Source organism: Podarcis bocagei (assembly GCF_964188305.1).
Source record: "Podarcis bocagei genome assembly, chromosome: 8".
Taxonomy (NCBI): Eukaryota; Metazoa; Chordata; class Lepidosauria; order Squamata; family Lacertidae; genus Podarcis; species Podarcis bocagei.
This window is the reverse complement of record NC_138133.1, coordinates 78678741-78822919: the sequence shown is the minus strand read 5'-3', so window position 1 is coordinate 78822919 and position 144179 is coordinate 78678741. Positions and strand designations below refer to the sequence as shown.

At 44.6% G+C, this 144179-nt stretch overlaps 1 protein-coding gene across 2 annotated transcripts; it reads right to left on the bottom strand.

Moving 5' to 3' along the window:
* Window positions 1-27359: 27359 nt before the first annotated feature.
* On the bottom strand, window positions 27360-141451 carry FER1L6 (fer-1 like family member 6). 2 transcript variants are annotated; one of them, XM_081204298.1, is made up of 41 exons: window positions 141354-141451; window positions 117165-117247; window positions 114585-114714; window positions 112333-112387; window positions 112104-112235; window positions 111679-111741; window positions 110251-110329; window positions 107003-107159; window positions 106239-106425; window positions 103180-103372; window positions 101959-102308; window positions 100712-100820; window positions 93051-93237; window positions 87492-87612; window positions 85078-85178; window positions 81940-82030; window positions 79571-79690; window positions 78312-78464; window positions 77227-77413; window positions 75281-75405; window positions 72140-72274; window positions 69740-69889; window positions 65100-65210; window positions 62925-63086; window positions 61201-61384; window positions 59841-60034; window positions 57070-57192; window positions 56499-56538; window positions 51679-51797; window positions 51361-51492; window positions 49944-50069; window positions 48507-48634; window positions 44423-44593; window positions 42805-42965; window positions 41828-41970; window positions 40737-40825; window positions 37477-37575; window positions 35900-36141; window positions 34564-34727; window positions 32637-32737; window positions 27360-28524 (listed from the first exon to the last, which is right to left on the bottom strand). In XM_081204298.1, exons 1-41 carry the CDS (start codon window positions 141368-141370, stop codon window positions 28338-28340), a joined length of 5601 nt encoding a protein of 1866 aa, XP_081060424.1. In that variant the 5' UTR covers window positions 141371-141451; the 3' UTR covers window positions 27360-28337. The 2 variants fall into 2 exon arrangements, with proteins under 2 accessions (XP_081060424.1, XP_081060423.1); XM_081204297.1 differs by lacking the exon at window positions 141354-141451 and adding an exon at window positions 125104-125173.
* Window positions 141452-144179: the final 2728 nt, after the last annotated feature.

Here is a 144179-nt window from a genome sequence, read left to right as displayed (position 1 = left end):
GGAATGCATTGAAAATCAATTAATGCGTTCCTAGGGAAACCGCCTTCAGACCAGGTCCGGGGACAGTCTGTCCCCGGACCTCTTCTGAAGGCTGGGGGGGGGGGGACAAGGGCTTTTCTTCCCACCCCCAGCATTTTAAAAAACCCCGGGACAGCGGAGGACTTCTCCGCTGTCCGGGCGATCTTAAAATGCTGGCGGGCGGCATTTTAAAATCGCCCCGGACAGCGGAGGACTTCTCCGCTGTCCGGGGCGATTTAAAAGCCCCTGGGAAGGCAGGCAGGGGGGAGCAAAGACTTTCGCCCCCCGCCAGCCTTCAGAAGGTGTTCCCGCCCCCCCGCCCGGCATGCCATTTGTGGGAGCCTCATAGCTGGAGCTTGTGCAACTCACCCCAAGGGAGAGTCACAAGTCATGTACGCATACATAATATCAGAAGCGTGGATGCAAGCAGGAGTCCAGTGCTCAGCGGAAGACCACATTGATTGCCATGTGGAAGATACTTGGGCCAAACCACAGTGTGATGGCCTGGGAATCGGATTCAGAGGCTGAACCTGAGGAATCCCAGCCTGCACAGGAGTCCCCGCCTCCAGAACCAGCTGAACCGGGGCAGGGGCTTGAACCTGAAGGGCCCTCACCTGCGCCGGATCCTCAGGAGCAGACACCAGCTGAGTCTGCTCTGGCTCCGGAGGTGATCGAGGACCCATTGCCTGTAGGTGCTCCTCTCCCAGCCCTGTCAGGGGAAGAGGAGGTTGCCTCTGGGTCCAGTAACCCTCCAGCCTCTCCTGAGCTGCAGAGGCTCAGGGCAGAGAGGCGGAGGGAACTAAGATCTCGCAGGAGGAGGGCTCGCCTCCAGGCCAGGAGAGGCGAGTCACCAGAGGATCGGGGCCGCCCTATGCCTCGGGGCAGATAAAAGCCAGCCAGCCCAGTCCCAGGTTGCGGGAGCAACATTGCTGGTAACCTGTTCCTGCTGGCACCCTGTCCTGTTCTTCTGCCAGGGTTCCTGACCACACCCAACTCCTTGCCTTGGACCCCGCTTCAGCCTTGATGGACAGCCTCCATACCACACCCACAACCTCGGACTGGACTCGGACCATGCCGCACAGTAACCCCCCGGGACCAGCACCCACAGTTTCTCCAGGTAGGGCTGGGAAAATGTCCCCTGTCTGAAACATTGGAGTCCCACTGTCGGTCAGTGTAGACAGTACTGAGCTGAATGGACCTGTGGTCTGACTTTGTATCTTGAGACAACTTTCTCTGTAAACATCTTGTGGATGAAGGTGACCTAGAAACTACAACCAATCCAGAATGCAGCAGCTAGACTGGTGACTGGGAGTGGCTGCCGAGACTATATAAGACCGGCGCTGAAAGACCTTCTTTGGCTCCCAGCACATTTCCGAACACAATTCAAAGTGTTGGTGCTGACCTTTAAAGCTCTAAACAGCCTTGGCCCTGTATAGCTGAAGGAGCGTCTCCACCCCCATCGTTCAGCCCAGACACTGAGGTCCAGTGCAGAGGGCCTTCTGGCGGTTCCCTCACTGCAAGAAGTGAGGTTATAAGGAACCAGGCAGAGGGCCTTCTCAGTGGTGGCGCCTGCCCTGTGGAACGCCCTCCCATCAGATGTCAAAGAGAGCAACTATCCGACTTTTAGAAGACATCTGAAGGCAGCCCTGTCTAGGGAAGTTTCTAATGTTTGATGTTTTATCGTGTTTTTAATACAGTGGTACCTCAGGTTACATACGCTTCAGGTTACAGACTCTGCTAACCCAGAAATAGTGCTTCAGGTTAAGAACTTTGCTTCAGGATGAGAACAGAAATCGTGCTGCGGCGGTGCAGTGGCAGCAGGAGGCCCTATTAGCTAAAGTGGTGCTTCAGGTTAAGAACAGTTTCAGGTTAAGAATGGACATCCAGAACGAATTAAGTTCTTAACCCGAGGTACCACTGTATTCCGTTGGGAGCTGCCCAGAGTGATTGGGGAAACCCAGCAGATGAGTGGGGTATGTATAAATAAATAAATAAATAAATAAATTAAATAAAATTACAGAGCACGCCGGTCCTTTCCTTTCTGCCCTTCCAACAGCAAGACTTTATGAATTTACATGACACATGCCACCCAGAGGTGTCCCAGAGTGGTTGGATGCAAAGGAATGGTGGGAGGAACTGGCTGAGGAAGGGAAGAAGGCTCAGAGCCCGGGGAGCGGTGGTGGGACAACAATCAGTGGCCACGGGGGGGGGGGGGGGAGAGGGAGAAGACTGGGAAGAGGAAGTGTTGGAAGCTGAAGAGCTAACAGGGCTCAGTGAGCTGGGAGAGTCTGTGGCAGAGAGAAGTCCAGAATCAAAAGCAGAAGCTGAATCAGGAGAGTGGACTGAGAGCAGCCAAGAGGCAGAGATGAGTGTGGCTGATGAACAGTCATGGGTGTTTTCCCCACCTGCTACAACAAGCTCTCTTCCTCCCCTGACTCCCAGAACCAGGAGAGGGCTGAAAAGGGCAGAGCAGAGACAGGCTGCATGCAGGCGCAGTCTCCAGTTGCTGGATCGGGCTGGGCACCTCTTGAATTCTCTTTTCCTTTAATTCCTTTAGCATACGTGTGTGTGTGTGTGTGTGTGTGTTTTAAAATGTCACGGCTTTCATTTCAGTTGACTAGAAAACACGCAAGGTGGAAAACAGCCATGGTTTGCTGGCTGTCTTCGTCTTGTAGATAATTGGTACGAGAAACTGTTCCTTCCACGGCTACAAATGAAAAATGCCATAAGTCAGTGGCAGACATTGGAGTTACTAGCACTGCAGGCAAATTCATCATGTGCAACTTGTTTCTATAGGGAGCTGACCTGCTGCACAGAATAGAGAATTAAATTACTTGGACTCTTGCCTTTTCTCATTTCAAAACGCAGTTTGTTCGCTCCCTCGTGTAGCGCATGCACAGCCGTCTGATTTCACAGCTTTTTAAACAGCATCTGAATTGGGGGGAGGGGGAAATCTTCTCATAAATGTTTCTTGCAAAGCTGATAAATGGCGCAGCTCTGAAGATTTTTTTTATTTTATTTAAAAAAAAGATTCTTAAAATAGGGCATGCTATTCCCTCCCAATGCAAATGTCACTGCTCAAATCCCCAGTTCAGCTGCTAACTCCCTTGCATGTTGCCAGCTGACTCCCAACCTGCCTGTCATCATCTCTCACAAAATCCAGACATGAGCATTCATTATCCTGATTCACATTCCGGCTGCCTCTTTGGCGCTGGTGCAAAAATAAAGTAAAATAATGCCTTCATCATTTGTAGCTTTGGGAGAGGAAGATAAAGTTTGTGTGTGTGTGTGTGTGTGTGTGTGTGTGTGTGTGTGAGAGAGAGAGAGAGAGAGAGAGAGAGAGAGAGAGAGAGAGAAGAGAGAGAATTGATTTGTTTTTTACTCAATAATGTCTTTCTTTTAGGAATACTTCAGACCTCACTCTTCACAATTTTCTTTATTTTTCATTCCTTGCCATTTCTCAACAAACCCAAGAATGGTCCATAGGACCAAGTTGTAAGTTACTTTTTTTAATTGGGCAACCTCATCCTGGACCAGTGCACATGGGGAATCTGTACCCCATTCCCAGTTGCAATTCTGATCAAAATCCACCAATCCCTTCAGGATCACAGACAGGGGTCCATTTGACATCTATATATCTATCTATCTAGGGACGCGGGTTGAAGAAGTGTGCATGCACACGAAAGCTCATACCAATAACAAACTTAGTTGTGTGGTGCTGTGGGTTAAACCACAGAGCCTAGGACTTGCCGATCAGAAGGTCAGCGGTTCGAATCCCCGTGACGGGGTAAGCTCCCATTGCTCAGTCCCTGCTCCTGCCAACCTAGCAGTTTGAAAGCATGTCAAAGTGCAAGTAGATAAATAGGTACTGCTCCGGCGGGAAGGTAAACTGTGTTTCGTTTATATGGTTTATATGGAACCTTTCGCTGGAGATACCAGAGTTCTGCATCAGGACCTCACTTGGCGAGGCTGATAGGAATTGGGAGTCCAACAGCATCTGAAAGGCTGCAGGTTCCCAGGCCTTCTCCATGCAAACCATAGCTTGTATCCAAATAACCTTGGACTTAGCACCAGCCTTGACTCAGGCAGCTTCAGTTCAGCCAGCTGAGCCACAGCAGAGCCAGGATGAACAAGTTAGGCTGGTGCATTTTTGGTGGGTGACTTAATGCCAGTTGAGCCCAGCTGAGCTGGGAATCATCCAGCTGAGATAGAGATCCACTTCAGCTCTTCATCCTGGTAGATCCTGCCACAGGATAGCCTCCAAAATATAAGAAATTTCTCTCCACCACAGAGGAAGTCTCTGAAAATGATCTCCTCCACTCTTTCAAAAGATGAATAGCTCCACAAAAGTACTACTGATGGAGGAAGAGGCCCATCCTGATCTATGAGTTGCCAACAAGCATTTTATTGCAGGGACTGTCTTAATAGCTGACCAGGTGCTTTCCAGGTGGTTGCTATTTGGGGATGAAATTCCATCACATACCAGCTAATTCAGGTTGTGCATTTAGGGCTCAGCTATGCAGCTGCAAATATAATGTCCATAGTGTGTTTTAAGTGCATTATGCAAATGTAACACTAGATGGTGCTGGTGAGCTCAGGTCAATTTCAATATATATTTTTTAAACTTTTTTTAAAAAAGGATTTTCACAGCATTTTTTATATGTAGATTCCACCTTACAGTTGTTTGGGAGGTTGTGCGCAACAAACCTGCTGTATGTTACGCTGAGGAAAGTGATAGGCAAATTCACTGGAATAACTTTTGCTTTGACGGAAATGCAGCTTTCACCTAACGTCCCCACAAACAAATCAGAGCGGCTGTTCATTAAATAGCCAAAGTGCTGTTCAGTCTTCATGCAAACCTATCAGGACAAATGCTCAATAAACCAGTTGTCTGTAAGTGCCCTGAGACAGGTCATTCTTTCCAAAATGTTTCCTTATTTCCTGGTGTCCAATGGGGCTAGAGTGAGCACTTTCAGAACTGCATGATGGAAGAAATAATAGGCTGCAGAAAAGGATTTTTTTTGTTTTCCCCTCTGCCCCTTCTCCGCCTCAAAGGATGCCACTATGATTTGAGAATGCTGTGTTCCCTTCGAGCATCAGCAGGAGACATCGTTAAAACTCCGTATCTGCTGAAAGGCTGCTTTGCTTTTTGTCTTTTTTCCCCTGGTTCCAGTAGACAGCCATAAGACCAGCTCGAAACTAAAGCTGGAGTGATGACCTGGGCTCCTCCCCATATCTAGCAGGTTGCAAAATCAGAACACACTAATATGCATCCGAAAGCCTTGTATTTTCTTCTAAGAAAAGATACCCCCGCCTTTTATTATCTTCTGAAGGATAGAAGACTTTTGGGCTTGAGAATGTATGTCTTTGGAGGGGGGGGATTGTGTGGTCTCTGAGAGGCTGATTGATCGCCAAATGACTTATATCTGTGGAATACAGATACATTATATTGCAAACAGTATGCTCAATAATTTACAGTAAGAATCTAACAATGTGGAAGCTACTATGTTATTAAATCTCAAATGAAAAGCTTAGACAACAGCCTGGATTGGAATGATCTGGCAACTTGGGAGTCGTTGCGTCATTAAACTTCAGATGATAGACTTGGACAACAGCCCGGATTGGAATGGAGTCAGGGAAAGCTGTGCTGGCAAATAGAGTATATAGAATTGGCAAAATTAACTTCAATTATAAGGTATCAATCAAATAAAAAGTTAAGAATGGAGTGGAAGTATTTCGAAGATTATATGTCAAAATATTGTTCTAAAAATGACGTGCTAATAGGCTTAGAATAAAAAAATGTAAGCAATAACAAAACCAACACAGAAAGAAGGAAAAATCAGAATTTAACAAAAATAATTTACTATAGAATGCAAGGGGGAAAAGGTAGAAAGAAATATAAAGAAGACAAATTGCTGTGGAGGGAAGTAGAAGGTGGGTGGTGGGTTTTATAATTAAGTGTATAATTATGCAGCTGTTGTAATTTAGATATTATATTTTATGTGAGGGAATCATTGGGAATTTTGGTTATTATGTATATATGCTAAGGTAAAGGTAAAGGGACCCCTGACCATTAGGTCCAGTCGTGACCAACTCTGGGGTTGCGGCGCTCATCTCGCTTTATTGGCCGAGGGAACCGTCGTACAGCTTCCAGGTCATGTGGCCAGCATGACTAAGCCGCTTCTGGCGAACCAGAGCAGCGCACGGAAACGCCATTTACCTTCCCGCTGGAGTGGTACCTATTTATCTACTTGCACTTTGACGTGCTTTTGAACTGCTAGGTTGGCAGGAGCAGGGACCGAGCAACGGGAGCTCACCCTGTCACGGGGATTTGAACCGCCAACCTTCTGATCAGCAAGTCCTAGGCTCTGTGGTTTAACCCACAGTGCCACCTGTGTCCCATGTTAAGTTTCAATAAAGATCTTGGAAGAAAAAAAGAGAGGGTTGGACAACTTCACAGAGGACAAGGCCAGCAATGGTAACTAGCTCTGATGGCTATGTTTTGCTTCCACAGCTGAAGGCTATATGCATGGTCTCCAACTTCCCTGAAAATTCTGGAACCATCACAAAAACTCTTAAGCCCCCGAGATTAGCTCTCAACAAGATCTGGGTCAAATTCTCCAGCCACAGTGCAAAATCATTTCATATTCTTTTCTCCAGTGCAAAACTGTTCGCATTAGACGTAAAATGGATTTCCGATTACGAACCTATCTTCTGTCCAAAGTGAACGTTATTAAAGTGAACATTTCAGAAATCTCTGCTCATTTAATCGTGCCAGCCCGCCCTCTGTTAAGCTCTGTAAAATGGGAATGTCAGATAAGATCAAGGAGGATGTGGCGTTTATAACTTTAGAGGGGGATTTTATTTCATTTTATTGAGTTTATCTACCACCCTATATCCGGAGGTCTCAGGGCGGTTCAGGAGGGTCAAGAAGGAGTATCCAGAAACCTGGTGCTGCCCCCTTCCTCCCGCCCCTCAGGCTGAATCAGTGCCATCTCAGTTAATATCCATTTCTCATTTATTTGCAAGATTCATATAGGCCACTCAACAACATACAGTGGTACCTCAGGTTAAGTACTTAATTCGTTCCGGAGGTCCGTTCTTAACCTGAAACTGCTCTTAACCTGAAGCACCACTTTAGCCAATGGGGCCTCCTGCTGCTGCCGCGCCACCGGAGCATGATTTCTGTTCTCAGCCTGAAGCAAAGTTCTTAACCCGAGGTACTATTTCTGGGTTAGCGGAGTCTGTAACCTGAAGCGTATGTAACCTGAAGCGTATGTAACCTGAGGTACCACTGTACATTTTTCTGAGGAGCTCACAGAAATGAAACAAAAATGAAAATACTTCATTAAAACTTAACAATATAAACCAAAATGTAGCATAAAATCATTTCCTTTGCAGCAGAGAAGAAATCAAACTGAGGCCCCATTTGCATTATAGTATCATACCACATAAAACAGTTCTAGGAACCTCCAAAGAATCCTGGGAACATTTTTTTCCAGGGTTCTGAGTGTTACTGGGAGACTTCTATTCCCTTCATAGAGCTACAATTCTCAGAATGTTTTAATGGTCATTCCTTCTTCCCGGGGAACTCTGGAAATTGAACTCTGGAAACCAGAAGTTTTGCATCCCAGTGTTAAGGGCTTCATAATTTATAAACAACACTTTAAATTGGGCCTGGAAAAATACTGCAAGCTACTGCAGCTAATAGAGAGTTTCACTTTCTTTTTTATTAGGCTCTGTTCTCCGCTCATGCTATATAATCAGCTTATCTGTGTCGTTGCTGTTATTGCTAAAGGGATTTCCTAGATAATTCTTCTCTTCATCAAGATGAGAATAAGCTGCCTTAGAAGTCCTCTGCAAACTGAATGAAAAACCATGCCTACTAAAGTGTGAATTCCTAGGCTGGTGTATGTATATATTGGCAGCCACACAAATTGCAGTGTGACGACATTCTTACTATTTTATTATATAGTTAGATATGACAAGTAGGCAGCCAGCCAGAGAAGCAGACATTGTGTTAGATTAAAAGGGGGAGGGCTTCTGAATCAAAGCTGTTCGGAAATATGGCCAAAATGGCTGGCTTCTGTTTATTACAGTGCCTCTTTGTATCCCATTTGAATAGTCCTGCAAAATTTGGAGGGCCAGAGGTTCTCCCTGAGACAGCTCCTTGTCTGATCGGTAACAGGAAAGTCCATAAAAATTAGATTGTATAGCATGCAGCAATATATCCACAGCACCACTGAAACCTCTTCTGGAAAACTGTACACCCATTAATTTTCCCACTTTATTTTAGCAGCTGAAGTAGTTATATTAGGCGTAATAATACTTTAATTCTTGGATATCATGCCAGCATAAAGGCTTGGCAGAATGATCTCACGTAGAGAAAATCACAAGTATATTGCTACAGCCAGGGGCAAAGAGTATATTTTTCACATTAATGCCATCAAACAGAAGCTGTGTCACAAGGTAAGTGTTGGTTTCTTGGCAATTATGGGAAAAGCACAGATTGGGGGGGGGGATTACTGGATGGGTACAAACAGGTCAGACTGAAAAAGAAGCCCTAAATTGGTCTGCTAATTAAATGTTAGATTCTGGCCTTGCCTCAGTGGCTGTTTAATCAAAGGATGGATCAAGATGGATCAAGAGGGGTTTCCCCTCAATTAAATGCTGCTGAACTTTAAAACTCTGTGGGCCTTGCAAAGTTTGGAAGCCAGAACCCAGAGACACGGGCTCCAAATAGTTGATATGCCACCTGAGGCCTAATCCTTCATACTGAGGCAGCAGCCCATAGACTCTGGTATATTTGTGCCCTTCGCCCTGGAGGGAAGGAGAAAATAATAGTAATCACTTTCTACCAGTATTTATGTTGCTCTTTAAAGACAGCAGTATTGTCAGACGGGGATCTTTTTGACACACAGAGAGGAGAGGGAGCTGGCCAGTTCAAATTGCTGAATTTCTCCCTAGGACTTCAAGGAGAATTGTAAGTTTGATTTAATGGTCATCAGGACTGGCCCTACCATGGCCTGAATTTCAGGCCAAGAACAGCTGGAAGAAAAATGGAAAATATTTATGTATGCTACAACAGTCGCAAGAATTCTACTAGCTCGAGTTGTGGAAGACCAAAGAAGTAGCAACGAAAGAACAATGGCAAGAAAAACTGATGGATTATGCAGAATTAGCAAAGCTAACAGATAAACTACATGAAAAGGACAATCAAGACTTTAAAAAAGAATGGGAACCTTTTGCAACTTACTTACAGAAACAACAAAATAGAAATGGACTCATTGGCAGGTTTTGAATAGACATTCACAACTTTATTCAAGTCAAATATGAAGGAAGACAATGTAGTAAACATTTAAAGTATATTAACATACAGAAGACAGCAATCAATGTAACAAACCAGAAAGGGAAGTTGAGGGAAGTCACTGGGGAGGAGGGGATTGGAAAATGTAAAACTGGATAATTGTTATTTGCAATTTGTTATAATAAAAGAAAATAATAGATAGATAGATAGATAGATAGATAGATAGATAGATAGATAGATGGATAGATGGATGACAGATAGATAGGACTGGCTCTACCATTAGGTAGATTGAAGCAGTGGCCTCAGGTGACAGATGCTGGGGTGGCAGCTGTCTCTCAGCTATTTCCCCCCTTCCAAATCACCTAGCCTACTCTGCGCCTGAGTGCAGTGGAAGATGTTGTCCCATTGCTAGCACTGAAAGATTTAACTGCCGATATGGTTGGATTCTTTGTGTAGAAGCTTGGAGCCAGTGTGGTGTAGTGGTTAAGAGCAGTAGTCTCGTAATCTGGGGAACCGGGTTCGCGTCTCTGCTCCTCCACATGCAGCTGCTGGGTGACCTTGGGCCAGTCACACTTCTTTGAAGTCTCTCAGCCCCACTCACCTCACAGAGTGTTTGTTGTGGGGGAGGAAGGGAAAGGAGAATGTTAGCCGCTTTGAGACTCCTTAAAGGGAGTGAAAGGCGGCATACCAAATCCAAACTCTTCTTCTTGTCCTTTCCCTTCAGCTAGCAACATGTCTTGGGCCGGCCCTGGTTGCCATTTCTAAAGGCACGGAAAGGATTACTCAGAGAAACTCCCATGTATACAGATACATTCACCATTCTCTTCCATGCCCTGGCCATGAAAATCAGCCGTGTCAGTTGACCCTTAATACCAGCGAGGGCTTCTGCTATGATATAACAGCTCAGGTTATTTCAATGAGCTTCTGGTGGAGCTATTTTGGGAAGTCTTTGCTTTGATATTGCAAACTTGGCGTCCAGCCTGAAAAGTCAACAGGGATGGAACTGAAAGTCAAGGAGAAGGTAACCTCTTGCACTCCCAACCCAGCTGTGACTCCTTGGGACCAACTGTTGGCATTAAGCACCACCCAGGCCAAAAGGTAAACCAAACAATCATATCACAAAAAACTCAAGGCATTCTGGAACCTGTTGACACCTAATTTGTGTGTGTGTGTGTGTGTGTGCTTGTGTGCCTAACACAAGTAAATGGTTAAATACTAAGACCCCAAGAGAAGAACAACTAGGTAGGCCAACACACACACAAACACACTCTATCCTTGGTTGCTAACCTCACTGTTCAAAGGCAAAAACAAACAAAATATCCTCTCCCCCATTCAAAACCATAAAAATTCAAGTCAGCCTGGGTAGCTCAGTTGGTTAGAAATGACAAGGTTGCAGGTTTGATCCCTGCATATTCCTGTGTTGCAGAGGGTTGAACTAGTTAACCAGGATCTCTTCCAACTGATTCTATTGCTGAGAAGGAGCTCTTTAAGTTGGAAAACTGGGTGATATTTACTCAAAGAGTTAGCAAGTAGATTCTTTACAGGTAAATGCCAGTAGAATATTGGTGATCTGTATTCATTAAGAGCCATGCCTCTGTATGCACATAGGAAATTGCCTTATGCAAAGTCAGCCCATTGTTCCATCGATCTCATTATGGTCTACACCTCTCTAGGGTTTCAGACAGTGATCTCTCCCAGCCCCAACCAGAGAAACCGGGCATTAAACCTGGAACTTTCTGCATGCAAAGTGAGTGCTCTATTAATAAATAATAATAATAAATTTATTATTTATACCCCGCCCATCTGGGTGAGTTTCCCCAGCCACTCTGGGCGGCTTCCAACAAAGATACATTAAAACCCTGTGGCCTTTTGTCACAGGACAGTATTTAAATTAATACCAGACCATTATATATTCTTCCGTCCAAGCTGTGCATGATTATTTAGGAGCACTACATGCGTTACTTCCCCCCATCCCAATGGAAATCAAGTTTCAGGCGGCAACAGACAAGACAGTAACAAAATTATTGGAATATATACAGGATCCTTTGACATTCTTACAACTCTAAATCTTATTTATAAACAAACAAACAAACAAACAAACAAACAAACAAACAAACAAGCTAAAGTAATTCTGCAGATAATGGCTATACAATGCCTTTTATTCAAGTCCACCCAAACATATTACTCAGGTATGTCCCCTTTCCTTCCCCTCTGACAATCCCAGTTTATTCTGATCTCTTTGATACCGTCCACCATATCACAGAGATGATTGATAATGAGCCAGCCATGGCAAATGTCCTGTCCAATTCAATCTTCTTCCCTTCCCTTTATTGTACTGTCAGATATAGAATTTGTTTTACAGGTAAGCACAGGGGAGGACCTTGCTGATGTGGTGCCCTGGGTGAGCCTGAAATTTGATGCCCTCTCCAGCCCTTGACCCTCCCCCCCCCCAAAGCCAGGTAAGAGACACCTGGCTTTGGGAAGGAGATGTGAGGGCTCTAGGACCCTGTCAGAGCCCTCACGACTCCTTCCCCAAACTGGGCAAGTGCTTCTGGGGCATTGAGAAGATGCCCTCCTTGGCTGGGCACCCAGTGTGGGCATACCAGTGGCACTGCCCTAAAACCATCTTAGATAAACGCGTATTCCTAGGGCTTGAACAGAGCTCCTTGCTACTTCTGGCAGGAGCGATGGCGATGACTTGCTCAATTAAGCAAGCAAATGCGATTCCGCTGTAGCCGGGAGTACGACACGTGCACTTCATAAATTAAGGAAAGCAACACCGCAGATTAAAACTATGCAGGAGCTGTCTAGAGCAGTAACAAGGAAGGAACACAGAAGCCATCGGAAAGCCTTCAATAATGTATATTCACGCCGTGTCAAGAGATTACAGAAATGTGCCTTTCGCTTTTGAGCGCTTGTTACTAAACGCGACATCAAAACTCCCGGCGCCACTGGGAAATGATTTGCTTCTGCACATTGGGGACCTGTGGGCCCTCTTGGAGAAGTCTCATGGGTCTAATGGCAATCCCTTTGCCTGCCTTCAAAATTCCTTGGATTCAATGATGGCTCTTCCCTACCTCCACGGTTGGAGGAAGCAATGCTTCTGAATACCAGTTGCTGGAAACTGCAGGAGGGGAGAGGGATGTTGAGCTCAGGTACCGCTTGAAGGTTTCCCACAGGCATCCTGTTTGGCTGCAATGAGAGCCAGATGCTGGACTAGAATGGCAGTAAAGATGCAGATGGTGACAGCAGTCACGAAATTAAAAGACTCCTGCTTCTTGGGAGAAAAGCAATGACAAACCTAGACAGCATCTTAAAAAGCAGAGACATCACCTTGCCAACAAAGGTCCTTATAGTTAAAGCTATGGTTTTCCCAGTAGTGATGTATGGACTATAAAGAAGAGCTGGACCATAAAGAAGGCTGATCGCCGAAGAATGGATGCTTTTGAATTATGGTGCTGGAGGAGACTCTTGAGAGTCCCATGGACTGCAAGAAGATCAAACCTATCCATTCTGAAGGAAATCAGCCCTGAGTGCTCACTGGAAGCACAGATCGTGAAGCTGAGGCTCCAATACTTTGACCACCTCATGAGAAGAGAAGACTCCCTGGAAAAGACCCTGATGTTGGGAAAGATGGAGGGCACAAGGAGAAGGGGACGACAGAGGACGAGATGGTTGGACAGTGTTCTCGAAGCTACCAGCATGAGTTTGACCAGATTATGAGTCCACCGCTTTTAATCACTACACCACACTGGCTCCCCTGGCTTTCCTTTGGCTCATATTGATGGAACTGCTATGTAATTCAGCTTAATATTGATCCAGAGTAGATACCAATGTATAATTAGCAGAGTAAAAACTTAAACACGTTGCAGGATTTTAAAAAAAATAGACCAGAGGCGATTTATACAGTGGTACCTCGGGTTAAGAACTTAATTCGTTCTGGAGGTCCGTTCTTAACCTGAAACTGTTCTTAACCTGAGGTACTACTTTAGCTAATAGGGCCTCCCGCTGCCGCCGCCGCGCAATTTCAGTTCTCATCCTGAAGCAAAGTTCTTAACCTGAGGTAGTATTTCTGGGTTAGCGGAATCTGTAACCTGAAGCGTCTGTAACCTGAAGCATCTGTAACCCGAGGTACCACTGTATTTCATCCAGCAGAGCTTTACTGCTACTGAAGACAAATGAGCATAATGGTCACAAATCCAATACATTCAGGATTGGCACGGTCCATAAGAAATCCAGTTGCAGCAGATTTAACTTAAACTTACAGTAATTTATAATAAGTATAAACCTTAACACTATATACATAACACCACACCAGACGGAAGAGAGAGAGAAAGAGTGTGAAACCCAGGCTCCTCCTGGCCTTACTATTATAGTCAGCATGACCTTGATAGAAAGAGATAAGAGAACTACGGTAATTTAAGCCACCTGTACTCAGCTTCTCTGAAGGAATAACCCAAATATCACAAACCTTCTGCTTGTTCTTTCAGAACCCTCTTGAATGTATTAGAATAGGAAAGATCTCTACACATCAGATCAATACTTTCTATACTAAGAAATGCAAACTGACAGGAACAAGGTACCACTTCTGCTTGCTTGGCTTTATGGTATCAGCCCCTCTGTGAACCCGTTCGATTTTGCATTAAAAAGCAGACTCTCAATGAAAATGAAACACTTACTGGGCAATGGAGTGTGAATTCCTAGCCATCTCAGAGACTAGATTGACTCTGAGAAGCTTGCAGCAACCTGAATGAGGAGCGAGGAGCATAGGAACCAACTCCTAGGGGGATTTGGCCCCCCATAAAATATTTGAGGGGGCTGGGCTCCCCAAAAATTGATGGGCATTGCCATTCAAATGGTGTGTGTGACCACGTCATTCATTCATTCAATTCAAAATCCTTTATTAGGCATAGCACACCACACATTAACAAACAAACATCATATGCAGACTGTATAAAATACGGGCTCAGCGAACACAATTTATCCCAGACCTATTCTTAACTCCAGGAAATAAATCAATGTACATAGATAATATAATACAACACAGCAACATCACCTACCATTAAAAACCACTAAGTCTCTTTATCATGGCCCATTCTCTCTTCATGGACAGCATTTAAAAATTCAGCCGCTATTAAAGTAATTTGGTCATTGCTGTCCGCCAGCAGGTCCTGAACAGTTGGTTGTGTAAAAATCTGTCTATTCAATTTTAGGGCCTCAAATAATTGTTTTCTGGCATGACTGCCAAAATCACAGGAAAAGAATATATGCTCTAGAGTATCGGGTTCCTGTTTTCTGCATTTACAGAGACGCTCTGATTCTGGGATAGCTAAGTATCTTCCTCTCACTACCACCGAGGGAAACATGTTAAATCTGGCCAACATCAGCAGCCTACGCGATTCATGTTTCATCAGATTTGTCATGTATCCCTTTTGGAAATCTCTACACAAAGGGAGATTTAAGTGGATAGGAGAGCAGGTGCTGTGCTTTGCAACCTCAAGCATGGCGAGAACACTTTTTTCTGTGAGAGTCTTCCTGATAATTTCCCATGTTTCTTTGGGATCATAGATTTCAAAGTCAATTAGAGTGAGCCCTATCAAATCCAGTCTTCTCCTACAGATCAATGATAGATTGTAGATTACACTATCACTTAAAAGATCGTAAAGTAGAGAATTAGGGGATAGGGCTCTATAATGGAGGAAGATCCAATATTTCAAGGTCCTCAGCCATGCTCTTACTGATAAAGGCACCACGTCATGCAATTGATTATGCGAGGCGCGGCTTGCCTGGCCTCCCCCCAATATTTTATTTAAATTGGCTCCCCTGATGTGGAGGACAACCTAGTTAATTCACTGTTTCGGCACCGAAGCACAGCCATCCTTTGAAATTTTGTGATGCAGATCACCAGCAAGGAATGTGTAGAAAAATGCATATATTCATGAAAACAGCATGCAAAAATGTGCATGCTATAATGGAAAATTGCTTTGCAAAACTGTGTATATAAAGCAAAATTGCATACGAAGATATGTATGTTAGGAGAAATTTGCACTTAACTGCTGATAAATTTTCACGAGGACTTAACTCCCCCCATAAATGATGAGGAAATGTAGAGAATTGAACTCCTGAGATCAGGAAAATGAGAAACTGAGGGAAACTGAACAGATTTACCAATCCCCAGGCCAAACGGAAGTTATGTGTAGCACTTGGTACTACCTGAGAAACTTTCTCAGTACCATAGGCTTAGTAAGCGGTAAGATACATTTATCGATATTTTGGCGCCATTTATAAAGCAGGCAGGCAAAGGGTCTCTTAGACTTTCCATCAAGCTCTCAAGGGGCCATTTTGAAGGGACCCCTGTCCACATGCAAAGTTGCAATCGCTTTCGGCTCCAGCGACAGTGCTGTAGCGCCATGTGAGGTAGCTGTGAAACAATGGCTGCTGTCCCCCCCATTATTATTTTTTGTAATGATATTTTTTATTGACGTACTTCAGAAAATTGCAATATGGTAAAGAGACATTGCCACCTGCTGGCAGAGGTGATGTCTACAGCATTTGTTACAACCGGAAGATCAAGAAGAATTTGTGGCCTCTGCAGGTTTTGAGGGGACCCCCCTAGATAAGAGGCCCTGAGTTGGGGCCCTTGGTTGAGTGATGATGCCACTGTTCTTCTTCTGCCTGCCCTGTTTTCCCTGGCCCCAAGATAAATGCTGGTTCCTTCTTCTTCCTATAGAAATTGTTCTTAGAATCATAGAATCATAGAATCATAGAATCATAGAATCATAGAGTTGGAAGAGACCACAAGGGCCATCGAGTCCAACCCCCTGCCAAGCAGGAAACACCATCAGAGCACTCCTGACATATGGTTGTCAAGCCTCTGCTTAAAGACCTCCAAAGTAGGAGACTCCACCACACTCCTTGGCAGCAAATTCCACTGTCGAACAGCTCTTACTGTCAGGAAGTTCTTCCTAATGTTTAGGTGGAATCTTCTTTCTTGTAGTTTGGCTCCATTGCTCCGTGTCCGCTTCTCTGGAGCAGCAGAAAACAACCTTTCTCCCTCCTCTATGTGACATCCTTTTATATATTTGAACATGGCTATCATATCACCCCTTAACCTCCTCTTCTCCAGGCTAAACATGCCCAGCTCCCTTAGCCGTTCCTCATAAGGCATCGTTTCCAGGCCTTTGACCATTTTGGTTGCCCTCCTCTGGACACGTTCCAGTTTGTCAGTGTCCTTCTTGAATTGTGGTGCTCAGAACTGGACACAGTACTCCAGGTGAGGTCTGACCAGAGCAGAATACAGTGGCACTATTACTTCCCTTGATCTAGATGCTATACTCCTATTGATGAGGCCGAGAATTGCATTGGCTTTTTTAGCTGCCGCGTCACACTGTTGGCTCATGTCAAGTTTGTGGTCAACCAAGACTCCTAGATCCTTTTCACATGTACTGCTCTCAAGCCAGGTGTCCCCCATCTTGTATTTGTGCCTCTCATTTTTTTTGCCCAAGTGCAATACTTTACATTTCTCCCTGTTAAAATTCATCTTGTTTGTTTTGGCCCAGTTTTCTAATCTGTCAAGGTCGTTTTGAAGTGTGATCCTGTCCTCTGGGGTGTTAGCCACCCCTCCCAGTTTGGTGTCATCTGCAAATTTGATCAGGATGCCCTTGAGTCCATCATCCAAGTCGTTGATAAAGATGTTGAATAAGACCGGGCCCAAGACAGAACCCTGTGGCACCCCACTAGTCACTCTTCTCCAGGATGAAGAGGAACCATTGATGAGCACCCTTTGGGTTCGGTCAGTCAGCCAGTTACAAATCCACTGAGTGGTAGCATAGTCAAGACCGCATTTTACCAGCTTCTTTACAAGAATATCATGGGGCACCTTGTCAAATGCCTTACTGAAATCAAGGTAGGCTATATCGACTGAGTTCCCTTCATCTACCAGGCTTGTAATTCTGTCAAAAAACGAGATCAGGTTAGTCTGACATGACTTCTGTTCTGCAGGTGCTCAGGTAAAACACATGTGTGAAACAACAACAACAACAACAACAATTTATTATTTATACCCCGCCCATCTGGCTGAGTTTCCCCAGCCACTCTGGGTGGCTCCCAATCAAGTGTTAAAAACAATACAGCATTAAATATTAAAAACTTCCCTGAACAGGGCTGCCTTCAGATGTCTTTTAAAGATAAGATGCAGTGGTACTTCGGGTTACATACGCTTCAGGTTACAGACTCCACTAATCCAGAAATAGTACCTCGGGTTAAGAACTTTGCTTCAGGATGAGAACAGAAATCGTGCTCCAGCGGCGCAGCAGCAGCAGCAGGAGGACCCATTAGCTAAAGTGGTGCTTCAGGTTAAGAACAGTTTCAGGTTGAGAACGGACCTCCGGAACGAATTAAGTACTTAACCCGAGGTACCACTGTAACTGCTTATTTCCTTCACATCTGAAGGGAGGGTGTTCCACAGGATGGGCGCCACTACCAAGAAGGCCCTCTGCCTGGTTCCCTGTAACCTCACTTCTCGCAGTGAGGGAGCCGCCAGAAGGCCCTCGGTGCTGGATCTCAGATCTCAGTGTCTGGGCTGAACGATGGCGGTGGAAATGCTCCTTCAGGTATACAGATTCCTTCCCCTCCCTGGGATTTGTCACACAAGTCTAGCTGACCTCTTGGAAGAGAACTGTTTTTAAAAACTGAAATCGCAGAACCTCGCTGCGGGTTCCACAGGAGGAATTAAGCAAAAGCCCCCCCCCCCGTACCTCCGTGACATGCAGCCGCTTCTGTGGAGACAATTAATAATAAACCCCAATAGGCAAGACCGGCAGACATAAATCCATGGCATGATTGATGCAGAGAAAGAGAAAGATAGATTTATGCCAAGTTGCAGCCGTCTGGAGAATCTTTTTCTTTTTGAAAACCCAAATGGCATGCTATCCTGTCTCCCTGCACTGCTCTCTCTACCCTGACCCATAGCAGGACCTATGCACTCCGAGGACATGTTGAATTTTTCAACTTTTGAATTCCAAAAAGCTGGGAATTCAAAAGGTATTTTGGCGAAAGGAATATGATTTAGTTTTGCTTGGTAAGAATAATGTGTTTGTAAAATTGCATAGGAAGCATTAAAAATGATGGCCAAGGATTTGAAGTTGTTGTTGTAGTAGTAGTAGTAGTAGTAGTAGTAGTAGTAGTAGTAGTAGTAGTAGTATTTAGCATTGCCTGACTTTTCAGAAGGGAAAATTAAAATTCATCGGTTTTCCAAAAGCAGTTTATGTGCTTCTCGATCAACCATAGGCTTACCAAGCTAAAAGTTATCCATTCACATAGTTTTGTATGCCACAACTGCTGCTCGAATTTTAATAGCCAAGAAATGGAAAACACAAGAATTACCAACTGTGGAAGAATGGCAGATGAAGTTGATGGAGTTTATGGAGCTAGCTGACCTCACTGGAAGAATCCGCGACCAAAAAGAAGAGGAATATCAAGAAGATTGGAAGAAATTTAAAGATTATCTGAATCAATATTGTAATATTAAAAAATAGAAGTTACTTGAAAGTACCAAAAAGGCTTAGGACCAAATTTGGAGATAGTTAAATAAATGAGATTTAGATGGTTAAGAAAAGTCAAGAAATCTGATTATAAATGGTATATTGCTTCTTTTTGTTGAATAATGATATTGGAAACTGCTACATTCAGATACAAGGGAATTCAGATGGGAGGGACTAGAGGAAGTTAAATAATATATTTACAAGATTGGAAGTTTAATTAAGCAAATGAAGTAAATTAATTTGTGTTGATTAAGTGTTTGTTGTTATATTTTATGTTTCAATTTGTTTTAGCTGTTTTATTGGTATTTTAATTTTTGGCTTTTTTATAGTTTTTGTTTTACAGTTTGTGTGATGTTTGTATAAACTTAATAAAAATTATTGGGGGGGGGGGAGTCATCCAGTCACAAATATAATAGAAGATTTGAATTCCTCACACCCAAAAATATATTTTAGACCCCTCACTGAAGAAATTTGCATTCTTTTCACCCCTTAAAATGGCATGCCCTGTTCCAGCAGGATGTTCACTTCCCTAAACTCTGACCACCTGCCTGCTTGCTTGCTTTCCTCCCAGACACCAAGCGCCAAACTAAACGTGGCCTTAAGCTATTCGTAAATGTTTTTAAATAAAATGAAGAAAAAATTGCAAGCAATTTCCCATAATGCAATGTACTCTGTACACAATTTTCATGATGATATGCATTTGCACACTTTTGCCTAATATATGCATATGCGGGTGACTCTCAACTTACGCAGGATAGTGTCTGAAGCCAAAATTAGCATATAATCCAAATGCATTGAGGTCAATGGAGGGTAGGATTGCCAAAGTCTTTTTTCCTGGATGCTACCCTCCCCCCCTTTAAAATTATTATTATTGTTTGCCAAGCACATCATCATTCTTTTTTTTTTAATGTGTATACCGCCTTTCTATCATACAATACTCAAGGCGGTTTACAAGCTGAAGAAACAAAAAATGTACATCTTATAACAATCTAATGCAATACAAAAATGTGATAATTAAACCTAACTTTAAAATAGGTGACCTCCATCAAAAAAGTAACATTCAACAATCATTAGAGTAGTATAAAATAATAATATCAACATATAAAAGTTAAACAGAAATCCACTCAACAGTTACAATAATATCTAAACTATAATCAATAAAACAACGGCAAGCCACAGTACATAAAACAATACAATACACATTGAGAAGCAGAGAGTAGAGCAAGGCAGGTGGAAGGAGGCCTTGCCTGATGGAGTCTCTCCCCTCACAGTTCTTCCTCCAGGCACAGCTTCCTTATGAGGAGACCCAGGGCCGGAGGGTGGGGCAAGGCAGGTGGAAGGAGGCCTTGCCTGATGGAGTCTCTCCCCTCACAGTTCTTCCTCCAGGCACAGCTTCCTTATGAGGAGACCCAGGGCCAGAGGGTGGGGCAAGGCAGGTGGAAGGAGGCCTTGCCTGATGGAGTCTCTCCCCTCACAGTTCCTCAAGCACATAAAGTTGAATGTGCACAGGTTGCAAGTTACCTGTATAATTTTTTTGTAAGCTATTTCATGGAATCATAGAACTGTAGAGTTGGAAGGGACCCTGCTGGTCATCTAGTCCTACCCACCATGCAATGCAGGAAACACAGCTAAGGAATCCTTGAGAGATGGTCATCCAACCTCATTTAAAAACCTCAAATGAAGGAGAGTCCACCACCTTCCAAGGGAGCCCATTCCCCTGTCAAACAGGTATTACTGTGAGTTGGTTGAAGAACTGCATTGCAGCATTCAGACTTATCGTCACAACAACCCTGAGAACCAATGACTCGTCTCTATAGAAAAATGGCCAACTTCCATGTCCTTCATCAACAAGACATTTTCCCCGACCACCTTCCCTGCTGCTATCAACCTACGCAGTTGTAGCTAAATTATAAACAGTAACCGAACAAGACCTTTTTACACAGGTTCTGGCTTGATACCAGCCATCTGTCTAGCTTTGTCTATTTTTAAAAGAACTCTTTCCACTTATCATCAAACAGTTGTAGGATCTGTTGACAGGAGCTCAGAGAAGATGGAAAGCATCTCTGGCCGCACTCAGGAAATGTTCTCCGTAGGAAAGGAGGAGGAAGGGGGAAGAGTTGGGCAAATGGCTTGAGAAGGCTGCCTGCCCAAGGGAGAGAATACATGACAGGGAAATATGGAGTGTGACAAATTTTGCACAGCGGGGGACAAAATTGTTCAAGGTGTTGACGGTGCTAGCAAGCAGCACAATCTGCAAGAAATGAAAAAGAAGAGAGGGAAGGAGGGAGGGAGGAAGGAAGGAAAGAAAGAAAGAAAGAAAGAAAGAAAGAAAGAAAGAAAGAAAGAAAGACCAAACTGAACTTGTGAGGCAGGATTCTACATTTTGTTTTGACTGCAATTGAGACTGAAAAGACATCAAGGACTGCTTCACTTTCCTGTCATTGTTGTTGTTGTTAATTTCATTTCTATACTGCTTCATATTTTTAAGCAAAATAAAAATTGAAGTGGTTTAGAACACATTGAAACATCGAATAAAACTATTCAGAGTAAAACATTCCTGAAGAAAGTATATACTCAAAGCAACACAAGTAACAGGAAACTAAAATATTATCTTAAAGATTTCAAAATAAAACATTTTACAAAGAGGGTCGGCTACAGAATGCGCATTTAATGCAAGCAAAGTTAACAAAAATAAATAAAACTTTAGCATTTCAAAAGAAAACGTTGCTAAAGGAAGAGGCTAAAATATTATCATAAGCACAGGAGATATCTGCTGCTGTTGCTGCCAATCCTGTCAGTGCTGATTCATGGTGAGCAGCGGCTGTGGAAGTCAGGCTCGATGATCTGGCTCCGCACAGCCAAGATAGCTGATGAAACTATATGCTCCACTTGATGATATTACTTGGCACAACTTGCCAAAGAATCAAAGCGTTCCACTCAAGACCATTTCCCTTGCTTCTTTTCATTAGATCTGACCAGCGCTTTCCCCCAAATAAAATGTTTAGGGGTGCTCTCATTTTGACTCAAGAAAATCACCATTTTATAGGGCGGTACCTCGGGTTACATAAGCTTCAGGTTACATATGCTTCAGGTTACAGACTCCGCTAACCCAGAAATAGTGCTTCAGGTTAAGAACTTTGCTTCAGGATGAGAACAGAAATCGTGCAGCGATGGCGCAGCATTAGCTAAAGTGGTGCTTCAGGTTAAGAACAGTTTCACTCCAGAACGAATTAAGTACTTAATTCGTTCCAGTCCGGCTTCCGCGCTGGTCATGGGACCGAGACGGCTCTGGTCGCCCTAACAGATGATCTCCGCAGGCAGCTGGATCGAGGCGGGTCAGGGCTGCTGATTCTTCTAGATCTGTCAGCAGCCTTTGACATGGTCGATCACGAACTCCTGGACCACCGCCTTGCCGACGTGGGGATCCAGGGCACAGTCCTTCAATGGCTGCGCTCGTTTCTCTCTGGTCGGGGACAGAGGGTGGCGCTTGGGGGGGAATTGTCATCACGCCACTCCTTGGTGTGTGGAGTGCCTCAGGGTGCAATTCTCTCCCCGATGCTTTTTAACATCTTTATGCGCCCCCTCGCCCAGCTTGTCCGGAGTTTTGGGCTGGGTTGCCATCAGTATGCTGATGACACCCAACTCTATCTGTTGATGGATGGCCATCCTGACTCGGCCCCAGACACACTGACCAGATGTCTGGAAGCTGTGGCTGGATGGTTACGTGGGAGCCGGTTGAAGTTAAATCCTTCGAAGACAGAGGTCCTCTGGCTGGGGCGGGACGATATGGGGCCGAGGGGGCAACTCCCATCTCTTGCGGGGGTGCAATTAGTGCCAGCACCGGCCGTTAAGAGTTTGGGTGTAATCTTCGATACCTCCCTCTCTATGGAGTCGCAGATTACAGCTATAACAAAGGCGGCATTTTTTCATCTCCGCCAAGCTAAGCAGTTGGCCCCTTATCTCTCTCGTCCTGACCTAGCCACTGTGATCCATGCGACGGTCACCTCCAGACTGGATTATTGTAACTCGCTCTACGTGGGGCTGCCCTTGAGACTGACCCAGAAACTCCAGTGGGTGCAGAATGCCGCGGCGAGACTCCTTATGGGGTCTTCGCTGCGAGAGCACATTCATCCGGTATTATACCAGCTGCACTGGCTCCCGGTGGAGTACAGGATCAGGTTTAAGGTGCTGGTTTTAACCTTTAAAGCCCTATACGGCCTAGGACCCTCGTACCTACGGGACCGCCTCTCCTGGTATGCCCCACAGAAAAACCTACGGTCTGCAAATAATAACATCCTCAAGGTCCCAGGCCTCAGAGAGGTTAGGCTGGCCTCAACTAGAGCCAGGGCCTTCTCGGCTGCAGCTCCAAACTGGTGGAATGCTCTGTCAAAAGAGACTAGGGCCCTGCGGGACCTGACATCTTTCCGCAGGGCCTGCAAGACAGAGTTGTTCCGCCAGGCCTTTGGTCAGGGCGCAGCCTGACTCCCTCCTCTGGCAACCTGCACATAATTCTGCTTAATTGGTTGCCATCAATTTGATTTAATTAATTTTTATAATGAAATATTTTTAGATTGTGTGATTATTTGACTGATTATTTGATTGTTGTTAGCCGCCCTGAGCCCGGCTTTGGCTGGGGAGGGCGGGATATAAATAAAATTTATTATTATTATTATTATTAACCTGAGGTACAACTGTAGTTCAAATCGGGGAAAATAAATACAGTAAAAGGACAAAAGGACAAAGATTCACAAAATGTTTAGGGGTATGCGTACCTCTGCATCCCCCCAGGAAAAAAGCACTGGATCTGACTTTATGATAGCAATATTTTTTAGAGTGATTGCAATAGAAAAAGTTGTTGCTGTGCACATCTGATTTCTCTGATCGGTCATGTTTGCCCCTCCACAAGGTGAAAGAGATGAGGCCCCCATCAGCAGGTCCTGACAAGATGTCCACTCTACATTCACCAATGATTATTGGTATTGTGAAAGATGTTAGAGTCAATTCTGAAGCATGTAACATTCTTGCAGGGCTGAATCAGCTTTTTGGGGAAGAGAGCACTGGTGTAATTTGTTTGGCATATGGATGAGGCTAGGAGAGGAAACAGTGGCCAAGGACCTACAACAATCTAGTTCATAAAACTTCAACAAGGATTAGCCAAATATATACAGGACAGAGCGTGGTAGGTATGGAAGTTCCAAATCCATAGTCTCCAATGGCCCAGGAAAAGCCAGGACTGTCACGAAAACCCTTAAGCAACCGCGGCTTCTCGTTTTTTCATGCAGAGTCCCGAATTCCCATGGGACCTTCCCTTCAGTACAGTGTTTCAGAGTGTTGCTGGAAGTTCAGAGCTGTGCATCCCTCTAACCCATTTCTTAGATCTATGTCCCCTCCCCAACCATTTAATATGGCGCCACTTCCTGCTTTGACTAAATCAAGATCTGGGTTCCTTGAATACCCCTAAGAAAGTCTTTCGCCATGTCTGAGCACCCTCTTTTCTGCTCTGTTTTTAAAGCTCGTTTGGAGAAAATGACAATCCATGGGGAACCCAAATTTGCTCCGGTTAAGCACTAAGGAGCAGGCTTTTGAGGGGGAAGTTCTGAGCTAAAATGAAAAAAACAACAACCATGTTTGGATGAGGCGCTTTTAAGTGCGGTCCTGTATCTGGAAAGACTGGGGTAAAAGCTAAGTGTGGTTTTGTTGTTGCTGTTTAGTCCTTTAGTCGTGTCCGACTCTTCGTGACCCCATGGACCAGAGCACGCCAGGCACTCCTGTCTTCCACTGCCTCCCGCAGTTGGGTCAAACTCATGCTGCTCGCTTCGAGAACACTGTCCAACCATCTTGCCCTCTGTTGTCCCCTTCTCCTTGTGCCCTCCATCTTTCCCAACATCAGGGTCTTTTCCAGGGAGTCTTATCTTCTCATGAGGTGGCCAAAGTATTGGAGCCTCAGCTTCAGAAGTGTGGTTTAGCCCTAACTATATACAACTGATAAAAATCCACCATCACACAGTGAGGTGCTGCGGATCATTGCCTTTTAGCCCTGCCAGCAAATCTTCCCTACTGCGGGATAGTATCTCAGCAGAGGCAATGATCAATGGTGATGACTTATTCCCTGGTGTTCTATAGCAGCAATCTGAATGGAAGAATTCTCCATTTTGATGGAAACAATAACCATTTAAAAGAAATCCCCAGTGGAAATGCTCATAGGAAAACAAAACAAACCATTAACCAACACTGTGGGAGATGAAAACACCCAATTTCAACAAAAAAAAACCCTGAGCTGTTCTTTGCCCAAAGGATCCATTCACTTTTGTTGACCCACAAGAGATTATATTTCCTAATCCTATTATTATTAATCAAATTTATTAAATTTGATGCCCAGCAACCACTTCTCTCCATGCGGCCATCAGTATGGCTAGAAGTGCAAGAAGTCTAGTACATGTATCAGAATCAAGGGTGTCAGTATGAGATATCAAAGCCTTTTGCACTTTTGTACGCAAATGTATGAGAATCCAAGAGGACTCTCAGTGCAGTGGCCATTTGGGCAAAGTGGCAGCATCTCCTCACGTGGCCATCAAACCCCAAGTGGAACGGAAGCGGGGCAATGTCTTGGGCAGCAAGCAGAGAGGGCAGGCTTTTCATTTTAATTGCTTTATTGTTTAATCTTGTAGGCTGCCTGAAGGTCTGCTGGGCTCATTAAGTGTTTGCTTATGAACCGAAGCATAAACATGTTTGAGATAAAATAAATAAGAGAAAACGTGATGCTATTAAATTTCTATCCTGCATTTCCTCCCAAAGGAGCCCAGGGTGGCAAGCGCGTCAGTGGGAAATCAATACATTTATATATAAATTAACAATGTAATTAAAAAAACCTAAAGACATGGGAAGGTTCAAGACCTGTAGATCCATTTTCCCGGAGTTTCTTTCCTCCTCCAAGATATGTGTAAAAAACAGATGATCTCAAGACATATATCAGAGACCGTTGTCTGAGTACTTCTGGCTTTGTGTCCCCCCCTACATGATGCCATAGAGACTTCAATGAAGTTTGCATACCCTCATGTTGACTGCAGTGCACCCCACAGAAAGGCCTCCCCTAAAATCCCTTCTATTGGTGAAATTAATCTTGGAAGAATCATTCAATTGTTGCCAATAGGTTGTGGGGTGTGTGTGTGTTGTGCCCTCAACAGTTTCCCGACTTTGCAAATACGCCCATGGGCTGAAAAAGGTTGGTGATCTCCTGTATGCGTACACAAATACTGTCGTACCTTGGAAGTTGAATGGAATCCATTCTGGAAGTCCGTTTGACTTCCAAAATGTTCAGAAACCAAAGTGCGGCTTCTGATTGGCTGGAGGAAGCTCCTGCGGCCAGTCAGAAGCCGCGGAAGCCCCATCGGACGTTCAGCTTCCAAAAATAGTTCGCAAACCGGAACAGTCACTTCCAGGTTTGCGGCGTTCAGGAGCCAAAACATTTGAGAACTAAGCTGTTCAAAAACCAAGGTACGACTGTATTCACATAGTGAGCTGCTGCTGCCAGCTATAAAAGGAAAGAATCATAATTATATAGACTTTTCTCATGGGCAAGAGTAAAACATCCCTCTTTGCACCTGAGTTAGCTGTGCCAGATTGAGACATTTATATCCTACCTGTAAAGGTAAAGGGTCATTAGGTCCGGTCATGGACGACTCTGGGGTTGCGGTGCTCATCTCACTTTATTGGCCGAGGGAGCCGGCGTACAGCTTCCAGGCCATGTGGCCAGCATGAATAAGCCGTTTCTGGCGAACCAGAGCAGCGCACAGAAACGCCGTTTACCTTCCTGCCAGAGCGGTACCTATTTATCTACTTGCACTTTGATGTGCTTTCGAACTGCTAGGTTGACAGGAGCAGGGACTGAGCAACGGGAGCTTACCCCGTCGCGGAGATTCGAACCACCGACCTTCTCATCAGCAAGTCCTAGGCTCTGTGGTTTAACCCACAGCGCCACCCGCGTCCCTTTTTCTAACTTGCCAGTAAGAACCAGCTAAATAACTTTGCTTATGGAAGTCATTCTGCCTCGTCCTGTCATGCAACTGCACTCTGCCCATTTGCTTTACCACTTAACTGCCGCTACCTTTGCTGCGATCTTTTGCACCAAAGGCCCACGCGTTGTGCAAAAGTTTTTGCAGTGCATCTGCAGTGGATGTTCCCTGCAAGCACTTCTGAATTTTCTTCTCTCCCCATTAATTCTCCATCTGTCTTCCAGCTCCCAATAAAAACTAGCTCTGTCTGCGCTTTCATTTCCCTTCATTTGTCACTGGTGAGCATGTGTTATTTTGGGTTCCTCCAGGCACAATATAGTTATTTCTCCTGAAATGATTTGAGCCGTCACTTTTTAAGGTCTGCTGGCTTCTTTTGGTTTTTGTAAAAAAAAAAAATCATGTTGGAAATAAAACACAGCAGTAGTGGCAGCAACATTTGGGGGGCAGGGAGGCACACTGAGAGACAACACAAATACAGTGTAATTGCAAATAATCTTTTATACATTGAATGCTATTTCATATTTAATGTACACGGTAGTTAATTATTTATACCAAAGCACCCATGATGCAAAACACACTACGAGTGCAATACAAGAGTTATGTGCATGTCGTTGAGCAAGTAGATGTGCATGAATTTGCAGAAATGGAACCCTGTTTTGGATTCCCCCCATTAATATTACAACACGTGCAGATTTTTGCATAGATAGTACAAGCGATCCAGATTTTTATAGCCCTCTTCTTGGCAACATGCAGACTGCATTCTCTGGATTGCAAGGAATAGCTACAAGCTTGAGAAAGTTATTGGTGCTTAAGTCCACCTGAAATCACAACAACATAAGCAACCATGCAAATATGTAACACTCAGCAACTCAGATACAGATTTTGACATCAGAGTCACAAACATCCTGAATTTTTATGAACTTCTGAATCCTCTGGAATAAGCCAGAAAAGTGCCATCTATGTATTTGTAGCAACAAGGTATCTGACTGAAGCTTGACATGGGCTGCCAATGTCACCATCAACCTGCCAGAGCTTAGCTCAGGTGTAGCGCAAAGGACCCCTGGTCTGGAACACAGCAGACCTATCAGATTTGCAAATATTTCATTGGCTTCCAGCAAAATAAACCAGTTGTCCTGGACTGTATCCAAACTGGAACAGGAAATTTGGACATTTCTAATATTTACACTGAATTTTCAACCCAGAATTTCACTTCCAAATGTTACTGTCAGTGGCATAGTTCTGCACAACTGAGAAGGAAATGTCATGTTTAAGATCGGAAGAAACAAGAACCGAAGAGAAACCAAAATTGACAGATCTGCCCACCCTTATTAGGAGTACACTTGAATATTCAGCAATACAGGGTGATGTGTTATTCTGAGCATCGTTAAAATAAGCTGAGTTTATGTATTGATTATTATTTTTTACATGGTCATGTCATAATGGAGAGAGAAAGCTCTTCTAAGAACTCCCTACAACAATCCTACGGCTGATGGCGCCAGGCAGAGTGTAGATGAAAAGTACTAAGAATACAACCAGGATAAGTAGGAATAGCGCGATGATGATGTATTTCTTGTAATTTCTCCAGATGAGATAGAAAAAGCACTTGAAAGGATTCACAAACCAGGAGAAGGACGTGTCTGGCCGGCTAAATCAGAAAAGGGGAGGGGAAAAAAGAGAGAACATATTAATTTTGTCAGATTCATATTTATCCAAAGTAATTGCATTATCATTTTAATCTTGGGAAGGCATTGGAACTGAGACTGGGCAAAAACTTCATCACTATGAGAACTGGAGCAAGATACAGATTCCCCATTTCCTGTACGTTTTTGTAAAAAACCAAAACAGGCTGTTATAATGCATCTCTCTCTACTAGATGCTTTTCAGAGTCGCACAAGTTTGAGCAGTCAATTAAGATAGGAAGGAAAATAAGGCTGAATGGAACAGTCAGCCTTATTTTGCACAGCGGGAGAATGGCAACAACAAATCCTTTATTCTCCGTATTATTAAGAGAAAAACAACTTCCAGACTTTTAGAAGACATCTGAAGGCAGCCCTGTTTAGGGAAGCTTCTAATGTTTAATAGGTTATTGTATTTTAATATTCTGTTGGAAGCCGCCTAGAGTGGCTGGGGAAACCCAGCCAGATGGGTGGGGTATAAATAATAAATTATTATTATCATCCTCATCATCATCATGGTTAAGTTGTGGGTGAACATATCGACACAGCGATTCTTCAAACAGCTCTTGTTTATTCACAGGCCAGAACAGAACAGAACAGCACTGAAGGGTTCAGCCAGCCTGCTTATATAGAGCTCCACTACAACGCAACTGTAACCACTTTCTGTAACTATCCAATCACTGAACGTCACTTTCAATCCCCTATTTGCATATGTGGACCTGAGTGAAAATTATCTACAGTATCCCCCTGCTGGCCCAGGATGAGAACTTCAGTATATAACAATCATTATCTGCAGCAAAGGCTCAGGGAACATTCCAAACCCCTACCTGGAAATATGCTGGGATTGAACCTGGGACCTTGTACATGCAATGCCTGCCAAGCGACCATGTCTGTCGTGACATCTCCCCTCATCTCTCATGGTAGCTGCAACAAGTGGACCATGGGACCCTGGCCACATGGAGTCAATTCCCATGCCAGGACCCCCCAAAAACCTATTCGAGCTGGCTGTGCAACACAGTGCAACTTCAGGTTCCTCTGGGATTGGTGCAGAAGCCATGCCACAACTGCAGGCAAGAGTGAATTGGAAAGTGCTGCTCACTGGTGCCCTGGGGGCTCCATGGGGGCCCAAGCACGCACAAAAATTTTGTTATGGGTGCTCAGTACCCACACTGGAGGCCCTCTGACACAACTTCCAGTGCTTCGCGATGCACCAGAAGTCATGTCCAAGGCCTCGGGGGTAGTGTTTGAAGCCTCACAAGGTCTTGGAGATGGTGTCCAAGGCTTCCAATGTAACTTCTGGTGTCTCGTGAAGCACCAAAGTCACGTCTGAAACTTCACAGGGCCTCAGAGGTGGCATCTGAGGCCTTGTGGGGTGTCGGACACAACATCTGGGTTCCCAGGCGCCACTGCAGGGCACATGACGTCATGGCCTAGGACCCTTGTACCTACGGGACCGCCTCTCCTGGTATGTCCCACGGAGGACCTTATGGTCTTCAAACAAAAACATCTTGAAGATCCCGGGCCACAGAGATGTTAGGCTGGCTTCAACCAGAGCCAGGGCTTTTTCGGCCGTGGCCCCGATCTGGTGGAACGTTCTGTCTGGTGGAGACTAGGGCCCTGTGGGACTTGACATCTTTCCGCAGGGCCTGCAAGACAGAGCTGTTCCACCAGGCCTTTGGCCAAGGCACAGTCTGACCCCCTCCTTCGGTAATCCTCATAGAACTCTAGCCCAATGGTTGCCATTAATTTGATTCAGAATTTATTTTAGAATGAACTGATTTTAGAATGTATTTCAATTAATTGATTGTGATTTTATGTAAACTGTGTTACTTTTACTGTTGTTAGCCGCTCTGAGCCTGGCTTCGGCTGGGGAGGGCAGGATATAAATAAAATTTTATTATTATTATTTTTTATTATGGCGTCCAGGTGCAATGTCACATCATGATGTCATGGTGCACACTGCTGGGCACCCATAAACTGGGACAGCTACTTAGATGCTTCTGGGTAGCCCCACCTCAGTTACAGATGGCAGGAAGGCTATTGCCTGTCCCTGTTTCTTCCCTGCACCTGGTATGCAGAAGCATATAGCAGGCTCTATTAGCAAAATCAAGCATGAGAAACCTGGTGCCTTCTCTATATGGTAGGATTCCAGTTTCCATCAGCCCCAGCCCGCATGGCCAAAGGTCAAGGATTATGGGAGCTGTTATGTACTGAAGTTCTCACCCTGGGCCAGCAGGGGGATACTGTAGATAGTTATGCAAATAAGGGATCAAAAGTGACGTTCAATGATTGGATAGTTTTAGAAAGTTGTTACAGTAACGTTGTACTGGAGTTCTATATAAGCAGGTTGACTGAACCCTTCAGTTCAGTTCTGTCCTGGCCTCTGAATAAACAAGAGCTGTTTGAAGAATCGCTGTGTCGTCTGATATGTCCACCCACAACTTAACAGGAGCTGTAGTCCAACAACATCTGGCGTGCCCCAAATTCCCCCACCCCTGACCAAAATGCACACTCCAGTAACTTTCCATACTGCTGTGCTTATTTTTGTTCTCAGAATCTGGCTGGGGTTGTGGGTAGAGGAGCTATAAAACAGCTGGGAATAGGGATACCTGCAGGGCAGAATCAGTGAATATGGGCCAAGCCATCCCACAAACACCTGCCAAATCTTCCTTGCTTATGCCTCTCTATACCGAACTTTAGGTTCGGCCCATTTGCCTTGTAGCATGTAATTTCTTCCTAAATCAGCAGGGTGGGGAGTCAGCTACGCAGCACCCTTGGAGGGCCTCAGCTATTCCAATCTCCCTTCCAGGCTTTTGCGGAGGCCACAATAAGAGCGCAAAAATTAAAATACTATGTCATGGCGATTAATGGCATCGTCCACCCCTTTAAGCTGGTCCAGCATCGTGCATCTTATAATTAAATAACAGAGAACGCCACTGTGTCGAGGTCATGAAGCACAACCTCCGCTTTCCGCATAGCCTCGGGGTGGGGAAACAGTCATCAACAGAGACGTTCGAGAACCGAGGTTCCACTGTAATCACCTTTTAATTATTGGTTTCTATTCCTTACCTGTTTTAAGCCTTATGTGTTCAGTTTATCCTTACGCTGGTCTATGACCGAAATAAAGTTTGATACTGATACAGACCTCTCTGCATACTCTCTTCTGTGGTTATATGTAGGGACATAGGAAATTGCCTTACGCCGACTCAGACTATTAGCCCATCTAGCGCAATACTGTCTACACTGACTGGCAAGAGCTCTTTTCTCAGAAAGGAATCTCTCCCAGGGATACTGGGATATTGGAGAATGCACCAGATGCCGTCTGCATGCAAAATGGATGTTCTGCTACTGAGCCACAGTCCTCGCTCATCATGGAGTGAGTCAACTATCAGCAGAAGGGACAGGGCAGATGGGAATGAACCCTTGTTCCAAACCGTCAACAATATGAACAAAATGGCAACTAAGATGATCAAGGGACTGGAGCAACGCCCACCACAAGGAATGGATTGGGGCCTTTAATATCAGATTAGTAAAGGGGGGGGTGGACAAGAGAGGAAGCGCCCAGACTTATTCATGGTGCAAAGAAAGTGGAGATAGAGAGAGATGTTTCTCCCTTCTCACAATAGCTAGAACTCAGGGCCACCCATGAAGCTGAATGTTGGAAGGTTCAGGGCAGGCAAAAGGAGGTTTCTCTTCACGCAGCGCGTTCCGAAACTATGGAACTCACTGCCACAAGATATAGTGAAGGCTACCAAGCTGGACAATTTTGAAGGAGATTGGACAAATTAGTGGAGGATGAAGCTGTCAGTGTCTACTAGGCGTGATGGCTTTGTACGACCTTGGAGGCAGTGTCATGAGTGGGAGAGTTCTGTTGCCCTCATGCCCAACTTGTGGGCTTCTCAGAAACAAAAGGTTGGCCAGTGTGAGAACAGAATCCTGGGCTTTGCTCCAGAAGGCTCTTCCTACATTCTTAATAATAATAATAATAATTCATATTTCCAGACAGTTCATTTTGAGCATCCAGCTCAGAGATTGCTCACAGATCTCCAAACACATGCATACACATGGCAACCTCACTTACTTGGGTTTTTCCAAAGGTTCCGGCTCCTTCCGTGCTTTGCCTACGGGATTCTTCTCGGCTTCCTCTGCCGTGACTAAATGGAACTCGGCTTCTACTTTGCCCTAGATTGAGAAAGAGAGCCTGTTTTGATTCACGGTACGTAAATAACAATGAGTTCTTCGTTCACTAGCATTTGAGAGCTCTTCTTTAGAAAATGGGTGCTATGAAGTCATAAGTTGAGAGGGTTAAAATAATCATTAACCACAACAACCACCAATAATTACTTACAAATGACTAGCAATTAATTCTTAAACAATTAAGCATTAAATTAATTTTTGGTTGGAAGTCTGACCATGAGGCCGTTCCCTGTGTTCCTGTGTTCCTTCACTTATAATGTTTATCCTTACATTAATTTTGCATTTTGTTAATGATGAGAATGGGCTTAAGGGAAAACCAAATTATTTCCCCGAAATTTGGAAAAGAGCTCAGCTTATTCCAAGCCCAATTCAGAACTTCTTGCACACTGGATTGTGACAGAGTGAACACAGTATGATCCAATTTCTCCCCCAACCTCTCCACTGGGCCTCCTTCTGATTTGCTTCCTCTTTTCAAACCCCAACCCCATTTATCTTTGTTGCTGTTCCCATGGCAGGGGGGTCAAGATAGAGGGAGATATCTCTCCTTCCTCCCCTCTCTAATGCCTGTCATGCTGCTATCGTAGCAGGCAAAACACAAAGAGCACTGGGAAATGCAATTTTCCCATGGCTACTGGTGGCAGTTGTGCTGGGGAAATAACATCTCCTAGTGCTCCTTGCGGCTCCCTCCTTCCATTAAAATCTGAGCCAGAAAGGAATGTTTGGGCTTCTAATGCTTGCCTTGAATATGAAGAGAGTATTACAAGCCTGTCAAATTTGTGTTTCTAAGCCAGGAGTTAAAATTCTGGAGTATATCTCAAATACGAGTTGTCCCTCAAAGTGCTGACATTATCTTGTTGCAACTATATTAAAAGTACACGGTCAATGATTATAACTACAGAGAAAAAGCTGGATTTTCTGTGACGCAGATGCACAGAGTCCGCATGTTCACGATGATCTTACAACCTGCACTTGCAATTTAATTAAGATAAGATGTCTCCGACACACACATCCTCTGAAATAATGATGAGGAAGTTAAATGCAATGAGACTGTACAAAAACTGTGGTAGGTGGGGTGGTTTGGGGGAAGCGATTGGGGAATTGCATGTTTTAAGTATTAGAAAGATTCCTCAGGGAATAAAGACATCCTTCCCCCCAATTGTCAACCTGAAAAGATCCTTCTGGAGTAATTATGGCTGTTTCATCTGCCATAAATCCTCCCCTGTAAACTGCACTTACTCAGTGCTACACAGATGTGAAACAGTATGAAACAAATCACTGGAATCTGAGTAACACAGGAAGTTAGACTCTAAGAACACAAGAAGAATCTGCTGGCCAATGGGCCATCCAGTCCGCCATCTTGCTTTCACAGTGGCCAGCTAGATGCATCTGGAACCTGATCACCAGGTTCTGTTTTGCTTAGAATGGTTTCACTTGCTTTTATAAGTTCTTAACCTGAAGCACTATTTCTGGAGTGTGTAACCTGAAGCGTATGTAACCTGAAGCGTATGTAACCCGAGGTCCAACTGTATATGATTATATTTCTATAACCTGCCCTGGGACCTTATGCCGAAGGGGAGCTAAGAAATCTTATAAACAATCAAGTAAACAAACAAATCACAAACCAGAAGGAAATCAGAAGAATATGGGGATAAAAGCCAGAATTTGGAATTATGACAGGTCAAATTACTATGCTGCTGATCCGTGCGATATTTGAGTCTTCACGTCCTTCATATTTTTAAGAAGCATCTGCCAGTGATATCTGTGTGACCTGTCTAAAGGCTTTTTTATATAGGTAATATTGGATTACTTACTGTGAGCTCCCCAGCTTTGACAAATGGCCACCAGCCTCTGACCCTCTTCTGCTGAAATATGGAAATCTTGTTCTCCTCACTTGTTGCCATGACCATGTTTAGGTCGCAGCTCTTGGCGGTTTTGGCAGCTCGAGGAAAGCCATTCAGGTTCATTTCAAGGGAGCCTGGGGGAGGGTGAGAGTGGTCAAATTCTACGTTATTCCAAGACCAACTGGACTTTCCAAGAACAGCTTCCAAATCTGATAAATTCATGCCCCCACATGCTTAGGAAGTGAACAACCTGGCAATAAATCCCTGTAATTGTAGCTGTGGTGATTAGAGGAGGATGCAGGAAATGGAAAATAAACTCCTTATGTGTCTGTATGTATGGCATGGAAACTTCCATTAAAGCTAATACAAGAGCCTAACAGTTAATGATTAAGTGAGGCTGTATCTGGGACACAGGAAGATGCCTTATACAGAGTCAGTCCATTCACTGTCCATTCTACAATGACTGGCAGCAGTTATCCAGGGTTTCAGACAGGAAAGATTCTCAGCTCTACCTGGAGATACTTGCAGGCAAGGTAGGTGCTCTCCTAGCTAAGCTACAGTCCCTCCCCAGTGCTGTAGATGGGATACTGTGGGATGTAATCCACTGGGAGCAGTCAAATACAACATTCCTTGTTTTCCTAGAGTGGACATGCAATAGGATGTTCGAAACTTCCTGTTCCTCCTAGGCTGGAACATCATTCCTTGCATGTGACTAGTGGGTGGGCGTGACCTTTCCAGACCTGGTAAAAGGACAAGGCATGTTGCCACTCTCTCTCTTTTCCATCTTCATTTCGTCTTGTGAACTGCTGGACTGCTAGCCTGCAGTCACTAGGTAAATCCTATGAGGTAAACCTGTTTGTATATGTTTGAAACTTTAAGCCTAAAGCCTGCCTTCAGGGATCATACTGTGCTCTGCCTGATCGTGAGTAAACTTTCTTTTTGTTAGTTATAAATAAGACTGTGGTGTCTTTATTCTTTTAGGAGGGATTCAAGGGGTCTTACCAGGAAAATATCAGAACACATTTCAATCTGGACAAACCAAATTGAATTGCTTATTGTCTTAAGAAACTCACACGAGTTTGCAACTAGTTTTCTGCTGTGTAAAGGAACTTGCTAGCGAAAATTAGGAAGGATATTAATAAACAATATATCCTCTCTTGCCACCCTGAACATTCCCACAGATATGATGTCCCACTTGCGTATCCCACCACCGCCCACAAAATCCCACCCAAGCAGAGCCCATAATCTGTTCAAAATTCCCACTGCTGTTCAAAATCCAGATCACACCGCTCCGTTCAGGGCTTACCAAGGAAGTCGTCAGAGGAAAGCCTTTCAAAATCCCACACCTGGAGCACCAGTTCTGCAGGGATTTTGCGTTCCGTCTTCTCCAAGGAAAATATGTTCTCTCTCTTGCTGACCACCACTTGCTTCTCGGCCGGGAGATAATGGAACGGGAACACAAAGCGCCAGTTGAAGTTCCCTTCTCCGGTCAAAGAGTTGTAATGCACATCCGTCTCCTGCCTATCATCTTCCAGGCCTTTCACCCACCTGTTGCAGGTAACATGGAGTGCACGAAAGAAGAATCAAGTGGAGCCAGAAGGAACTAGTCCGACCCTTTGTATCAAGACATCACATCTCATGCATAAAGCATCCTGTCCACTTTGTTTCTCTTAACTTTTCCAAGACTATTTCACCATTTAGCTAGGCATCCTGTTGAACTGTGCTTGCAATTCTTGTGATCTTTCAAACATTTGTCCCCAACAGTTCACACTTACATGGTTGCGCACCATCCCAATCTAAAAGAGGTATGAGATACCAGGGCTATCTACTGGATCCGGCCACAGGCCCATCGTAGCCCAGCGTCTGCTGGGCCAGCTAGATACCTATGGGAAGCTCACAAGCAGGACTCAAGCAAAAAGAGAACTCTCTCCTCCTGCAGTTTCCAGAAAGTGGAATTCAGGTGTATAATACCTCTGACCTCTGTTGGGAAAGATTGAGGGCACAAGGAGAAGGGGACAACAGAGGACGAGGTGGTGGGACAGTGTTCTTGAAGCTACCAGCATGAGTTTGACCAAACTGCGGGAGGCAGTGGAAGACAGGAGTGCCTGGCGTGCTCTGGTCCATGGGGTCACGAAGAGTCAGACATGACTAAACGACTAAACAACAAGAACAACAATACCTTTGACATTGAAGGAAGAACATAGACATCAGGGTTAGAAGCCACTGATAGCCTTGTTTCCCATATATTTGTCAAATCCTCTTTTCAAAGACGTCCTGGTTGGCAGGGCTGTCTTAAGCAGGGCACCGGGGTGCAAAGATCAGCCCAATGCCCCCCCCCGGTTGCCCAGTCCCAGGTGCGCAGGAGGGTGTAGCTGGCTAGCTGGCTCAGTGTCTCGCTGGCTCGGTCACCCCCGAACTCGTGGCACAGAGCTGCCCGCAAAAGACTCTGCCATGGCGCTCTGACCCACAGACGGGCTCTTCCCCGGACTCAACTCTCGGACCCTGAACTCTCGGCCCGGTGCCCCTGAGAGCCCGACGCCCGGGTGCCCCGCACCCCTAGTGCCTATGGGTAAGGCAGCCCTGCTAGTTGGTTACCTATTATTGTGAGTTTTGAGTTTTCCTTATGGAAATGTAGGACTTCATTTTCTATGCATGCCAGTCCTGTGCCTGCTTAATTCTAGTCAGGGGTTGAATTCTCAATGAGCCATTGCAGCAAAATGCCAAGGCCACAGAGCTGTCACATCCACGCGTGTGCACAGAACCTGCTAATACAGCTGTGACTCATGTTAATTTATTTTTTGATGGATGGCTCGGGTCATAAATTAATTCACCCTGTCAATGGATAAATGAGGAGATCCGCAGGCCGTGCCTGAGCAAACTTACCCTTTTACGTAGATGTCGCTTGATTTTTGTCCAGTGAAGATATTCTCATCCTCTAAAATGACATCTTCTGTATTCCAGATTATCACTCTCAGTTCATAACTTGGGAGAGGAAGAAGGGTGGGGGAGGAAGAAGAAGGAGAGAGAGCCAGCACAGAATGTGAAGTTAGATTAGCAAAACACCGCATAATGTAATTCACAGTCAATCATTTTGGTCACATTTTGGGGGGACAGATTCTAATGTTAAGCTGCCTAAATATGAGAAAAAGAAAGTGGTTCTGGGGGGGGGATGGGGCCCTGCCTCTTTTTCTTTTCTGAGGAGAACTTAAAATAGCACAAATGTCATGCTTTCATATATTCACAATGTGATTCCTAACTAACTGGGATATTCTAGGAAGGAGTGGGGAGGAATTAAACCAGGAACAAGCAGCAGCAAACAGTATGACAGCCCTAGCAAAGGGAGAAAATGAAAAGGAACAGTTATCAAAGAAGGTGACATGTTTATGGGCTTTTCCAGAAGTTAATTGCATCCCATCTCCAAGCACAACTTTCTGCTTGATACTTGAAATGGGCAAACATTCAGCACAGTCCTAGTTTCGGTTACATGATGGGACTGTATCATAGGCCACCACTGAGAGTTTGAATTCAATGTAACATGGCTTCTTCTGACACTGTGATCTAATGTTTTGCACTGATAGGTACATTATTGGTATTTTGAACTTTCTTGCAAGAAAAAATGCTTTATTGATAGCATTAAAAACTTCTTAGCTGCTGTGAAGGCTGCTTCCTTAGCCCTTCATTAATTCTTCATGGAGAGAGGGGAAAGCTTAATAGAGTCAGCTTCAGACTGAACATAATTGATGTACTAATCGTTTCTCTGAAATTACTCCAGACTAAAAAAAAATTGCTGCCAAAAAGCCACTGTTAAAACAGTTTTATGAGCCTTGAATTTTTCTTGGCTTTTCTATCTGTTTTGTGTTCAACACACCCTCTCTAGCTGAGCAGCGTATTCAATGAAGTTATATGTTTTGTTATCTCAAATTATGTAGATCAAGTAACCTCAAACTATAGGGCCCAAACAGAAATCTTCACATGACTTATGACAAATAAGGGACAATTGGGAAATATGCAAATTTGTTGGAATAGACTCCAGCTTTACCATTTGGGTAATAGTGCAGTTAATGAGCAACAAATATTAAAATAAAATAATTATGGAGACAGAGCAGTGGAAAAGAATAAGGCTGGAGAATGACTATACACATTTTTAGAGTGAAATGTAATTTGAAATAGAGATTGCTGCCACTATCACATCCCACTTTTGCCTTTGGTAAACGGATCTTGCAGGTTTTTATACAGTTTTGAAAACCTGCAGAACCTCTTTGACCAGTGAGAACAACGGGACAAACATGAGCATCTCCAGTTTTTCAGGGGGCCCAAGCAACATGGCCCCTTAAGTATCGAGAGGCAGCTGAAGCACAGCTGCTGAAGAGTGGAAATAAGTGAGGAATAATAATAATAATTTATTATTTATACCCCCCCCCCATATGGCTGGGTTTCCCCAGCCACTCTGGGCGGCTTCCAACAAAACACTAAAATACAATAACCTATTAAACATTAAAAACATTAAAAACTAAACAGGGCTGCCTTTAGATGTCTTCTAAAAGCAGAGGCTTGACAACCATATGTCAGGAGTGCTCTGATGGTGTTTCCTGCTTGGCAGGGGGTTGGACTCGATGGCCCTTGTGGTCTATTCCAACTCTATGATTCTATGAAAAGTTTGGTAGTAATTTTTCTCTTTGACATCTGGTGGGAGGGTGTTCCACAGGGCGGGTGCCACTACCAAGAAGGCCCTCTGCCTGGTTCCCTGTAACTTGGCTTCTTTCAGCGAGGGAACCACCAGAAGGCCCTTGGCGCTGGACCTCAGTGTCCGGGCAGAACGATGGAGGTGGAGATGCTCTTTCAGGTATACTGGACCAAGGCCATTTAGGGCTTTAAAGGTCAGCACCAACACTTTGAATTGTGCTCGGAAACGTACTGGGAGCCTGTGTAGGTCTTTCAAGACCAGTGTTATATGGTCTCGGCGGCCGCTCCCAGTCACCGGTCTACCTGCCACATTCTGGATTAGTTGTAGTTTCTGGGTCACCTTCAAAGGTAGCCCCACATAGAGCGCATTACAGTAGTCCAAGTGGGAGATAACTAGAGCATGCACCACTCTGGCCAGACAGTCTGCGGGCAGGTAGGGTCTCAGCCTGCGTACCAGATGGAGCTGATAAACAGCTGCCCTGGACACAGAATTGACCTGCGCCTTCATGGACAGCTGTGAGTCCAGAATGACTCCCAGGCTGCACACCTGGTCCTTCAGGGGCACAGTTACCCCATTCAGGACCAGGGAGTCCCCCACACCTGTTAATTGAGGAACCGTCCTAGATTCCTTTGTACCACCGTAGAGAACACTGAGACGCTGTTACTGTTGATGCACATTCTCTGTTGATGCAGAGTCTGGAATTGTCACACCTTTAACTAACAGCCCGCCTACCTCTCAATCACCTGAAGTCAAAACTATATCAGGCGATCCTTCTTTTCCCATGCAGATGATCATCTAATTACCAGAGTTGCATAGTTCCACGGACAGTGCTATGCAGGCACTGAAAGCTCCATGCATGGTGCTTTGCAAGCCCCAACAATCAGCTGACCACATGTGCAGGCAAAAAGGAGTGACCTCATATCATTGAGGCATCAGGGGATTAATAGATTGCTCCACTTCCACCTGCAAAAGTTGGCTCACAGGGGAGAGAAGGATTTGACCCACCAGCTGGACCCACTTCCCCACTCCCGCCTTAATGGTCTGAGCTGGGGAGAACTGCCAAACTCCCTGCCATTGGACCCCCCCCCCCAAAAAAAAGTTTGGGTTCTCCATGGGAAGTGAAACCATTCTCAAACCATTCTGACTGTCTTGCCCCCAGACCAGCTTTTATAAGCCCCCACAGCTACTTCTTGTGCAGTTGCCTTTGTTAATAAATAAGTGTTTTGCAAATTTCATTTTTTCTACAAGGCTTGATATATATAAAAAAAGGTTTTTAAAGATTGCTGATAACGGATAGAAAGCGGAAGGGAGATTATTCCAAACGAAAAGGATGTTCCAGTTCCTCGAGGTTTTAAGCTGCATGACAACTAGTTTACACATCCCTAGGAAGATGCAATACTATTAACAAGAAGCTAAAGAATGTATATTTGCAGGCAGAGGGGAGAGTGTAATGAATTACCCTTTGGGTTTTCTTGGTGAAATGTCAACCGGCGGCCCTGGGAGAGGCATATCCTTTGGAAACATGTCTACCCACATCTGCACACGGCCCTTCAGGAAGGAAAACAAAAGAACACATGCGAATGAGGTGCAAATTCAGTTATGGAATAGCAAGACTTATTATTATTATTAAAATGTGTATACCGACCTTCATCCGCATAGCTGATTCCAGACATCCCTGCATCTACTAATGCAGGCATAGGGAAACTCGACCCTCCAGATGTTTTGGGACTACAACTCCCATCATCCCTAGCTAACAGGACCAGTGGTCAGGTATGATGGGAATTGTAGTCTCAAAAACATCTGGAGGGCCGAGTTTGCCTATGCCTGTACTAATGCTTGAGCTACTGCTGCATAAGAACACAAGAAGAACTGTGCTGGATCGAACCCTTCTAGTTCCTTCTAGCATCCTTTTCTCACAATGGGCAACTTGATTAAAAAAAGGTAAAGGTAAAGGACCCCTGGACGGATAAGTCCAGTCAAAGGTGACTATTGGGTTATGGCACTCATCTCACTTTTCAGACCGAGGGAGCCGGCATTTGTCCACAGACAACTTTCCAGGTCACGTGGCCAGCATGGCTAAACTGCTTCTGGTGCAATGTGACACTGTGACGGAAACCAGAGCGCACGGAAACGCCATTTACCTTCCCGCCGCAGTGGTACCTATTTATCTGCTTGCACTGGTGTGCTTACGAACTGCTAGGTTGGTAGGAGCTGGGACAGAGTAATGGGAGCTCACCCCGATGCAGGGATTCGAACTGCCAACCTTCTGATTGGCAAGCCCAAGAGGCTCAGTGGTTTAGACCACAGCGCCACCCACGTCCCCTAGGGCAACTTGATACCTATATGGGAAGCTCATAAGCAGGACTTGAGCACAACAAATGGGGACACTTGTGACTCTCAGCAACTGGTATTCAGACGCATACCGATAACTCCAAATTAAGTATAATTGCCCAACCCGAATGGGCCTGTGACTGAATCCCAGCTGAAGATAGCAACAGCCAGCTTTCCATGATTTCCTTTTTTGCCATTTAGCTAGGCTATAGCATTTACCTGCTCCATGCCGGGCTTATCTTTGTGGTATATGGGCCGTGTCTCAATGTGTTCGGGTACCAGCTTGCATCCAACCCCAGGGATGTCGTTCCAGGAACGCAAAACCTTCAGAGCAAGGTGTTCATAGGATTCCACTGGCTCCTCTGCAAAAGGAAGGAAAGCACAAAACGAGCTGTTACGTCACACAAGGCTGGGCCTTGGCAGCAGCGGCGACAGCATCTTCTCATCCTCCTCCTCCTCCCTCCAGCAACCGCTAAGAGCTGCCCAGGGGAGGAGGCCAGGAGCAGCAGCCATGGAGAGGCAATGCTCCCTTGCAGCCGCCACTGCTTGGGATATGCGCTGGCTCATCCTCTTCACTGAGCTCGGCAGCGGCAGCACTGAAAGGAGAAACAGGGACATTCCGGGATCAAATCAGAAGCTGGGATAGCTTTTCAGGGGTGAATGAAGGTGATGTGACACCCGGGGCGGGGAATGTACAGCGTCGCTACGTATGACGCATGCGCTGTACGTAGCAAGCCGCACATGCATTGTACATAGTGGTTTGCCGGCACCGCTGCTCCAGCGCCATACAGACGGTACCAGGATCCTTTGCGTACAGTGCACGTGCTGCGTCGTTACATACAGCACATGCATGTGATGCCGCACATGCGCTGTACATAGCAGTTTGCAGCCGCGAATGAAGGATCCTTCACATGCGGCTGCAGCGGCGCAATGGCTGCTCGCGCCACTGCGTCCGGGCCGGGGCAGCAGGGCGAGCACCCTACAGGGTGCTTCCTTGTCACCCTCCCAGATGTGGAACCCAGGGCGCACTGTCCCCATGCCCCCCCCTTATGACGCCACTGTAGCTTTTGTAATTCCAGGAGCATCCCTGGAAAATTGGGACACTTGGAGGGTATGTTAATGCAGAGCCAGCTTTGTTAGTGCTTTACGAAAAACATTTGTGGTTCAGCAGATCAGACTGTAAAGACCATTATTACCATTCTCGTCTGCCTGGAAGACTGTCTGCCCTGTAAAGACCTTGTCGCCTACTTGTATCTTCCCAGGTTGCATGTAGGGCCCGCTCAGCTTGTTATCTTTGCAGAGCTTGGTCAGGATCTCGGTTGGCTTGGTGGCATCTCGCCAGGCATTATACCCTTCACTGCGAATGAGAGAAGATGGTTTTGGATGGATGGAGCAGTTTCTAAAAGCCAACATTCCTTTCAGAACAGAGCTCATGAGAACATTTCCTGCCAAGGCACTATTCAATTTTGATGAGCTCTAGAATACTACCTGGCCATAAGAACGTCTAGTTCCCATTAGAACAGAGACAGAGAACCTTTTTCCAGGCTGTGGACTGGTGGTCAGCTGTTTGGGGGGAGGGATGTCTTCCCATTGTGACAGCAGACTACAGTGGTGCCTCACAAGACGAAAATAATCCGTTCCGCGAGTCTCTTCGTCTAGCGGTTTTCTCGTCTTGCGAAGCAACCCTATTAGCGGCTTAGCGCTATTAGCGGTTTAGCGGTTTAGCGGCTATTAAAGGCTTAGCGGCTTAGCGGCTAAAAGGCTATTAGCGGCTTAGCGGCTTAGAAAAAGGGGGGGAGCGAAAAAAATTGCAAGACTCGCAAGACGTTTTCATGTTGCGAAGCAAGCCCATAGGGAAATTTGTCTTGCGAAGCGCATCAAAAAACGGAAAACCCTTTCGTCTAGCGGGCTTTTCGTCTTGCGAGGAATTCGTCTTGCGGGGCACCATTGTATAACACACGGTTAACATATACCCAGACTCACACACAAAGGCACACACAAAGCATAGAAAGCAGTGCATATATTCATTTCTTAGAAATGCCACTCAAGTTCCACCTTTCGTTTTCTCAATTGACTTCTTTTTAACACAACATTTGTAATAAAAGCTGTCCAATGTCCTTTATCTGGTTTGACTGTGTGAATGGCAAAAAGAACTTTAAGGCTGCACCCAGCTAAGTTCTACTCAAAGCAGATCCATTGAATGAATGAATGGAACTTTCTTTGCGTCAGCCATCGGCCATAGCAACAAACCAACATTGTGATATACACAGAACAAAATAAAAAGTAGATACTTTAGAACACAGTTTAGAGTCCTGAATCAGCAGTCAAATAGTGGACCTCATTCTGATTGCCCCAGCTAAAAACCTTGCAGCCATTAAAAATAATGGATACGATTAACTTACATCCATTGGTTTCAGTGGGTCAGTTCTGTAACTGCAAATAATGCAAATGCGCATCTAAACTGCAAAAATGCAACTGCATCTGAAATGTTGTATGCACTTTGCATGGGCAAGTTTTTGCATGTTTACAAGGAACACAGATTCGTCTTTCTGCTAAGACATCCTCCACTCACCTCGATCTTCTGCACCTTATCTTTGTGCACACTTTGTACAACACCAAAGCTCTTTTCCTTCTCAGCTGCTCCCTTTTGAACAGCTGATGGGCAGGAAGGGATGCAGACTGCTGAACGAAATTCAACTGCAAGTCAAATCCAGCCCAAGGCCTGGAAGTTCACCATCCCTACATTAGGAGTTTTCTGAAACTTCACAGGCTGTTGATCAATTACAGAGACCTTGTGTTTGGAAAGAAGCTTACATTTCATATTGGCTCTGCAACCCACAGGTAGCTCGATGTCTGCTGTAAAAACGGTTTTCCAAATCGATTTTTGTTTCTCCAATGAGGTCATCAGAACCAATCATGTCATGGTCGTAGATCAGGACTGAAAGCAGAGATTCCTTAGGGAAAGTTGCCTGGATTTCAAACGACCTATGGCAGAAATATTGGTAAAATTATGTCATGTTTGCTTTCAGGGAAGTCTCGCTGAAATCAATGGGACTTAATTGGGGGGAAAGTGGCTTAGGAGTGGGGTGTTAAAGTTATAGGAACATAGCACAGGTTTGAGAGTTTAACCCAAAAAAGCCATCACAAAAATTAGAAGAAGAAGAAGAGTTTGGATTTGATACCCCGCCTTTCACTCCCTTTAAGGAGTCTCAAAGCGGCTAACATTCTCCTTTCCCTTCCTCCCCCACAACAAACACTCTGTGACGTGAGTGGGGCTGAGAGACTTTAGAGAAGTGTGACTAGCCCAAGGTCACCCAGCAGCTGCATGTGGAGGAGCGGAGACGCAAACCCGGTTCCCCAGATTACGAGACTACCGCTCTTAACCACTACACCACATTGGTGGAAAGCTTTTGAAAAATATCCTTGGAATGATTTTTTTTCTGGCCACCCCAGAAAAACAACAACCCCTGAACCAATAGTCTTCTTCTACAGAATGTACGTCTGTGTTACAGCCAGCTATTAGTTAACTTTTCCCAGTATTGAAATGTGAGACCAACACTTGTTTTCTGTTATAGCTGAAAATGTGACTAAACTAGGCTTCTCCATCTGTTTGGTTTAATCTGGACATCAGTTACAAAATTCACCTTCTTGAATTTTCTTTCTCTTCATACATTGAGGCATCTCTATCTACTCCAGCAAGTTCTATGTTATATGGATTTTGTTTTTAATTCAAAGCATTTACGTCCCTCTCAAAAACTGGAAATGCTGCCAGAACAGCTTACAGATCAATATCCTCTCCACCCACCTGCAAAAGTTCTTGCCCTCAATCTTACAATCTTAAAATACACATGTAGAATGAGACAGGGAAGAAAGAGAAAAGCAAGCAAACAGGGACCAATTTCCAGATGTTATCAAATTCTTATAATGATCATCTTGGGTCGAAGCACAGCTAAAAAATAATAACCAAACAAATCCCAAACGGCTGTTTTGGTGGTGTGTGTATGGAATGATGCAACATGGCTGACACATCAAATAGAGAAGGAAATGGAATGGGATCATAAAATGGTAGAGGCGTGTCCGTCCCCCCCATCAGTGGAAAAAAGAAACTTATATAAAATAATAATAATAATAATAATAATAATAATAATAACATCTGGCTGGGTTTCCACTCTGGGTGGCTTCCAACAGAATATTAAAATACAATAGTCTATTAAACATTAAATGCTTCCCCTAGGTTGCCAACAGAAAAAGTGTTGAATTAAACCCTCTGGAGGCCCCATGGCAATTGAAATCTTGGGGGCCCCATCACAAATTATCTCCTATATGCATTTTTTATTTTAAAGGTAAAGGTAAAGGACCCCTGGATGGTTAAGTCCAGCCAAAGGCAACTATGGGGTTGCGGCACTCATCTTGTTTTACAGGCCAAGGGAGCCGGCATTTGTCCACAGACAGCTTTCCGGGTCATGTGGCCAGCATGACTAAGCCACTTCTGGCACAACGGAACACTGAAACAAGAGCAGCGCACGGAAACGCCTTTTACCTTCCCGCCGGAGTGGTACCTATTTATCTACTTGCACTTTTTGGCGTGCTTTCGAACTGCTAGGTCGGCAGGAGCAGGGACCGAGCAACAGGAGCTCATCCCGTCCTGGGGATTCGAACCACCGACCTTCTTATCGGCAAGCCCAAGAGGCTCAGTGGTTAGACTACAGCGCCACCTGCGTCCCACCTATTTTTTATTATACCAGCCGACAATTTTAATAAACCAATTTTATTACATGAAACAAACATTAACAATTATTAAACAAAGTAACATATCATATTATTAAACAAAAAGCTACAGAAGCTTGAGATGGTGATTTTCTTTCAAGATCTAATCAGTATTATTGTGATCTGTTGTTGCAGGGCCCCTAAAAGTTGTGGTGCCTATAGGCCAGTGCCTATGTGGTAATCTGGCACTGGACAGAAATTATTTGCACCTCTCCTGTGTTCTGAAAAGAAAGAAGAGGGAAGGGTGGGTGGCCCAGTCCTAATATCCGCTGAAATAATTGGGCATGGCCAATGTAAGAGACACTAAGCCAAGGCAAGCAGGAACTTAGAGCAGGATGATCAAACAGTCTCTCGTAGATTGTGGATTTTTGAGCAGATATTTACAAGAAATTTCATGGGTCCCATAGGAGGTACTGGAAGGTTCTCTGACACCTGAGTTAAAGAAAATGTTTTAAAATACTTTTGTTAAGAAACCAGAAGTCTTTTTATTGTGTATAGTGGGTGAAGAGATATCAAGGGAAGATAAAAGACTGTTCATGTATGCAACAACAGCGGCAAGAATTCTTTTAGCCCAAAAATGGAAACAGCAAGAAGTACCAACAAAAGAAAAGTGGCAGATTAAAATGATGGACTTTGCAGAACTGGTGAAGCTGACAGGAAAAATCCAAAACCAGAATGATCAAGTATTCCCAAAGGACTGGAGTAAATTTATACGCTATTTGAAAGATTACTGTAAGCAATTAACATCACTAGCAGGGTTGTCTTAAAAAAGCATCTTAAAAAGCAGAAACATCACCTTGCCGACAAAGGTCCGTATAGTTAAAGCTATGGATTTCCCAGTAGTGATGAATGGAAGTGAGAGCTGAACCATAAAGAAGGCTGATCGCCGAAGAATTGATGCTTTTGAGTTATGGTGCTGGAGGAGACTCTTGAGAGTCCCATGGACTGCAAGAAGATCGGACCTCTCCATTCTTAAGGAAATCAACCCTGAGTGCTCACTGGAAGGAGAGATACTGAAGCTGAGGCTCCAATACTTTGGCCACCTCATGAGAAGAGAAGACTCCCTGGAAAAGCCCTGATGTTGGGAAAGATGGAGGGCACAAGGAGAAGGGGACGACAGAGGGTGAGATTGTTGGACAGTGTTCTCGAAGCTACCAGCATGAGTTTGACCAAACTGCGGGAGGCAGTGGAAGACAGGAGTGCCTGGCGTGCTCTGGTCCATGGGGTCACGAAGAGTCGGACACGACTAAACGACTAAATAACAACAACAACAAGCAGGGTTGTCTGAAGACTCGTAATGAGAAACTTCCTCCCTTTTTATTTTAACCTAAATTTTAATGTCTTTTTGTAATGAGTGAAACTAGAATTGGAAAACGTGTGAAATGCAATGATATAAAGGTTGATTTTGAAAGCCATGAGACGGGAGGGAAGGAAATTGATGGGCTCTAAAGAGCCAGGGAGGTAAAGTGGATAACAATGATACGATTGTATATTATTAAATGGAAAACTAATTAAAAATTATATAGAAAAAAGGAAGGATCTGTGACACCGTGCTGCTGACCCCCTGAGTAATGCAAGGAATAATACCGCAGCTTATTAATATCAGCTAACAGACTGACAGTTTCCTGCATTAGCCATTAGCATGCGGACTGAATACATGGATATGCTGAAATAACCAACCTTTCTCCAGTGTACAAATATCCTTGGTTTCCTATTTCCTATTACATGGCCAAAGCAACTCCTAGATTGGATTAAAAATCGTATCCTGATTGAAATGCGATGCAATTCTAATGCAAACCTGGCCTAAACATTTTAGTTATACGATAGTTGCAGCAGACTTGGTTTACATCCTTGGTGACGATGGTGGTCAAGGTCATCAGTGCTATTGCATGAGAAGAGCTGAATCAACAAAAAACTAATTTGGGGAAACACCGGATGAACTTGAAAGCCGAATAATTTGCAATTAGACAATGTGACACATTGTCAAGAATTTAATCAGTAATTTACAAAGCATCTAAAGAGACATGCATCAATGTTTAACACATGCACTTGGTACTAAATAACGGGGGGAGAAATTGTCTGCAGCTAATTCATGACATCCGGAACATCACACAATTCAAAATAAACTCACCTTCCAAAAATTGGGTTCAGCTGCTTCGGAATATAATTGTCTCTGTCTTTAATTTCTGTTTTTCCCAACCTAAGCACAATATAAGGATCTGATTTGCCATCTGGATCAGCTGGACTAAGATTAAATGCCTACAGTAAGAGAAAAAATTATTAATGCATCCCAAACTATATAACCAATTTAGAGTAAAAACCAAACCAAACCAAGTGACTCAATTAATTATTTCAGTTTTCTGAATTAATTTAGTTAAATCTTTCTCCATTGACCCTATTTCCCCCTAAGAAGACCAAACCATTTTATGTTGATTATAGATTATTTTAAAAAACCAATTACTGGTAGATAGAATATTACGCTGAAGATTCTTAATACTGTTTGTAGACTATACTGTGTTTTGAAGAATTGTTATGTGAATCCTGAAATACTGTTCCAGGGCAGGGGTAGTGGTGCCAATTTGTGTTTATATTTAGAATAATAGACTTGTAGAATTGGAAGGGACCACGAGGGTCATTTTCTAGGCCAACCAGTGCTGGATTTACATATAAACTAAACAAGCTATAGCTTAGGGCCCCACTCTCTTGGGGGCTCCCAAAAAATTTAAAGGAAAAAAAACCTGGATGTACATTTCCAAAATATAAGATAAAAAACAAATAAAATAAAACCTACATACAGCAACAGTGGCAAATGGATTTAGATACCTATTAGGTCCATAAATTACCATACAGCATATATTAAACACAAAAAAGTGACAATTTGTTGTTGACAAAGGACAGCTGGACATATAAAGGGCCCCATTACCTTCAGTAGCTTAGGGCTTCATCAAACCTCAATCCGGCCATGAACCCAACCCCTTGCAATGTGGGAATCTCCCAACCCTGAGACTAAGAGTCTCATGCTCTACAGACTGAGCTGTGCTTAATTCATACTAATTTTTTTGTAATACAGTCATACCTCGGGTTACAGACGCTTCAGGTTGTGTTTTTTCGGGTTACGGACCGCTGAAACCCGGAAGTACCGAAACGGGTTCCTTCCGGGTTTTGACGGTCACGCATGCACAGAAATGATAAATTGCGCTTTGCGCATGCGCAGAAGCACCAAATTGCAACCCGCGTGTGCACATACATGGGTTGCGAATGCTGCGGGTTGCGAATGTGCCTCCCGCCCAGATCACGTTCGCAACCCGAGCGTCCACTGTAGTTTTATAGGGAAGTAAAATCAACAAATAATCCCAGACGATGCACTGCACTGACCAAGGCTCCAGCCTACTTGCCATTCTGGCAGGTAGCTAGAGTCTGGCCAATGCAGCGCTTGGCTTCATTGAGCATGTCATGGCTTGACCCTGCCCCTGTCAGGTGCTGCCTGTTGTTCTCCCCCTGCTGGGCTTCAGGGTCCAAGGCTTTGGCCCCAGACTCCGCACCTAACAGAACCATCAGTTATACTTACTGCGACAACGTATACTCTGATGAGAACTTTCACCGAGTGGTTGGGAGGGATGCCCTGCAAGATTCTCGGCTGGCCTCCGTCTCCTGAGCAGCCATCTTCTGGACTTTTGTAGATGCAGAAACAGCCCTGTTAATACACAACATGGATATAGATCGTTCCTAGTGCCAAACCGAAATCAGCAGATGCAGACATAATGTCATGCTTGCAGTGGTTTTTTGTTTACAAATGCATTCAACACTTATCTAAAAAAAATATAAAAAATATTACATGCTATTACAGTGATACCTTGGTTCTCAAACGCCTTGGTACTCAAACAACTTGGAACCCAAACACTGCAAACCTGGAAGTAAGTGTTCCTGTTTGCGAACTTTTTTCAGAAGCCGAACGTGCTCCATTTTGAGTGTTACGCTTCCGTTTTGAGTGCCACAGTTCTGTTTTGAGTGTTACACTGAGGTCTGCCTGTTTTCGCTGTTTATTTTGTGTTTTGTTTTTTGCGGCTCTTTGTTTGTTTGTTTTTGTGACTGTGTGGAACCCAGCTCAGCTCCTGATTGATTGTGTGACTGAAGTACATTGTTTTTTGCTTTCGTTTTATGGATCAATGGTCTTGTTAGATAGTAAAATTCATGTTCAATTGCTGTTTTAGGGGCTGTTTTTAGAAGTCTGGAATGGATTAATCCGTTTTGCATTACTTTCTATGGGAAAGCGCACCTTGGTTTTGGAACAGACTTCCAGAATGGATTAAGTTTGAGAACCAAGGTAGCACTGTACTCCCAAGAGTTTTTGGGAGACCCCTATTCCTCTCTCAGAACTACCATTTCCAGACTTCCCTGAGAGGAGGGATGGGTGGTTAAACACCTGTGGTAGTTGTGGCTCTGTGAGGGAAACAGGGTTTGTTTAACATCTCTGAGCACCCTTAACAAACTAAAGCTCCCAGGATTCTTTATGTAGTAAGCTCTGACTATTTAAAGTGGCATAATGGTGTTTTAAATGTATTGTGTGAATGTGGCCTGAATACATTGCCACAGTTTGGTTCTTTTGGCGTTGACAGATTAAGGTGTAATAAGAATCTTAATTTTTAACATTTCAATTAAGTGATCTGAAGACAACAGCCTGAGGGTTGTTCTGAAATTGGGAATAACTCTATTTTCATGAGTTAATTGAATTTATGATAGAGGTACTGAAAGCTTGTCCTCTTTTTAGATTTAGGACAGGGAATCCCTGTGGTTTTTCAATCAATGAAGAATCATAGGTTCTGCCAAAAAAAAAAAAAAAGTGTGTTTAGTTTGGTTAATCTACTATGTATGGCATACTCTGTGCACTGCCCCACAAATGCTAGCAAACTTAAATATTACCAAGTAAAAATGAATTTCTGTGCAACATGGATTTCTTTATTTCCTCGCGGTACTTTTCACAATACCTTAAACTTCCCTACGATCCTGTCCTCGTAGTCGCTGTGATCTTCATCAGTGGACTTGCCTCGGAAGAGTTCAAACGTTTTCACCCAGTCTTCAAAGTTGTTAAATTCACTCTCCAAATCTCCATCGTAGATCTTTGGACGAGATTGACCAACATTTCACAATTGAGAAAGCAGTGGGAGCAGTTTCAGAACAAAAATTTAAGCAAAATGAGTGGAAGCAGGAAACTGGGGAAATATGCGAGATGAGCACCTAGGATTTGTGCTGATTCTCCCAAATTAGCAGAATAACACGGATTTCCAAAAATGAATGAACTTTACCTCCAGGGTTGCTAGATTTGGAGGGGCCTCCTTCACTTTCTTCTTGAGCAACTTGTCTTTCTTCTTTCTGTCTGGCTCGTCTTCAATGCTCAGTGCTACGTGCCCAGAGGTCTGTTTCGCTACAGAGATTAAATGGAACAGGTTTTGTTTACCATTACAAATGACTGCATCGAAAGATGAACCGCAAGCCTATTCTCTGTTTATTGTAAGGTAAAGGTAAAGGGACCCCTGACCATTAGGTCCAGTCATGGCCGACTCTGGGGTTGTGGTGCTCATCTCGCTTTACTGGCCGAGGGAGCCGGCGTACAGCTTCTGGGTCATGTGGCAAGCATGACTAAGCCACTTCTGGCGAAACCAGAGCAGCGCATGGAAACGCCGTTTACCTTCCCCGCCAGAGCGGTACCTATTTATCTACTTGCAGTTTGACGTGCTTTCGAACTGCTAGGTTGGCAGGAGCTGGGACCGAGCAACGGGAGTTCACCCCGTTGCGGGGATTCGAACCGCCAACCTTCTGATCGGCAAGCCCTAGGCTCTGTGGTTTAACCTGCGTCCCTCTGTTTATTGTAGCAAATAAATAAATAGTAGCTGCAATGCTATGATGATAGAACTAAGGTTGGAAGAGGATGTCTCTCCTGGGAACTGTAACAACTGAATTCCCCCCCTTTTAAAAAAAGAACATTATTGTCGGCTGCATGCATGCCTTACATTTAAAAATCACATTTTCCCCACCCCAAAGAAGCCTGGGAACCATAGTTTGCCCCTCACAGAGCTACAGTTCCCAGCATCCTTAACAAAGTACATGTCGGGCTTCAGGAAATCGGCTTCCTCCTCCGTGGCAGTAAACAAAAGATCAAACGAAAGGAACGTCTTACCAGTTAGAATCTTTAATAATTACAGTGAGAGAACAAAGAAATGGCGGTGCTCCCAATTAAGGGTTACACCCCCTTCCATCCCTAGTAATCTACGTCATTCCTGTGTCTTATCACCTGAGCTTGTACCCTCCGGGCTTTCTGTTCTGACACTTTCTGAGCTCTCTGTGACTTTGGAGAATGCTGTCCAGAGACTGTGAATCTGTTAACCCTCTCTCTTCCAGTGTTTCTTCTCCTAGCTGTTCCCCATCCAGTACTTCCCAGCTTCTGCCTTCTGAACTATGTCCCTCTGCAAACCACTGCTCCAAATCTATACTGTCCTCCTGCTCCTGGGAAGATTCAGGATCTGAATCAGGAGCAGGGAGAGAGAGAGAGAGGCTCCCACCATTCCTCCTCAGCGCAGCCCACCTCAGCATGGTCCCTTACAGTACAGCTCCCAGGATTCTTTGGGGATGATGGTGGATGTGCTTTAAATCAATGGCATGTATTCTATCCCATCTCTTAACACAGGTTTCCCAGTTAACTCCCATTCAAACTACTAGTCAGGTCCCCCCATTTTTCTTTAGCTTCAGCAGATCAGGTTCTCACTGGAGCAATGATGATCACATCCTTTATATTCTCCCTATTTGTTTCCCTACTTTTTATTTATTTATTTAAAAAGCTATTTTTATTTAACTAGATTGAATAAGTTGCTTGCACAAGACATACATTAAAATCACAGACAGAATCAGGTGTAAAAAAGAAGAAAGCTTAAAACTTTTCAAAATAAAGCCCAGCAGTTTGAAAATAGAAATTCTAAAATAAAATTGCATATTAAAATACATGTCAAATTTGCAGACTTGCTTAAAAATGAAAAGGTTTTTAGCGAGAACCAAAAACAATATACCAATGGGGTCTGCCAGTTATCAAAGAACAGGGAGTTCCATATTGTTGGTGGTGTCACTATTAATTATATCAATATGTTTTTTTATCCACTGTGCCTAACTTCAGGCTTAGCAAATTGATTCCCATCCCTTGGCATCAGCATCAAGATTTTTATGATGCAACATCAAATTAGTTGGCAGTGGCCCTGCATAAGACTAAAGTAGCATTTCAGAGGTCTAGGGTCCACACCAGTGTAAAATGCCTATGTGCCTCAAATGTACTTTCTTATTTATTTATTTTTTAAAGAAAATGCAGGTGGGATCCTTTATCCTAATCCCCACCCACCAGGTTCATCAGAAAGGAAGGGGGGAAAACTGCAGCCCACTAGCAGCTGAAAAAAACAAACAAGATGAATTTTAACAGGGAGAAATGTAAAGTATTGCACTTGGGCAAAAAAAATGAGAGGCACAAATACAAGATGGGTGACACCTGGCTTGAGAGCAGTACATGTGAAAAGGATCTAGGAGTCTTGGTTGACCACAAACTTGACATGAGCCAACAGTGTGACGCGGCAGCTAAAAAAGCCAATGCAATTCTGGGCTGCATCAATAGGAGTATAGCATCTAGATCAAGGGAAGTAATAGTGCCACTGTATTCTGCTCTGGTCAGACCACACCTGGAGTACTGTGTCCAGTTCTGGGCACCACAATTCAAGAAGGACACTGACAAACTGGAACGTGTCCAGAGGAGGGCAACCAAAATGGTCAAAGGCCTGGAAACAATGCCTTATGAGGAACGGCTAAGGGAGCTGGGCATGTTTAGCCTGGAGAACAGGAGGTTAAGGGGTGATATGATAGCCATGTTCAAATATATAAAAGGATGTCACATAGAGGAGGGAGAAAGGTTGTTTTCTGCTGCTCCAGAGAAGCGGACACGGAGCAATGGATCCAAACTACAAGAAAGAAGATTCCACTAAACATTAGGAAGAACTTCCTGACAGTAAGAGCTGTTTGACAGTGGAATTTGCTGCCAAGGAGTGTGGTGGAGTCTCCTACTTTGGAGGTCTTTAAGCAGAGGCTTGACAACCATATGTCAGGAGTGCTCTGATGGTGTTTCCTGCTTGGCAGGGGGTTGGACTCGATGGCCCTTGTGGTCTCTTCCAACTCTATGATTCTATGATTCTATGAATTGAAGAATTCTCTTTAAGGTGACGGGCAAAGTTATTTTGGACATGGATACAGCAATCATAAAAAAGGACTCCTTGCCGGCCTATCAAGATGTTTCAATCATGCGGAGACACAAATTGCCTGCATAATTAGATTTCTGGCAAGCTCTGCTACACCAGTGAGTTAATGATTGAAATTCCATGCACCTGCAGTTCTTGGGCCAGCAATAAATTAGGTCAAATCTACGCCGCACTCGTGGAGTTAAGTTTAAAAACAGGCAAACAGGCAAACAAATAATTAAGGGTCAGACACATTTATAAAAGACAGGGTATGCCAAGAACCAAGATATTAGCTGCCAGATCTCCAGCAAAGCCTCCCCTGAAATATTTTGGCTTTATTTGACTCTTGGTGTATCTGTGCTTAGGGCCAAGCTAGATGTCATAGCAACAGCATGAATTGTTATATAAACAGCAGCCAAGGGGGGCCTCAGCAGAACTGGAACCACGGGAGGTGAACAAGCTAGAATCATAGAGCTGAAAGGGATCCAAGGGTCATCTAGTCCAACCCCCTACAATTCAGGAATGTCAGCAAAAGCATCCATGACAGATGTCCATCCAACTTTTGCTTAAAAACCTCCAAGGAAGGAGACCCACAGTGGGCGGGATGGTAAAAGGTAAAAGGACGCAGGTGGCGTTGTGGTCTAAACCACTGAGCCTCTTGGGCTTGCCAGTCAGAAGGTTGGCGGTTCGAATCCCTGTGATGAGGTGTGATCCTGTTGCTCTGTCCCAGCTCCTGCAAACCTAGCAGTTTGAAAGCACACCAGTACAAGTAGATAAATAGGTACCACTGTGGCGGGAAGGTAAATGGCATTTCCGTGTGCTCTGGTTTCTGTCACGGTGTTCCGTTGCACCAAAAGCTGTTTAGTCATGCTGGCCACATGACCTGAAAAGCTGTCTGTGGCAGCGGTGGAGAAAGCCACTCGGGTGCCTGGGGCGGTGCGCCCAGGGGTGGCGCGAGCTGCTCATAGGGGCTGGGCACACCACAGGGCCTCTGGAGTCTGCCTGCCTCCTCCCACTCAACCACTCTACAGCTGGGGGGGGGAGGCAGCGGGTGGACCACTTGGGCACGAGAGAGACAGGTGGCTCGGGCGCACTGCAGGGCCCACAGTGAGTGCCGCCCGGCATCTTGTCACCCCCCTCAGTGGTGACATTTGGGGCAACCCACCCCCACTGCACCTCCTTCCTCCGCCCCTGGTCTGTGGACAGACACCGGCTCCCTCAGCCTGAATGCGAGATGAGCGCCGCAACCCCATAGTCACCTTTGACTGGACTTAACTGTCCAGGGTCCTTTACCTTTTACCTTACACACAAGGTGAAAAGGTGCGCAAGACTTCAGGTGTTTGTCTGGGCTGTATTGCACAAAACACCAGACTGATCTGTAAAGTACACATAATGGCACAGAGATATAGATGGATAGATAGATAGATAGATAGATAGATAGATAGATAGATAGATAGATCTCTATCTATGGCTCAGATCAGCTGTTGCCGCAAGCAGAACTCTAAACTCCGCTGCCACTAAGTGAAGGAAAGGAGGCGATTTTTCATTATTTTCCCCTCACCCATCAGCTGCCAGTGCTGGATGAAAATGTGCTCTGAGCAGTTGCCGGATCCTCTGGCACAGTGGGGAGGTGGTACAGAAAACTGCAGGAGTTAGGAGGATATCAGCAAAATTACCTTTCCCCCTTCCTAGCTGGAGCCTCTACTGGACCGAAAGCTTTTCTGCATACAGAAAGAGCCATTTTGTTCCCACAAGGGATGCTGAGTATCTGGGCGATTCGCAAACAGGAAGATGAAATCAAACTGTGCAGCTTTCAGAATGAACCAAGAAAGAGAAAGAAAAATGCAAATGGAGATACTCACCGTTTCCTGGCTTCCCATCACTGAAATCGAGCACTTTTGCCTTTCAAAATAAAATAAGAGGGTTTTTTTAAAAAAACACAGGTAGACAGAAACTTGCATAACTGGAACAATAAGGAGCAAGCCACTTTAGTTACAGCTCTGTTTTAATATCTCAGCTCTTGTTAAAGTAGAAATCAATTTGCTTCCCTCCTTTGTAGAAGAGAAAGATTGCACCCCTCATTTCCATGTTCCAGATTTTTGTTTTTTTAAATTTCCCCCTGAAGACTCATAGTTAGCGATACTGAAATACTCTCAATGCAAAAAGTAAAAGAATCCCATGGCACATCAATGGTATTAACAGGTTTAGTGTGGCCCATTTTGTTGGCCACAGTTTCATCCAGCCCATAAAGTGGTTAGATACATTTATGTGTGCCTGTACACACACATGTACATACACAGGCCAAAGCATCATGAGTTGCAAGTCAAACATTCTGTGACATTTCGGGGGGGGGGATGCATTCAACACCATACTTCAACACAGACGAGTCACAAACTGTACTCCTTGCATACACAGGGGTCCCAGAGTCCCTACCTTTTGTCCTTTTTGTACAGAGGCATAATACTTTGACCACCAATCAATAACATTTTCAGCCGATTCGTCAGCTATTGTCCTCTTTTTCCTCTTGGTGGAGCGTCGTGTTGATTTCCTTGAGCCCTGGAAGGGAAGAAAAAGTTGGAGTTAGAAAGATGGCAGGAGGAGAGAATGGACCTGCAGACCGATTTCAGCCTGAGGATAAATGGTGGCGTTGGAGAGACATATCTGCATCAAAAGATCAAGCACAGATGTTTCCACGCACAATGCTTTGGGTCCACATGGATTGAACACTTCGGTAATGAAAAGCTTGTTGAGGAGGTGCTCACTTCACAATGTTGTTCTGGGACAACTGGGATGGGGGGAAGGATTAGGTCCTACTGCCACCTGAAGATCAGAGACCGGCCATCTCTGGTTTACAAAGGGGGCCCAAAGGCGACAGTAAAGGTAAAGGGTCCCCTGATCATTAGGTCCAGTTGCGGATGACTCTGGGGTTGCAGCGCTCATCTCGCTTTATTGGCCGATGGAGCCAGCGTACAGCTTCCGGGTCATGTGGCCAGCATGACTAAGCCGCTTCTGGTGAACCAGAGCAGCGTACAGAAACGCTGTTTACCTTCCCACCAGAACGGTATCTATTTATCTACTTGCACTGGTGTGCTTTCGAACTGCGAGGTTGGCAGGAGCAGGGACCGAGCAATGGGAGCTCTCCCCGTCACGGGGATTCGAACCACTGACCTTCTGATCGGCAAGCCCTATGCTCTGTGGTTTAACCCACAGTGCCACCCGCGTCCCAAAGGTGACAGTAAGCTGTTGTTATTCAGTTCAAAGTATTTAGGTTAAATGCTGTAGGTTTTTCAGAGCTGGAACAGGGTGGCTTAGACAGTGGCGGATTCTCCCTTGTTACAGGTATGAAGGGAGTGCTCTAATACTAGAGTTTCTGCATGAGCAGGGAGATGAACTAGATTTGATTTGATCTAATCTTTCCATTCTGCTTTTCCAACAACAAATGATGATCTCAAAGTGGCTCACAATAATCACAAAGTCCTCTTTCCAGAGGGGAGGAGTTGTGAGCGGGAGTCAGTTCCCGCATCGGCGGGGGGGGGGGCGTATTCGGCCCCCTGCGTCAGCTCTCCCCAGCTGCCACTTTCAGCTAGCCTTTCAGCTAGCTAATAGGGCTAGCGTGTGGGCGGGGTTTAGACACATTTAAGCGGCCACGGCAGTGGTGGGGCCCCATTCTTTTCCTGTTTTTGGATGGATCATCCACCCTCCCTCCCTCTAGGTAATTTCTTTGCTTTTGACCTTGCTATGGACTTTGGTCGGTTGCCTTGGTTGGCCAGGGGGCCTGGTAGGAATTTTTATCCAACTGGCAAATTTGCACCAGCCTCTTGGTTTTCCGCCCACCTCGTAGCAAATCGTCACAACTTTCTGGTATTGGCGGTTAGGCATTGGAATATGTGTAGTGTGTTGGAGGGCAGGTTGTGGCCATCACCTACCCCTCCTCTTATTTGGGTATTCCGTTAAAGGGATCCGGCGGTCGTGGATGCCCTGTCCGATGCCCTGCTGGTGGCTAGGGCCATGGCAAGACCCCCGGTGACGTCAGGGGAAGCTCCCAGTTGTATTTGCATGAACAAGCTCCTCCCTCTGGTTGTTAACCCTCAAATGACTCCCCGCTGAGTGGGGTGGAGTCATGTATAGATTGCTTGATCCAATGCCTAAGCCAATACCACTCACATGCTGTAACCAGTAAAGTTGTGGCCTTATTTAACCCATTAACCTAAAGCACTGTGTCCTTGTGTCTTATTTATCTCTACGCGGGTCCTCGACTCACAAAAGCATTTTTTATTTTAAACCCCCCCCATTACAATCACTATACTATTAAACAGCATTGCATATAAATAAAGCAAACAACAACGAATTCATCAAAATGATTAATACAATTCAATAAAGTAATAGTAATGTCATAGAAGACCTCTGAGAAACAGCTCTACAGTTTTGTGAATTATCTCCTGCTGTAACTGGGCCCCTGTGAGCAGATTTATGATATTAAGACCTCGTGGGAGATGTTGCCTTGTTGAATGAAAATGAAATAGCGTACTTTCTCTTTTGTGGTCCCGATTCCTTTCCCTAGTTACAGGCTCTGGTCACTTCTTAATGTTGAGAAGGAGAGTTGCTGTTGGTACTGCCTTTGAGTCCTAGTCATGATCATTCTGTTAGAATTCCTGCTCCGTGATTTCAGTCATGGGATTGTTGTCTATCACATGACGGTATATGTTTTGACTCCACAAAGTGGGAAGTGACGGAGACAGGATGTTTGTGTCACTGTGTTCCATGAAGTGGGACTATTGTCCTTTGTTTTTTTCTCTTTGTTGTCTGATGCTAGAGAGAGAGGGAGCCATGTTGCAGTGCTCCGTGTGGGTTTATATGTAAATAAAGTAGATTAGCCAAAATGCTGAGCTGCTGAGGTCTGTCACACGTATGATGCGCAAACTCTGCAGATCCCTAAGTGTGCTGATGTCTGTTGGCATCGGTCGCTGTGATGTTCGGCCAGAAGAAAGCTTTTGAAGCTCCCAAACGATCGAGCAGGAGGAAGAGAACATGCCAGTCAGGCATGTGTCTCTGCCAGGGTCCTACTTGAGTGTAGGCTGAGCTCATGACACATTCATTAATATGCAACGTAATATTAACAGAATATTACTTCAATCAATACGGAAGAAAATGTACTATCCCAGAGCTCCAGGATGAAGCCAGCCAGCTACTGCAATGGTACCTACTTTTTGCTTCTCATCTTTTGCAGGTGCCGAGGTAGGAGGAGAAGCAGGTTTCAGGGAAGGTGCCAGCAGAGGCGATGGAGCCGATGGCTCTGGCACGGCCAACACAGGCTCACCATGTTCCACGTCAATATAGACATGATCTCCTGAAGAGTCTTCAGGCTGAGGCGACTGAAGTTGCGCTGGAGCGGGTGAAGCTGGAAACCAGAAACACTTGTTATTGCGGTGGCTCACCTAGTGGGCCCTCTCAGCAAACTGTGGGCCTTCTCAAAGCTGCATTATATTGAGAAGTAGACTCTGCCACATCTACTAGAGAAAAATGGAGGATCACTCTATCAATGGCTACCAGTTATAATGGATGTGTTCTGTCTCCTCTTGTCAGAGGCAGTATGCCTCTGAATGCCTAGGCCCTGATCGTGGTCTTCCCAGAGGCTATTGGTTGGCCACTGTGAGAAACTGGACAAGATGGGTCTTTGGCCTGATCCAGCCACGCTCTTCTGTCAAGATCTTTCAGCCCTGCCTGACAGGGCTGTTTGATGTTTTGTTATGTTTTATATATTCTGTAAGCTGCCCAGAGTGGCTGGGGAAACCCAGCCAGATGGGCGGGGTATTAATAATAATAATAATAATAATAATAATAATAATAATAATAATCCCAAGGATTAAACCTGGGACTTTATACCTGCATAGCAAGGGTTGTTTTAATGCTTTGTAGGATTCAATAAATGTCATTGATAATGAGTGTGAATGGCTGCTGAAGAATTATGGGAGATATCAATGAAAGAAATCTCTTGGCTCACACACAGTGATAGTGAGGGGCTCTGCAGTGGCTCTCTGTTTGTGGAATGCTCCACAAAATTCTGTTTGTGGAATAATAATAATAATAATAATAATAATACACCTTCAGGCGCCAGGCGAAAACATTTCTCTTCATCCAAGCCTTTGGCTGATTAACATTCTAAGGCCCTTTTAAATGTGTTTGTGGGAGGAGGGAGTTTGTGGGAGTTTTGTTTTGTGCTTGTTCTTACCATGTATTTTGTGTTTCCTTTTTGTATTTTTATTTTGTGAACTGCCTTGAGATCTTCAGATGAAGGGTAGTATACAAATCGAATAAATGAATAAATAAAATCAACATCCTATGGTGGACCACAGCCAATTACTCATTATTGCCAGGCTGTATTGATCGCCTTTGGTCTATAACATGACTTCCCCCCATCCTCCAGCAATAAACTAAACTATAAAAACTATGCAGATATTTTCTATGTGAGCTTGCTCATATCATATTTAAGACTCATATAAAATATAAGGTCATTTACTCATATGAATATAAGCCCCTTGGACGCAAACGCTCAGCACTTCTTACCTTTGTCGATTTCCACAATGTCGGGCTGTTTTGCTGGTGAGGCAGGCAGTTCTTTAGGCTTATACAGAAACTGCTTCAGGCAATTGATGGTGTGGGTTCCAACCAAAGTGCTGCGTCCAAAGGCTCTCCAGTCAACTACACAGATGCTAAGAGGTGGGTGCAGCAGTTCATTTTCAGGCAGTTCCTAGCAGAGGAGAATGGACGAGATCCAATAATAATCAATTGTTTGTCTTCTGATATGGTGGTTACCAGAATTTACTCACTGGCCCATTGATAATCTTGTTTTAATCCTAGATGTAGCAGCTATCTAATGTAGAGAAATACAATATAATCCCCTGCAACTTTGGCTTCACTAACTGTTGTTGTTTTGGTTTCCATAGAAATTTGGCCTCTTCAGGATCTTCCAAATTGATGAAACTTTGTCCGTGACTCGAGAAATTTCACCTACCTGTACATGTTTCTTTTTATATATTCTTCACACAGGGCTCCCAATGATCTCTCATCCTCACCTGTTTAGCTTTAGCAAAGCTATAATCTTAAATGTTTCTATTCTTGTCCCTGTTGTACCCAGGAACAGCCATATTTTGCTCTTTGCAAAATCTAACAGGATAACTCTAATTTGATCTATTAATTCACAAGCCACATTGAACAAAGGGCCCGTCACCTCTTGGCAACTCCCAAATGTCTGCAAGCAATTTACAATAAAAACAAATCCTTATAAAAAAATCACCAGCATTTTAGTGCAGGTTGCTCATAATAAACACATTTTGGGATGCCGTTTTGACAAATATGCACATTTTTGCAAGCAATCTGCCCTAGTATAACGTATTTTGGATGTTGCTTTCACTAATAGACGTACAGCTTTTCTCCACACTTCCCCTAATACAAACATTTTTGTGCATTTTGTTTGGTTCGAGAACTCTATCGTGAATCTTGGAGATGTGCAAACTTAAAAGGACAGCTGCATTTTGGTTCTTCTATAGGTTTAAGAAATGCGAATTAGGCAGTTTCTTCTTGAAATGTAAACTTACATTTCTCACCCACCCCTAGTGAAATCCACTCTCGACTAGCGGTGCGGCAGGTGGCGGTGCTGCGGGTGGCAGTCAGCTCAGTGGGATCCTACCTTCGTCACCAGTGAAATCTACTCGGAGTCGAGAGTGGATTTCCTGCTCTTTATTCAGCTCATAGCGGTGAGGAGGAATGAATGTTCCTCCAAAGTATCTGCTTTATATACATTATTTACACAATGGGCTGCACATGATTGGCTAATTCCAGAATTCTCCTGTAGGCCAATCAGGTTGTGGATTCACTTCCATCTGGAGCTGGATTGGGTGGCTCCTGCAGACCAATCATACTGCTGCATTGTTCTAGGACCAATCAGACTGCTGCATTCTGAATCCTATTCAACTCCGTACATAACACCTAGGTTGAATATATGAGACCCCCACAGTTTATCCTCATAAGAACCCTCTGAGGCAGCTTTAAGTTTACAGATGATAGTTGGTCCAAAGTCACCCTGTGAGCTGCACTAAAATTGGAGCCACCATCTCCCCAGCCCCACTTCTGAAGAAAAGAAAAAAACCAGCATCTTATTTTACTGCATCCTGTCTGGCTCTTAACTATCCCATGGGTTATTCCCAAACTTTACTCTGCTGCTTGTTTTTCGGGGGGGGGGGGGGAGAGGAAAGAGGGAGTCTGACTAGCAGCAAGTTATACATACTTACCACTTCAAACCAGTCTGCCTGGACATTAAAATTTGGATTGTTTTTGTAGCTCTGGATGACACACGATTTCACCCCTTTGCTGGCACATTCAATGAGAACTTGTGGGCGGTCCACAGAGAGGAGTTGCACCTTCTTCAGTTCACGGAGACCCCAGAAGAGAACCTTCAACGGGGATAAGAAAAACACTTAGCATGTGCGCAATTCATTTCCGTACATTATCTGAGTACTTGCAATTGCAACAGTCCTGCAAGGTAGGCCAGGTTATTGTCCTCTGTATTTCAGATGTGGGGATAGAAGGGACGAGGCTCACAAAATGGTGATTGGCCTTATACTGGTCTGATTCAGCCTGATTCACCGCATCAAGCAGTTGGTCCCTTACCTTTCCCGCCCCGACCTGGCCACAGTGATCCATGCGATGGTCACCTCCAGGCTTGACTACTGTAATTCGCTCTACGCGGGGCTGCCCTTGAAGCTGTCCCAGAAACTCCAGCAGGTGCAGAATGCTGCAGCGAGGCTCCTCACGGGGTCTCTGCCATGGGAGCATATTCACCCAGTGCTTTTCTAGCTGCACTGGCTCCCGGTGGAGTACAGGGTCAGATTTAAGGTGCTGGTTTTGACCTTTAAAGCCCTTCACGGCCTAGGACCCTCGTACCTACGGGACCACCTCTCCCGGTATGTCTCACGGAGAGCCTCAAGGTCCATAAATAGCGACACCCTAGTGGTCCCAGGCCCTAAGGAAGTTAGATTGGCTTCAACCAGAGCCAGGGCCTTTTCAGCACTGGCCCCAACTTGGTGGAACGCTCTGTCTCATGAGACCAGGGCCCTGCAGGATCTGATTTCTTTCCGCAGGGCCTGTAAGACAGAGTTGTTCCACCTGGCCTTTGGCTTAGAACCAGTTTGGCTCCCTCCCCCTCTTTCTTTTTTCTTTTTCCTTTCTCCTCCTGTGATGAGGCTGCATTTTAATTTTAATGTTGTATTTTAATCTTGTTTTTAAGTTGTATTCATTCAACTTGTTTTTATTATTGCTTGTTAGCCGCCCTGAGCTGCACACTAAGCCCAGTCCCAGCAGGTATAGGCTTGGAGTATATGCCCCAGGCCCCCACACTTTTTGCCCTCGACAGTTCTGGCTAAATGCCTGAAAAGTTCTCTTCCCTGCCCCTTAAATGCTGACAAATAGCACCTCAGGACGATTCTTTAAAAACTGATTTACAAACTGAGGGCAAGGGAAAAGGGAGAAAGAGAATAATGAGTTGTTTTCAAAGATTTATGCCTAGCAAGTTTCCATCTCTTCTGGATAAGAATCTTGCTTGGCAACTGCAAATAACTGGAATCTGTAAGGCTGCGTGTTATGTGTCTAGAAGAAAGTATTTAACCCCTGTTGCCACACACGGAAATATAGAGAGAGGAGCCATAGCTCAGCGGGAGAGCACCTGCTTTGCATGCAAAAGGTCCCGGGTGCAAATGCCTTTGTCTCTAGGTAGGACTGGGAACATCCCCAGTGTGAAACCTTGGGGAGCTACTGTCAGTTAGTGTCAGCAATACTGGGCTGAATGGACACTAGATGGGTGATTGGCTCAATGGGTATGGTAAACCTGCGGACGACTGTTAACAACTGCAATTAGTCCAACAGGAAAAAGCAAGGAATAGTATGCAGGTGACCAAAAAGAGCATTAGCATGTGTAATGAGAGAAGAATCCAATATCTCTATTCAGACCAAGTCTCTCCAAAATGATCTAGAATCATTTTAGCAGTGAGCCTGCTGCAATGGCATACTCACCATGCTGCATTTTGGGTGACCTCTCTTTGGTAGAGCCTAAAAGGAAATGTTTCTAGTTTGCAGTGTAGTAATTGGCGGACTCTTACGTCACTCAAGAAGCCATATGTTGCACCCTCCTTGAAGCAAGGCTGTGCAGAGTGCTGATTGGTGGCCTTTGTGACATTTGCAAAGCCGCATTTCTGCCCCTTATTCCCTTCTTGGAGCAGTTTTTAAAATCCCCCCTGCCAGCATTTAAGCAGTGAAACGTGCAAGCAAATGCTTAAAAACAAAATAGAAAGCTTGACTGAAGCATCAGAGCAGAGATGACAGTCATAGATCAGGAAGCTATAGAAATGTGAAGGTGTTGCCTGCGGCTGATAAGAAATGAGACCCCAACACATCATTTTGTGTTAACTCACCTCTACTCTGTATTTACTCAAGACGGGTCTGATGTTGGCTGGGACTGGGTAGATCATACTGGCATCTGCAGGATCCACAGGTGGGAGGTTTTCAGGGCCGGAATCGGAGATCTGCAAAATGAAGCCACCTCAATGTTTTACTATTTAGGTATGCTGCTTTTAAGGAAAAGTAAGACCCTACAAAGATTCCCCAGCAATTTTCACTGCAAGCCAAAAAGAGAGAGGTAAAGGTCAAGGACCCCTGGATGGTTAAGTCCAGTCAAAGGCGACTATGGGGTTGCAGCGATCATCTTGCTTTCAGGCCGAGGGAGCCAGCGTTTGTCCACAGACAGCTTTTAGGGTCATGTGACCAGCATGACTGAACCGCTTCTGGCGCACGGCAATGCCGTTTACCCTCCCGCCATAGCAGTACCTATTTATCTACTTGCACTGGCATGCTTTTGAACTGCTAGGTTGGCAGAAGCTGGGACCGAGCAATGGGAGCTCACCCCGTTGCGGGGATTCAAACCTCCGACCTTCCAATCAGCAAGCCCAAGAGGCTCAGTGGTTTAGACCACAGCGCCACCCCATTGCACAAGTAGGCCAGGTGGCTTATTAGAATCTGTGGTCATTTTTCCAGTTATACTAATAGGAGCAGGTGTTGGGTGCTCCTAGAATATGCAGTAGAGAAGATGTGCCAGCTAAAAGATTATTACTAGTATTATGTCTGAAACCCTGGAGAGCAGTTGTCGCTCAGTGGAGACAATACTGAGCTACATGAAACAACGTTCTGAGTTGGTAGAGGACAGCTTCCTATGTTCCTAATTCTCAGCAACATACATTGTTTGACATAGTCATATTCTTCACAGCAGTCACAACAACGTTGCTGAAATTCACACCTACGGTTCTTAAGGCTAATTTGGAGTCGTTTGCTGTGTCTGGCTTATTCCAAACATCTCCTCCCATCTGCTGAACAGTAAAGATTCCTGGTTCTTTTGGGCTTTCCACTCACATTTACGGTAGCTAAAATTAGAAACACACTTTGGAAGTGCAACAAAACAGAAAGGCTTTAGAGAGCCGTTTTGCTGTACACAAAGCCATTCATTGCATATAAGAAGTTCTATGGAAAGCTCTTCTGTGTTACTGAATTACCTAAATCAAGTGGTTGGAGCCAATAACTGAGAAAGGGAAATTAATTCATTGGTTGATGCAATGGTTTCAAGTAGTTTGCATTGCTCAGCCCACCAGCACCAAATCCAAATTTCTCTACAGAATTTGGGATGTAACCACCTAAGAGCCAGCTAATTCTGAGTCCTTTGATAGCAACACTGAGACTAAGGAGAAGGACGCCGACAGCCAGTACCAACTCCCTGGACAAAAAGTAAGTAAGATGGCAGGCAGCTGGGGACTGAATAAAGGAACATGAAGGATGATGGGGAAAGCCCCATTCACTCTAATGGACAACTGCGTACTTATTGTTGCCATCCATCTGTCTTGAGACACAATGGGGGGCGCCTCAAGGGGTGAAGCCAAACCCCCTTATCAGCACACTGCATAAAGCCCTGGGTGGCCCGACAAGACCCTCTCAGCCTCACAGGTGTGGTTCAAAGGAAAGCAGAGTAGTAATAATAATAATAGTGGTAGTAGTAGTAGTAGTAATATTTCCTTATTATTTATACCCCGCCCATCTGGCTGGGTTTCCCCAGTCACACTGGGCAGCTTCCAACAAAATATTAAAAATACAATAAAACATCAAACATTAAAAAATTCCCTAAACAGGGCTGCCTTCAGATGTCTTCTAAAAGTCAGAGAGTTGTTTATTTCCTTGATATCTGATGGGAGGGTGTTCCACAGGGCGGGTGCCACTACCAAGAAGGCCCTCTGCCTGGTTCCCTGTAACCTCACTTCTCGCAGGGAGGGAACTGCCAGGAGGCCCTCAGAAGTGGACCTCAGTGTCCGGGCTGAACGATGGGGGAGGAGACGCTCCTTCAGGTATACTGGGCCGAGGCCGTTTAGGGCACCAGGTTGGCTGCAGAGTTGCTGAAAGGAGGCGTACAAGACACCATCCAACCGCTTTAGGGACCCCACTCTGGATTTGTGTAGGGTTTACTCCTTAGCCGTTTCTTCTCCTGAAGATACCCTGCAAGGCAACAGAGTTCTCCTTCTCCTCGATGGGCTACCTTCCCAGGTTGACGAGTCCCATCTGCCCCTCACTTCTCTCTACAGCAAAAACCACTTTCTTGACCGTTGGACCCACAATTGGTCTCGTCTGCTCAATCTGCCAGAACTTGTCTTCGCACTGAGGGTTTGAGACCCATCAGCTACCCTCACCTGGTTTAGCTGGGCAGTCAAAGCCGTTCCCAGAGTCTGGCTGCTGTCATATGTTGACAGCATCTAGGAGCCACAGGTGAGAGCTGAGTGCAGGAGTGAGGACCAAAGGTGGACAAACTACCCCAGAAAGAGCATGACATGTCCCCCAGCAGAGGTAGTACCCATCCCCTAACACCCCATACATGCGTACTGGTCCATTGTGATTGTCTCACATTAAATTTTAGTTTTCTGAGGGAGCAGCCTGATTCAGACAGTCATTACCAATACAGGTCCATTATGAGGCAGAAGAGTTTTTCACAAGGTAGCTACAGGGTAATCACATCCATCCATTGGCGGAGTCATTATATAATTACTGCCGCTCGCAAATGAAAGGTTATTCAAAGTTCTTCGCAGCGACGAAGCTAAATGATTTCTCTTGGAAAGGTCAAGGCACGGAGGGGCAATCTTGGGGGACATATAAAGTCTGCAGCTTTTGTTTCTATCAAATGAGTGCCACCTGTTTTTTATAGACTCAGGTCAACGAAAGGGAATGTTTATGCTGAAGAAGAGAAGTTGCGTTTAATGCCTTGCCGAAGCACAGAAAAGCCTTGTCTAAATATACTGGTGAGCTGCGGAAATATGGAGAGCAGTGAGAGTTATAAGATGATTTACTGTCCTCTATACATAGAACAGTCGGCACTGAGCAGAATTCTAAAGCAGTTGTAGGTAAAACAGAGGAAAAGGGAAGTTTTTATATGTAACGCTGTACTGTTTTTAACACTGATTGGGAGCCGCCCAGAGTGGCTGGGGAAACTCAGCCAGATGGGTGGGGTATAAATAATAATTAATAATAATAATAATAATAATAATAATAATAATAATAATAATAATAATAATAATAATTATGGCCTTCCTGACTTTTGCAAATGGATAAAGCTGATACTAATAAATATCCAGAGACAGGTAAATCAGTCTGTCTCCAGGCCCTGACACTTTAATACACATTAATCCATAAATCTGTTCAATCCCATTTTCACATTAATCTTCATTTGCGCAAAAAATGCTTTTAAATGCATATTTAAATATGCATCTACATGCTGTCACCCTGCAAATATGCATTTTTAAATGTAATTTGATACCTTTTTTTAAAAAAGTTGAGAACTACATCAGAACTAGGGTTGGAAGAGAATTTATTCAGTCTGCATTTTAAAGTGAAATGACCTAACTTGCTGGTCCCAGATTTATATATGGATTGGAAGGCTGGTGCCAATCAGATTATGCACGTCTTCAAATTTTGCAATACTTCTAAAATTGTGTCTACAAATGCATCAAAAACATTAAAAATCACATATTTTAGAAGAACGCGTGCATAATACATGCTTTAGGTGAAAGTGTGTACAATTAAAGTGTGATTAAAACAAAATAATCACAGAAATATGAGACACCATATTTTCTTCTGCTGAGGTAGCAAAATGTCTTGGGCCAGCCCAGCATCAGCCCCAGCCTTTATGACCAATAGTCAGGGAAGATGGGAATTGTAGTCCCCAGTCTCTGGATTGCAACACATTATATAGCCTGGTTTTACGAAAACAGAAGATCTCGTGGTTGGGAAAGATTCCAATTTCTGAAGAAGTCCTCCCCACCAGTCAGTTTTCTCATGAGCAAGCAATCCTCTCTATTACTTCAGGTGGTAGCTGAGTTTTTGCACTTATTACCCTGGTTCGCACAATTTGCTAACCCTTGGTCAGCATTCACATTAACCATAGTTAAGAAACCATAGGTAAAGCTAAAGCATCTTAAACCCTGGCCTATTACGCAACAGAATAGTTAAAAGCGCAAGAGAGCGCAAGTGAGCCTTGAGAGTGGCTTGAATATTTTGCTGTTCTTCACTCACAACTCTGTAGCTTTTGGGTGGCTCCTTAATTCACACGCAATGCTAAGCTTTGGTTCAGAGTCACTAAATAGTATAAACCAACCACAAACCTTGGTTCACGTGCAAATTTTAACCACAGTTAGTAAATCATAGTTAGGCTGCTGAGCTGGGTTCACACTCAACACTAAACCATGGTTTATTGAACCATGGCTAACAAACTGTGGTTTAGCATTATATGTGAACCATGCATACATACACAAAGCAGCAGCAGTAGAATACTTTGAAAGGGTGAAGAGACACAGGAAGGGATAGCTTTCATCTCCTTGCCCCAGCAAAAAGAAAAACCACACACACACACACAAACAAACAACAGCAGCCCTGTGTTGCAAATGCACCATACTGTGTATCATCCTGCCTTGGTTGTTTTCAGACATTCACCAATAAAAAAACATGGATAAGAATATTCGTTGAAGCTTACCTGCAGCAATTCAAATGCAGCAAGGAGGTCCCCTCCAGAAATATTCCCAAAGTACACTGGGTGGTAACTAAGTTTAGGCGGCTCATATTTCTGACCAGCCAATGTTGTCACAGGAGCAGCAACGGTAGAACCAATATATTCTGATTTACCCTAGACGTTTTTAAAAAAGAGAGACTTAGCAGAACGTCATTTATCTTCACATTGTGCCGTTCATACAAAACCACCCCTACAACCAGAGTTTGGCATATGCAGAAGATCACGTCCACACCATGTATGCAAAGCACATTCAATGCACATGGTGTCACCCAAAGAATCATGGAAACTATAGTTTACCCCTCATAGTTTCCATCACCTTTCATGAACTACAGCCCCCAGGATTCATTGGGATATAGCCATGTTCTGTAAAAATGCTTTAAATGCTTGGTGTGTCTTTAGTGACCCAGCGGCCTTAAAAAAGGCCGGGGACCTTAAAAAAAAACCAAAAAAAAAAAAAAAACCTGTCATGGGGTACCATACCCTAGGAGCAATCCACCAGGGCCCTTATACCAGAGCTGAAAGAAGATGAGGGCACTCCTTTTTGCTCTGACATGTTCTTCTCCCTCCCATTCCCCTTTCAGAAGGCTGCCATGGCAAAGACAGGTCACTCTGTCACTCAGAATTGTCAGCTGAGGGTTGCAGAAGGCTTCCCACCCCATTGTTCCAGCCATTTCAGCTTTCCCCCTTCTTCCTCTAAGTTGCCACATGAAATTCAGCTGAGAGCAACAGACTCCCCACCTCTGCTCTAGAGCAGGCTTCCTCAACCTCGGCCCTCCAGATGTTTTTGGCCTACAACTCCCATGATCCCTAGCTAGCAGGACAAGTGGTCAGGGATGTTGGGAATTGTAGTCTCAAAATACCTGGAGTACCGAGGTTGAGGAAGCCTGCTAGACTTGAGTGGTCTAACACATGGTCCAGGGGCAACATGCAGTGCCTTTTTATGTGGCCCTGGACAACATTTGATACCTTCCTCGCCCTCTGCAGCCCTCCCAGATTTGCTCCTGTTACCCCAGAAAAGGAGACCAGTGTTTCTGAAATCAAAAGTTGGCAACCTTTGTAATGGAAGAGGACACTGTTTCTTTTCTTAGCCCTTCCTACATGTTGGACGGAAGTGGGATAAATTACGTAACACAAACACAGAGCTATGCATAATTTCCATTGGGAGGAAGGGCACGATGTAAATGGAATAAATGATAAATTATAATTTGTCCAGGCATCCAATGCATCACTGCACTCTATTAAAAAAGGACAGTTCGTTCAAACCTTTGAACGATCAGTGTCATTTGCCATGTAAGCAAATGTAATACAGGGGCTCAGGGCTAGATTTAACTAAATACTTGCACTTGTGGGAGCCAGCTCAATGGATCCCACTAGTGCAACAAGGATTGCCCCTCTTCTCTGCCCCCAACTCCCCAATCAGCTTTGGGGGTGGGTAATCAGGAGACCACCACCTCCTAACACCATGTGGAGAGATGAGAAGGGAGATCATTCCACCAGGCAAGCAGAAATTGGGTCCACTTCCTGGTGGGGCCAGGTTGCGGTCTGGCCACCTAGCCACTCCCCTCAGCGTCACACTGGGGGAGACCCTGGCCACGTCAGGTTGCCAGGTGGCCAATCAGGTCACTTGGGGGCATGGCCAGGGACGATTTAAGCCATGGCGCAATTCTGAGGCTTCCTCTTTCAGCCTCATGCCGCGGATCTCCTGCCTTCCCACCCTTTCTTCAGGTTGTGTCATTGGCCTTGCTATGGACTTCGCTTGGTTGCCATCAAGGGGCCTGGTAGGACTTTTTCTACTTGGTAAATTGGCACCAGCCACTTGGTTTTCACCTACCTCGTAGCAATCTTCACAACTTTGTAAGGTTTGGTGGTTAGGCACTGGAATTGCGATGTGTGGGGGAGCGGAGGTGCAGCCATCACCTGCCCCTCCATGCTTAAGGGTTTTCCATTAAAGGAATCTGGGGGTGTGGATCTCGCCCAAAGCCGGGGGAAGGGCTAGGGCCATGCCATGACCCCAGCGGGAACCCGGGGGATGCTTGAGTCAATTTGCATCAGCAGGGCTCCCCCTACTGGTGGTTTACCCTTACCAGACTTCCTGCAAGGCGGGCAGAAGTCAAATATGGTCTGTTGATGCCAATGCCTAAGCCAATACTGCTCACATTCCGTAACCAATAAAGTTGTGGCCTAAAATTCTGTGTCCTTGTCTCTTTATTCTCTTGGGGGTGGCTTGGGGGCCTTGAAATGCAAATGCTTGGACTGATTCAGCATCTCCTTAGCACTACTCTGAATTCCACCCATATTGAGGTTGAAACAAACAAACAAACAAACAAACAAACAAACAAACAAGGTGGAGAAAATCATGTTTACCACTGCATCATCATCGTAGAGCTCTACAACGATCACTGGAGGGAATTCAGCAATTTCTTTTCCATCCCCATGAAGCACAATATTATTAAACAGCAGCATTTGATTCCAAGTTGGAGACAAAGTTTGTTGTATGATCTAATGGTGGGGGGAAAGTAGTGCATTAGAATAGACAAGACTCCTGCCCTTTAGATGAGCTCTCTTGGGACATTCTATTTGTGCTATGGAATAATATGCATATTTACACACAGGTGTTTTTTTGTGTGTGTGTGTGTGTATTCATTTGGCTATATTTTGAACAATTGATTTAATTTCATTTATGAATCACTTGCCATCAACTCTCCGAAATGATTCAACAATAAAAGCAGATGCCAACTACAGGAGGCATGGCTTCAGGACCAGGGACAGCTCCAAGCAAGCAACTTGCTCTGACAGTGGTTGGGAGCAGATATCACCACCACAGAGTGCTATGGAGATGTACACACACACACACACACACACACACATACACACCGGTGTGTTTCACAGCTCTTTCTCCCCCTGCAGCTGTTCACATCAGCACAGCTTCATTAGTGTCCGATCCATTTCTCTTTGTGTGCGCACACCAGGGGGGCGTTGACATGACAGGGATGTCGTTACCCTACGCACACCCTGGCTAGAGATGAATTTGGAATGGATTAAGGACTCCAATCAGTGTGAAACTGGTTTGAGAAACAACGCATCAAACAGTAGTATTTCATAACAATGCACGTGATATGTAAGTATTTTGGTTAGTGCTCTGTGAACGTGAATCAAAAGCTTGGCACTGTAAACGAGTGAACAATAAACAGGAGTCCTTCTGGTGCAGTGCAGCACATGTGCTCTACAAATGAGCTGTGTTTGCTCTGATGTTCCTCTTTTTAAGCATCCCTTTAACTGGTATGACAGCAAACACTGGAGATATATTTTGAGGATAAAAATGTACTGAAACCGGGGGTGGGAATCACTTCAATAAAATTTTCTGGAATGCCCTTATATAGAAATGAGGATTCTCCAGCAATTACTTATTCTTTATTGGAGCTCATGTACCATCATAAAAACAATTTCAGGTGCAGCCTAGAATCTATTGCCTACAGAAAGCATTACTGGCACATATAAAGTCTGACATTCTCCAAGATTTACAGAGCAAATGTTTATATGCCTACTCAGAGGTAAGCCCAATTTATTTCCATGTGATTTGCAGCCAGGTAATCATGTACAGGATTGCAGCCTTACAATACTGTAGAAGGGAAAAATAAGGAGGGGACATGGTGTACGTTTATAATGTTATGGATGGTGTGAATGGATAGGGAGACATGCTCATAAAATGCTAAAAACCTGTAGTCTGGTCACCTAATGAAATCAACTGGCAGTAGATTCAGGACAGACAAAACAAAACGCTTTTTGCATGCACACAATTTATCAGGTTCCCTGCCATAAGAATGCAGTGATGGCTATTGCCTCAGATGGCTTGAAAGGGGGATTAGACCATTTTATTTGAGTCTGTATCCCAGTCTATCCCATGGGTTCAAAGCAGCTTTGTCAAATTTATTTGAGTCTATATCGCACTGTGTCCCATAAGCTCAGACCAGCTTGCAGCGGTTTTTCTAAATGTTAATAGCCTTGTGCCCTAGGGGCTCACAATCTAAGGCAATCGGATGGATTGAGCGATAAAAGAGGCCAAACAAATTGACAATGAAATTGTCATGAACCCACTCCCCATCCACCAGGGATCTAGGCACAGAATCGGAGGCTGCAGGAGCACCGTATGGGTCTGGGTCAGGGCTCAGAGCTGATGGTGGTAGACAGGGAGCCCACTGCGCCTGAGATGGTTAGATAAGAACTCTCAGAAGAACTCCCTAGACCAGCGATGGCCAACAGGTAGATCGCAATCTACTGGTAGATCGTGGGTGCCTGTGGTAGATCGCGGTAGATCACGGGACCCCTTCCACCACCCCAAAAAACAATTTTGAGCTCCCCAAAAAAGCCCAACAACTTTGATCAATCCAATGGGTAGATCATCACCACCAGCTTTTTTATAGCGGGGGTAGATTGCAGTCTCTTGGAAGTTGGACAAGCCTGCCCTAGACCACCAGGGCCTATATAGAGTCAGAGCCTAGTCCCACATGGACACCCTCCCTTGAGCCTGACGAGTCAGATGCTTCTTGCCACACATCATAGTCTGGCAGCGCTGGGAGTGCATCAGGAGGGAGACTATGGGATGAAGGAGGAATGCCTGCATTCAGCTCAGAGGCTTTCCCCTTTATGGCTCTGAAGGCGGTAGAAGCAGGTCTCAGTCTGCTCCAAACCTTTGCGGAAGTGGCTCGCTTGGAGCTATCCATGGTTCTGCAGCCTTGCCTCCAGCCTTGCTGATTTCCTGGTGGGCTCCAGCATCAGACCAGAGCATGATCAATATAGTAAATGTAAAATCTAGTGGTTGTTTAAAAAATTAAAACAACAACAACCCTGAGCTGAAACCAGCAATAACCCTGGGATAGGCAAGACACTGCCTTCCAGGGGTAGTTAGCTTCCAAATTCCATCAGCTTCACCACTATGGCTGCCTTGTGATCCTCAGGTGAAGGGTGGGATAGAATCTTAGAATCACAGAATTGCAGAGTTAGAAGGGACTGACCAGCAAGGGTCATCCAGTCCAACGCCCCCGCAATGCAGGAATCTTTTTTCCCAATGTAGGACTGGATACCACAACCCTGAGATTAAGAGACTCTTGCTCTGCTACCGGGGCTATCCAAAGCAGTATATAAATTAAATAAATAAATAAATAAATAAATAAATAAGACTTGGGGTGCTCACATGCTCATTTTGACATATCTCCAATTAAAAGGAGTAGCCAGACAAGGGGAAACCCTAGTTAAGAACTTAGAAAGCCAATTCCAACCAGTCAGACTAGACAGCACTAAGTCAGAAGGGGTAATTGGCCTATGACTTAGTGGGAGGTAGCTTTCTGGTGTTTTACTCACCACAGGGAACCAGGCAAACAATGATCTACGAACTACCTCTTCCTTTACCTACTCAGCACACGCTGGGAGATGACCTCTGTGCTGAAAAAAAATGCTATTTGTACTTATAAATACTTCCGTTTCTTGTACTCTTCTTCTCACTCTTACCTTCGTGGTCTGGCAGTGTGAAACAAACGTGACTTTGGCAAAGGGATCAGAAAGCCCACTGCTGTCGGCTGCGATGAGACCCCTGGCCTGATACATGTGAACTCTCAGCTGGAAAACATTCTTGGCTGTGTAAGCACAACAGAAAGAAGGAAAGTTATCACCGTGGGGAGGGATCAAAGTGGTCCATCCTGCAAGTACAACCTCTAGCATCTTCAGGTAGGACTGGGAGAGACTCCTGCCTGGAACCCAGGAGAGCAGCTGCCAGTCAGTGTAGACAATACTGAGAAATATGCACCCAGTCATCTGATTCAGTATAAGGTAGTTTCCCGTGTTCCAATATTTCCTAACAAAGCCAAGTTCAGCTTGAAGTCTCTGACCAGCTTCCCTGAGTCACTTTTTGCTTGTGAACCCACTTGTGGTTTTTTATTATTATTATCATTGCCAGGGACAAAAAGCACCCCAATGGCAAAATAAAAATAAATCAATAAATTCCTCCTTTTTTTGCCCCAAGTCTTTTTCATCTACAGAACAAAAATCATAAATGGCTGCAATTTAGGGACATTGTATACTACTGCATCTGGGCAAGGGGGCAATATCCTAGAAGGACTGTGTTGCAGGTCTATTTCTGTGTAAATTCTGCAATGAAAAGTGCCACTCAGGTAGATTTTAACCCCACAGGTTGTAGTTTGTGAAGGCAAGAGCAGGATAGTACTGAGATAGGTGCTCCTTTAGACTTCCAAATGTTTGCATTCCCATCAACCCCAATCTTTGGCCATGCTGGTTGGGGCTGATGGCAGCTGTAGACCAAAATAAATGGAGGGCACCAGCTTGGGGGAAGGCTAGACAGGCACATACAACCCCTGTCTGTGTTTGATTAAACTTACAGGCTAGCCACTGGTTTTCCCAGCTTGGCCTCCCTCTCAAAGCTGCCCCATCAAATCAAAGAAGGGATCAAGTCACTAGGTGCATATATATTTTTTAATTACATATTTTATGTTTTTTATATTGTAATTTTATGTTGTGAACCATCCTGAGGTCTACAGATAGAGGGTGGTATTATCATCACGACCATCATCATCCTCAGCAAACTAATTCACCCACCACCACTGCAGGAATGTACGAAAGGAGGCATGACCTAAGGATTACATATGAACCCAATATATCAAACATATGTTGGAAATGTAAAGAAAAGGAAGGGACCTTTTATCATATGTGGTGGGAATGTAGAGAAATTTTAACATTTTGGGAAATGATATATAACGAATTGAAGAAAATGTTTAAAATGACATTTGTAAAAAAACCAGAAGCATTTTTGTTAGGGATTGTAGGACAAGACCTGCCAAGGAAAACAAAGAACTTATTCATGTATGCTACAACAGCGGCAAGAGTCTTGATAGCACAAGGATGGAAGAACGAGGAAATCCCGACAAAAGATCAGTGGCAAGAGAAATTGATGAACTATGCAGAACTGGCTAAACTGACATACAAGCTGAGATAAGGACAACTGTGACTTCAAAGAAGAATGGGAACTTTTTACAAAGTATTTAAAAAGACAACAAAATCAGTTGGACTCCTTGGCAGGTTTTGAATAAACATACACAAATTTAGTGATTGATAACATGGTAGATAGATAATATAAGAATTGAAACAATTTTATAATATGCAGAGAATAACATGTGCTGAGAAATCAGAGAGAGGAGCTGAGGGAAGTCTTGGGGGGGAGGGAGGGTTTGATGGGGAATGGGGGAAAGGGGGGGAATAATGAATATGATATGTTTTGATATACTGTTATGTTGAAATTGTTAATGATTTTTTTTTTTAAAAAAAACATATGAACCCAATATATGATTATTATTTTTTTTAAAAAAACGACAACCAAACAACCCTGGCTGAGTATAAGGCAGCTTCCTATGGCACTATGTTCCTACATTTAAAGAATGTCTTACTTCTGTAAACCAGGCTAACAGGCGGAGGGCTGCCGTGATGTCCTGAGCTTGCTCCCAAAGGTGTTTCTGTTTCATATCCAATAGGCAAGTTGTCCAAAATTGTGTGCGCATATTTGGCGGAGCCAAGCCACAGGTAAGTGTCGACTTTTCCGTGAACGTTCCAGCCAGGAGGCCGTTTCCCCGGCAACTTAAAGTAAAAAAGAAGTGTCCAGAAGGTCAAGTTTGTTTGTTTATCAAGAGGCATTCTTCCAAAAATCACAGACCAGGGTGCAATATATAATTATACAACACAAATTACATACAATCCTATTTAAACCATCAGAAGGAGGAGAGGGACAGCTAAAACAGCAGAGGAGCTGCCAAACTCTTAAATAATTGCAGGGTGGGCTACATGCTCCAAAGATGAAATATTTGAAACCTGGGTAAACCCTCAGTGCTATGGAATTGCCCATTTCCTCATCTAGGCTGCATAGACACCAAACATTTAAAGTATATCTGAAACACACACCGCTGTGAAGAGTCCCAAGAACTGTAGTTTACCCCTCACAGAGCTACATTTCCCAGCACCATTAACAAACTACAGTTTCAAGGAGTTGGGGAAGTGGGAAGTACCGTATTTTTCGCTCCATAAGACGCACCAGACCACAAGACGCACCTAGTTTTTGGAGGAGGAAAACAAGAAAAAAAATATTCTGAATCTCAGAAGCCAGAACAGCAAGAGGGATCGCTGTGCAGTGAAAGCAGCAATCCCTCTTGCTGTTCTGGCTTCTGGGATAGATGCGCAGCCTGCATTCGCTCCATAAGACGCACACACATTTCCCCTTACTTTTTAGGAGGGGAAAAGTGGGTCTTATAGAGCAAAAAATACGGTACTTTAAATGTATGGTGTGTATTCAGCCTTTGTCACTGATCTCAAAAACCAGCTGTTCAGGGTGGGAGGATCCCTTGCTGATTCATGGCTGAATTTCTTCTTCTTCTTCTTTTAAAAAAGGAGTGGGTTGTTGCATAAATTTGTCTGGCAGTGTAGATGAGACACCAACAACAATGGCTGTCTCCTCATACGGTTGGGAGGTTCCCAGACTTACTTTCAAGAAGTGAGTTTTAATCTTCCCACAGTGCTTCCCTCTCTGGTCGGCCACTGGGGAGTAGAGCAAGTCTTTGGCTGGGATTCTCGCGTAGGCAACTCTTTTGTTGTTGCTCAGCATCCAGATGAAGATGTCGGGCACCGTGTGCTGAGGCTTGAAAAAAAGACAGGCATGTGATTTGAGCATCAGGAACACCATTAGGCTTGTGAAGAGCGTGCTTTCGCTGGGAGGTCAGCCATCTTTGATTGTGTGTCAATCAAGAAACAAGAGTCCATCTCCAACAAGTGCCCTTCTTTCTGTTTCCTTAAACCCCACCACCACCACTCCAAAAATTTCCGGCAGGATTAGAGAGGTTTGAAAAAACCTGGGAATGTGGCAAGAGAGGTTGTTGCTGTGTGGAAATGCTTGTAGCCTCTCTGATACAGTGGTACCTCAGGTTACAGACGCTTCAGGTTACAGACACTTCAGGTTACAGACTCCGCTAACCCAGAAATAGTACCTCGGGTTAAGAACTTTGCTTCAGGATGAGAACAGAAATCTCGCGTGGCGGCATGGCAGCAGTGGGAGGCCCCATTAGCTAAAGTGGTGCTTCAGGTTAAGAACAGTTTCAGGTTAAGAATGGACCTCCAGAACGAATTAAGTTCTTAACCCGAGGTACCACTGTCTCTCAGTGTAGCAGGATTTCCTCTTGTATGTGTTTGAAATAACAGTGAGGAGAAGAAGAAGAGGAGTTTGGATTTGATATCCCGCTTTATCACTACCCTAAGGAGTCTCAAAGCGGCTAACAATCTCCTTTCCCTTCTTCCCCCACAGCAAACACTCTGTGAGGTGAGTGAGGCTGAGAGACTTCAGAGAAGTGTGTCTAGCCCAAGGTCACCCAGCAGCTGCATGTGGAGTTGCGGAGAAGCGAACTCGGTTCACCAGATTACGAGTCCACTGCTCTTAACCACTACACCACACCGACTCTCAGGCCTTATCTGATTCCCCCTCCACACTCATAGAATCACGTAATTCTAGACCTGGGAGGTACCTCGAGGGTCATTTAGTCCAACCCCCTGCAATGCAGGAATCTCAGCTAAAGCATCCATGACAGGTGGCCACCCAACCTCTGCTTAAAAACCTCCAAGGAGGGAGTCTATTCTACGGTTAAATCCAGCAACACAACAGTGGGAGCCTGGACACTGCACCCTTCCACACACACACACACCCAATGCACATAGGAGCCTTCACACCAACAGAAAACAAACTGGAGTAGTTACCTCATCGACTAAGAAACGGATCTTCCCAATGTAGTTCTGAGTCTCGCGCATCATTTCTTCGAGTGGAATCTTCTTCTTTTGCTGCTGGATGATTGTTTTGGCATCTTTGGACATCGCTTCCTATGACAACAAAGAGGCAGGGCATTACTAAAGTCACCTACCCTGTCAGATTCATGCGAGACAAATCGGCATCACTCCACTTTCATTCTTAAGTACAATATTCCACATTTCCACACTTTCTTTTTTCCCCTTCAAAATTCCTCATGAAAATTCATCAACATTTTAGTGTGATTTCCCCCCGATAAACACATTTTTTGCACAGCAATTTCCCCAAATGCATTTTTTCGCTAATATAGACATATATTTGCACACTTTGTCATAGTATATGCATTTTGAAACACATTGCTTGACCAAAGAAATGCATTGCAAAATAGGAAGAAGTGGGCATGTCAAAGGACGGCTATGTTTCTGTTCATGTATTCTTTCAAAAAGTGAGAATTGGGTAGGTTCACCTTTAAATGTGGGCTGAATTGGATTTCTCCTACATCCCCAAATACAAATTCCTTTCTATCCACTGGGACTTGCTAGGAAAGGTAACCTTATCTTTCGTCTGCTAACATCCTCCAGCAAGCAGGCGACAGAGTTAAAGGTTGCCTTCCTCAATTGTCACAATGGGATAGATTTGATGTCAGAAGAGGATCTTATCTTCGCAAAAGATGCATATTCCTCCCTGCATTTTCAGCAGATGAATTACTCAGAAGGGGAAGCAATCTGTCATTTGCAAGAGCCCTATTCGCCCCCTTTTTTTGCCTTCCCTTATTCATCTTTCAGTTCTGGGCAAACCTACAGAACTGGGCCAGTTCACACACATACGTGCAACATTAGTTCCGTCATCATTTAATGCCTCACCAATTGATGGTGCACATCTGAACGCAAGAGCTGCCTCTGCTGAAAATATTGCATTTAGATTGATACGAACGGGGACCGTTTAAGATTTTTTTGACACCTGGGGCAAGGTGGCACATATTGGTGTTGCAGCAGATTATGGATACACTCTTGATTTATCTGGGGAGACAACCATGCCGGGGGGGGGGGAAATCTCTTGAACTGAGATTTCTGATGTGGCAGTTGACTTTTCAGTCATGCCTCCCTAGGGACCTGCTTAGTCTGACTTGTTTACACAGGGGGCAGCTGTGCCCCCCCCCCATACAGTTCTCTCCCAGAGCATCACCAGGTCCCATCGCTCCCAGGAGAACTCACTCTATGTGCAATGAAAGTGTGTGGTGCCAAGGAGCTCTGCACACTAGCTACATAGGCTGAGGGTGTGTGTGAATATGCCGTTTTAGATCTGATTTCTATGTCTTTATAGCTTTTGATTCTATGACTTATTTCGTAGGGTTTTTTGCATATTTATTATAAGTCACCAAGAGATTGATTATTAGTTGGCATGCAATTGCAGAAATAAGTAAATAAACGCCACAGGAACGCCACACATTTAAAGCACTGTTATGCCACTTTAAATAGTCATGGCTCCCACCCCCCCACCAAAGAATTATGGGAAGTGTAGTTTGCTCAAGGAGATGAGAGTTGTTAAAGGTAAAGGGACCCCTGACCATTACGTCTAGTCGTGACCGTCTCTGGGGTTGCGGCACTCATCTCGCTTTATTGGCTGAGGGAGCTGGCGTACAGATTCCAGGTCATGTGGCTAGCAGGACTAAGCCGCTTCTGGTGAACCAGAGCAGCGCACGGAAACGCTGTTTACCTTTCCTCCAGAGCGGTACCTATTTATCTACTTGCACTTTGACTTGCTTTCAAACTGCTAGGTTGGCAGGAGCAGGGACCGAGCAACGGGAGCTCACTCCGTCGCGGGGATTCGAACTGCCAACCTTCTGATCGGCAAGTCCTAGGCTCTGTGGTTTAACCCACAGCACCACCCGCGTCCCCCTCACAAAGAATTATGGGAAGTGTAGTTTGCTCAAGGAGATGAGAGTTGTTAGGAGACACCTATTTCTCTCAGAGCGCTACGGTTTCTTCCATGGGAAGAGAGGTTGATTGTTAATCCACTCTGGGAATTGTCGCTTTGTGAGGGGAATGCCGGTCTCCTAACAACTCTTAACATATTACCCTTCCCAGGATTCTTTGGGAGAAACCATGACTGTTTAAATGAAAGCTTCAGGTGTGGCCTCTTTGTCATAAAATCCCCACCATTCATTTCACAGCATTTGTATACTGCTTGATTGTCCTAAAACTTCACAGCGATTTTATTTCTGAGCCAGATGCAAATTGTGGCGCATGAACTCAAGAGGCTTGGCAGATAGAGCAGCTTCATAGCACATTGCATCTAGTATTCAAGAAAATATCTCACGTACCAATTCTTGCTTATACAACGTTAGTCTCTTTTTGTCCAAAGGCGTCCGATTCATCAGTTTGGGCTTCTTTTCAGCATTCGCAATGAAGGCCCTGAAATGAAGACACAGTCAGAGATGGTATCTTCATAACGATGGATCGTAATTCTCCTGAAGCAAGTTCCTCTGTGTAGCCCACCAGATCAGCCTGAAGATACTAAGCGCTCAGATTCATAACGTAATATTAAAGCGGAGGCATCATTTATTGCTGGGAGAAGTATAAAGAAGTGGAAATGCAATTTGTATGGTAATATTTCAATATGAAATTAATTAGTTTGGGGGATATGTGGCTATTTTGCATCCCATCCATTGTGCTCAAACGAAGTTTAAGCAAGCAAAGTCCTTTGAAAGCATGTTGACCTTGCAGATTTTTGCAGAATCTATTTGCAGTGGATGCTGCTGATTATTTCCAATGTGTGCGAAGTTCTTCTGACAGTTCTGAAAGCCTAGTGGGGAATCTGGTAATGAATCTGCTGGAATATGAGGAATGGGAACAGAATTGAAGAAAATAGATAAATAGATCTGTGCGTGAAGTTGGAGTCTAAGTCAGCAACAGCTTTTTGCAACAGGACACCAAGTTAAGCAAGCAAGTTAGGTAATAATAATAATAATAATAATAATAATAATAATAATAATAATAATAAAAAAAAAATTTTTATTTATACCCCGCCCTCCCCAGCCAAGACCTGGCTCAGGGCGGCTAACAACCAATAATAAAAACAAGTTGATTAAAATATAATTTAAAAGATTAAGACACAACATTAGGGTGCAATCTCTTCATAGGAGGAGAAAGGAAAAGAAAAGAGGGGGAGGGAATCAAACTGATTCTAAGCCAAAGGCCAGGTGGAATAATTCCATCTTACAGGCCCTGCGGAAAGAGATCAAATCCCGCAGGGCCCCGGTCTCAAGAGACAGAGCATTCCACCAGGCCGGAGTCAGTGTTGAGAAGGCCCTGGCTCTGGTTGAGGCTAATCTAACTTCCTTAGGGCCCGGGACCTCTATGGTGTTGCTATATATGGACCTGAAGGTCCTCCGTGGGGCATACCGGGAGAGGCGGTCCTGTAGGTACGAGGGTCCTAGGCCGTGGAGGACTTTAAAGGTCAAAACCAGCACCTTAAATCTGACCCTGTACTCCACCGGGAGCCAATACAGCTGGAAAAGCACTGGGTGACTATGCTCCCATGACAGAGACCCTGTGAGGAGCCTTGCTGCAGCATTCTGCACCCGCTGGAGTTTCTGGGACAGCTTCAAGGGCAGCCCCGCGTAGAGTGAATTACAGTAGTCAAGCCCAGAAGTGACCATTGCATGGATCACTGTGGGAAAGTTGGGGCAGGAAAGGTAAGGGAATCCTTTGCCCACTTACATGGGAATAAGTCCCTTTGAACTCAGTGGGACTTGTGTCAGAGTTGACATCAGAGGCAGTTTTAGGGCAGTGTGACCAGTTCCACCTGGAAACTGGACAATGAATGGAGATGACACAGCAAGCATTTGAGGCTATGAGGAGGAGGTGTGACAGTTCTGGCAAGTTGGGATACTGCCAGGGAGACGGAGGCATCAGGCAGGCACCAGTCGCCTCCAGACGATCGTCTCCAGACGATCACCAGTCTCCCGTGAAACAGCATTAGTCAATTAGCGACACGAGCCTCAGAGACATTCCAAGACCCGTGCACACCCTTTTCAGCAGAGTCTCCACAACAGAAGATGCAGACAGAAGAGCATATTTACAGCTTTATTCAATGTAGATCAGAACAAAGGAAAAACATGACTGCTTGCCACCGTGTCCAGGAAAACAGCCGGAACAAAAGCTATATACAAAACGGAAGTTCCCAGCAAGAAGCTGGAAGTCAACAGGTATGTGATACACAACAATCATGCCTGACCATTTAAGGTGGAACGGAAATATCCTAACATCCATCCCCTTTCCGTGTAACCTGTAGTACCTGTGGTTCAACCCAATTGCAACCTCTGTACATAAACCTTAAGTTGTTCTCTGCTAACAACCTTAGACAACAGATCAGCAGGAATTTCATTTCCTGGCATGTAGGACACCTGAATGAGTCCTTTCTGAATACACTCTCTTGCATGATGTAACTTAATCTGCAAGTATTTGGTTCTTTGCTTGCAACTCTCTGAGTTCAGCAAAGCCAAACAGGATCTATCCTACGACTCAGCTTTATATGTGCTATAACACTGTGACACCTGTTGATTCTGTGGAGTCCCTACAGGATTTCTCTGTATGAAGTTTACAATGCGATCAGTTAGAATCGGTTTTTTGATGTGTCTAGATCCAGCCCTCGAGTCCTCCTGCCTGCTTCCCAAAGCCTAGTTAGTGCTTGCCCAGCATTAGGAAGGAGGAAAGGAGACCCTGCCAGAGCCCTTGCACCTTCTTCCCAAAGCCCAGCACAGTGTGAGGGCTGCGGGGGGCACCACGTTTTGGCCTAGCTCAGCAGTGGCGTGGCATAGCGTTGGTTGCTGGCACCTGGGGCAGGTGGACGTGAACCAGAGGGGCAGGGGGCGTGCACTGGGGTGTGTGTGAGAGGTGCCAGGTGAGGACACCAGCCCAGCCTTTGCCGCCAACGCCACCGGAGCGACCCCACCAGGGCAAAGAAGCCACACAGGGGTGAGCCCCTCTGGCAGACAACTGGCCCTTGGCAGGTTGAGAAGAACACCAGGCTGGGCCGTGCTGGGGGCACCTAGTTTGTGCCCCCTTAAAAATTGTGCACCCGGGGCCACGGCCCCCGTGGCAATCCCACGCTATGCCCCAAATCTACTGCTGCGGACACACACAGGATTATGTTGTCAAAAAAGCAACTACGGTATAGCCGAGGGACACAGAGCCTATGGTCTTCCAGGAGATGTGGGACTCCAACTCCCATCAGCCCCAGCCAGCATAACCAATGGTGCAGGATCATGGGAGCTGTAGTCCAGCAAGATCTGGAAGGCCACAAATTCCCCATCCCTGGTATAGCCTTCTTTGTATAACTTGTTCATTCCTTACCCACCTCCTGGAAACTATAAGGTACACTTTTTCTTACCTACTTTGGTAGATACAATCAGGTATAAAGTATATGTACTGTCAGCTTCTCCAGTAGATAGTCTTACCTACTTTGGTTGATAAAATCCGTTAAAGTGGACCTCATTTTCTCCTCTGAGGCAATCTCAGAAACTTTGATCAGATCTCTCACTTGTTCTAAACCTTCTTCCTAAGGGATGGGGCATGGGGAGAAAAAGTTGCATGAAGAGCATATAAATGTCACTAGAAATGGCAAGAGTTGCTTTCAATTAATGCAATTATTAGGAGGGAAAGCCTTCACTGGCTAATTAGCTTAAGTGATAAACGATAATTGGTTCCAGCTAATTGGCATGTATGACACATTTTTTACTGAGAAGTGAATTTATTAGTTCCTCGGTGCATTGTAGACTCAACATAGTTTATGTTAATCAAGTCAGAGGTCTCCAGAAAGGGGACATTCTCTGCTGAGATGTCATGTTATAAACAATCTTCTGTCTTCCGATGGCGGGCGATTTTTGACATGTGCCATACTTTGAGTTTAACAAGGGCCGAATCTTGGCTCTGACTCATGACCCACTCCCATGCAGTCTCAAAAATATGCAAAGCCTCTTTGACCCCTTCCTTTCCAATGCAAACATCAACAGAAGCGTTGGCAATGTTCTCCCTTTATTAACGTAAAGATGCTGTAGCCTGAAAAGTGATGCTATGGGACAAGGGTGGGGGAACTGAGATCCTTGAGATGTTGTTAGACTCCAGTCCATCCACCCCAACCAGCATGGCCAATGGAGAGGGATGGTGGGAGTTGTGGCCCAATAACTTCCAGAGAGAAGCAGGTTCCCTGCCTCTGTTACAGGTGATCAGTTATCAATATATTCAGTAGAGAAATAAAAACAGCAGCAAAACAGCAATTCTGAGCAGGAGCCCAGATCTGAAGGTGCAGAGCCCATCTGACGGCATGGGACCACCCATCTTTGAGTCCAGTTGATGAGGAGAAAGTCAGGCTCCACACATGCTTTGGATCAGGGCTCTGGTGACAGGCCAGGAAATTTTTTTTTTTTGGGGGGGGGGAGGGAAGGACAGCAGAGTCACCTATAAGTAGAGCCTAGCTAGCAACTTGAAGCAACTCTTTATCCTGCATAGTTCCCCATTTGTTATGTACTAAGCTTGGAACCTAGAACAATAGGCAAGTAGGATCCTAGAATGAAACAACTGATTGGCTTGCAGGAGAAGACCAATCAGGCTCCAGGAGGAAGTTAATCAGCCTATTAGGCTGGTAGGATCCTAGAATGCAACAACTGATTGGCCTGCAGAAAAAGACCAATCAGGCTCCAGGAGGGAAGCAGAATCAGCCAATCAGACGGGACTCATTGTGTAAATAATGTATATAAAAGGCTGAGGTTTGGGGGGGCAATTTAATCACTGCTCTACAAGCTGCAATAAAGAGCATGAAATCACTACAGGTCTCCGAGTATATTTCACCATTATTTCTTGTGCCACTCTGGAGAAGGCCCTCTCTGCCTGGTTCCCTGTAACTTCACTTCTCGCAACAAGAGAACTGCCAGAAGACCCTTGGAGCTGGACCTCAGTAGCTTTATTACATCCATTTGTTTTTAAAATGAAATTGATGGTTATGGGTTGCAGACAATGCTAGTCCTACTCAGAGAAGGCCCGTTGAAATTAATGTAGATGACGAACTTAGGTCCATTGATTTCAGTGTGTCTACTCTCCATAAAGCTCAGTTGGAGACAACCCTCAGTCTGCATTTTGATAATTTTAGTATGTCTACTGGTTTTTAAAGTCTCTATTGCTATTTTAATTAATGTTTTACACTGGAAACCAAATTGAGGAAAACTTAGAAATGATACACAGGAATCACTTGCAGTTAGAAACCTTTTCCCCACCCACTTTTTGGGGGCACGAAAAGCTTAAGGTGCTGCCGAGCTTCTCTCACACCAATGCAGAATCACATCTATGAATATTCCAGCCATTTGCAAAGCCAACTCAAGCAAGAGAATTCCAGTGTGCGAAAATGCCCCCACCCCAAGTTTAGCAAGTGGTTTGGAGAAGCATGGTCCAGTATACCTGAAGGAGCGTCTCCATCTCCATCGTTCTTCCTGAACACTGAGGTCCAGAGCCGAGGGCCTTCTGGTGGTTCCCTCGCTACGAGAAGCCAAGTTACAGGGAACCAGGCAGTGGGCCTTCTCGGTAGTGGCACCCACCCTGTGGAACGCTCTCCCACCAGATGTCAAAGAGAAAAATAATTACAGTACCAAACTTTTAGAAGACATCTGAAGGCAGCCCTGTTTAGGGAAGCTTTTAATGTTTAATAGGTTATTGTATTTTAGTGTTCTGTTGGAAGCCGCCCAGAATGGCTGGGGAAACCCAGCCATATGGGTGGGGTATAAATATATTATTATTATTATTATTATTATTATTATTATTATTATTATTATTATTATTGTCATTATCATCATCATTATTATTGATATTCCCGCAGGCTTACCAGGAGATGTGCCATTTTCTCGAGGACGTTAGAATAATACAGCCTGAAAGTTTGGTCACCCCAAAAACTCTTTATGTAGACACAGGGCTTCTTATCGTCATAGGGCAAATAAAGGTAGTTCCTGTGGAAAGAGATAAGATAGCGTCATTGATAGTTTTTTGCTACTGAAGTATAGTGATGTCCAAGTATACAGCCAATTTGCTTCCCATATATCCACAAGGCAATCTGATTGTACGGATAGGTCATTTTCTTCAGATTTGTATGAATCCACAGAACTCAACTGCATCTCTTCTTTTAAATTGGACATACTCAGAAAGATTACAGCAGCACTTCAGTTGCAAATGGCTGATAAAACCCTTTCCCCTTACAGTATTTTTCACTTAAATCTGAACTCAGAAAGTCCTGGCTGTGCACCTTTCTTTCTTTCTTTCTTTCTTTCTTTCTTTCTTTCTTTCTTTCTTTCTTTCTTTCTTCACTTCTTGCAAAATAAAATTTTCTTCAAAAAGCAAGGGTGCCAGCAACCAGCTTGGCTGGAGACAGTGAGATGTGCCAGCCATCAGGCATGAAGCCCAATGTGCTCATCCCAAGTCTTTGCCCTATAGCTGTGCTTTTTTCAGAAGGCCGTTTTGAAGGCAGCTTTGTTTGCACTTAAAATCTTCTCCACCTGCTAAATTGCTTTTCTTCTAGATGATTTCCCTTTAGATATGCAACTTGTGTGCTATTAATCCTTACTTGACTAATTAAAATGCATCAGCCACATCACTGCATAGCTTTATCCAATATGCTGGGGTGTGTGTGTGTGTGTGTGTGTGTGTGTGTGTGTGTGAGAGAGAGAGAGAGAGAGAGAGAGAGAGAGAGAGAGAGAGAGAGTGTTTATAGAACTGGAGGCGAGGGAGAAAAACATGGAATCTGGTTGTCACACCTGACTAGTCCCACAGCTCAGTAGCAGAGCATCTTCATGCAGAAAGTCCCAGGTTCAAATCCTGGCATCTCCAGGTCAGGCTTGGAGATAACACTGTCTGATATCCCACACAACTTTCCCCAAGGACTTAGATTTAACTGCAACAAACACGACAGTCAAAACAGATCTATAGCTGGTTGTTTCATAACATTGTTGTTCATTGCCCAATTTTTATGTGCTTGTTTTTGAAGTACATTGCAAGCATATTTTTGTGGGTCTTAATGTTGATTGTGTCTAATTCAGCATAGGGCCGTTTCCTATATTCCAATGGTGCCTTCAGGGCTGAATTTCAGCAGGCGCATCTGTGATTTGATGCAATACCCTCCAAGAGGCCAGTTGCATTATGTTGACATAATAATGCTCCAGAGAAGGCATATGATTCTCATGTTCTCGTCCAGACAGAAAAAGTGTTCATATACTAAATAGCTTTGACACAAAAGGGAGGCTGTTCCTCCACCAATGAATGTAAACCAGGCTTCCTCAACCTTGGCCCTCAATATGTTTTGAGACTACAGTTCCCATCATTCCTGACCACTGGTCCTGCTAGCTAGGGATCGTGGGAGTTGTAGGCCAAAAACATCTGGAGGGCCAAGGTTGAGGAAGCCTGATGTAAACATTAGCACTTTGCAGTGTCATGAAAGGATCATCTAGTGAAATTGTTCATTAACAGATTAGGAATGTGGCACACTCATAAAAATGGTCCACTCTCTTCTTCCTTGCCACTCACTTAAAGGTAAAGGGACCCCTGACCATTAGGTCCAGTCGTGGCCGACTCTGGGGTTGCGGTGCTCATCTCACTTTATTGGCCGAGGGAGCCGGCATACAGCTTCTGGGTCATGTGGCCAGCATGACTAAGCCGCTTCTGGAAAACCAGAGCAGCACATGGAAACGCTGTTTACCTTCCTGCCGGAGCAGTACCTATTTATCTACTTGCACTAGCGTGCTTTCAAACTGCTATGTTGGCAGGAGCCGGGACCGGAAAACTCACCCCATCGCAGGGATTTGAACCGCCGACCTTCTGATCGGCAAGTCCTAGGCTCTGTGTTTTAACCTACAGCGCCACCTGCAGTGGAGAAGGGGGCTTTTCTCTATTCCTCTTTGCCCCTGGTGCTCAGAATGCAGGGAGAGAGAGAAAGGAAAAGAAACAGCAGGCTGAACAGAGAGGAAGACCTCCTGCTGGAACGAAGACACCCCTGATTGCATCAGCAGGAGAGCAAAAAATGGTAAAAGGTAAAGGACCCCTGGATGGTTAAGTCTAGTCAAAGGTGACTATGGGGTTGTGGTGCTTATCTCGCTTTCAGGCTGAGGGAGCCGGCGTTTGTCCACAGACAGCTTTTAGGTCATGTGGCCAACATGACTGAACCGCTTCTGACACAACGGAACACCATGACAGAAACCAGAGTGCACAGAAATGCCATTTACCTTCCCACCCCAGCGGTACCTAGTTATCTACTTGAACTGGCATGTTTTCGAACTGCTAGGTTGGCAGGAGCTGGGACAGAGCAATGGGAGCTCACCCTATCGTGCAGATTTGAACCGCCGACCTTCTGATCGGCAAGCCCGAGAGGCTCAATGGTTTAGACTGCAGCGCCACCCGCGTCCCTTCCAACAGGGTCCAAATTGGGCTTGGAATTAACCACACTGTTTTCTGGGTGAGTCCTTGGTTTCCCAAGTCCAATTCTGATATCAAGCAGAGGGGGAAACTCTTTCTCCAAGGTTTAATAATTTTGGGAAACTTGATTGCCATGTAATTTTTTGGGGTGTCCCCCATTCAATCAATTGTAGTCTCACTTTTTGAATGAACATGAGATAGAATCCAAGAAAGGACAGGATTCATATTGGTCACTTAATTACCCAGTTATACACTAAGCTGTGTTTTACTGTAGCTACCATCCAGAGTAATGAAATGCAAGCATGCAATCTCTGTCTCTTCCACAATTTTCGGAAACTAATAGCATTTATTCAATTTAGCATTGAGTCTCTGGGCAATATTTTTACCACATCTAGATAAGAATTTGCTAGGGGCCACTAGGGGTTCAATCTAGACCAGTGTTTCCCAAACTTTTTTGGGCAACGGCACACCTGTTTACTGAAAAAAAATCTCGCGGCACACCACCATTAAAGCCCCGCCCCGTGACATCAGCGCGCAGCGTCACGCCGGGAGGGACGCACGAAAGTGAAAGTTTTTTCCCTCCCCCTTGCCGGGGAACCTCCAAGCTTTGGGGGTGGGAGGAGGCAGCAGAGCGAGGGACTGAGGGACGGCGGCAACTGAGGCGGCGGCGGCTGTTGTGGTGGTGGCGGCGATAGCGGGCGGAGGAGGGGGCGGCGGCGGGGCTTGAGGAGCCGTCGCCGGGAGTTGCTGCTGCTGTTGTTGCTGCTGCTGCCCGGACATGCCGGCCTCCTCCTCCTCCGCTGTCTCGCGCTCCTCCCTTTTGCATGCGCTGCCCCGCCGCTCGGCACCACCACCGCGGAGCCGCCCCCGGCTCGACGCGGATCCTCGCTGCCGCCGCCTCTCACCGCCCGACTCGCCCGCCTCCCTCCCACGGCACACCAGCCAATGTCTCACGGCACAGTAGTGTGCCGCGGAACACCGGTTGGGAAACACTGATCTAGACCATGGATTGCCAGTCGCCTATACCTGATATGCAGCATACTTCTATTATACTTTATGCCATAAATTCATTTGTCCACAAGAATCTGATAAAGGAAGGAGAAATGCAAAATCTGAAATAGCTTTGCACCTACATGAAAGGGACGCGGGTGGCGCTGTGGGTAAAACCTCAGTGTCTAGGACTTGCTGATCGTATGGTCGGCAGTTCGAATCCCCGCGGCAGGGTGAGCTCCCGTCATTCGGTCCCAGCTCCTGCCCACCTAGCAGTTCGAAAGCACCCTTAAAGTGCAAGTAGATAAATAGGGACCGCTTTCTAGCGGGAAGGTAAACGGCGTTTCCGTGTGCTGCGCTGGTGCTGGCTCGCCAGCTGCAGCTTCGTCACGCTGGCCACGTGACCAAGTGTCTTCGGACGGCGCCGGCTCACGGCTTCTAGAGCGAGATGAGCGAGCAACCCTAGAGTTGGACACGACTGGCCCGAACGGGCAGGGGTACCTTTACCTTTACATGAAAGAGAGATGTCGGTCTTTAAGGAGTGGTGGAACCAACAAATACCATAGCAGCTAATATAAAGCAATTGCAGACTTCTGTTCTTTTATTGCAGCCGTTTTAGATCCGAATGTCTATCAGGCGAATACATAAAAACCCACCAGCTGCCTCTCCAAGATAATAGCTGATCATCTACATTCTCTAGTACTGTCATGAGAGACGGCAGCTACGTCCTTGACAGCCTCTGTTTTTCATCTCTCTCACCAGGAGACTGTCCTAAAAGACCATTCTCTTCTAGTCTAGTATTACTGGCAATGATTTCATCTGATTGTTTTGTTTTCTCAGAGCACATCTCTCTGCCTTTTTCTGAAGTTTCAGGATATAACATCAGGCATAGAGATGAGGAGCAAATGCAAATGTCACATTCCTGATCTCCTCTGGAGTGTTATAAGTGAGACACATGTTCTCCCTGCTATCCTCCCTTGGGAGAAGTCCCCCTTCTGCCCCATGGTTTGCTTTAACCATGGTGTATTCTTACCACTATGGCCAAGGCTGGTGCAGACCAGAATCACCTTGACCAATGCTTGCAAATCCTGTACAAATCAAAGCAAGATTATGTGGGAATTTGGGTACCCCTGTAATACAAAGGCTTGCAGTTATGCTACTATCATTATAACATGCAGGCTTTCTGGTTTCCATAAGAATTATGGTTCTTATCATTTTAAAACGAATATTGAGATTTTATATGTATATCATAAACCTTGCTATATAAATGAATGAAATACTTCATTGCTCAGGAAGTGGTCCTATTTGCACAATACACCAATATGACTGCATTACCATTTGTGCTATCAGGTCAGCATGCTACTTTCTTGTCCCCTCAAAATTTGGGCCAAAAAAACCGTGTAGAATAGATTGCTGTCTCCCTTAACAACTGGCCCCACTGACATAGGAATATGGATTAATTCAATTTTGTTTACATTTTAATGAGAAACTACTTAATTAGCACTTCTCAAGCCAACATGCTAAGCAAAACCCAATGTCCTTAGAAATCCTCTGAATGTCACAGTGCATTTATCCAATGAGAGAGAGAGAGAGAGAGAGAGAGAGAGAGACTGAGAGAGAGAGAGAGAGAGGTGGGGAGTGTGCTTTAAAATGCGTTGATTAGCAAAAATTGATGTACAAAAATGCATTATTTTATGGAAATTGCACATATAGATTTGTAATGTCAAAACGGCACACCAAAATGTGTTTATTCAAAGGAATTTGCATGGAAATGCTGATTGTTTTCAAGACAACTTTTTTTAATCGGAAAAAAATAAATAAATTGTGAATTGCAACAGAAATGTGCAAAACTGAGTTTAAAGATTGGGGGAAATGAGAAATTGGGCGGACCAAAATTGGTAGATTTGTCCATATCTACTTAGGAAAGACCCGTATCTCTAGAGACTCAGGTCAAGGAGAGAGATTTAATGAAGCCTATAAGTGTTTTGGGCTATACCTGTTTCCTTCAGTGATGAGCGGCTTCTCTGGGTGTGTGGTAGATACCAGCGGCACTGCAAAGTCATGTGAAGCTTCTCCCGTTCCCTCATGCAGAAGAGGGGTACCTTCCTCTTCCTCTCCCTCATGACCTTTCTTCTTGCTCCCAGCTCCAGGTGACACTCCATCAATAACATTGCCAAAATTCCCTAGAGGTACAAACCAAATATGGGAGAGGGGTAACAGAATTAGGCTACATCCAGGACGAAAGCGTTTAAACACAACCAGACAGCCAAAATGTTGCAAGCACATAAAGATAGAAAGGTTAGGTTGTTTTGGAGGAAATACCATTTGAAAATAGGATTAATGATTTACAGTATATGGATCAAGAAAGGAAGCTTAATTCTATTTGATTAACTGGGAAAATTAATTGGGTAAATGTCTAAACAGGAATGGAACATGCACGGTCGATGGAAATAGGAATGGATGGGAAAGTCTTAGAAATTAAGCAATTAGAAATTAAGAAAAAGTATTTTACTGTGAGCAGCAAAAGGAAGCATCTCAATAGTCAATAGTTAAGTTGGTCTTAATTTTAAATTTGGAAAATTAATTAAAAAATCAATTGGGGAAAATAATAATAAACACAACCAGATTATAACTACGGTAGATCTTTTCCACACACAAGATACTATGGATAATGTTTGAGTTTTGAATTCTTAAAAGTTGTCCTCTTGTTGACCCTGTTTCTGAAGACTCCTCCTATACAACATCCTTGATGGTCTTAAAAGAGAATTAGACAAGTTCATCAGTGGCTACCAGCCACAATGGCTATGGTCTACCTTCGCTGTCAGAGGCAGCCAATTTCCGGGAATCACAGGTGAGGAGGATGCTATAGGATTCTGGTTGGCCACAGGGAGAACAAGCTTGTGGATTAGGTGAGACTTTGGCCTGATGCAGCAGGACTCTTCTCGCGCTCAAAGATTTTATTACTCTTTGCTGTGCAAATACACAAAGGATGTCCTTTCTTGTCTAGCCTCTCCCAAGCCCATGCTTGAGTAAATATTAGACACCGCCTTGTTTACTAAGGAGGCCTTTCCTTATCAGAAAAAACCACTCTGTTCTTGAACATGGAGAATGATAAAGGTGTTACCGCAGCTACTGCATACAAACAGGGAGGGATAGCCCAGGTCAAGCAAGGCAGGGTCAAAGTAGAGACATGTAAGAACTTCCCTGTGGTTTAATGACCTGTTGGAGTCTTCCTTAAGTCTGCTTTCCGGTCTTAAATAGAAGTTAGGATGTTCATCTGTAATGCCTGCCTTATTTGTTGTTGTTTAGTCATTTATTTATTTTTTTATAAGATATTTATTAAGATTTTCAAAGTGTTACAAAATAAAAATAAAAAAGTAAGAAAATACAAAATAAAAATGGTTAAAAACAACTCATTCTTTCCATTACTTATTTTTCATTAGCTTATTTCCCGGACCTCCTCACGCCTCCCTTTTTTGTATTCCAGTTCAGTTTGTTGGTTCAGCAAATCCTTACCCTCTTTGTTTATCCTAGTCTTTAATCTTAAGCTATTGTAACATTAAATTTTCACCTATTAATAATCCATTTTTCATATTCCTTTATAGTATTACAGCTGAAAACCCCTTAATTTCTATCCAACATCATTCTAACATTCATTAATTTTACAATATTTCTGTAAATAGTCTTTAAATTTCTTCCAATCTTCTTCCACCGACTCTTCTCCCTGGTCTCGGATTCTGCCAGTCATTTCTGCCAGTTCCATGTAGTCCATCACCTTCATCTGCCATTCTTCCAGAGTAGGTAGATCTTGTGTCTTCCAATACTTTGCAATGAGTATTCTTACTGCTGTTGTGGCATACATAAAAAAAGTTCTGTCCTTCTTTGGCACCAATTGGCCGACTATGCCCAGGAGAAAGGCCTCTGGTTTCTTCAAGAAGGTATATTTAAATACCTTTTTCAATTCATTATATATCGTCTCCCAGAAAGCCTTAATCCTTGGGCACGTCCACCAAAGGTGAAAGAATTTACCTTCAGTTTCTTTACATTTCCAACATTTATTATCGGGCAGATGATAGATTTTTGCAAGCTTGACTGTGGTCATGTACCACCTGTATACCATTTTCATAATATTCTCTCTTAAGGCATTACATGCCATAAACTTCATACCTGTGGTCCATAACTGTTCCCAGTCAGTCATCATTATGTTATGTCCGACATCTTGTGCCCATTTAATCATAGCAGATTTCACCGTTTCGTCCTGAGTATTCCATTTCAACAGCAAGTTATACATCTTTGACAAAATCTTAGTTTTGGGTTCTAACAGTTCTGTTTCTAATTTTGATTTTTCCACCTGGAAACCAACTTTCTTGTCTGAATTATATGCCTCCATTATCTGATAATAATGAAGCCAATCTCGCACTTTGTTTTTTAGTTTCTCAAAACTCTGCAATCTCCCTCTTGTTCCAGAATTTCCCAATATTTCGGGCACTTGGCCTCCATATTAAGCTTTTTCTGTGCTTTTGCTTCCATCGGTGACAACCACCTTGGGGTTTTGTTTTCCAATAAATCCTTATATCTTATCCAGACATTAAACAATGCTTTCCTGACAATATGATTCTTGAATGCTTTATGTGCTTTGACCTTATCATACCACAGATATGCATGCCATCCAAATACGTTGTTAAAACCTTCTAAATCCAAAATGTCTGTATTTTCAAGAAGCAGCCATTCTTTCAAAAAGCAAAAAGTTGCTGATTCATAATAAAGTTTAAAGTCTGGCAGGGCAAATCCACCCCTTTCCTTTGCATCAGTTAATATATTAAATTTTATTCTGGGCTTCTTGCCCTGCCAGACAAATCTAGAAATATCTCTCTGCCACTTCTTGAAGCAATCCATTTTGTCCACAATTTGCAATATTTGAAACAAAAACAGCATTCTAGGCAATACATTAATTTTTATCGCAGCAATACGACCCAGCAGTGAAAGCTTCAAGTTTGACCAAATTTCTAAATCTTTTTTCACTTCGGCCCAGCATTTTTCATAGTTGTCTTTAAATAAATTCCCATTTTTTGGTGTCATATTAATCCCCAGGTATTTCACTTTCTTAACCACTGTCAAACCTGTCTCATTCTGAAACCTCTCTCTCTCGATCGGTGTTACATTTTTCTCTAAAACCTTAGTTTTTAACTTATTCAATTTAAATCCTGCAACCTGACCAAATTCTTGAATCAGTTCTAAAACCCTTTTAGTACTAGATTCTGGCTCCTGTAATGTCAATACTAAGTCATCCGCAAATGCTCTCAATTTGTACTGTTTAGCTCCAACTTGTATACCTTTAACCAACTGGTCCCTTCTAACCATATTCAACAAAACCTCCAGGACCGATATAAAAAGCAATGGGGAAATTGGGCAGCCTTGTCGTGTCCCTTTTTCTATCTTAAATTCTTCCGTCACTACATTATTTACAATTAGTTTAGCCTTTTGTTCTGAATAAATTGCACTTATACCGTTTTCAAAGCCTTGGCCTACCCCCATCCCCTGTAGGTTCTTCTTCCTAAAACTCCAAGAAATATTATCAAAGGCTTTCTCCGCATCCACAAATATCAAAACTGCTTTAGTATTTATGTTCACTTCTAGTTTTTCCAAAATATCAATTATATTCTTCTAATTGTCAGACAAATGTCTTCCCGGGAGAAAGCCCGCTTGGTCTTTATGAATCTCTTCCATCAACACTTTTTTCAATCTCTTGGCTAAAATGTCTGCAAAGATTTTGTAATCCACATTAAGTAGTGATATAGGGCGGTAGTTCTTAAGCTGAGTCTTTTCAGTCTCTGTTTTCGGTATAAGTGTAATGTACACCTCTTTCCACGACTCCGGTGCCCTTTTCCCTTCCAATATTTCATTGCAGACTTCCTTTAAAGGCTGGTTGTTGTTTAGTCATTTAGTCATGTCCGACTCTTTGTGACCCCATGGACCAGAGCACGCCAGGCACTCCTGTCTTCCACTGCCTCCCACAGTTTGGTCAAACTCATGCTGGTAGCTTCGAGAACACTGTCCAACCATCTCATCCTCTGTTGTCCCCTTCTTCTTGTGCCAACATCTTTCCCAACATCAGGGTCTTTTCCAGGGAGTCTTCTCTTCTCATGAGGTGGCCAAAGTCTTGGAGCTTCAGCTTCAGGATCTGTCCTTCTAGTGAGCACTCAGGGCTGATTTCCTTAAGAATGGATATGTTTGATCTTCTTGCAGTCCATGGGACTCTCAAGAGTCTCCTCCAGCACCTTAATTCAAAAGCATCAATTCTTCGGCGATCAGCCTTCTTTATGGTCCAGATCTCACTTCCATACAGCACTACTGGGAAAACCATAGCCTTATAGTGGTGCAAAAGCTAATAAAATCACTATTAGAGGGCAGATATCATGACATCCCAGTTGAACAGAGATGATGCCTGTGCAACTCTGATGAGATTAAAACCATTGGACATGTTCTTCTATACTGCCTGTTGTATTGCGATACCCAAAGAGAGCTAATTCAACCACTACTAAGGAAATTACGGTACCTGGCCGCTCAGGAAACCTATGTTAAATATCTGCTTGCCGACAACAATCTGAATATCACCAGGCCTGTAGAGAAATTCGGTTTTATGGCAATGGGACAAGACAGGCTGCGATGACAATGATGGCTGATGAATGAGCACTGAATTTAAACTTTGGAACACAGATTTTACTTGAAGGAGTGATATTTGTAATGTAATAAGTTTATAGGAAATTTCTAATTACGTCCACCTCTTGATATGGATGAAGCGTATGTTTCTGTTGCTAATTTTGCTGTCTGGTCTTTGACAGCAATAAAGATGGATTGATTGAATAAAGTAACCTGCTGAAAGTTGAGCAGATTTTTTGGTTTGCCTATTGTGCTACAGTTTGAGAACAACCTGATCTAGGAGGAAAACCAGGATATCAGAGCGCGTTTGATGTTCCTACTTTCCTATTTATGACTGAGAAATGGCACCTGCAATTTAAAAAAATGCAAAACCTTTTCTGACTAGGAAGTGTATTTGATTTCTCTTCAGGGTTCTGACTTGCAAAAGAGAGTGAGACAAAGGCAATATGCTTTGTAACACATTGCATGCTCACAGTCTTCATATACTATTTCTAAAAAAAGAGCAAAATGAAATAATTCCCTGAGAAATGTCACTTATGCTGTTTAATTTTTTAAAATCTTCCTCAGAATTCCCAGATACGCCTCACCAGAGAAGGCACTTCCAAATTCACCCCAGCAGAGTACATTAGCAACCTAGTTTCCTGGGATAGCTCAGTCAACAGAGCATAAAACTCTTAATCTGAAGGTCATGGGTTCGAGTCCCTGCATTGCAGGGGGTCAGACTAGATAAACCTTAGGATACCTTCCAACTCTACAATTCTATGATTCCTAACATGTGCCAAATATTGAGGATGCCTCCAGGCTGTCATTATTTTGCAGGAGGGATTCAAAAGTGTGCCACAAAATTTAGGTTTGCGTATTTACAGTGCATCAAAGTACTCTGTTATCCCTGCACAACAAATCCGCTTTTTAAAAGAATCAGACATCTTTGCAGTTAGGAAAGTGACAAGGAAATGCATTGAAAAGTGTGGAACGAATGGATGTTTAACAGAAAGGTGTATAAACACGATGCAAGCAAATTAGGGCAAGTACTCAATGTCGTATAATCTGCCTGCAAACAAATGGGAATAACTGATCAGTAAAGACTGGATACAATCTAAGCTCCATGTAAGCTTTGTGCAAGCAAAGCAGGAGGAAAGCTCAATAAATAGGTCATCTGGGAGGAGCCCTTTGAAATGTCCCTAGAAATGACATCATTTTTTGTTTTCTCAAAATTCCCGTAGAGATTTCACTTGAACAGGGTCCTCTAAGTTCACTTTGAATTTTGCTACTGGAATAATATAGTGGCAAGTCTACCTTTGATGTTGGAGAACATGAATTTAAACTAATAGCTGTAGGAGAGCTTTTATCCGTCCATTATGACTGGGATACAAAAATCAGCAAGGCAAAGTTGCTGAGTTATTTGACTGTTGTGTATTCAGTGGTCTGTGTTTGCCTGAGCTTGAATCTGGACTAAGGATTCTGAGCTCCTCTGATCTGATTCGATACATGATGTCCAATCACAGAACATTTCAAGATTTGGGCCTCTGCCATTGGCCCTTGAACTCTGAGTCGTGATTTAGACAGCCAATCACATTGGGAGTGGGAGTGGCCCAGGCTTTCAGGAATGTATATAAGCAGTCGCTTTGCCCCTGTTTCCCAGTTATGGAGTTCAATACAGGTTCTTGCTGTTATCGCTGTGTTGTGACTTGTGGGAACCCACCTACACTTCAATGACCCTCTTGCTCACAGAATTTAGTACACCCATCTGTATTTTCCACCACTGAAGATCCAACATCCTTATTCTGCTTCGTGGCAATACTGGCCCAGAGCTTGAAAGAGGAGAAGCTGAGCTGATGTGGTGCCAGTTTACACCAGATCCTCTAAATAATAATAATAATAATAATAATAATAATAATAATAATAATAATAATAATTTTCCCCTGGCCCACAAGCGCAGTCAGATAAAGCAGTTTGATAGCAACATCAGCTTGTAGATTCTCAACCATATCACCACCACCTCCTGTTTTTTTGTATGCCACTTTCCCACAAAACTGTGGCCAAAGTGGTTTACAACATATCAAGTGAACAATTTAAGCATAACAATTCAAATATATATGTATGTATGCATGTATATGTAAATATGTATATAATAAAAAGGTAAAGGACCCATGACAGTTAAGTCCAGTCACAGACGACTCTGGGGTTGCGGCGCTCATCTCGCTTTACTGGCCGAGGGAGCCGGCATTTGTCCGCAGACAGTTTTTCCGGGTCATGTGGCCACCATGACTAAGTCACTTCTGGCACACAGAAACGCCGTTTACCTTCCCGCCGGCGCAGCACCTATTTATCCATTTGCACTTTGACGTGCTTTCAAACTGCTAGGTTGGCAGGAGCTGGGACCGAACAACGGGAGCTCATCCTGTCGTGGGGATTTGAACCACCGACCTTTTGAGCAGCAAGCCCTAGTCTCAGTGGTTTAGACCACAGCGCCACCCGTGTCCCCATGTATATAATAAACAATTATAAATAATAATATCAATAAATACATACCCAGAAAATCAACCCATACAAGTTTTGAATCAAACACTACAAATAAATAAAGCAATCTAAAACTTAGCAGCTTAAAACTAAACAGGAGAGAGAATAATACCTGACACAGAAATAAAGGAGTAGAAATAACAACATCCACACACACCAGATAATGCATCTATTTCCAGTCGTTTGGATCCAAAACTCAGCCATCCAAACAGTGTGGACACTCTCCACTCTGGCTTTCATCCAGAAGGACCTTATGACCACTATTATCATGGGCTCTCATTCCACAAAGAAGATCGTAGCTTTCCTCCTACATTCTCCCTCAAATCAGCAGACATTCATCCAGCCTGGAGGTCATAAACCAAGTTTTTTTGGGAGGGGAGGACCCTTGGCTTTGTGGTGACTTTATAGCCCTTTCTCCAAATTAAAGATAAGGGTAACAGTGGAGAATCACACAAGGAACACCCCACACACACTTACCAACAGACACCTCAAAGCTTATTGGTTTATCTCCAACCTTCCTATCGATCATCGTAGCTTCAAAAAAGGCCCCAAAGAGAAGGAATTCCTCAAACTGCTCCTCATGGATCTGGTAGCAGGTTAAAAGAGAGAGAGAGAGAGAGAGAGAGAGAGAGAGAGAGAGAGAGAAGTGGGCAGAAAAAAGAACAAATTTGATTTATTGCACATACAGCTCTCTGTGAGGGCAAGCATTGGCTCAAATAAAGAGGAACTTAGAAGAGCTGTATCTTGCGTCATGTCAAATTTCTGAGCAGGTTTAATCTGATGCTGTCTTGAATCGACCGCCCACTCTGATGGCTGAATTTGTGTTAACCATAAGAAAACGCCTATCAAAGGTAACTTCTGGCCGGTTCAGATTGTGGCTGTCAGCTTTTGCCATTCACTACCTTGCACAACATGTCCTCGACCAGAGGGCTCTGGCCTTTTAAGAAATAATGCACTCTGGGAATTTGTGTTTCGTGTGAATGCTGTGAACTGTGAAAGATCCTCTGACTCTTTATAGGGTCAGCAAACTTTTTCAGCAGGGGGCAGTCCACTGTCCCTCAGACCTTGTGGGGGGCTGGACTATATTTTTTTGGCGGGGGAAATATGATGCAAGAGCACCATGAGCCCCAGTGGCTGCTTACCTGTGTCTTGCGAGCGGCAGGGGCTGGCGGTGGCGGCCGGACAATGAGCGGCACATGAAAGGACTCCGGAGATGGGCTGCTTAAAATGGCGGCCACTCAAGCGCTGCTGCTGCTGGCCCCAACAAAGCCCAGCCCCCTTCCTCCTCTAGGCAGGGTGGGGAGAAGCCAGGAGGAGGGAGGGAGGAGGCGCCGCCACCGTGTGAGGGAGAGGAAAAGAACGCATGCACACTGGTGATCCACGCGGCGATTCCCGGACCATCCATTGGCTGGATCCAGAAGGCAATTGGGCCTGATCTGGCCCACAGGCCTTAGTTTGCCTCCCCATGCTTTATAGAGCTACACAGGCCAGGGATCTGTGGGGTGAGGAAGACGCTGTGGTTTCTAAACCAGACAGGCCATAAGCAAGGTAGGGAACCCATAGTTCTACAGATGATGTGGACTACCATAATCCCAAGTCCTTGGCCATGCTGGCTGGGACCGATGGGAGTTAGCGTCCCATAACATATGGAGGGCCACAGCCTATGGGCCAACCTTGTAAATGAGATCCACTTTTCAAATTGAGCATCTTTTAAGAAAATTTACCTCAGGCAGTACATCAAAAGGCTCCACCTCCACATCTGTTGAGTTTGTTTTATCCGAAGGGGAAGGTTTTCCATCTTCAGCTCCTTTGTCTTTGTCTTTTCCCGATCCTTTTGAGCCTTTGGAGTCTTTGTCCTTGGAAGGTAGCTTTATTTCCTTGATCATCTTTGAAAACTTTGATTCGTGGGCTCCCCCAGAGAGGATCTCCACTGCGAGCTCGATCAAGAGACGTCCCCTGAAAGAGACACCTTCGCCATAACCTTCATTGAGCTCTTGGTGGTCGTCCATCAGGCTGTGGTTCCTGGGGGAACCGTAAAGATTGATCCAAGCAGGCCCAAAGGTAGGCAAGAACCCTGAAGAAGACATATATGCAACAAACGTCAAAGGAATGTCAAAGGAACGTCAAAGGCAGGGATCTGTATACCAGCTGCTCAAAGAGGCAAATTCCTGCACTTACTCACTATTAAAATTACACACGGAGATCTAATTCTTCTTCAATAGTTGGCGTCAAATGCGCCCCAATAGTGTCAAAAAGAATAATAAAACATTTATGCAAGGTTTTTTGTTTTGTTTTTTACAACTCAATGTTCCAGAGATTCCTCAAACAAAATGTGATTTGGTATTATTATTATTATTATTATTATTTATTAGAGTTTATAAAGAGAAATGAAAAACTTTTTTTATTTGGTTCAAACTAAAACATTAATCCAGAGGCAAAAAAGAGAAAGAGAAGAGGGGAGAGAGGGAGGATGAGATAAAGAAAAAGAAATAGAAAAGTAATTAAAAGAAAGAAACAGAGAGAGAAAGTTAAGAAGCTGTACGTAAACATTATTCACTTCATCCACACCAGTGTAACACCCAATAAAGCCACTTTCTATAAACGATTTATCTTCAACCCTCAAATCCAAATGTCATTATTCCACAAAATGTGATTTGTATTGCCACGTGCTGTTACAAGCCCTACATCCTAACTTTGGTGAAAACAGGATGTGTTTATTCTGCAAACCACCTCCCGAGACAATGAAATGATATAAATAAGAGTTGGCCTTCAGAAGCTGGCTCTTTCTGAAAGGCTTTACTGCCCTTCCAAAGATGCTCAGACTTGGGTTCTGCTCAGCCTAAAGGGCAAGAGAGAGAGAGAGGACCAGAAATGCCTCTATAACACAGACATTTTAAACAGTCCAGAGTTGCCCTTTTAAAACCAATCTATGCATAGTTCTTCACCTTTATCTCCATCCTGTTCATTCGAGATCTTCTTCAAGTCTATGAAGTGGGTGGCTAAGGCTACGTCATTCATGCTCCCTTCATCCCACACCTGGATTTTGACCCTTCGGCAGAGAGGGGGGAACATCTCCTTGAAGACGACCTGCTCGTGCCACACGGGATCGGCGCAATTCTTCTGCACCGTAGTTCGACCCTAAAATGAAAAGTTGTAGGTTAGTTGCGGGATCGACAGGGTTAATGCACACAAAATCACCTTCAGACATTACTGTGGGGAAGCACTATTCTTCTGTTCCTGTGCATGTTAGTGCTAAGGATTGCAGAATTGGAGTGATTCTCACATGCTGGTGGTGTCTGCTTGCATAGCTATTATCACGCAATCACCTTACCCCCAAATGTGCCCCCTCGACCACTTCAGTCAGTGGAACTGGCACTGCTACAAGTGCCACATGACACCCATTTTGCATTTGTGAGAGCTCTGTCTTGTGATGTGGCAGCGCCTGTACAGTACTCTGCAATGGCCTGCCTGTTGACATTAAAGGTAAAGGTACCCCTGACCATTGAGGGACGAGGGTGGCACTGTGGGTTAAACCACCGAGCCTAGGGCTTGCCGATCAGAAGCTCGCGGTTCGAATCCCCGTGACAGGGTGAGCTCCCGTTGCTCACTCCCTGCTCCTGCCAACCTAGCAGTTTGAAAGCACGTCAAAGTGCAAGTAGATAAATAGGTACCACTCCGGCGGGAAGATAAACGGCGTTTCCGTGCGCTGCTCTGGTTCGCCAGAAGCGGCTTAGTCATGCTGGCAACGTGACCCGGAAGCTCCCTCGGCCAATAAAGTGTGATGAGTGCCGCAACCCCAGAGTTGGTCATGACTGGACCTAATGGTCAGGGGTCCCCCAGGAACCACACCCTGATGGACGACCACCAAGAGCTCAATGAAGGTTACAGCGAAGGTGTCTCTTTCAGGGGACTTTACCCCTGATCATTAGGTCCAGTCACGGACAACTCTGGGGTTGCAGCGCTCATCTCGCTCTATAGGCCGAGGGAGCCGACATTTGTCCGCAGACAGCTTCCGGGTCATGTGGCCAGCACGACTAAGCCACTTCTGGTGCAATCAGAGTAGTGCACGGAAATGCCGTTTACCTCCCTGGCAGTGTCAGCTTCGCCTTTGAGCCAGTGCCAACGATTGGGCTCACCCTCTTCAGCCCCGACTGGGCCAGGCGAGCTGGGAAAGCACTTCCAGAGACCTTCCACTGCAGGGAGCAGGTCTAAGTGCTGTGGACTCACAACTTAGAGCTGTGAGACCAAACTCAGTTCCAAAAGTCAGCGGAGCACAGCAGAGCATGAACCACACAAACGAAAGCTCTGAAGTATAACTTCTTTTATTCTCTACAGCTACTGCATAAACTAACTAAAGACTAATGGGAGATGCTGGACTACATGAGTGTTACAGCTGCTTGAGCAGTCACCTTATCTATATACAGATAACACTCAGACTCCCAGAGGCTGGAGTGGGAGAAGCGATGAGCAAAATCCGCCCTCTCCTTTCTGAAACATTGTCAGCAGATTCTTGCAATGGGAGGGGTGAAACATCCGCAGCTGAAGCGGTACCTATTTATCTACTTGCACTTGACATGCTTTCAAACTGCTAGGTGGGCAGGAGCTGGGACCGGACAAGGGGAGCTCGATAATAATGTCGCGGGGATTCAAACCGCCAACTTTCTGATCGGCAAACCCTAGGCTCTGTGGTTTAGACCACAGCGCCACCCACGTCCCTCTGTGGACATTAGGCAAGCACTTTTGTTGCTACTCTATTCAGCACCCGCTAAAAGCATGGGCTGCCTGCTTGAAGCAATGAAGAGGGGACAACCAAGCATTTGTCTTGACAGAATGCATGTTTCTTGTGCAAGCTGTGAAGAACGGGAGGGCAGCGGTGGAGGGGTTTTTTGCCATGGGTGAAGAGCCTGTTGCAAAAGAGAAGGTGGGTAAAGAACCATCTGGGTGGAAATGGCACAGAAGCAGAGGCTGGCCAAGCATTTTTTCAAAGAAACCTTCAGAGCAGTTTGACAGTGGAACAGATTGTCTAGGGGAATGATGAGCTCTCCTTCGCTGGAGGTGTTTTAAGCAGAGGATGGGCAGCCATCTGTCAGGGTTGCTGTAGTTGCAAGATTCCTGGATGAGATGACCTTCAAGATCCCTTCCAACTCTGACATTCCATGTTCCCATTATTAAATTACTTGATGGGTGCATAACTCCTGGCCTGGGGTGTCTCCAGGTTGTCAGTATTCTGCATGATGGATTCAAGGTCATACTGAATCCTAAGGTTTGCCTATGTAAGGGGATCAAAATGCTCTTAGCACAACAAATCCACCTTTGGTCTTCAGTGCACAATGCTAGCAAAATACATTTTGGTGTCATAAAACTGATTGCCAGCTAAGTGTACTGATGTCATACCAATGTCATATACTGTACCATGCAAACACAATAAAAACAAAAGGGATTAACTATTGCAAGGAATCCCAATCCAATCTGGATTATGTTCCAGCCCTCTTTGTTACAAACTCTGATTGGTTGGTGTTGGTGTTGACCTTTAAAGTCCTAAACGGCTTTAAGGAACATCTCCATGCCCGTCGTTCAGCTTGGACACTGAGTTCTGAGGGACTTCTGGTGGTTCCCTCACTGTGAGAAGTGAAGATACAGGGAACCAGGCAGGGAAGTTACAGGGAACACTCCCCTCTCCCCACCCATCAGATGTCAAACAGATAAACAACGACATAACTTTTAGAAGACATCTGAAAGCAATCCTGTATTGGGAGGTTCTTGATGTTTGATGTTTTCCGTTTTTATTATGTTGGAAGCTGCCCAGGGTGGCTAGGGCAACCTAGTGAGATGGGTGGGTTATAAGTATATGATGATGATGATGATGATGATGATGATGTTTTATACCACTTTAATGGTTACAGCATCTGCCAAAGAATCCTGACAGCTGTTGCCTGGTGACAAGGCAACTAATCAACCAACCAACACGAAAAGGTTGCATTTGTGATCACGTTGACCCACTTACCATTAGACCTGCAAATGTGACCACCACAAATGGATCCACAAGGTCCTTGCTGTCGCCCATGAAGGCTTTTGTTACATTGGCCATGATGCTTGAGTTCATTTTGGGAAGCCCTTCAGCTTTGTAGATTCTCACGTAAAATCTGGCCCAAGGCCTTTCTGATGGAAATCCTTTGGGAATCAAGAGGTTCCTGCAGAAAATGAAAAAAGACCAGTTCTCTGAAGAAAGCTAAGTGATTTTTTTTTTAAAGAAATGTTTGCTCAGACTTAGGAACAAAGTAGACAAGATACTGTTCATGCAATAAGTAATTATGTAGATTTATTAATTTAAAAAAGCAAGTATAGAAGGGGCTGATCCAGATCAGGACTCTGGGAGTGGAGAAGGAAGGCTTTGCCATTCCCATCCCCATTGTAGTTCTGATCCTAATGAGGTGCATGCCTGCTAATTACCTTTTAAAAGTCACTTATGCAATTGCTAATTTCATTTTAATTCCAATCATACACTTCCATTCTGCAAAAGCACCCAAGGTGGTTTACATTTAAAAACCACAGTTGCCAGGGTCCCCCAGGGAGAAAGAATGACCGTAGCCAGTTCATGTTTGGCATATAAATAACTCCCCTGCGGCATGGAGGGTTTGCCTCTTTTGCCCAGGACTAAGTAAGATACCAGTCGAGAGAAGCCATTCCACAGGCTTTTGCATTGCAACTGCCATCTATATATGTCAGAGTCAGAACGCCGGCAAGATCGTAATTAAATTGTGGCCGTACTTCTCTATCTGTTCTTCTGCATCACTTGCTTTCTGAGTGGCTTGCAGCGTGTCTCCTTTCCCTGCGACGCTGATGTCGCACTTCAGATATCCTTTGGTTCCTGTCCTTATGTCCGCAGGGTCTGTGAGGACAGCCCACTTGTCACAAAACTGATGACCTGGAAATGAAACATACAAGCATGAATGGTCCACAGGAGAGCTTCTGAAATCATTGTCTCTTGGGGAAGGGGTAGGGGGAGACATGTGCATTAGCCGCCAGCAAATCACCAGCAATAACTATTCTTTCCGCTCCGTGAACAAAATTGGCAACACTCTGGAAAGTAAATGTATTTCATTTACCGTATTTTTCTCTCTATAGGACGCACTTTTTCCCTCCTAAAAAGCAAGGGAAAATGTGTGTGCGTCCTATGGAGCGAATGCAGGGGGAGGCAGGCGGAAAAAGCTCGGTGCGACTCTTGTGGGCTTTTCCCCAGGAGGGAGAAGGGACTGACTGGCCACGTCAGTCCCTTCTCCCTCCTTGTAGAAAAGCCCGCAGGAGCCGCGCAGCCTTTAAAGAGCGCACCGCTCTTGGGGGCTTTTCCCCAAGGAGGGAGAAGGGACTGACTGGCCAAGTCAGTCCCTTCTCCCTCCTGTGGGCTTTTGTGGGAGATGGGGGAATTCCCCCACCTCCCGCAAAAGCAGGGAGAAGGTCTGGGAGAAGCACACAGGCTGCGTGCAGCCTGTCCACTGCTCCCAGAGCTGGGGAGGGGGAAATCATATTTTTTTCCTTGATTTCCCCCTCTGAAAACTAGGTGCGCCCTATGGTCAGGTGCGCCCTATAGAGCGAAAAATATGGTATTCAAATGTTCTTAACCTGCCTGTCAAGGTTCTGTTTTGCTTTTGGGTTTTTTCAAACAAAACCCTTTCATTGTGACTTCTTGGCAGCACATCAAATGAGCAAATGAAGAATAAACCCTTATTGAGACCCATCAGGTACTGGTGAAGCACAAGTTTTTGGAAAGGCCATAGCTTAGTGGTAGAGAATCTGCTTTGCATGCAGAAGGTTCAAACGCCATCTTCTTCAGAAGCTGTGGTGCCCTCCATGGTGGAGTGTCAGGGATTGGCTGGATGAGGAACAGTGGTGGGAGCCCCCCGTCCAAGAGCCCCCCCCAAGGAGGGCACAGAAGATGATGACTTAGATCAGGGGTCCCCAAGCTAAGGCCCACGGGCCAGATAAGGCCCGAGGGACTCATTTGTCCAGCCTGCAGCGACCCCCACTGCCAACTGGCACTGCCTGCTCTTACTGGCCTACTTCCGGGTTGGAGGAGCACTGGAAATAGCTTGTGCACATGTGCAAGCGTTATCTGGGCATGCTCAAGCGTTATTTCCGGTGCATATCCGGGTCGGAGGAGGCCTGTGCACATGCACACAAGCTATTTCCGGTGCTCCTCCGACCCGGAAGTGCGCCGGAAATAGCGTGTGTGCACGCATATGGGCACGCGCTCCCCTGCCCTCTGGTCTGCTGTGCAATCGGTGCTGGAGACACCGGCCCGAGGCGCGGTAAGTTTGCTGACCCCTGACTTAGATCCTGGACCCTGGTGATGGGACACTAAAGAGCAGTCTGGGGAAAGGACGAGCTGGGAGGTGCTAGAAGCAGGGGGTTTGAGTGGTCAAGAGGGGTCAAGAGAAGGAGGGTTAGAGGCTGAGAGTCACAATGTGAGCGCAGACTCAGAAAGAGAGGCGTCAGAGGTTGGTCCTGATACACAGCAGCAGAACAGTCCCAGTCCTGGTGGCTCGCCTCCCCCTCTGACTCCCCAATCGAGGAGAGTCCTGGGCATTGCGGAGCAATGGGCCAAACAGGCCCAGAGGACTCCCACCCACCCTTCAACACAGCCTTCATCTGCTTGGGAGGAATCCAGAGTCAAAGGCTGGCAGAGGGGGAAGTGGTCGTTTTCAGCAACGTCACAGCTGGATTAAGAGGAACCAGAGGACTCTGCTGTGTTGTTATTTTCCATTAATGAAAAGCACATTCCGTGCCTCCCATCCTTTCCTGCCCTGTGGATGAACTGGGCTCGCTTGACAGCCCCTTGACATGGAGATAGGCATATCAACAACAAGAAGAGACCAGTAATGGTCAGCAAAGAGGGGCAGATGTACGCTGCATGCCTATTGGCTATGTAGTTGCTGTCACTTACCAGGAGGAAGGGGGGGGGCATCGTCCCTGTGCAGGTGCGCCAGCATAAGCATTTTGCTGGCTCAACCAATACACCTGGACAGCACCAATATCCCTGCTGCATCTCTCTCCTGTAAGTGGCAGTGACTCCACCGCTGGGAGGTCAGGTGTGCGGTGGCTCCCCCTTCCTGCCAACCACTAATGGAAGAGACACCTATTGGCTAGGCTCCTTCAACAGGTATGTGTCCATGAATCATCCAAAGACTGATACAGTGGTACCTCAGGTTACAGACGCTTCAGGTTACAGACTCCGCTAACCCAGAAATAGTACCTCGGGTTAAGAACGTTGCTTCAGGATGAGAACAGAAATTGCGCAGCAGTGGCACAGCGGCAGCAGCAGGAGGCCCCATTAGCTAAAGTGGTGCCTCAGGTTAAGAACAGTTTCAGGTTAAGAACGGACCTCTGGAACGAAATAAGTTTTTAACCTGAGGTACCACTGTATACTGAATTATTTGGAATTTCTAACACTGGAGAGCCCCACAGCAAAGTTTTTACATAGTCTAAATTTTTTAAAAAATTGTCCAGTAGCACCTTAGAGACCAACTAAGTTTGTTCTGAGTATTTTTTTTCTTTATTTCAACTACGTCAGACCAACACAGCTACCTACCTCAATCTTACATAGTCTGTTTGCCATGAGCATGGGTAGGCAACCTCAGGCCCGGGGGCCGGATCCAACCCAATCGCCTTCTAAATCTGGACCGCAGACTGTCCAGGAATCAATGTGTTTTTACATGAGTAGAATGTGTCCTTTTAATTAAAATGCATCTCTGGGTTATTTGTGGGGCATAGGAATTTGTTCATTTTCTCTCTCCAAAATATAGTCTGGCCCCCCACAAGGTCTGGGGGACAGTGGACCGGCCTCCTGCTGAAAAGGTTTGATGACCCCTGGCCATGAGCAACCTGTAGTCCAATTTTTGGTTCCTTCCCCCCATGGGAAACCATATGCTCAGAGATTCTGTGAATCAGCCTTGAGCTACAACTGGAAACAAGATCACTGATTAACAAAAGAAGGGCCAGATTGAAACTGCGTATCTTACCTGGCTCATTGTAGACGGTCCCCAGATCTACTTTAAAGGAGCCGATCAATATGCTCCCTATCAGCTTGTTATGCATAACCTGTTGGTGGAAGATGCATGAAGGATTATATGCTTGGTACATGAAGCATTTACAGAACAGAGATCAAATATTATTCATGTCGATAATGGAAGGAGCCTAGCATTTTTAATACTAGGCAGTGAAAACCTTGTATGCTGTAACTAATTTCTGGCTCCGGTTCTTTGCCATACTCTAGCACAGAGTTTCTCAAACTTGAGTCTCCAGCTGTTTTGGGACTACAATTCCCATCATCCCTGACCACTGGTCCTGCTAGCTAGGGATGATGGGAGTTGTAGTCCAACAACAGCTGGAGACCCAGGTTTGGGAAACCCTGCTGTAGCATGACCAAGAAAGGGTGCAATTCAACCCACCTCACCCTGTCCCTCTTCCCACATTGAACGTAAGAATGGCACAATGGGTCAGTGCATCTGGCTGTTAACCAGGGACAGCTGTGGGCAGGGGGTGGGCTAGATGACCCTCAGGGTCCCTTCCAACTCTACATTTCTGTGATCAGAAGAGCCTGCTAATCAAGCTAATGGCCCATCTAGACCAGAGTCATTTTCTTATAGTGGGAAACCCACAAGAAGGACCAGGAGCAGAAGAGTACTCTCTGTTCTTGTGACTTCCAGCAACTGGTATTCAGAAGCATTGCTAACCCTGACTAATGCATATATATATATATATATATATATATATATATATATATATATAATCACAAATTTGATTTGAAGATGAATAAAGATTTCTGCCAAGCATTCTGCAATTTGTTCCCGCGGAGTGCCTATTTGTCTCATTCTTTCTATTTTATTCCATTGACACATTTGATTTGCAAAGCAATACAGCACGGTAACTAAAATGAATATTTGATTATCACCACAGTGAGTGTTATTATCCAGGCAGCAAGTTAATGTGTCCTCTCAGTACCCCACTCCCTTGCAGCAATCAAGAATCAGATCCTCAACCAAGACAAATCCCCGAGTCTCAGCAAAGGAGACCTGGTTTTTACATTAGCTGAGAATCTGACATACTTCCTTATAGTCTGAGTTCTGCTGAGTTTTACAGCCTGGCCTTAAGTGCTGTGTTAAGGGTGCCATGCAAAATGCAGGAACCAAGAAGCAGAAAAGAGACTTAATAGATGATTGCAATTATTGTTTACCTACAAGATGAAAAGGCAATATTAAAAATGCATGAGCAAAACAATCCGTATAAAAATGGTCAAAACAGTTTTCTGTTTGTCCAACTACAAGTCTCCCCTCTCTTTTATATAATTGAGAAATCTGATCTCATCACTTCTTTGGTCATCGTTCTCCACACTTCCTGGTTCAGAAAAACTAATTAGTTTCTGGCCAACTAAAGTTGTATATACTCACCGAGATCTTGATAATTTTGTCAAAGAGATGTACTTGGGGTCCAATAAAGTCAAACACAAAATACTGTGGGAAGAAAAAAAAGCACAGAATTTCAAGTTAATATATATTACATCTCTCTCACGCACACAGAATTCTCAGCCACTCTCAAATTATGGTCCTTGGGATTCTTTATGGAAGACCATAAAGCAGGGGCAGAGTTGGCTTTGACTTTATTTATTCATTTACAGACACAAAACCAAGCCAGTTCTTGGCACATTAGGGTGGCCAAGGTGGTGCCCTCTACATGTTTTTGAACTTCAGCTTCCATCAGCCCCATCCAACATGGCCGGTGCTCAGGGATGATGGCAACTGGGAGTTCAACCGCATCCAGAAGGCACTGCAATGACTAACCCCCAGAGTACTGTGTGATAGAGAAAAGTGCATACTTCATTGTAAAACGGTGAATTGGTTCCTTCTTTGACGGTTGTCTGCTTCTTTTCATCGCCAATTTCAATAATCACCACGGGATCTATGTTCTCACCAACGAGTTGGCGGGCTTCAATGATGGTTATGGCAATCTGTGAGGATGAAATGAAGCATATGCTTGTAGCTTCCTACTGAGGGAGGCTTCAATTGTTTGTTATAGGAATGGACAACCTCCCTGCCCCAATTTACCTGATAATTCTGTGATTTCACCTCGCCTTCATGGACCTTTGACTCCACCTTCGCTCTGTTTCCATTTCAGAACACAAGGACATGCGTCAGTCTTTAAGATGTTGTGCCTTTTCCATCTTTTAACAACTAGAATGTGATTCAGCCTAGCACCTATACCGTTATGAGTTATTGTTAAAGGCAGCGATAGAGAAGGATTTAATCTGGAAATCCCCTCTATACAAGATTGGATCCAAAAGCTGACAGAATATGCCAAATTAGATGGTCTATCAGAAAAAATAAAGAATAAATCAAAACAGGAATTTGTTTCAAAATGGGAAAGAATATTTGAAAAATAAATATAGTAGTTTAAATTCTGTTGCAGCATTCTAGAAACTTCAGTAATAGTTGCAAGGTACATATAAGAAATTAGATATATTAAGAAAAAGTTTAATTATGATAAAAGTGTTTATTGGCAATAAGTAATATGAAATGGAAATATGGAATAGACGGGAGGTTGGGTCTTTAGTGTTAAGACCAATATATGTTTTATTGTTTGTTAAGAAAATTGTGTGTCTATGGTTATTCCTGCATGTAATTTGGTATTTGTGTTTTTTCTTTTTTCTTGCTATATCAATAAAAAAAATAAAAAAATTAAAAGCGAGAGAGAGAAGGATTTCATCTGGTTTGCATTTTTAAGCTAAATTGCATCTCCCAGATTAATATACAGATTGGGACACCGTTATCAATTAGATTTTGCATTTATATGAATTCCGTGGTACAGAGCTCAACTAAAAGAAATGCACCAAAATGCCTAGATTGGGGTTTCCCAATCTTGGGTCTACAGCTCTTATTAAACTACAACTCTCATCATCCATAGCTAGCAGGGCCAGCGGCCAAGAACGGTGGGAATTGTAGTCCAAAAACAACTGGAGACCCAAACCCTGGCCTAGGTAGATCATTGGTGACCCCTACAAACTAGTGTGAAAATTGAGGTCATGACGTTAGAAAAACAGAAATGCAACATTTCGTAAGTGACCCTCAGAACCAGCTACTGATGGCAGGCCACAGCTCACCCACTTGCTCAGAACAGTCAGCAAGCTTGACAGACAACCCAGAATCTTGGACAGAAACCAAGGATTGTCAGCTGGCCTGGTCTACCCTATCTTTCTTAAGAAGCTTCCTTGCTGGTCCAGCTGATCTCCCTACAATAAAACTCTATGGTTGGTGGTGTGCTGATCTCCCTGCTGTAAAACTCTATGGTTGGTGGTGTGCTGAATCTTGGCTGACAGGGATTATTACCATATGTGGAATATCACCTACATGAAAGGGATGGAGAGAGATTTGATTGAGTTTGCATTTAAAGACAAATCTATCTAGTTTTCTAAAAACATGTTCCAAAACAAAACACAGCCATTCCTTGAAATCTGAATTTTGCAATGCAGTTCTCCTGCCAAGTCATGTGTACAAAAATGCATATACTTGGGTAAAATGTGCATAGAAACAAGTGATATTAGGGAGAATTGCTTTGCAACAATGTGCACAATAGACATTGCATTTAAAAATGTGTGTGTTAGGAGAAATTTGCAGTAAGATTCTGGTGAGTTTTCACAAGGACTTTTAAAAAACAAAGAAATCACAAACTGATATGGAAATGTGGAGTACTGAATTTGAGACCTGAAGAAAAATGAGGAACAGAAAAAGAAATGGACAGATTCAACCACTCCTCTTTGGGATTTTGGGGTTAGCTCAACAAAAAAAGGAAATATTAGGCATGTACAGGGGCCTGTTTGCTTGCTACCCAGATGGTTTTATTTCTTCACTTTATACTGTCAGAGAAACATCGCTCCATTTACTCTGCAGCTTTAGCTATAAAACAGATTTTGAAGACTGGTCCAATTTCCACTGGAGTCAGCAGCTGCCCTTATTCTGACAACAGCGAAGTCTACATCCAAGACCATTGATCTCTTTGTTTCTATGAAAGGCTGTGACAATTACTGCCCATTCTCCATGCCATGTTTGTTGACAGGGCCTACTCCTGGTTCTCCTCCCATCATTCTCTCCTACCCCAAACTTCCATCTAGTGACAGTTCTGTCTCGTGGCGACAACATTTTGCTGACAAGGACATCCCATCAGACTATGTATAAGTACAATGACCAAGAGATAAGCTATTTGAGCACACTGGCGTTCTGTCATTGACCATGTCAACAGCAGCAGTGCCTTCCTCAAGGGCAGAGGGACTGGGCGGCCATTTTGTGACCCTGCAGCACAATACCTCTTCTGGGGAGGCCCTGAGGCACCAAAGCTACTGGTGGAGGCTGAGTCGTCATACATATTCTCGCCCTCTTCCCCATCTTGACCTGTAAGGAACTCCTGTTGAAGGCTATCGGTGTCATCAGGCTCACCTGGGAAAGAAAGAAAGAAAGAAAGAAAGAAAGAAAGAAAGAAAGAGAGAGAGAGTGATTCACCTGTAAATATAGACTCTGGGGCGGTACCCAACAAAACAGTTCTGCTAGTCCAAGGAGTTTTAGCTGTGCTGCTATGGACTTTCCTACTGCATACCCCATAAATCTGTAAATGGGTTGGGGAAAACCCAGGAACAGATTTAGAGGGTGTGTGGGATGTGCGTAGAAAGAAGAGGGTGAGAAGCTAAAACTTCTTGCGCTAGTACAACTGTTTCATTGGATACAGACTTAGAGATTATAATAATAATAATAATTTATTATTTATACCCCGCCCATCTGGCTGAATTTCCCCAGCCACCCTGGGCGACTCCCAATCAAGTGTTAAAAACAAAACAGCAGTAATATTAAAAAACTTCCCTAAACAGGGCTACCTTCAGATGTCTTTTAAAGATAAGATAGCTGCTTATTTCCTTGACATCTGATGGGAGGGCGTTCCACAGGGCAGGCGCCACTACCAAGAAGGCCCTCTGTCTGGTTCCCTGTAACCTGGCTTCTCACAATGAGGGAACCACCAGAAGGCCCTTGGCGCTGGACCTCAGTGTCCAGGCTGAACGATGGGGGTGGAGACGCTCCTTCAGGTATACAGAACCGAGGCCATTTCAATTTAGTCGCTTGCCAGTAGGGATACACAGCCCCTGCTTGTTGCTGTTCAGATCCCACATTCCTCAGCCAGCCCTTGTGCACCATCACATATCTGTCATCTGCCCTGGAAAAACCCGGACATTCTGTCCCCCCCCCCCCATGAGAGCATGGTGACCATTTTGGGTGGCCTTGCTCTCGTGCAATTTCAGGTCAAGATCTTGCCCCAAAAAAACATTTTTTGAAGGGGTCCACAATCTTGTGTGGCACACCAAAACACATATTTTTGGGTACCATGCCCGAAAAACTGCCTTGTCCAGGTCTGCAATCTCGCACAGGTCATGTGTCTGTCTTGCATGGGATTTCAGACCCGGAAGATGGTGTCGTGGATTTGGGCCTCGCTGTGTTGGAGGGTATGCCATCAATAACAGACCTATGACCTGAAGCTCTGAACATCCAATAGATGCTAGATGTTTTATGAACTTCAGATCGATCCAGACAGCAGTGGCCAATGTGGTGAAACAGGTGGCATCCTGAAACAGGTGTCACGGCTACTTACCAGGATGGGTAGAATGGTGGCAAGGTTGGCGCTCCACAGGGACACCAGCAGAGCCAATTAAGACTTTGTACCGGTGTATTTGTTGGCAAGGTGATGTTTCTGCCACCTTGCCAACAAAGGTCCGTATAGTTAAAGCTATGGTTTTCCCAGTAGCGATGTATGGAAGTGAGAGCTGGACCATAAAGAAGGCTGATCGCCAAAGAATTGATGCTTTTGAATTATGGTGCTTTAGGAGACTCTTTAGAGTCCCATGGACTGCAAGAATATTCCTAAGGAATCCATTCCTAAGGAAATCAGCCCTGAGTGCTCACTGGAAGGACAGATTGTGAAGCTGAGGCTCCAATATTTGGCCACCTCATGAGAAGAGAAGACTCCCTGGAAACGACCCTGATGTTGGGAAAGATTGAGGGCACAAGGAGAAGGGGACAACAGAGGACGAGATGGTTGGACAGTGTTCTCGAAGCTATCAGCATGAGTTTGACCAAACTGCAGGAGGCAGTGGAAGCCTGGCGTGCTCGGTCCATGGGATCACGAAGAGTCGGACAGGACTAAACAACTAAACAACAACAACAACAACAACTGGTGTATTTGCGTAGTCTTGACCTCATGCCATGATCCCCCAGGTTGCAGATGTGGAGAAACGGAGGCTGAGAGGGCTCAGCTTGCCTAGTGAGTTCACAATTGGGGTGTGACTCTGCAGCAGTCCTGATGTGCAGCTCAGTCCCTTAGCAACTACTCTGCATCAGCTCTCATGGCATTTCAGCACGGGGAACGACACCGGCCCCTTGTGCCCTGCAAGGATCCTCCAGACCAGTGGCGTAGCGTGGGGGTGCAGGGGGGGCCGGCCGCACCGGGCGCAACATCTGGGGGGGGCACGCTCGCACTCGCAGCTCTCTGCCCCCTGCTAAAATCCACAGGTTAGGGGGCACAAATTACTTGCCTTGCCCCGGGTGCTGACAACCCATGCTACGCCACTGCTCCAGTCCCTTAGCAACTACTCTGCATCAGCTCTCATGGCATTTCAGCACGGGGAACGACACCGTCCCCTTGTGCCCTGCAAGGATCCTCCAGACACGTCCCGCTGAAAGCACCCTAAGTAGGCAGGGTTCATGTTTCACTAAAGCAAACATCACATTTTATCACTCACTTTATCACTTGTCCCTGAGGCTCAGCTGAAATAACTGCCCTGTGACATCATCTCACACTTGTCCTCCATTCCAACCAGCTCTATTATTGACCTAGTAGGTCTTACCCACTGCTCCTTTGTTTGTTATCGTTAATCCCTTCTCTCCTTTCTTCTTCTTCTTCAGCTTTATTCCAGCAAACAACCCTTTCCTGCAAAACCAAAAAAAAAATAAAAATTAAAAAGAGCAGTCACAGAAACAGGTGGGGCCTGCAACAAAACGTTGGAGTGTGGAGTGGTCCCAGCCAGCCAGCCTCTTTCAAGATACTCCATTGTTTTTCAGGTCCCAGCTCATGAGCTTTGCAATGAGTATGCGATAGAACCACCAACTGAAGTCTCAGAATGTTTGCTTTCCTTCAACCACCTCTGGTCCAGTTAACATCTTGAATGTTTACATTCCCACTATGTGCTCTGACATGAGTAACTAGACCAGGCTATCAGGAAGGTCTCAGACTGTGAACACCTATTCTTGGTGGGAGATATCAATGCCAGAGGTGGAGATGACCATCACACATGGGACAACTGCATAGGCCACTTTGGTATTGGCAGTATGAACGAGAATGAACAAAGGATGCTCGGACTGTCCTCATATCACAACATCACGGACATGTTGTTCTCTACCAAGGCAAAACACTGAGTGTCTTGGAGGCATCCAAGGTTAGGTCACTGGCAGAAATGGAACACCCCATAGGCTCTACTTTTAAGTATGGAGGCCTAGCTGGAAAAAATATGGACACTGTTGGGCCGGAGCTTCTCCAAGATTTGGTGTTTAATATCAAGGTCCATCAAAAAGACCGGCAGAGAGGAACTGAGAGACTATTAAGAGCCTCGGACGTGAGATCTCCAGGCTGATAGTAGATTAAGACTGATGGACATTGTTGGGGGCTGAAACCGGGAAAGGGGGGGTGGAGTTTGGGAATGCAAAGGGTTCATAATTATAATGTATTTCGTTTTTATTTTTTTATTTTTTGTTTGTTATTGCTATGTAAATTGGGAAATTCGTGGAAGGGAATTTTGGTCGACCTTAGAAAAAATGTTTTAAGAATAAGAACTGATGTATAAGTTTGATGCTTAAGTTTGGACAAGGTAAAATTGGATTTTCTTCTTTTTCTTCCTATTTTCTTAAATGAACCAAACTAAATGAAAATAAGGTTATCAAAAACAAATTGAAGGAAGGGCTGAGAAACACTGTAAAATTAATGAATGTTAGAATGATGATGGTTTAGAAGCTAAGTGGTTTACAGCAGTAATGTTTAAGTTAAAAGAAAAGAAAGGTTAAAAAACTAAATGAAATTAAGGGAGAGGACTTGCTGAATAAATAATTTGAAATTGGAATACAGAAAGGGGAGGGAGGAGGAGGTCAGCGAAGTAAGGTATAAGAAAATAAGGGATCGAAATTATACTTGTTTTTTTGTCTGTGTTTTGTTTGTTTTCTTTATATAATTTCTGAAACTTCAATAAATATCTATTAAAAAACAACAACAAGGTTAGGTCACTGGCACCAGCTGGACTTCAGTGTCACCAGGCAATCGCCACTGAACTGTGTTGGTGTCATACGGAGCTACCATAGTGCTGACTTCAACATGGACTACTCCCTGGTGGTGAGCAAGGCCCATCTCCAGCCAAAGAGGACCATAGCACAAAGCAGGAAGTGCAGCTTCTCTTAGAGTCCACCCACCCACCCCAGAGTCTTGTTGGACTTCTGCGAAGCTTGAGATGGACCCAGGCTGCTGATACCTCCTTCCATAGATAGTGCTGTTTTGGCTACAAAGCAATCCACACTTTGAAAATGAGTTTGCTGCTAGTAGATATGATGTCGCTACCAACAAATCTGGCTTCCTCTGTGTGCAGTAACGAACTTGTTTCAGTGGTATTGCACTTGAGCAGGGCAGTCTGTATGTCATAACAGCGCACAAGGACAGGAAAAGTCCCAAATTCCATACTGGGCACAGGATCTGGCTTGCAAAGACACACAGCTGTCTTTGGCCCCATCCATGTCGCACATTTTATGCATATTGAATGCACATGTCTTCCCTGAAAGAATCTTGAGAGGGTGCTGGGAACTATAGCACCATGAAGGGTAAACTATGGTTCCCAGGATTCTTTGTCCTCCCCCCCAAAAAAGTTCTTCAGATGTATAGTGTGGAAGTGACTTTCCTGCTTTGTTTAAATAAATAAAAAAAGTTTGCACTCTTAACTGTATGTTTAACAGTAAATGGGTAATGCCTGAAGCCAGAATATTAACTTCTTGCCTCTTCTCATGAGAAGCAGAAGCAGAACAACTTATACAAACGGAAAGTAATTAGGCAAATTGGTCTAAACTTGTATAAGCTGTACAGTTTGCAGGAAACGGTTTTTCTTGGTACAGAATTCTGAATTAGGCTGTTGGCATCAGTTGGGGACATGCTGGTGAAACAGGAGATTGGGTTTCTGTTTTCTTTTTATTAAAGATTTCTTGGTTTACAAAAGTATGTGCCATGTCTCTTTTTTCAAGTTACATTTTCGACAGATCAGTTTCGTTTGTTGAGACATTAGTGTGAAAGGGGGGAAAGAAGTGGAGGGGGCCATGTTGAGTGGGGTTGGGTGGCGATGCTTCTATTCTACGTAGTGTATGTGTGGGGTTTTGTGTCAGTGTCGCTTGTGCAGGTTCTCTTTACTATTCGCTTGTGTTCCTTTGGTGGTGAGAGAGGTTGGGGTTGGCCTAGGGTGTGGTTGGTTGTTTGTGATTGGCTGTGAACTTTGTTTTCATGTGTGAGTGGGGTGGGTGGGTGTTTTGGATCAGGTTAGCCATATTGATTCATATGCTGTTGGTGGATTTTTGTCATTGTCTTGTTGGGCTGTGTATGCGATAAAGGGGAGCCATACCGGGGTGAAGGCATCTTCTTCTATTTGTCCTCATGTCAGTTTCAGTTTATTGGTTAGTTTTTCTAATAAGGCTTTCCCCCATACTATTTGACACCATCGGTCCACGCAGCAGATCAGGTTTCTTACCTGAGTAATAACAAGCTAGTAATATTTGCAGCTCGTACCTGACCGTTTGCAACTAAACTAAATGTATTCAGGTTACAGAGACCTCAATAGGCAGAAGTTTTTGTTATCTGATCAGTTATATCTTATTTCCAGAACTGCCAGAGTACATGAATTAATTACAGGGGGGAAAGCTCAGGCGAGGGCATCTGAATCTGAAAGAGTGAGACGAATTACCAACTTGTTTCTGCCGCAGGAGACTTTGGTAACATATCCAGCAAATTTCTCAGTGAAATTTTTTCCAGAGGGGCAGAAGGGGTCCTTCCAGGCTGTTGCTATTTTCAGGTGGGATTCAATCACATACTGGCCAAATTCAGTTTGCACAAATTAAAGGTGAATTACTCTTGCACAGCAAAACCCACTTCTGCCCCAGAATTGGAGTCCTTTTTGGGGGGTGGGGCGTGGGGACCCCAGTTTTGCTCAGCTTTCTGTATAGCATCCATCTGAGGAGACTTCTGGCTAAAAAACAGAAGCCTCCTCAATATGGTGCTCCTCAGGTGCTCCTTCCTAGGGGTGGAGAGGAACGGTGGTCAATGGGAGGTAAAGAAGAAGCCACAGAGATGTGAGTAGCCATGACACCTCGCTGCACCGGCTCACATTAACAGCTACAGCAGGAATGTGGATGGCGCTGTGGCCTAAACCACTGAGCCTCTTGGGCTTGCTGATCAGAAGGTCGGCGGTTCAAATCCCCGTGACGGGGTGAGCTCCCATTGCTCTGTCCCAGCTCCTGCCAACCTAGCAGTTCGAAAGCACACCGGTGCAAGTAGATAAATAGGTACCACTGTGGCGGGGAGGTAAACAGTGTTTCTGTGTGCTCTGGTTTCCGTCACGGTGTTCTGTTGCGCCAGAAGTGGTTTAGTCATGCTGGCCACATGACCCAGAAAGCTGTCTGTGGACAAATGCTGGCCCCCTCGGCCTGAAAGCAAGATGAGTGCCGCAACCTCATAGTCACCTTTGGCTGGACTTCACCATCCAGGGGTCCTTTACCTTCAACAGCTACAGCTTCCTCAGTGAGGAAGGGCAAAGAAGGGCAAAAGAGCATCACATCCCACACTCTCAGAAGCTTGTTCACACTTCCACTTGTGCCATGCCTGGAAAACATGGCTCTCCAAGTGGTTTCCCCCCTTGCCCTGCTCCTTTCCAGGTCAAACAAACTTCCTTGGGAGGTGATGGGCTCTCCATCACTGGAAGATGCTTGGAGGAGATTGTAGCCACATATTCCTGCATTAGACTAGATGACATCCAAGATCTCTTCCAACTATATACTTCCATGAGCCTCTTTTTTCATACAATTTTTATTAAATTTTCTCTTTTACAATTTTGAATACTCATTTAAACATCCTTAAAATATCAACGGCTTCCCTTCTTCTCTTTCCATGGTTCATTTAGCATACCATAAATCCCTGCATATTTTACATATGGTAAACCGTTCAGAAATTCCATTATTACATCCATCAAATATTATTTACACTTATTTACACTGCTGGGGAAACCCAGCCAGATGGGCGGGGTATAAATAATAAATTATTAAATTATGATGATGATGAATTTATCTTAATTCTGCCAGCATTTTCAAATGTACACAATTCCCCCCCTCCCATATATTTAATAAACATTTTTCAATCTGCTTTAAATGTATGTTCTTCTTGTTCTCTTACTCTATATGTTAAGTTCAATCAATTCCAATTAACTACTTCTATGAATCTCTTCTAGACTGGAAAATTCTAACCAAGGAGGGTTGATGTTAATAATAATAATAATAATAATAATAATAATAATAATAATAATGATAATAATATAGTATTTATATTATGCCCATCTGACTGGGTTGCTCCAGCCACTCTGGGCAGCTTCCAACAAAATATTAAAAACACAGAAATGCATGCAGCCTCCCATTTCAGAAGCTACTGGATAGTCCTGCTGAGGAGCAAGAATGGGTCAAGGATATTCCCTTCATGTCTTAGAATCATAGAATCATAGAGTTGGAAGAGACCACAAGGGCCATCGAGTCCAACCCCCTGCCAAGCAGGAAACACCATCAGAGCACTCCTGACATATGGTTGTCAAGCCTCTGCTTAAAGACCTCCAAAGTAGGAGACTCCACCACACTCCTTGGCAGCAAATTCCACTGTCGAACAGCTCTTACTGTCAGGAAGTTCTTCCTAATGTTTAGGTGGAATCTTCTTTCTTGTAGTTTGGATCCATTGCTCCGTGTCCGCTTCTCTGGAGCAGCAGAAAACAACCTTTCTCCCTCCTCTATGTGACATCCTTTTATATATTTGAACATGGCTATCATATCACCCCTTAACCTCCTCTTCTCCAGGCTAAACATGCTCAGTTCCCTTAGCTGTTCCTCATAAGGCATCGTTTCCAGGCCTTTGACCATTTTGGTTGCCCTCCTCTTGTCTTGCCTGTGGCTTTTCCGGAAGCATCTGATTGGCAACACTGGGTAACAGGATTCTGGACTAGATGGGCCCCTTGGATTGGATGCTGTAGGGCTCTTTTTATTTTTTTGACCATTGCTCAAACGATTCCTGCATATGGTTTTTCTCACCCCTGACATGGGCTGTGCTGTTCACTGCATGAGCTCACGGAATCTGCCTTCTGGCTGATGCTTAGGTGCTTTTCAAAACACATGGCCATAAGACAGCTTAATGGGTTCCCACTATCAGAATGGGGCTGTTTTGCATAATACACACCATTAATATCTAACCCAGCGTAGCGGAGACCGCGGGAAATAAATAGACAAGTTAGAAACTGAAGGTGCTGATTCCCAGGATGGTGAATAAAATAGCCCATCCTAAATGCTTTCATCTTTAAGGAACTGAAAGCACATTTGCGAAGCTTTAACAGCACATTTATGCAAAGACAGGCATGGCAACCACTGCCAGCCTTTGACAGGGATCGCAACAATCTTTGGCTAAACTGCTATTTCCATGTTTGTAATTGTATGAAAAGATGTAAAATATGAAGGAATTGAAGCAGAATGATTTATGCAGCAGGATAGAGTAAACCTGCTTGCGTGCTTCTGTGAAACAAGTGTCCCTAGTTTCCAGGGACAGTCCCGGAATTACAAAAGCCATCCTGACTTCTGATTTGACCCTGGAATGTCCCTATTTCCCCTGCCAGCACTACTGTTGCATAACCTGCATAATATGCACAAAATATTCCTATACCTGAAATAGACTTGAAATTTATAGCTATCACAGAATTTAGGTTTTTATTGCGCAGAACGTGGGTTACAAATTCTACTTAAATTGCCATGAAAACAGTGGGGCTTCAGACCACACAGTTACACGCTTAATTCCACTAGGTGTGATTGCCTGGCTTGGACTGAAGCTTCTCCAGCACTGGACAGAGGAAAAACGATAAACTTCATCTTTAGATAAGCAAAAGGCTTGTGACACAATAGAAAATGAGCCAAATCAAGGGAGCAACTTCCACCCAACTCACAGCAGCATGCCCTAACAATGATGTCTATTCAAGCATAGTGAATTAACACTACACTACACTACACAGTGCACTACACTGACTTGACTCTCCCTCTCTTCGCTTGAACTAGGAGAAAACTTGCTTTCAGCTCTGTGTTTTAGAGTCCTGCAGAGTGTAACTACCCTGTTGCATTACTCTCTGTGAAGCCTGAATACATTCAAGGTCCAATAAGCTGCACAATTCATTGGTTGGTTGGTTGGTTGGTTGATTAGGTTTACTTATATGGCGCTTTTCCACAATGATCTGTGTCCAAAGCGGCTTACAAAACACATTCAAAACATCAAAATACAATATATGAAATACAGAGCATGTTGGTAGAATTAAATATGACAAAAATCAACCATTTAACAAACACAGTATAAATTCAATACAGCGGTACCTCAGGTTACAGACGCTTCAGGTTACAAACTCCGCTAACTCAGAAATAGTAACTTGGGTTAAGAACGTTGCTTCAGGATGAGAACAGAAATTGTGCGGCAGTGGTGCAGTGGCAGCAGCGGGAGGCCCCATTAGCTAAAGTGGTACCTCAGGTTAAGAACAGTTTCAGGTTAAGAACTGACCTCCGGAATGAATTAAGTTCTTAATCCGAGGTACCACTGTACTACCAAAAAATAAATTCTAAGATTACTGTATTTTTTGCTCTATAAGACTCACTTTTTCCCTCCTATAAAGTAAGGGGAAATGTGTGTGCATCTTATGGAGCGAGTGCTGTCTGCGCAGCTATCCCAGAAGCCAGAACAGCAAGAGGGATTGCTGCTTTCACTGCACAGCGATCCCTCTTGCTGTTCTGGCTTCTGAGATTCAGAATATTTTTTTCTTGTTTTCCTCCTCCAAAAACTAGGTGCGTCTTGTGGTCTGGTGCGTCTTATAGAGCGAAAAATACGGGTAAGTACATAAAAACAAAGCAAAACAAGAGTTGACTGACAATAAATTTTCTGAAATTAATGAAGCACTGCCTTTAAAAAAGTCCCCCACAATTAAGAACTTGCATTTTCACATTTAGATGTTGCAAGTGCATACTTTTAATTTCAACATACCATTTATCAAATATCAACATTTGCAGAATCTCAGTATTCAGTACACGCTAGCAACATTCTGAGAACCAAATCTGCAGTAACTTGGCCATCATGGCAGAATTGGCAGGGAAAGGCACATATTACATGTCACTGCAGGACATCCAAACCAGCCCACCCCCAATTTATATTATATACGTTCCTAGCTGTCAGGGACAGCACAAGCAAGCAGATCAGAGTTAGGGGCACTGACAACATCTGTAGAACTCTGGACTGGAACCACAGTGACGAAACAGATCACCAAACCCAGAAAATGAAAAATGTAGTTAGGATGTAACCCACTCCTATGCATGCTTACTTGGAAGTAAGTCCTGTTGCATTTGATGGAGCTTGCTCCCAGATAAACAAAGTTAACCAGCTGCACAGTATTCTTAAAAACACACACCAACTAATCCCAAAGTATCCTTTCACTTTACCTGTGAGATGGTGGAGTGTTCCCTGAGGGCTCCGACTCCATGACTAATGCTTCCCTCCCAGTGCTTGCCTTTTACATCTTGCGCCTGCTCCCCCCGCCTTATAGCTGTCTTTGAGATTTATTTACTCCTAAATGATGGGTTAGTCAGATCTGCAAACACAGTCCTGGAATACAGAACCTGCTGCTTGTGCAAACATTAGATTTCCTTGGCTCAGCTGGTAACTTTGGCTTTTCAATTGCCTGGCATGAAATAAGGAGGGGGGGAAATGCTTCACCGGCCACAGAACTGAGAGGCTGCTTCCACGCAAGAATTCTTGAGAACCGCAGTCACACGTTGCTTTTCTGAAATCAGGTGGAAGCAGAAATAGAATTGTGCTTCTTCTTGTTGTTGTTTAGTCGTTTAGCCGTGTCCAACTCTTCGTGACCCCATGGATCAGAGCATGCCAGGCACTCCTGTCTTCCACTGCCTCCTGCAGTTTAGTCAAACTCATGCTGGTAGCTTCAAGAACACTATCCAACCATCTCGCCCTCTGTCGTCCCCTTCTTCTTGTGCCCTCCATCTTTCCCAACATCAGGGTCTTTCCCAGGGAGTCTTCTCTTCTCATGAGGTGGCCAAAGTCTTGGAGTCTCAGCTTCAGGATCTGTCCTTCCATTGAGCACTCAGGGCTGATTTCCTTCAGAATGGATAGGTTTGATCTTCTTGCAGTCCATGGGACTCTCAAGAGTCTCCTCCAGCACCATAATTCAAAAGCATCAATTCTTCAGCTATCAGCCTTCTTTATGGTCCAGCTCTCACTTCCATATTTCTACACCGCAGTAAATATAGGGTTGTATTATCTACTAGTGCCCTTCCCTGTGGCCATGACCTTTCTCTAATGTTCTACAAAAGTCCCCAGCAACATTAGTTAGTAGCTTCCTCCTTAATTTAATGACTAGTTCAAATACATTTCTTTCATTTACAGTTAAACACCACTTTTTCACTATAAAAGAGGGAAATAATGGGGGGGGATACTAATTAACACCGTACCAAAGGTGCTCTTCATGTATAAAACACATAAAGGGGGTCCATATAATAGGAATGGAGTCTGCATGGCTGGCCAAGCCCAGGTATTGTGAAGCCAATACAGGCCAGCAACACCAACATTAGAAAGTTAACCAGAAGAATATGAAGAGAACCTGTTGTATATGAGTAGCTGTTCCTGATTCCTGTGCAGACATCTGAGCGCAACACCAGGAGAGGGGCTAATACATGGGTAGGCAAACTAAGGCCCGGGGGCCAGATTGGCTCAATCGCCTTCTAAATCCGGCTCGTGAACAGTCTGAGAATCAGCATGTTTTTACATGAGCAGAATATGTCCTTTTATTTAAATTGCATCTCTGGGTTATTTGTGGGGCCTGCCTGGTGTATTCATATGAATAGAATGTGTACTTTTATTTAAAATGAATCTCTGGGTTATTTGTGGGGCATAGGAATTCATTCATTTTATTAATTTTTTTCAAAATATAGTCCGGCCCCCCACAAGGTCTGAGAGACAGTGGACCGGCCCCCTGCTGAAAAAGTTTGCTGACCCCTGGGCTCATAGCACAACTTCACACAAATCCTCTTCAATGAAAGGGGTTTATTTAAAGGGCATTTCATCATCAATCCTCCAGCTACGCTGAACAGAAAGTGGTAACAATGGCAGAAACTGAAGGAGGAAGCTTTTAATTAAAGATACAGCACTCCCTAAAAGCTTATAATGGCTTTTAGCCATTACATCAGCTTTAAATAAAAGCAACTACTGGTTTTGTGAGTAGATACCATGTAACACACCCGTGAGCCATGTGCCAGTGATACCCCTGAGTGAAACCCAAATGCTAAATTTTGAATTTAATAAAATCACTGCAAATTCCACTCAGAAATCAAGCATAGGAGTTGTTAAGTCCTCTTCAGGATGGTACAAGCAACACAGTCATTTCCTGTTGTCCAGCCCTAATATGGTTGGCACAAGCTGGACAACGTTGACATGTCACTATCGGATATGTGGAGAGTGACTCTAAGCATTGTACTTATATTCTACGGCACTTGCTATGCAGGGTATTCTGTCAAAAAAAAAAGGTGCCCTGTTGAAATGAATCAGGACACACATTCCTTTCAAAAACAAAGAGGGGAATGTTGGAGAAATTAACAATTTCATAAAATTGTATCATTTCGATCAGGCATAGGCAACCTCCGGCCCTCCAGATGTTTGGGACTACAATTCCCATCATCCCTAGCTAACAGGACCAGTGGTCAGGGATGATGGGAATTGCAGTCCCAAACATCTGGAGGGATGGAGTTTGCCTATGCCTGATTTTGATGATTCTGTTTTCTTATTAGGCTATGGCCTAGCTAAACTAAAAGGGCCTGTACCTGTCTTTTACAGTACAGAACAGTGGCGTGTGGTCACTGGACTCTAAGGGGACTAGGTTAGTCCCCTAAATGTTCCCCAGTGGCTCCTTCCCAAAGCCCAGGAAGCTTCTTCCCAACTTAGGGAGGTAGGCACAATGTTCATGTGCACAATATCAGGACATCACAATGTCACATGCATTACTGCTCCCCTATGAAAAATTTCACCGCAAGCCACTGAGTACAGAACTACCTGCTTTTAGGTACTGTACATAATGAATATCTGTTCCAGAGCACTGAAAAGAATAAACTGTTAGACTCAATGGTGGCCACTGTATGCATGAAAAGAGAATCGGCTGGGCATGGCAACTGAGATCAATCTTGTATTGTTTCGTAGACAGATGAAAGAGGACATTGGAAGACTTTTAATGAACAGGAAAATCAGTCAAAGTCTTCATAAAGAAAGACACTGAAAAATTGTTGTATGTAATCACATGGTATTATAATGACGGCTAATCTGAAGAGCCAAATGGTTTTGATTGGTTCAGGATGGTGACATTGGGTTGCAACAATTAAGATTGCTGTGATCCTTTGGTGAATACAAAAGACTTGTGTAACCTGGAAATATATTTTAAAAATTGATTTGGGTTCAGTGGGACTTACTCCCAGGCAAGTAAGTACGGTATTTTCTGGCAGGAAAAAATACTTTTGCCCCTGTTCCCAAACTCTAGCGGAACAGGGCCTGAAACTTGAATTACTTAGATTCATATTCATAATGTTCCTAGGAAACTTGCACTCATTTTGGAGATTGGAAAGTGGTATCAAATTTACTCATCAATTATGTCATTAACTCATCCCACTAATCCACTAGGAAGTATGCTGTTATTAATTTATCCTTCTGTTCCCCCCGCCTCTGTTAAACAGAAACTCTGCTCTATTGACAAAGGAGGTGTTTATTTGGACATTGTGATAAATTTAGGTGGGAACTGAATCTAGCCACAAGCCATTTTTATCAGGATTAAGCAAGAAGAGGCATTTCCACTGAGCTGAAAATGACTCCAGTTCAGCCTTCTTATGGCAGGGCAAGAACCTCCATATAGGGATGAGAAAGAAACCCAATTCAGTTTGCATTTAAAGGTAAATTTAAATAATTTGCAATTTTCAAAATGATGTGCACTCCTAGGAATTTTGTAGCTCTCCAGCTATGTAATGATCAAAAGAATGCACACACTAGGGTCAAGTGTGCATATAAATGCAAACATTAGTGAAAATAACATACAGAAATGCAGTATGTTAGCAGAATGTGCTTTGCAAAAATGCGCCTGTTTGAAGAAATTAACACTATAAAATGCTGGTGAATTTTCATGAAAACTTTTTTAAAAATTGCAAACTAATGCAGAAATTTGGAGAGCTGAACTTGAGAGTGGAAAAGTGAGAAACTGAGCAAAACCAAAGCAGACCTATTTGCCCACCCCTACCTTCAACATAGGGACGCGGGTGGCACTGTGGGTTAAACCACAGAGCCTAGGGCTTGCCGATCAGAAGGTCGGCAGTTCGAATCCCCACAACGGGGTGAGCTCCCGTTGCTCGGTCCCTGCTCCTGCCAACCTAGCTGTTCGAAAGCACTTCAAAGTGCAAGTAGATAAATAGGTATCGCTCCGGCGGGAAGGTAAACAGCATTTCTGTGTGCTGCTCTGGTTTGCCAGAAGCGGCTTAGTCATGCTGGCCACATGACCCGGAAGCTGTACGCCGGCTTCCTTAGCCTATAAAGTGAGATGAGCGCCATAACCCCAGAGTTGGCCACGACTGGACCTAATGGTCAGGGGTCCCTTTACCTTTACCTTTACCTTTACCTTCGACATATGAGCAATTCCCATTTCTTTGTTCCTTTTTACTGGTCCCTAGAAAATCGAAATACTGAAGATAAACATTTCCCAAACTGGTGCCCTCAGCCCTAGTCAGGATGGCCCAAAGTAAGGGGTAATTGGCCTTGCATTTCAACAACATCTGGAAGACACCAACTTGGGGTGGCTGCTCTACAACAGTGGTCTTCAACTAGTCCAGACCTGAGACACACTGCTGGCTCCCAGCCTGTTATGGACCAGACTTGGGCTGGTCATAATCTCTCTGTCTAACTTACCTCACATAGTTGTTGTGAGGATAAGGCGGGGAACCACATGCACTGCTCTCTGAGCTTGTTGGTGAGGTGGCAAGAGAAGTAAGTCATGATCAGAGGTGCAAGAGCAGGAAAAGGGAGTCTCTGGCCCTTCATATGTCCTTTGACTCCTACTCCCAACAGCACCAGGCAGCCTGGCTATTGGTCAGGGCTGAGGAAGTGGGAGTCCAACAGCATTTATAAAGCCACAGGTTCAGCATCAGGGAGAGAAGGAAGGATAGAGGTAGGCAGAGAGACAAAGAGAGAGAGAACCTTACAGTGGTACCTTGGGTTAAGTACTTAATTCATTCCGGAGGTCCGTTCTTAACCTGAAACTGCTCTTAACCTGAAGCACCACTTTAGCTAATGGGGCCTCCCGCTCCCACCGCACGATTTCTGTTCTCATCCTGAAGCAAAGTTCTTAACCCAAGGTACTATTTCTGGGTTAGCGGAGTCTGTAACCTGAAGCGTATGTAACCTGAAGTGTATGTAACCCAAGGTACCACTGTATAAGTTTTTAATAAAAATTTGGACTAAACTGATGCACAGTTTCGAACCAGACACACTTTTCTCTTGGGTTTGGCTTTTTCTTTTGCCTTTTTCAATGGCCATATCATTTTGTTATGCTCTCAGAAGCGATAAAAATGAATTTTAAAAATGAGGAAAGCAGTAAGTGAAGTGGAAAAACAGTGGAGAATAAAGTAGAGGATGGTGGGAAGCAAATTAAGTTCGCCTCTGCAAATATATTGCTCTGTCGGGAAACAGAGGGAACTCGTGAAGGTTTTATTGAAACATGCGGGACTTCCTTTGATTCCTCTCTTTTTCTCTCTCAGACAAATAGACTTTCTTATCTAGAATCCACGTGAAGTCTCCTCCCTTTCTTCTGGTCTCCATTCGAACGCACTGTCTTTCCATTGTTGGCTGAAGCAGTGGCAAGATCAGCCGCCACTTATTCCTTCCTAAAAATAACAACTGGAAGCATGGTTTAAAATAAAATAACGAAGCTGAAAACTACCCTAGACATTAACAATGATGTTTGGATTTTATTAACCCATCCATTGCACAAGACATGCACCAGTAGAGGGAGATTATTGTGGAACTAATCATTAAGGAGAGTTGTAGAGTGAAAACAAACTCTTTGCCTCGGGGCAGAAAGTGGCATTGCCCATCATGTCTCTCACCATTTAATATACTGTTTAATATACCTTGAGATTTTCTCTGAAGTTGGTGCACTGTTCAAACATCATTCAGAAAGTTTACTGGGTGTTTCTCTATATCAATAATGTGTTCCAGCTTTACTCTGGTAAATATTCAGATCAGACTCTCTCTTGACTCAATATGTCGGCACATTTTTATCATTCCAGTGCTCATGGGATTCTACTTTATTTTTGCCATTGCTTGGAGGAGCTATGGAACAGCCCCAGTAAGAATGAATTTGTGTGGCTGTTTTGCTACAGCCTGCTGTTTTCTCTCTTTGCCTGGTTTTGCGGCATGCTCACAGCAAATGTGCCGCCATACCTGAGCACAAATAATTGATTTAAGTGAAGCAGAGAAAGAGGAGTTTTAGAGGCATCCTTGGCAGACTTAGGCTTTCTGGGTTTTCTGTGGGGCTGCACGCAAAGCCCTGCATAACCTTGGAGTCAAAGGGGGAAGGGAGATTACTACAGTGGGATCAAAGCCAGGGCTTTTTCAGCCGTGGCCCCGATCTGGTGGAACGCTCTGTCACAAGAGACTAGGGCCCTGCGGGACTTGACATCTTTCTGCAGGGCCTGCAAGATGGAGCTGTTCCACCAGGCCTTTGGTCAAGGCACAGTCTGACCCCTCTCTCCTTCTGTAATCCTAATAGAACTCTAACCCAATGGTTGCCATTAATTTGATTCTGAATTGATTTTAGAATGAATTTTAATTAATTGATTGTGTGATTTTATGTACACTGGGCTATTTTTACTTCTTGTTAGCTGCTCTGAGCCTGACTTTGGCCGGGGAGGGCGGAATACAAATAAATAATTATTATTATTATTATTATTATTATTATTATTAGGCAGCTGCTGCGGTTTCTGCCCCTTCCTCCTCCTCTCTTTCAGCTCTGCACCCTCTCCTGCCCCTGATAGGCTTTCTACCTCTGGCTCTTCTCTTTCCCTCGAACCTGAGAGCCAGTGTGGTGTAGTGGTTAAGAGCGGTGGACTTGTAATCTGGTGAACTGGGTTCACTTCCCCACTCCTCCACTTGCAGTTGCTGGGTGACCTTGGGCCAGTCACACTTCTCTGAAGTCTCTCAGCCTCACTCACATCACAGATACAGATAGGTAGCCGTGTTGGTCTGCCATAGTCAAAATAAAAAAAAATCCTTCCAGTAGCACCTTAAAGACCAACTAAGTTAGTTCTTGGTATGAGCTTTCGTGTGCATGCACACTTCTTCAGATACACTGAAACAGAAGTTGCCAGACCCTTCTATATAGTGAGAAGGTGGGGAGGGGTGTTACTCAGAAGGGTGGTGGGAATGGGAGATTGGCAGATAGCTGAGATGAGCCTGTTGACGACTCTTAACGACTGTAATAGGTCTTACAGGAAAAGGCAAGGGGTGAGAAGGTGAGAAATGGCTTAGTCATGTATAATGAGATAAGAATCCATAGAATGGAACTAACTTAGTTGGTCTTTAAGGTGCTACTGGAAGGAATTTTTTTATTTTCACCTCACAGAGCGTTTGTTGTGGGGGAGGAAGGGAGAGGAGAATGTTAGCCGCTTTGAGACTCCTGAAGGGGAGTGATAAAGCAGGATATCAAATCCAAACTCCTCTTCTTCTCCTCCTGCCTTCCAGCCTCCCTCTTCCTCTGACCCGTCTTCAGAGTCCACCCCCACGATGCTGGCTGTGAGCTTTCCTCCTCTGCTGCTTCCCTGGGGAGTTCTTCAGCTGGAGATGCCACTGCTTCCCTTCACCCAGCCAGTACCTTACAGATGTGGAACAGATATTGTGTGGCACCTGTAACCGTGCCAATTCTGCTGATCGAAGGGGTTGAATGGGCACATGCGGGGCGAAGCAATCTCATAGGTACCCGGGTTCCAAGTTGTTCAGGGCTTTGTATAGTAAAAGTAACACATTGGACTTGCAAATCAGCAAGCAGTGCCGATCTCTCAACCTCTCTCCTGTCAGCAATCGCCCTATGTCTTAAATCTTTGGTTTTCTGCATGCGTGCGATACGGCCAGCACTGACACTGTGCCCTGCAAAGGAGGCAAGACCCCCTGTGTAGGTCTCCTGAGAGATTTCAGCTGTGAAGCAGATACTTGTGAGGTTTTTGGAGGGAACTGAGGTTTGCAGGTGGAAAGCAAGTTACTAAGCAATCTTGGCCCATCCCTAGAGCAAATAAACCTATTTGCTTCTCTGACATTTGTCATCATTTCTGAATCTGGGAAAAAGGTGTCCCTAGCAGTGCTGTAGGGGTAGATCAAAAGACAAGAGCCCAAAGGAAACCTCACAAAAACATAACTGTGCAAATAAAAGGCTCTGTTTGCAAGTGTTTGGGGAACGTGGTTTGCATCTTGCCAAGAGAATGTGTACAGCTCTTTGTTTCCAAATAAGCAGCTCCGTATGCGTGCCGATCGGACTAGCTCTGAGCTAAAACGCAGGTTGGTTTACATGAATGCTGCTGTCCAGTGCAAAAATAACCCCTCTCCCCTATCATAATTTTCTTGAGTTGGAAGGTTGAAGGGATGAGGGAGTATCTGATGGGGAGTTGGAAGTGCAACAGCAGAGATCATTTGGTTTGTATCTTTAATTGCTAATTCTGTTAAGTGTTAGAGTCAACTAGCCAACAATGATTCCATGTGGAAATTTGATTCCTTCAGTGCGCTCTATGTGGGGCCTCCCTTGCGCTTGGTCTGGAAACTTCAGTTAGTGCAGGATGCTGCGATATGGTTGCTGCCAGGAGTGAGATCCTGTCAGCATGTCTCACATCTGCTCAGACAATTGAAAGGAATTCATATTTTAGTGTAGCAGCTCCTAAACACTAGAACTCCCTGCCTATTGACATTTCAGAAGGTCGGAGGTTTGAATCCCCGCGACTGGGTGAGCTCCCGTTGCTCGGTCCCTGCTCCTGCCAACCTAGCAGTTCGAAAGCACGTCGAGGTGCAAGTAGATAAATAGGTAGGGCTCCAGCGGGAAGGTAAACAGCGTTTCCATGCACTGCTCTGGTTCGCCAGAAGCGGCTTAGTCATGCTGGCCACAAGACCGGGAAGCTGTACGCCGGCTCCCTCGGCCAGTAAAGCGAGATGAGCGCCGCAACCCCAGAGTCAGTCACTACTGGAACTAATGGTCAGGGGTCCCTTTACCTTTGCCTTACTTTCTTTGTATCCTTTTTCAGCACCAGCAAAAACAAACGAAACAAAAAAACAAAAACTGTTTGGAGAAACCTGTCTGCATTTTAATCTGTAATATTATCTTATAGTACATATTTTCAACTGTTGTTTTTATTCGTATTCATATTTTTTAAAACCTTGTTTTTAACTTTCTTGACAATTTTTAATGTGCATTTTATATTATTTGCAAAACTCTGGGCCGAAACAGGTCCCCTACCCTTATCTAGGAAACAAAAGAGTGCATTTTATAGGTTACTAACTTTAACTACCAACTCCAAGTATTGCATAGAAAACGTGATTATTGCTACAGACTGCAGCTTCACAATTTCATTGCTAAGTGACTCTGCAGCATCACCTAGTGGTTCTGGAGACCAGCAGGAGATTTTCTAATACTTTTTTTTTAAAAAAAAAACTTCACTTCGCTCCATCAGAGAAACTATGGGCTGTCTTAATAGCAGGAGTGGCTTTATTTGTATAAATCTTCTAAGTATGCAGCCATAGAAAGGAGCAGAACCAGGCAGAGGGCCTTCTCAGTAGTAGTGCCAGCCTTGTGGAACGCCCTCCCATCAGATATCAAGGAAATAAGCAGCTATCTTATTTTTAAAAGACATCTGAAGGCAGCCCTGTTTAGGGAAGTTTTCAATATTTAATGCTCTACAGTGGTACCTCGGGTTACATACACTTCAGGTTAGCGGAGTCTGTAACCTGAAGCGTCTGTAACCCGAGGTACCACTGTATTGTTATTCTAAAGGCAGGAGATGCAGCCTTCATGCTGAAGCTGGTCAGTGAATCATAGAATCATAGAATCCTAGAGTTGGAAGAGACCACAAGGGCCATCGAGTCCAACCCCCTGCCAAGCAGGAAACACCATCAGAGCACTCCTGACATATGGTTGTCAAGCCTCTGCTTAAAGACCTCCAAAGTAGGAGACTCCACCACACTCCTTGGCAGCAAATTCCACTGTCAAACAGCTCTTACTGTCAGGAAGTTCTTCCTAATGTTTAGGTGGAATCTTCTTTCTTGTAGTTTGGATCCATTGCTCCGTGTCCGCTTCTCTGGAGCAGCAGAAAACTACCTTTCTCCCTCCTCTATATGACATCCTTTTATATATTTGAACATGGCTATCATATCACCCCTTAACCTCCTCTTCTCCAGGCTAAACATGCCCAGCTCCCTTAGCCGTTCCTCATAAGGCATCGTTTCCAGGCCTTTGACCATTTTGGTTGCCCTCCTCTGGACACGTTCCAGTTTGTCAGTGTCCTTCTTGAACTGTGGTGCCCAGAACTGGACACAGTACTCCAGGTGAGGTCTGACCAGAGCTTAATACAGTGGCACTATTACTTCCCTTGATCTAGATGCTATACTCCTATTGATGCAGCCCAGAATTGCATTGGATTTTTTAGCTGCCGCGTCACACTGTTGGTTCATGTCAAGTTTGTGGTCAACCAAGACTCCTAGATCCTTTTCACAGTGGCTGGATCCAGTGGCTGGATGGGAGACCATCAGTTGGTAGAACATGAGACTCTTAATCTCAGGGCCGTGGGTCTGAGCCCCATGTTAGGCAGAAGATTCCTGCATTGCAGGGGGTTAGAATAGATGGTGATGATTCTATGGTTGCCTTGAGCTCCATAATAGAAGACACGTAGGATGTAAATGGAGGCAGTGAGAGATTTTACTTTCTTGGGCTCCATCATCACTGCAGATGGTGACAGCAGTCACGAAATTAAAAGACACCTGCTTCTTGGGAGAAAAGCAATGACAAACCTAGACAGCACCTTAAAAAGCAGAGAAATTACCTTGCCGACAAAGGCCTGTATAGTTAAAGCTATGTTTTTTCCCAGTAGTGATGTATGGAAGTGAGAGCTGGACTATAAAGAAGGCTGATTGCCAAAGAATTGATGCTTTTGAATTATGGTGCTGGAGGAGACTCTTGAGAGTCCCATGGACTGCAAGAAGATCAAACCTCTCCATTCTTAAGGAAATCAGCCCTGAGTGCTCACTGAAAGGACAGATCCTGAAGCTGAGGCTCCAAGACTTTGGCCACCTCAAGAGAAGAGAAGAGAAGATTCTCTGGAAAAGACCCTGAAGTTGGGAAAGATTGAGGGCACAAAAGAAGGGGATGACAGAGGACGAGATGGCTGGACAGTGTTTTCGAAGCTACCGACATGAGTCTGACCAAACTGTGGGAGGCAGTGGAAGACAGGAGTGCCTGGCGTGCTCTGGTCCATGGGGTCACAAAGAGTCAGACACGACTAAACCACTAAACAACAAGGATGTAAATGTAGTAAATAAAATAAAAGCACAGCGATAGCAGCTTGTTTCCAGCTAAATCGGAGCCCTGGGGATCAGCAATCAAAATACTCACAGGAAGATCTAGGTTTGCTATAATGTCAGGGTTGGCAGAAACTACCAGTACCACCTATTAGTTGAAAGGCCACTATAGAGGTGGCACTGGCGGCTGGCGGCTGAGGTAGCAACAGATCTAGACTCCAAGGAGCATGCCTTAGCTGTGGCTGCTGCCATGGTAGCGGGAAATGCATTCCTTGGAGGCCAGCTCTGCTGCCCCTATGGATCCTGCCGCCTGAGGCAGCTGCCTCGCCTTGCCTCACGGATGAGCCGGCCCTGTTTCACACTATGGAGAAGAGTGCTAAATACTTTCCCTGATCCCACCAAAGATGTCATTAGCTCCATAGGGAAAAGCATACAAATACAATCCTGGGATGTCTTTTTGTTTTCCCCTCTGTGGAGCCGATAGCACTTTTGGGGGGTGATTGTCAGGAGGCATGCTATTTAAATTGGGAACAGAGTGGAGGGAAACAGTTAAATATCCCCTCGATTAGTGCCACTTCCCTGTTCCTTCGAAGCAGCCTTGTGAAGATGCTAATGATTAAAACACCTTTTTAAAAAATGCCTAGTTTAGCCCTAAGGGAAGTTTTGTTTCAAGAAAAGGAAGAGGGTTTAATAATAATAATAATAATAATAATAATAATAATAATAATAATAATAATAATAATAAAGCTCAGATGAATAAAGCAAAATTTCTCAGGCAGCATGAAGCACTCAGCAGACTCGTTTGTCGAGTTTCTTGATAGCCCTAATTTGCATCTCTTTATGTACATATTGGCTCTAAAATGGATTCTCCAGTCACAGGGCAGTCGGTTTCTGTCTCCCTGCTCCATCTCTCTCTGTCTTCTCCATGCCTAGGCATCTGCTCACCTCAGCATTGGGGACTCGTCTGCTGTTAAGGCAGCAGGTGTGCTCAGTTATTGGCCTTGTGACCTGGGAAGCTGCAAGAGGGAGAAGATGAAGGGGCGGTCCTGTTGAGCAAGCAGGACATCTATCCTCATTGCCCAATGGCAGGGTTGGTTACGATCGGTGTCAGTCAACACCGCAGACAGGCTTGACCTGCTCGTTCTATTTTATTATATGTGGGTTTTTGGAACCAAAAAGCTTCCTCCAGTAACCTTAACGTAACTTTCAGAAAGATCTTTGTTCCAGAAAAGGGAAGCACTTGTACGTGAAGAGACATATTGGGTGAAGGAAATAAATTAACTGAACTCCTGAGCATGCGCAGAGCGACACACTCTCTCACACCAACTGGCCACAGGACGGTCACATGCTCTGGTGGAGTTTACCTTTTACCTTTTAGAGGTAAACCTTTGAGCTTGTGACTATGAGACTTTGCAACAAGCACCTCATAATTCACTTTCCATGTGGTCCAGCAAGGCATTAAGGGGTTTTTTCGTCATCAAGCATTTGGGTGGTAAATATGCTGGTTTCCCTACTAGTCCACATGACTTACAGAGTTTAGCATGGACTGTGGAGAACAGGGAACAGGGGGGAATTTTTCACTTAAAGGCAAACCTATCTAATCCACATTTTCCGAATCAACATCTAAAACGGAAGCCCATCCTTCAAACCCACAGTTCCCCAAAGTTTGCAGTGCAGCACTCAAGTCACTTAACGTGTACAAAAACCCATACAGTGGGTGAAATGTGCATATAAATTCATATATTGGTGCCTTAAAGCAGGGGAAATTGCTTTGCAAAGCGTGTCTGCCAATGTCTCTGCTAGGGAAAACGGCATACAAAAATGTATTTAATAGGAGGCATTCACAGCAAAATGCTTATGAATTTTCAAGATGACTTTTTTTAAAAGGGGATTGCACACTGATGTGGACAAGTGGAAAACTGAACGTTAGACAGGAATCTGAAATGGACACATTTGTCCATCTCTGGCACAGAATGTTAGTGGTTTTGGGGCACCCTGGAGATCAACAAGCCCATCCCCCGGGTTTAATCCAGAATCTGCAATGCAGACTGCACCTGCAGAATCTATCCAGCCTTGGCTTAAATATGCATGGGTGGCTTTCTGCTTATCCCTCAACAGATGAAGCCAGAGTTATGTGACCTAGAAGCAAAGCAGCGAGCTGGAGAGAGAGTCAGAGCAATGTTTGAAAGCAATGTTTGATTTCTGTTTGAATCCAAGGCTGCAAACTAGCGGAAAAAGAAGAGAATTGTGGGGGTGCTGATGCTGTGGCCCCCTCCATCGTAGGCTTGGGTTGAATATATATGTAAATAAACCATCCATCATAAAGGCATCACAGTCTTCACTGTGACTCATTTCCAAAAGGAAACACGAACTCTGGCTAAGCACCTGAGATCCCTGGAATCTCACACCTCTTGAAGATTGGGGTGGTGAGCAACAATATATTAGCTCCCTGAAACAGAAGTGCTTCCTTGGGGAGGGGGGAGATGTCTGGGTCCAGTCCAACAACTGATTGACAGCTGCACAGTTGCCCATGTAGCACGTTAAGCAGCAGCCTTTATATATTATTTGTTTATTTATTTATTCATTTATACCCCGCCCATCTGGCTGGGTTTCTCCAGCCACTCTGGGCGGATTCCAATGGAATATTAAAATAACCTATTAAACATTAAAAGCTTCCCTAAACAGGGCTGCCTTCAGATGTCTTCTAAAAATCTGGTAGTTTTCCTCTTTGACATCTGATGGGAGGGCGTTCAACAGGGCGGGTGCCACTACCGAGAAGGCCCTCTGCCTGCTTCCCTGTAACTTGGCTTCTCGCAGCGAGGGAACCGCCAGAAGGCCCTCAGCGCTGGACCTCAGCGTCCGGATAGAATGATGGAGGTGGAGACACTCCTTCAGGTATACTGGACCGATGCCGTTTAGGGCTTTAAAGCTCAGCACCAACACTTTGAATTGTGCTCAGAAACGTACTGGGAGCCAGTGTAGGTCTTTCAAGACTGGTGTTATATGGTCTCGGCGGCCGCTCCCAGTTACCAGTCTAGCTGCCGCATTCTGGATTAGTTGTAGTTTCTGGGTCACCTTCAAATGTAGCCCCACATAGAGCGCATTGCAGTAGTCCAAGCGGGAGATAACCAGAGCGTGCACCACTCTGGCGAGACAGTCCACAGGCAGGTAGGGTCTCAGCCTGTGTACCAGATGGAGCTGGTTAACAGCTGCCCTGGACACAGAATTGACCTGTGCCTCCACGGACAGCTGTGAGTCCAACGTGACTCCCAGGCTGCGCACCTGGTTCTTCAGGGGCACAGTTACCCCATTCAGGACCAGGGAGTCCTCCACACCCGCCCGCCTCCTGTCCCCCCAAAACAGTACTTCTGTCTTGTCAGGATTCAACTTGAATCTTGCTATTTTTCAAAAAGCCAAATGAAACTTCCTTCTTCCCGAGTCCTCCTGAGCTTTCCGTGCATCCACCCCATTAAAGTCTTGGAGTCCCTCCAGACTGCTAGGTTGTGTGTTTTGTTTTTTTTGTTTTTGCGGCTGCATTCTGCAACATTCAAGTAGGTAGCCGTGTTGGTCTGACACAGTAGAAATATACTTTAAAAATGAAAAAAAATTGTCCAGTAGCCCCTTAGAGACCAACTAAATTTGTTCTTGGTAGGAGCTTTCGTATCTGAAGAAGTGTGCATGCACACAAAAGCTCATACCAGGAACAAACTTAGTTGGTCTCTAAGGGGCTACTGGACAATTTTTTTTAAAAAAAAATGTATATATTTATTCTGCAACATGTCATTGATGCAGTAATAGAAGAAGAAGAAGAAGAAGAAGAAGAAGAAGAAGAAGAAGAAGAAGAAGAAGAAGAAGAAGAAGAAGAAGAAGAAGAGTTTGGATTTGATATCCCGCTTTATCACTACCCGAAGGAGTCTCAAAGCGGCTAACATTCTCCTTTCCCTTCCTCCCCCACAACAAACACTCTGTGAGGTGAGTGGGACTGAGAGACTTCAGAGAAGTGTGACTGGCCCAAGGTCACCCAACAGCTGCATGTGGAGTTGCGGGGAAGCGAACCCGGTTCACCAGATTATGAGTCCACTGCTCTTAACCACTACACCACTCTGGCTCTCAACGTATTAGTGGTGGATTTAAACAGGACCATCCACACGCCATTCTATTAGTTGTTCTACGATGCTTCTGCAATGTTGTCGGGTTATTGGTGCCTAGAGGGTCACTCTTGGACCAAAATACAACAAGAGCGGGTCAAGAATTAATCAGACTGTTTGCGGTACAAAAAGTTGTGGGATTTTAGCAGGATGTTACAGGTGCACACTGATGGGCAATGATGTGGTATGTCTGCCCTGAAATACTTGCAGACGCAGCCAGTATTGAAAGAGGGATTGTGTATAACTGCCCCAATACCTTCATAAGCGCAAATGATCTTAACCATGCGTCGAAGTTCCCATTGTGTTGGTTGGAGGTATCTACCCATGGTAAGTCTGCACAGGATTGCAGCCTTAAATCTAATATCCATTCCCTCTTAAGAAAAGCCTTGCATAGGATGCAGGAAATGGCTTAAGTAGTTTTCTGGTCTCCATTCAGGTCTTTAAAAATGTAACCCTAGAAATAACTATTAAGACACCAAGAGTAATGCCTTGCCTTCTGCAAAGGTGGACTATAGCTGTCAACTTTTCCCTTTTCTTGCAAGGAATCCTATTCAGAATAAGGGAATTTCCCTTTAAAAAATGGGAAACGTTGACAGCTATCAGCTGGGCATACCCGAACCCCGCAGTTTCAACGCATTCCGATTTCTGCAAAGGACACGAATTTATGCAGGTCTGCATAGAACCAGACTGTGGGCTAAACAGTGGAATCTTACAAAGCAGTTCAATGACTTTTACGCCCAGGAAATTGGCATAGTATTGAAGGCCCAAAGATGCTTGGAAGTTGTCAGTCAGATTAAGCTAAAAACAAAACAAAACTTCCTTCAGAGAAAGAGAATAAAAACTAATCACAACACAGCATTTGTTGGCATACTGCCCCTATTCCTGGAACTGGTTTATTTTCATCCACTGTCCCCCATCTCACAATCTCCCCATGTAACCCAGAAAAGGAGACTTACTTTTGGAGCTTCTCCATCGTTCCGCTCTCCTCAACCCTTGGTCCGCTAAAGGCTGTGTGTTCTGCAACTAATCCAGAGGTATGTCATTGTTGCTGCTGCTGCTGCCACCAACTATAGGATTTGCCAGGAGTTAAGCCTACCAAGATATCAGCCACTCCGGCAGGGTGGGGCTGTTTAAACATATGACTGTGCTTTTCTCATTCAGTACAAGAATGCCCAGGACCATGAAATTAAATGAGGCGCTGTAAAACCAGGCAGATTTGGCATTTTCCTTCAGCGGGATTGTGAGATAAGCATCAGATTGCTCGTTGTTTTGGGAAGTTTAGATCAGCTTTCCCCAGCAGCCTCTGACTTGATGTGTGCGGGACAGCACCTTTGCCATGCTCCAAATCTGTTTCACCATCAACATTTGTGGGCATAGCTCTACAACAGGGTTTCCTAAAGTGGGGGGATGATCCAGGGGGGCAGTAGTAGCCTCGGGTGCAATTGGGGAGGGGGCATTAAATGAAAATGGGAGGACAGTGGAAGCATAAAGAAGAGAAGAACAATTTGAAAAACCGTTCATACTGTACGTGTTTCATCTGTTGTGCAATGATGCTTAGCGCCAGGTCGGGCACTGTTGTGGGATGGCAACAATGCCACCCCTGGATCTTGGGGTCATGCTGGAGGGAAGGGGTTTTCCTGGGCTTTCTGGCTTCACTCGGTTAGGATAGCTCAGTTGGTAGAGCATGAGCCTCTTAATCCCAGGGTTGTGGGTTTGAACCCCATGCTTGACAACAAGATTCCTGAATTGCAGGGGGTGGACTAGAATTCAGCGGTTCTCAACCTGTGGGTCCCCAGATATTGTTGGACTACAACTCCCATCATCCCTGACCACCGGTCATGCTGGCTAGGAATGATGGGCGTTGTAGTCCAACAACATCTGGGGACCCACAGGTTGAGAAACACTGGATTAGATGAACCTTGGGGTCTCTTCCGACTCTACAATTCTATGGATTCTATAGCTGTCTAAATGCTTGCTTTCCATCTACTCAATAGGTATATTTGCAAATGAGCCAATTATTGCAAAAAAAGCCACAAAAATGCTCCAGAGCTTTCTGTCATAGAGAATGTTATAATTATTGCCGGGGTGATGGAAGAGCAAGCGAATGACAGTGTACACAACTGTGATATATGAAGCTTCTAGACTGATATAAAATAGGCTCAACCATTTAACCCCCCTGAGACCTCTGGGTACAGGGGTGTGTAAATTCAATAAATGAAATGAAACTCAGGACCGGAAAGTGGATCGCAGCTTGCCTTCCTATTTGGCCAATGGCAGGCAAGCTGTGGCACCAGCCCTGCCCCTGGGGTGGACTGGACTGAGCCAGCAGGCTTCACTTTGGTCCTCCCCATGGGTTTTAATAAATAATTTTATAATTTCAAGCTTCAAGGTGTCTTGTTAACAACGTCTTTCTTTACTGTGTTGTAGGGACGTGGGTGGCGCTGTGGGTAAAACCTCAGCACCTAGGACTTGCCGATCGTATGGTCAGCGGTTCGAATCCCCGCAGCAATGTGAGCTCCCGCTGTTCGGTCCCAGCTCCTGCCCACCTAGCAGTTCGAAAGCACTCTTAAGTGCAAGTAGATAAATAGGTACCGCTTTATAGCGGGAAGGTAAACGGCGTTTCCATGTGCTGCTCTGGTGCCGGTTCGCTGGAGCAGCTTCGTCACGCTGGCCACGTGACCCGGAAGTGTCTCCGGACAGCGCTGGCCCCCGGCCTCTTGAGCGAGATGGGCGCGCAACCCTAGAGTCGGACACGACTGACCCGTACGGGCAGGGGTACCTTTTAGGACATAGGTAGAAATAGAGCTACATAAAAGAAAACGAATTTGTCCCTGAGTCTTTCTGTTTGTTTGCTTAAAGAAGGCAGATTTCCAGGGGAGGGGGGACGTTGAGTATTTTTTTTCTGAAATGGGCGCAGTAAGGCTAAATAAGCCTGGGAACCTCTGCTCTACAACAATACTGGTTTCATGCCAATATAACTAATGCCAGCATAACTACCATGCTTTTCTCCAAAGACCCCTGATAAATGGAATTTTAAGGGAGCTGAAAATTCTGTTAAAAGACCCCCCAGAAAACTACAATTTATTGGGCTGTGGGGTTGTTTTTTTAAAGACTGCTGTGCAGTTGGTCCGTTCATCTGGGAGCAAGCTCCATCAAGCACAAGATGAATAACCAGGATATTGGCTCTTTATCAAGCATTCCAGCCTGATTGGTTTATGGGGAGGTTAAATGACGTTGTGCCAATAATGGCTGCTCAATCTTTTCAGGTGAGCAGCGAATGAGGACCTTCACCTCATCTGCCGTCCCCAGCAGCAAAAGCTCACATGTTGGCCAGCCAATAAGGGACTTCCCTGGTCAGCAGAAGTTCCGAGAGGGATTCCCACCAGAAAGTCAAGATTAAAATGGGCCAATCAGAGGCTCTGCTGGAGGGCAGTGCCTTTCTGGCTGGGCACTGGCTGCAGCACTTAATAGCTGGGTGCTCCTTCCCTCCGCAGCACAGTTGGTCAAAATTCCACCTCCACCAGTTATTTAATAAAGTTGTGGCCATTTTTGATCCTGACCGTTGTCTGCCTGAGTTTGTTTTATCATACCTCTTAGTGCTCACTGCATGGGGGCAGGTGGCACTGTGAATGGTACCGCAAAGCATTATCGTGAGAGATTTTACTTTCTTGGGCTCCATCATCACTGCAGATGGTGACAGCAGTCATGAAATTAAAAGACGCCTCCTTCTTGGGAAAAAAGCAATGACAAACCTAGACAGCATCTTAAAAAGCAGAGAAATC

Bases quoted from the DNA above. Each gene is read 5' to 3' on its own strand.
- FER1L6 (XM_081204297.1), bottom strand. From the start codon at position 125,144: ATGGAGTCGGAGCCCTCAGGGAACACTCCACCATCTCACAG. The intron at 102,309-103,179 runs GTGAAGAACTAT...TGTCTTCTTCAG, and splicing joins TGAACAGGATGGAGATAAAG to GGTTCTTGCCTACCTTTGGG. The intron at 100,821-101,958 runs GTAAATTTTCTT...ACCTGCTACCAG, and splicing joins CTTTTGATGTACTGCCTGAG to ATCCATGAGGAGCAGTTTGA.